The following is a 116,007-nucleotide window of genomic DNA, read 5'->3' as shown; positions in this document are numbered from 1 at the left end:
TTTTTGCGACTACCAATATGTAGCATTATTAGACCCAAACGATTATTTTGATCGATGTGCCGAAACCGACTCCGATCGATACTGCTTTCAGAGTCAATTCAGATTCCGAAACCGATTCTGATTCCGGAGACAATTCCTGTAACGATTCAGGAAACTGATGCCGGACCTACTATTTGGATTGTTTTTAGAAAACTTCAGAGCTAGCCGGAATCGATTCCGACAAAAACTTCATTTTTCCCATCGCTAGTTCGGAGCTGTCGGTTCTGAGCTGTTGGTGCGAAGCCGGTTCCGGAGCCATTAATGTTTTTTTCAAGAATATTATAGGGACACCTACTACAACCCACTAGAATCACTCCGAGTCGTCCAAAGTCCGGGCTGTTCGGAGAATTTTTGGTCAAGCATTTCATACGGACTCCGATTTCAGTCGAATCCTGTTTACTCAAACTGCTATTCTTAGAAAACAAGCGTTGTGATGATTATGATCATGATGATGAGCCACCTCTGACCCCTTCACGTGCAATCTAAGCAAGGATTGTTTGAAGAAGAGAACTTGCAAAGCGAAAATGGAAAAAAATATATGAAGAAATTAAATGCCTGACCACAAACACATTGCACCGACCGGCTTCGCCCGACACCGGACGACTCCGACCGACTTTGAACGAATTCAGATGACTCCAATTCCAGGAGACTCCTGGTGGAACTAGTGGTTCCGATTTTGCCGGAGTCGGTTCGGAATCGTGGGTGCGTTCTATAGTGCGCAACACTACTTCAGAGTAGTAAGGACCATTTTAGAGCATGATCATTCCCAGACAATTCCAATCTACAGTGTCACAGGGTACATGCAAGTCCGCGACACGTACGTGGCAATCTAATGTTTTCCATTTTTAGACGATCTTTTCTGGTAAATATATCGGTATCAAATAACTGTTTCGGGTAAGTGGTAAACTTTTTTCATTATAGGTCAGGAGTTCTCTTAATAAATGGTAATAAGGTGACAATAGCTCAATTTGTAAAACGTTTTTTTTTTGTTCGCTTATCTAGCTTTTATCTCCCCCCGGCTAGATAAGCATGAAGAATGTTTGAGATGTGTTTATTTGCGGAAATCATCAAACACGATTCGTTTTAAGGTAATCGTCATCTTCAACTTTCGCCAAACGTGTTTCGAAAAACTCCTGCACCGTGTCGGTGTTCCATTTGTTTATGGAAAGCGTTTCCTTCACATTGCCCTGCTCGTCCATTAGCTTCACGATCGGATCCAAACCACGCACGTACTTGATGGTTAGGTTGGGAAACTTGGCCGGTCGGTCGCTCTTAATGAACGCCTGAATCTGTGGATATGCGCCAAACTTGCACGTGCACACCTCCAGCACTGCCGCCGGATACACCTTCAGTTTTGAATCGGCTTCAGTGTCCTTTTGGCAACATTCTAGGCAATGCTCCCTGTAATACAAGGCAACAGGCAAAATATATAATAAACGATTCAATCATATATCTACATGTGCTTACTTCAGTTCGATCAGTCCATAATCGCTTAAGCTACTACACGACGAACAAAACAGTTGCGATTTGATAAGCCCCAGCTCCCGGCAATCTTCGGCGGAGAATTCTGCACCAATCTAGAACATAATGTTATTCGATTTAAGAAACGTGCCATAGATTTGGATCAGTATACTGGCTACTTACCACAGTTACAATCGAAAATAAGAGACACGTAATGGCAAAGAGTCGCATTTTGATGATAAAATTAATGCGCTAGGCTTTCCGGGCGAGCAAGTGATGATGCTACACGTACAAAAGAGATTGTTTACAGTTGGTCTTTGACAACAATCAGTTGTTCCTGCTTTGTCAGCTGTCAGAATGACAATTGCCAAACGTAAATAAAAGCATCTTCATTTGTGTACAAATCGCAACCAGCCGGGACGAAAAAATGATTCTTCAGCATTTAGGGCATAGTTTACGGACCAAAGCGTGGCCAATTCTATGCTTAAGCAAACGAACTTCAAGTATAACATCACCGGCGATGTAAGTTTCAAAAGTTATGTTATTTGAACACTGAAATAATCGTCTAAAATCACGTTCTTCTTCTTCGACAGACAGCGAACTTTATTCACCTCTTCCGTACTATGCCGAAAGGCTGTGATAAAACGTGAGGAATATTTCCTGAAGAAAGATAACATACCTGCCGGATTTAGCATCATTTACCGCGCTCCGATGGAGAACTATCTTACAAGTTAGTACACATTCGCTTGTTTACCCAATGCGCCCACAAACGAGAGATCGTTCAATGCACGCGAACTTTAGCACGAGAAATATGTATGTCTTTTTTTCTTATTTTCGGAGGCCGTTGTTATTACAATAATATTTCTTTACTCTAAAAATCCTTACAAAAGTACAAAAAACCGGCAACGAAAGTTACATGAAATGTAAACAAATCTGTTTTGGTTGAGTTTGGCATCACTGCCTTAATTGACAGTGCGCAAATGCACGTGCTACGCCCCTAGTGGCTGGGGATGGAACTAAAGATGACAGTCGGGAAATTACATTCTCAATCAAAACACGCTAGGGGCCGGGAGTGTTTACGCAATTTTTGTACTGCATTTAGATTGAATTGTAATTGTTATTATCCCGCAAGTCTGGGTCCAAAATGCTGGCCAACTGTGAAAAGCTGCGACCATTGCTTTCGGGTAGGTGATACAAATCTAACAAATGTACGCCGTCCATTTTAACTTTATCAAAACAATCCCTTTTTGGCAGGCTTGTTGCATGGTCAGTTCGGTCAGCAGATTGCCGGCATGAAGTTTTTTGCTCCACCGATTAAATATGACAGTGAGTAGCGTACGATCTATCTGCAGCAAACTGACAGGGCGTTTGATACTATCTGCTTACCCATTTGCCACAGATATTCAGATCCCAGAAAAGCCCAAACTCCGCTTTATGGACAAAGTTCCGCAGCTGCCGAGCAATCTCCGTGCACCAAAGATGCAGAAGAAGCTGAAATGGATGCGCGGCCCTGAGCTGGTGCACAATTCGCTCGTTCACAAGCAGTACGGCATAGTAGCGACGGGGGGAGGTCGATTACGATGGGGCCACTATGAAATGTTGCGATTGACGATCGGTCGCAAGATGGATACGAGCCGCATGTTTGCCATTTGGCGCGTCGAGGCACCGTGGCAACCGGTGACGAAGCAGGGCCAGGGCCAGCGCATGGGTGGTGGTAAAGGTGCCATCGATCACTACGTTACGCCGGTGAAGAGTGGGCGCGTCATTGTGGAGCTGGCGGGAGAGCTAGAATTTGTAGAGGCGAAGAAAATTCTCGATATCGTGTGTCCTAAGCTGCCGTTCAAGGCAATGGTGGTTTCGCAGGAGATGTTGGAAAACATGAAAGCGGAGGAGGAGCGTTTGGAACGAGAAAATCTAAACCCTTGGAACTTTAAGTACATCATCCAGAACAATCTCGGCGGTTGCCACCGATGGTTGTCTCCGGTAGATCACAAGTGGTTCGGAAAGTATCTGTAGATGGTGCGGAATGGGAAATAAATCGGTTATTAAAGTAGTTACACAAGACAGAACCTTGAGCAGCGGTTTATTCGTAATTTTGCTTTGCCAGTTCGGGATTGAACTGTGAATTGTACTTCTGACGAGGCACCGAATGCTGTGGCACTACTTCCTTCGGTGTCTTGGGAGGTGGATCCGGTTCACCACGCAGTTTAGCAAGCATCTTCTCCGTCCTTTCCTTCTCCTCTCGCTCCCGCGCAATTCGCTGCTTCCGCATCTGTTCTAGCTGTGCTTTCTTTGCCTTCGCGACCTCTTCGTCCTCGGTACTTTCGTCCTCGTCCGAACTGGATTTCTTATGTTTCTTTTTCTTCCGCTTTTCCTTTTTCTTCTTCTTATCGCTGTGCTTCTTATGTTTCTTTTTTCTTTTCTTCGAATGGCGTGATGTATCTGAAGAGCTCGAACTTAACTTTCGCTTTCTTGATTCTTTACGACCCGTTTGCCCAATCAGTGCTGTATATTGGGTCTTCGATTGTACTGCCGGAGAGGTGTCCGGACATGGAACGCTCGGTTCCGCGTGCCTAGAGACTGAGGTAGCCGAGGGTAGTTTGAAACTTGCACTCGGTACGTACCGTCGAATAACGTTCAGGGGATCATGATAGTTTTTCGTTTTTAAACCAACTTCTATCGGCTTTCCGTGTTCATCGAGGCTTTCCGCACGTTTTGGGGCCGTATCGTACCAGTCCCGCTTGCCGAGCGCTTCGTTCGTATCCTGCCCCAGATAGGTCAGATAGCCAATCTGTTTTTCGTACTTTTCCTGCTCCTCCTTCTTTTCCTTCTCGTGTTCCGCGTTCGATCGCTTGACACCGTCGTGTTTTCCTTCCTCGAGTTCGCTGAAAAAGTTAACGTGCTCTTTGGCCGTTACGCGAACCTCGGTTTCGGACTCTATCGGTTTATCTGAACCGGTTCGGGCCTTCTGGCGAAGCAAATTGATCCGTGCCTCCTGATCGGCTAGCGCTACACGGCGTAATCGTTCCTTTTCCTCCTCAGCTGCCTTAGCTTCATCTCGCCTGACACGAGCAATGTTGTCTTTGGTGCGAACGTGCCATCTAAACCATGGATGAGGAGTTTTCAGTAAATAGTTGATCCAATTTTATAGGTACATAGCAATTATTTAATAATTCTCACCTCTTTTTTGGCAAAATATTCATTTTGCAGAATTTTTGCTGCCCGTGCGAATGGCTGGAATTAGTTTAGTTTGTTTACAAATAAGCTTCAACTGTCAAAAAGATGAAGCCGCATTTACACGTCGCTGTTTGGCTACGCCAGAACGAGTTTTTTTGTTCAATCTTTTGCTTTACAATATTTTATTTAAAAAATAAAAGAAAATATATTAATTTGTTATTTAAGCAAAACCAGATTCAAATGCTTAATTGGCTGAAGTTTTCTACTTTTCGGAAATCTTGGAAATCTTTACTTTTCGTAATTGCAAAGTTGTAACTGACGCAGGTGTTTGGTAACGGTGGAAAAGCTCGCCTTTAGCAGATTCAAAAGCATAACCCAAAAATCCTGCCTTTATTATTTCTTAAATTAAAATATTGTCTTTTCTCTTTATTTTCAGCATGCAACATTGTTACATCTTTTAGTTTTCTGGCCATCGGTGGAATATGTGCGTTCACTTACTTGAAGGATTTCCATCACATTGTGGTTCCGTTCGAGATTGAGTACGCTACACTAACGGCAAACGAGACGGATTTGTTGTACTTTTTAGGATTTTTCTTTCTCATAAATGCTGTAATCCGTGTCATGGTGAACCGTTATCCACTGAGAATATATCGCAACGATAAGCAGTGCGTAGATGTGTGGTAGAAATTTTAAAACATGTTTTAAGTTTATTTGCATCTCACAATTTCCAGATATATTGCCGTATTCGAGGGACAAATACCGCTAGTCACAAAGCAGTTCAGCTTTCAACAGGGAGAGGTAACCCCAGTTCCTCCGGGTGGTGTTTTACCATGGCAAGAGTCGAGGTATAAAATCAACGACAAAAAGGTGCTACTATTAGAAGACTACTTTCGCACTCCGTCGGAATTGAACGCGATGATGATGACCGAAAAGTTGGACAGTGAGTAAACCCAACCGTCTTGTTGTTTTGGTAGCGTAAATAATAGTCGATAAATGGCGTTCGAGTTACATAAACACAGCAATCGCAACGAAAACGGTCATCCTTGGCGTATTATTGCAGTTTGAAAAGAAAGAAACTGTCGGAACTGTCGGGTAGACGGAGTCGGAGTTTGCGCTTGAGCTTTCACGAATGGGGGGATGTTTTCCATCCCCTTTCCGACGGCTACCTCACCCCAATGGAGACGCTTTCGATGTTTATGTTCTTATCGATCGAGTGGGTGGTAAATACAAACCTGAAACCTACCCCAACCGTATGGCGGATAAGCACAAAGGACGCGTGCGACAGAGAACGAATCGGGTTGGCTGCAGGGAAGAACGAGCGCGCTGGGAAGATAAACCGTCGCTCGTGCGTGAGAGTGTGTATGTGTGTGAGTGAGTACAGCAAGCGAAGAGACGGTTGTATGAAGACGAAAGGACATCAGCAGAACGGTACGTAGTAGACACACGGTGCACGGGAAGCAAAAGGCAAAATCGCAGCAAGCACGTAGGGCAAGAAGCAAAAAGGGCCACTGCTTGCCAGAAAGGTGATTTATCTGTTGTAAAATGTGCCAATAAAACCCCGTTTTCCCGTCCCCGAAGTGATGCAGTGCAGGGCGAGCGTTTCGAGTCGATATTCACTGCTGCCGCACGCCACCGCCAAGCGGATGATTCTCGGTGGCGGCGCCGGTGGTGGTGGTGGCGGTGTTGGTGGATCAGCCCATCGCTGTCAGCAGTCGGTGGTGCCGCGAATGCTGGGCGAGGGGTTTAATGTGGATTCCGGGTTCGAAACGTCTGACTTCGATTTTACCGACTTTGCCGAGGAGATGCTGCCGTCGCGCGACTTCATTCAACCGCTTTCGCTCGAGCAGGACGGTCTCGTCGGAGATGGCCGAGGCATTCCGTTTCGAACCGGCGCGGCCGACAGACGTTGCTCCGGGCTGAGCGCACGCAGGATGTCCGACTGTCCTCGACGTATGCTGAATCTGCTGCATGGCGCCAAAAATCGTCGTAAGAGTCGCATGTAAGCATACGGATTTATTTAAATACTTTTTTTTTAATGTAAATTGAAGTGTTTTGAATTAGTGTAAAGTTTTTGAAACAGAACGGTGAAATATTTCCACAAAAAATGCGTGTGCTTGTTCGTTCAGTTTTGTTACTCGTGTTACATCGGACGATCCTGGTCCCGAGATATGGAAGTGTTTGCTCATTAGGCTTATTATCGTTAACCTCTTTCGCAGATCGTTTGATTTTTCCAACGATCTTCACCAGGCGGAAAAATCGGTGCAAACGTCCCCCATCAAGCATCCGAACAAGAACTGGCGCTTCGAAGATGCCCGCAAGGCAATACTGGTGGAGATGGAGGCGGTCGGGCAGCTGCGGAAGCCGCACGTCCTGCTGTTACGCTTCCCGGATCCGCACCTTAGCAAGGAAGTCGTTCAAGGCTTCTCGGCCAGCATCGAGAATGTGATTTTCCATCGTCCAGCAACGCCAAGGTCAGTCCGGTGTAATGCATCCTGCACAGGTAGCAACTGTGCTGCCCTGTGTGCAAATGATGCTATCGTTGGCGTTTTACAAAACGTGAAATCGCTCCCGGGTCTAAAATCCTATTCACGCTTGGATACCTTATCCGACCCATTCCCATTCTACATTCAATGCTTGTGTGTTGCTCCACTTTTAACAGTATTTTTTGTACATATTTATTTTGTTTGCTGCTCTGTGTGCCCATTTCCGTCCGTTAAAGGTATTGTGTGGTGCATTTGAAACCGGAAGCGGACGTGGACAGCGTCATGAAGCAAATTTCACGGATCCCGTTCGGTGCTGGCAAAATCATGGTCGAACGGAAGACACGCAATGCCGATCAGAAGCCCGTGGTGAGTAAATCTGTATGTGTGTGTGTGCTTTCTGTGTTTGCATGTTTAAATTTGCTCCGTCCCGTGAAAGCGGCAATGTAAATAGAAATGGTGTTTCGGTTATTTTTTCTTTCTCACTTCAAATTCACTTTCCCAAAACGTTCGTACCGTGTTTGATCTGGGGCGAGCGAGGGGAGAGGAGAATTTACGACGTGTTTGCCTACGCCACGATCGCGATAACAAATCGAGCGTCCCTTTCCGAGGCGCAATCATACTATCATTATGTTGTGCAGTGCCATAAACTCGCAAGCACATGCCTATTAAGTGTGATGAAATATAATCGAGCAGCTTGTTCAGTTCTGCTGAGCAACCATAATGGGAGGGAACGCTCGCTCGAGTGTTCCCTTTTAAAGTGTCCTGTCTTTATGTGGGTGTATGTATGTATGTACGGGGATGGGGTATTTGTGGAGAGGTTGGGGTGTTTTTTTCCAGAGGACCACGTGCAAGCGTGCGAGATAATGCTCACTCACATTATGATAACAGTTTGTACGCCTGCTAAAGCTACTCTGCCCAGAATGGTTTTCGATTTTCTTTCCAAGGACATGTTTCTTATTTAAATTGTATTTTATTCAGGTAGAGTTTGAGTTATGGGTAAAATATTAATATTGGGAAAATTGCTTTTTGCTGGGTCTGAATGGACAACCCGTGGCCTATAGGACGAAAATTCACTCACTTTAAGATTTTAAAAACTTATGTTATATGAGTAACAAAACAATTTCAATGAGAGGTTTTTTTTTAATAACGTAATATTATGTTATAAGTCAAATTATTATTTGTTTGCTTTACAATATTCATATTATGTATGTTTTTTTTTTAACATAAATAGAGCTTCACATACTGGCGTACTCATTAGAAAGACAAATATGTTAAGTTCAACTTATACTTTAAGCGTGTTAAGTTAATCAACTCGCTTAAATCAAATTGCTATAAAACTAAAAAAATGGGACGACCATGCAAAACAGTCAAATCAGTACTGAGAGTACCCTAGTGTCGAATGATGACAGAATGCCAAAGCCCCTATCCGATAGCTTTCCCATGTGCTCGACTATACTATGCCATGGAATGGACCAATTAGTCAATGAACAGTTTTATTATATTGATTTAGGCAAGGAAACTTAGAGCTACTGTGATTCTTTGCTGAAAGAAGAAGTAGAAATATTTTACAATAGTTATTAATTGTTTCCCCGCCGTCGTACAACAATCAATCGATCATATCCAACAATCTGTAATGCACGAGTACGCCCAACAATGGCTCTATGAAAGTGCGATTCGTGTGGAAAGGAATCTAACATTCACATAAGCCTTTCAATGGCACACGTGGTCCTAAAATCAAGTGTACACGTTTGGTCCGGAACAGTCAGCACGTGTTTGTTCAGAAGAAAAATCTAATTAATTTTTGTTCAGACCAGTTCAGACAGAGCGGGCGGTTTAAATTTATTTGCTCTTTCACACTCATTGGTGGATTGAATACTTCTGTAATACATATATAACATAAGCTTACAACAGTGCCTAATACTTAAGTAAGAAAAGGCAAAGTATTTTAAGACGTCAGTTTAACAATTCGAAGCTTTTTAAATCCCTTTTCTTTTGCTCCTGTATGCCTCCAATGAAGATGTCATACAGAGGTGTCCATTTAAATAAGGCCATCTTCATGGTTTTTACTTTATCTCAAGAGTATAGCATGTTAATGACAAAATTATGATGGCAATTTGATGGCAAAATTGTTGTAACAATTCCATTACAATGTTGCAGTTGTTTGTTGGTAATTGTTACATTATTGCACAATACGTAATACATCGGCACACACACAAAAAACCCATTTGTGATAATGTGATACTTGGATTAAAACGTGCTTTCGCTTCGCTTGATTGTAGAATATTTTAATCCATCGAAATGGTGTATGGTAACTAGAGCTTAATACATTGATAAGCAAGAGACTAGCTATATCATACGTATGGCACCCAAACGACCCAACTCATTTCATTCTTTTATACTACAAAAAAGGACAGAGCCCCATTTGGTAGGCTCAAGATAAGGTGGCAAGATGTAATGGAGGCATCCGTCATAGAAACCAGGAAAACAGTTATAGGTTACGATCGCGAAGCGGTTATTTATCAAATATCAAAGGGTTATCAAATTGTCGAAATAAAAAAAATAGAGTAGCTTTTTTGTGATAATTGAATTTCCAATTATCAGCAAAATGTTTAAAATGTTAATAGAGCTGATTAAACTCTTACACGAATTCAAAGATAAGCGGTTTTCCAAATTTGTCAAATCAGTACAATTTGCTTCATGAATTGTCGAAAGCAGTATAAATTGCATTTTTGTTATAAAATTCAACCCGCCTTAAAGCTAGAAATACCATGTTTTCAAATCATCAAATCATCAAATAAATGTTATAAGTATTAAACTTAATCAAAAATACCGAATATTGGAGTTACGCGGATTCCTCGGGAACGCATAAACCGCATATCTCGGGAGCAGACTGTACTGACATATTTGATATCATACATACTAACATACCGTTGAACCCCTCATAATGACTACCCCTTATAACGAATGTTTCGCATAACGAGCAAATCTAAACGCTCTACGAATACCCCTCTTAACGAGTAAAATCTCGCATAACGAACAATTTAATTTTTGTTCCCGATAAGAAATCGTGATCATGTCAATACTAAGAATCGTTAAATATCAAGCTTTTTCCAAAAATACCAGGTATAAGTGTGGAGGAAAAGTGGAAAGGGAGGTGACACATTAACTCCCACCGCCAGCCCAAAACTCACGAAGTCATACAAACATCGAAAAAAGCCGGAGCGTGCCGTGGGCGCGTTCACTCCACGTCCAACTCTTTTCAGATCAGATAGCGGAACTGAGAGTTTTGCTGCGCTTATCGATGGGTGGAGTAAGTGAAGTAGTGTCTTCAGTTTAATTGTTCCATTTCCTTCCTTCTTATTTGACAATATTGGAGACTCTCTTGGGTCGTGGAAGTGGGCAGGACGTGGATTTTAGTGTATAGTGTACCTCCCTAAGAAGCGTGTATTTCACAAATGTGAGGAGTATTGATGACTGTGTTCTTGCATGCATTCTTCATCTACTTTCTCCTGAAGGCGAAAATTTCGATACTAAGAATTGATCAATGGATTACTGTTGCCACATGGAAGTGTTTAGTATGGTTGTGATGCATATATTCCCAATATACCCGCACTTTTCTTGACTTGGAACCAATTAATTGCACTTTTCATACCAGTTCACAATGGGCATTTGCCGGGATGAAATTCAAAAAATCAACTTTGTAATAGCGCAATTCCAAATAATAGGTTTTAATACTAAGGGTTAAACTAAGAAAAATACCAAATATGAGCTCTTTATCTTTTCTGGTTCTCTAGAAAACACCTCTCAAAGTCGAGACTTGATAAAAAAACGCAGAAAAATTTTCACTTTTTTGGAAAACTTTGAACTTTTGTAACTTTTTCAAATATGAACCGTTTTTATAAATTTAGACATTTTAAAAAGGATATTTAGCCAGCTTTATAAATTTTAAAGATTTTGAGTTAAGTTAATTTTATGCAAAAATATACGATAATAACTGAAAAAATTTCCCGAAAATTTTCATCATTTTAATTTTTGACTTGATGCCATTATGGAAGTGGCGTAGAGTGGTGTTGTCTCATATATGTCACATAATAGTGTAATATATATACTATCAATCTGGGAAGAAATATTCTGCGAAAGTTTGCGAACGCGAATTTTATTGAAGTTTTTTCACATCAACTTTTTCTAAAAACAGACACATGCGTAACTAGGCGGCTCCATAGGTGCCTAGTGGAGCGTATTTAGTGTATTCTACAAAAATATATTCTACGTGCTTTTGATCACTTTTAATTTCGATTACGAAGCTGTGTATCTTAGTTTCAGCTCATGTACTTCTATAATATGTAAATTTCTATTCTATCCTAACTTTATTATTAGATATAATGAAGCCAAATACCTTTTGGTGCTACTCCAGATTATAGACGGATGTAAGGAAAGTAATTCTAAAATTATACGCATAACAGGAAAACGTTATGAATGTGGGAGAAGGAACTCCCAAAAGTCATGACAAACTAAATATAAGGATAGAGGGGAGTATGCTACAAAGAATATTTTGCAAGAAAGAAAATGCATCCAGAAGGACATTTTGTATAATGAGCTGTATTCCTCTGATTCGTTAACCAGTTCAATATCAGTAGCTACACGCACTAAAACAAAGACAGAGTTTAACTTTACAAATGAAGTAATTACTTTGTTTGTAGCTATCGTTGAATTTTGGATAGTTGTAAAACCAAGAACATCGGATTTTTAGTTTTATTACCCCTTCTGAAGGCAGTACAGGACTTGGAAAAGTATTGGATGAATATTCAAAGACAAACAATATGGGTTGCTTTTCATTACAAATTTGAGAAGTACTTTATTTCAATGTACCTGCTCTATCTAATTATTTAAATGGATTTATTCATGTCTTTAGAAATGTGAACTAGACGTCAGAAGCTTGTAATAGCATCTACCTAAGTTGTGTATGTAAATTTTTAATATTCGTACTACCTGTGAGTAAAAGTGATGAGAATTAGCTACAATTGTCCTATACAAAGCAGAAAAAATTATCTTATTCAAAATTATTATGTTTTGTTCATATATTATGGAACATTACAGTATATTTTAAAATAGTTTATACTATTAGAAACAACAAATACAAGAAAAAAAACACACAAAATTCAAAAACAAAAGCAAAGATCCCTTAAAACACTATTTTATGAAGCGCCACCTGGTGGTATGGATGCGAACTACATGTAAAATGTTTTTTACTATCATAATACTTTACTACAAACGATAAAAACTAACAATTTCTGCAAAAATAATTTTATCCCGAAATTTGTTCTAAACTGCCAATTGTGCAGTTGTATACAAAAGAGCCTCCCGCATAACGAGTTTTTCGCATAACGAGTGAGTCATTGGAACGGATCAAACTCGTTAGGGTTCCACTGTATTTTTGAACTGTTGCCATTCTTTATTGGCATAGTACCCACAGTTTTGTAAGAAATTATTCAAACATTTTTTTGAACAATATTAACGGTCAATAAATTGAGGGACAAATTCTAAAAGTGTTTCTATTTATTTTTTGTTCTTAATGTTTTGACACTCACTGTACGTTAGATGTGAAGATGAGCGGCATACTCGCGGGAACTCCAAAGGAGCTTACCAATCTCTCCAACTCGCTAAAAAAATTCGTTACAACTGTAAAAAAAATGCTTCCCAGTCCTCCAAATTTAAACATACATTGTTTTGAAATAAAAATTACATATCTAATTGTGGATGGTTACAATAATATTGCAAGAGTAAAAGTAAAAAAAGTTCTGCGGAAAAAAACTCGACAATATGGAAGGGCCGTAATAATAGATTAAAGAAATAATTTTAAAAATATATTATTTTAGTCACTTTTTGAACGACACAATGTTTAAAACACAAAACAAAACCAAATTTTGATTTTATTCTGCATGATGTATGTGCATTAAGCAATGACGAAATTAAATTAAAGTAACGAAAGGAACAACAACAAAAAAACACAAACAAAAACTAAAATTCTAAAAAAAGAAACACTAATCAAAAACAGTCATAAGTACTCCACTACTTTCCATTTCCTAAATCATACTTAAAACATCAGCGCACCCGAGTACACCACACCCGGAACATAAAGCGAACACAGCAGTTGTATCTACGAAAGGCTACTGTGTGCAAACAGTGTTTCCTCCGGTTAAAGTTTTGGAAAGTTTTGCCGGCCTGTGTGCATTCATCAAGCGGATTGCCATAAACAATGGGAGTGCAGCATGTTAGTCCTTCCCCTTCCTTAGTCCCGCTCACTGCGAAAGGAATCAAGAAACCTGCTGTACCCAATCTCTTGTGCCTAGACACACACACACACGCGGTGCCATATCGGTGCCTACATCCACCCAGGATTGACTGCTGGCCTTCATTTGTAGTGTGTGTGTATGTATGTTTATGTGTGTGTTTATGTGTGCGTATAGCACGCTTTCGCTCCAGTGTGTGGCTACCGCATGGGACGGCTGATCCGGTACATGCGCCAATATGCGGTTGCCGCTCATCCATAAGGGATGGGACGGTAAACAACCCCAGTCAGGGGCATCATATATAATTCTGGCCTGAAGCCATTCGCTACCACTGCTGCCACTGCTGCCACTACTGCTGCTGCTGTGAGTGGTTGCGTATAATACGGTTACGGGAGCAGCAGCTGCGGTTGCACTTTTCTGCCGAAGCGGTAAACTTTTCCGTTGCGCTGCAGTTAGCCTGCGATCGGGGCATCCCCGTGTTTAGGGATGTAGCGAGACGTGTTGCCATCCTTTCACGCTCGGCTCACTGGATAATCCCAGCGGTACTGGTACGCATTTTCACCAAACATCCGGACACCAGCTCAGTGGTTCCCCAGCGAGAGAAAGAGAGCCAGAATCGATGCTTTTTGATGGTGCTTTTCCCTGTTGATTTCATGTGCAGCCCGGTAAGGGCACAAGCGCGGAGCAAAATTGGTGCCCTCTTTACACCACCAATCCACACATACACATGACCGTCCATAGCGAGGGGGTACGCGCCGGGCTTATCGTTTTGTCAGCAAATGTCCATGCTCTCGGGACCAAAGCCGGAACCCATCTCGAAACTGTTGGCACATTTGTCAACGGGCCATGTCAATCGAATATTGCTCGCAATCGACAGCACGCAATGAAAGCACAGGAGCACGGACAAGACTGCTCGTTCCAAATTATGCTAACACATGCGGCAGAGCAGCAGCCGGCAGCAGCATCCTGGAAAGCCGCATGTGACACAAAATGTGACCTAATTCATTTAGCGAGCCTTATTAATTTTTATGAGCATAAATGATTCGATGCATTAAACATATGGGAACCATTTTATCCAAAATCCACCACTCCACTCCAATGGCGCAGTACATTGGACGGTTGGGTATGGCAGGGCAAGCAAGGACGGACGGATCGGAAGAACGCAGCCCTCCTTTCGCTCGTTTCGGGCAGCCCGAGAGAGTATTGCTTTATCGATTCAGCTTATGCAGAAATGTAATTTCTGCCAAGAAGGGCACAACGACCACGGACGACCATTGTTAACGTCCTGGGGTGGGCTTGGATGCGAAAGTTTTCGGATGGAATTAAAAGTTTTTCTCTTCCTTTTTTGGAAAACCCCGGACAGCTAAACTGTCCTCTTCCATTCGGTGGAGAGCAAACCCGGAAGGCCAACCGACACCAGAATAATAATAATACAAAAAAAGCAACCTGAAAACAAGAAGCCAAACTTTCTTCAGCATCGTTTTTGCAACTGAACTTTGCAGAAGACCTTTTGCACTGTAGGTACGACGACGGAGGGTTGTGTAATCGCTTTCTCGTACGATTGGCATTGGCATGAGCCCCGAGATGTGGAATATGTGTGTATTTTTATGTAAATTTATGTATTCGGTCACAGTGAGAGCCGGCGTTAGTGTTAGACAGTTCATTCGGCCAGATGTATATATGTATGTAAAATAGTATGGGAACATTTATCTCCACAATTGATCTGTTTTAGTGTAACACAGTTTCACTGCTAATAAATTCATTTCCAGTCGGCAAAGAGAAACACACAAACTAACACGACATATGCATCTTATGAATAGTGAGGACGGAATGTTGAAGGCAAAGATTAAATTTTTTTTGTATATTTCACCGGGCCTCGTAGTATTTTTTTCAATCGCATGGGTTGAATACAGTGCGTCACACAATTATACGACTACATGTTTTTTGATCACTTTTTTTTAACTTTAGTTTTTCAATGTTTCGGTTCAACTTGACTTTTTTTCGTTCTAAATATCTCATTTATTGTCTTTTTAAAGGATTTTTTTTTTTGTTAGTCGGGTTTTATTTTTATTTTCTATCGGATCAGAAATAATATCAGAAATTTGATTACAGTCTGTTTCCGAGGTACGCGGTTCTCGATATACGCGGATTCGGAGATACGCAGTTTTCTGAATTTGACAGATCAAAAGTCAAATCATTACAATTTGCTTTAAGATTCGGCGTTTACTGACGGTAATGAAGTAATTTTGTATGTTTTGGTTTAACGTTAGTTGAATATTGTTATGTACCAATATTGGCTCCTTCTATATTTTAAGCCAGAAAGCAGAAATTTTTAATCTGTTAGTGGAACAGTATTCATCATCCGGGTTCAAGGTGGATTAATAAGATCAGGTGGTGGAATCTAGAGCATTTTGACAATTCGATACTTGACGTAAGATCCCCGAGATTCAAACTTTGTTTACATTTATTTCATTTGTTCATATAATTTATTTACCACATTTTTGCTATTCAATATACTATAGAAATATATTTTGGGCATTATGAGTTCTTCTTCTTCTTCTTCTTCTTTGGCTCAACAACCGATGTCGGTCAAGGCCTGCCTGTACCCACTTGTGGGCTTGGCTTTCAGTGACTAATTGATTCCCCCCCATAGCAGGATGGTCAGTCCTACGTATGGCGGCGCGGTCTATTTGAGAATTGAACCCATGACGGGCATGTTGTTAAGTCGTACGAGTTGACGACTGTACTACGAAACCGGTACATGAGTTCTTATTTAACATTAAAAAATAAATTGAAGTGTGTTATTACGCGTTATTTCGTGATTTTTTTTTTTTGTATAATTCATTGTGTTTTCGATATGTTTGAGCATAAAAACTAAAAAATTATTTATTTTTCCTATTTTCACATTTATTCCTCATTATCTATGAAACATATGGACGATTTAAGTGATATTAGAACTGTTACTCACATGATTTTAAATTTCGTAACTAAAAAAATCATCAACTCTTTAGTTAATGTATCTCATTTTTTGGATAAAATCAATAAACATATAAAAATGCACGTAGTAATAAAGAAATCTGTTTTATCTGCTCCAAACCAATGTGTGCGGAAACCAATGGTTAACGGTGTTAAAATGACGTAAAGCCCCTCAACTATGGGAACGCCCCAAAGACCCCTTTCCACCACCTGATATTTTTAATGCACCTTGATCGTGTTGTATCTATTTGACAGTTAAGGTCCGCCATATTCGATTTCAGCAATTGTGTATAAAAAAGATACATTTAAAAATTGTTCAGTTTTCTTTGTTTCTGTTAGGAATGCGTACAAATAGTACTTTTATTTATTTATTAACACTTTGAGTGTCATGGCTATCATATATGAGAGCCAGTTATGTTTCCTGGGGTGCCATGGTTATCATATATGATAGCCAGGGAAAACTGACTTCAAATCTTAATATCTTGTAACAGATTGAGCGTATTGTCATGAAATTTTGCAAAAAGATCAACAAAATGAAAAGTAACTTTGTCATGTACATATATGGTTTTTGCAATTTTTTGTTATGTTAATTTTTATATAATGATTCATTTATACCCAATAATAGTCGAAATGCGAGAATATAAATGCAAAATAACAATTCCTTCGATTAATATAGTGTAGCCACATATATTTTAGTTATAATGCGAATCTTCAAAACATCTGATATACAGCAGATATTATTTAAAATATTATCTAAATGACAACATAAGTTGTTTACATGATCGCTTTTCAATGAAGCATCATGTTGAGAACAAAAAAAACCGTTCAACCGTTTATGAGCTGGCCTGAACGCGCCCGTGACAAATCTGCGTTTGTTTACATACTTTTCAGGTTGAAATAATCAAGGCAGAAAATTTGAGGCTAGTTTTGTGTGTGGTTTTGTATGGAGTGTTGACATCATTCCAGTTGCCAACTGTCCAACTCTATATAAAACAGCTGGGTAGTATCGTAAAACCCCTCATTAATCATTTTTATATTGGTGCATTCAAACATAATAACCAACGATCATCAACGATTAAGAAACCTTTTTACAGCGGCAATTATGTGAGTTAAACGGAAAAGTGTCAAACAAAATCACTCTACACTAACGGTTTCCGTTTGACTCATATAATCGGCCCTAATGTGTTGCGCATTTTACTCAAGCATTGATTTTACTCAATTCTGATACTTGCAATTTTATATAAAGAAGTAATCCTGCAATAGAGTTATGCATTGTAATATTCCTTTTTGGAGATAAAATCCTGAATGGTTATGTAAGAATTTAACAGTTAATTGTGAATTTTGCTGACAAGACTTACTGTTTAAATACTGTTTTCAGTTAAAAGCAAAAGCTAAAAATTCACTGCAACATGCGTAACAAAAAAAGAGACTAAAACATGACTTTTAGGAAACATTTTACATCCTTTTTTCTCTATCACTATCCCCAATACCAGGTTGTCTAATCTCACCTCAAATTCCCATCATTAGTTTTACGCCCCATTCGCAGTATCGCAGTCAACCGTCCATAATGTAGGTTAACTGGTTCGACAGCATCCCCAGCATCTCCGTCTGTAGCAACGGTGGTTCGTATGTGTGAATCGCGTCACCATGCTGCAGCAAACGGCACACCAACCGTGAATGGTGTGCATTGTGTTTGTATTGATCAGTAACTTTTGGTCCTACCGAGGTTGGTGCTCAATTCAATTGACCTCGTTTTACACACCAACCAACACCATCCTGGAAAGGAGATTGAACTGACAAAAACAGAACCCTGCTTTCTTCCCACCTTCCCAGGCCGCAGTGAACCACCACCATCATCCAGGTACGGATTACCTGGAGGAAATTAAATTGCACATTGCGAAAGCTGATATGCAAATTCGTTGCATACGAATCGGATGCAAATCAGGGGTTGGATGCGATCTTTCCCCCTGCTCGCTCTCTGCTCTGCTCTATAAGCCAATAAGTGCATATGCCATGTAATCCCGGTGGACTACTTTTCACTAACGGGGAGGAGGAGGCGGCGGTGGTTTGGGCATGTCCATTCGGGTTTGATTTATTATACCGTTAATTAATAGTGGCCCTCGGGGTGGTTAGCGTTTCAACATGTTCGGCATAAAATGTGTAACAGTGTCACCACCACTGCTCGGTATCCTTCTCACTTCTCCTCTGCCGGCCCAGAAATCCTCCAGTCCTTTGCCGATTTTGGCAAAAATGGCAGAGAATGTGAACATATACATACAAAAAAACCAACCGGTAACTATCCATCGTTTGGCAACTGCCACCATGCCAAGGTTAGCAAGTGTCCTTTAATCCAGCGCCTCCAGAAGCCAGCAAACAGTGGAAAAGGCACGAAAAGGCTCTCACTTTTCCCCTTCCTCTTTCCTACTTTCCTTTTCTGTCCGATGTCCTCGCTGTAGCGTGTACGTTTGCGTCGAGTACCATGGCAAGCGTTCAAAAATTCCGAACGTTTAGTTCGCTGGCTGGCTTCTGTTCCAGGGCCTGGACAGGATTAGTTAGTTTTTTGTTTGGCCTTTTTTTTGTCTCTTTTTTTTGCTCTCCCCGGATAATTTAACCCACTCTACACCCTCAACCCTCCCTTTTGCTGTCCTCTGCCAGAAGCTGTGAAAAGCTGTGCCCAATCACCCACGTGCTGGATAGTTTTTGAACGGCATTTTCCCGCCCTCACCGGGCCTTCCTGCGCTCATTCGTTCACTCTTTTGATTCTGTTAGTCACTGGCTGTATCGGGCAACTGTATATTTCGGTTGGCCGAAAAAGCGGTACAAAAACCACGAAACCCTCCCCTCCCATTTCACGGTGCACCAGCGGACGGACGGACGAACGGACGGACAGCACCAAGTTGTTATCATACAGTCGCTGAGTCCGATTTCTGTCTCTGATGTCAGAGCGTTAAATTATTTGGAAGTCGTCCAAAAAACCGGGCCAGCTCCGTTATCTTGCAGGCCCGCTGGCAATCTTGCTTCCGGCACTCCGGCCCGGGAAATGCCTTCCCCCGCTTTCCCACCGTGCCATGTTGGACATTTATTTTTGTTTTTCCTTCCAACCTCCCGTTCCCCAAAACACCGGTTGGGCCACCGCTCAACCATTTTGTGTTGTCCTCGGTTGTCGCGGTGTGTTTACATTTCGTTTGTGTATGCAAACCCCTTTCTATCCGGCCACAGCTTCACGGCCAGTAGTAATCTTTGCAGTAGCTTTTCCGGGAGGCTCCGCATGAAATGAACTCTCCGGCTGCTCCGAGACCTTCGAGACCGTTGCGCTGCTCATGGAGCTGGAGCTTTACGGTTGCACGCGGATAACGCGCGTATGCTGCTGCAGCTCATCATATCGCAATTCCGAGCGGTTTATGTAAATTTTTATTCGAACGTGCGTGGCCTTATTGTGTTTGGTTATCGCCCGGGTGCCGTGTGCAGGATTACTGGGATATCCCTCCCCAATTCGCTCTTGTTTTCATGCGAATCGGTGTTTTTGTGCCAAGGGTGGCGCGTGTACAACGACATTTGGGTGGTATGAAAATAGGGGATAGATTTTTCTGTTTGTTCTGTTGCGGGAAGGACTGTGACTGTGTTTTGCTGCGGTGTTCGGGCGTATTTTACCATACCTCTCCTTCTTTGCTTCGGTTCCCCCCCACAGGTCCAGCCGGAAGACATCGATCCGTACACGCTGTTCATTGGCAACCTGCCCAACGTGGTGACGGTGCAGACGGTGAAGCAAATGTTTCCCGCTGCCAAACGCATCGATATCGGTCACGCTCAGCGCATCAAGCACACCCGCTACGCTTTCATACGCTTCACGAACGTGGAGGAAGCGATCCAAGCGTTCAAAGCCAATCACAACAAGGTCATTGACGGGAAAAACATCATCATTCGCTTCCGGCGGCACAACGCGCCGATCGCGCTGCCCGAGGACACGACCACGCCGAAAACGCCCAAACGCCAGAAGGCTGGCGGCCAGCAGCCGCAGCAGCCGCAGCTGGTGGTGTCGGTCGAGCAGCGGCCGAAGCGCCTCAGCCTGGTACCGGCCGCCGCCGGACCGGGCCATTCCGGTACGCTCAGCACGATCAAGACGGAAATACTGGACGAGGACGACGTACCGGACGGTGCACCGGTGGGCAGGAACGTGAAGCGGTACGAAGGGGCCGGCGGTCCCCTGTGTGTCATCAAGTCCGAACCGGACGATACGGACATCGAGGACAGCCTCGAGGAGGAGGAGGACGTTGACAACATACGGGACTGTAAGGGACTGTTGTGGGCGGACACACAAAAACGCCAATCTTTTTGCAATTCTTTATCTCATGGCATGACGTGGTGCAAAAAAAACAAAAGTGCACCACAACCACCCCCATTGCAACCGCCCCGCAGTATGGTGGTGGATCTGTGCAGCATAATTATGTGGACGTGTTTTGAGCGATTTTTATTTAATCGACTTTGTGTTCGTTTTTTTCCTTCCCATCTCTTTCTCTTTATTTGCATGCCCCGCGCGCATGGTCGCACAGTTCTGGAGGAGCAGGAGGAGGAGGAGGGCCTCAATTTGGACGAAATCAATCCGGATGAAAACTACTGCGAAGAGGACGATACGGACATTGACAGTTTTGGCAAGAACTACTGGACGCTGGAGCAGCTGCGCCGTAACGCGGCTGGTGACAATGGATCCGGCTCGGTGAAGAACGAGGAACAGGACCTGGAATCGGCTACCAAAACGACCTCTACCATGCTGATTGTGAGTCGATTTGCACATTTCTTTGTCTTATCGTGTTTGAATTGGCTGGATGTGCATTCATTAGCCCGGCATTCATCGACACATCGGTGCCGCCCTTGGAAATACATGTATTTATGATAGCATTTAATTTGTTTAGTCGATAAACAACCTAAAGCTCTAGTGCATGCCAATTGCGATGCCCGCCTTTCGGAGCAAGGGACAGGTCAAAATGTTATGTATGCAGTGCATATGCGGCTGCAGCTATACCACGCGTTACGACCAGCACCACCACCATCACCACTGTGCCCTTGTGCACTGCGTAAAGTTACCCCTGGCCTGTCCGGTGGTTTGTATCGAAGAAAATCAAGCCGCCAATGCGAAATTTATGTTCGAAAGTTCAACGAGTCACGTACGTACGGCAGTCGGTACTACGGCCAAGCCAATAGCGTGTGGTTGCGTGCTGCGGTGCCGAATCGAATGGTGTGAACGAATTATGATAAATACGATTTCACTGCCAGAATAAGTGTGGGGTTTAGATTGCTTGCTTGTTTTGCAAACGGCAGTCGTAATAAAATATTTAAATTGGTTCGAGGAACCAACATTTTCACCTGAATCTACATGGTTTATGTTTGGTGTCATACACCTATGTTGAAACCTTTTTGCAACCGCTACCGAGTTATTAAGAAAGCTACCGAGTTACTAAGGCCGCAGGCCTAATAAGTAATTTTGGCATTTTCATGCACAAGACTCTGCACTAAAAACACAAAAAACAAAATCTACAAAAATAATACAGCTAATATACTCATTCTTATTATTTGACGTAACAACCGTTGTCGGTCTAGGTCAGTGATTAGCCAAGTACGGCTCGCCAGCCATATGCCCTGATTTGATGCCTAGATGGCGGCTTTTGTTTTGTTTTGTTTAATGAATTTTATAGTATTTTCATAATGTTTATGGTTTTCATCAATTTGGCTCTTCACTAGAATTTTACGCACATTTTTGTAGACTTTTGTGGTTTTGGCCAAACAGTTTGTGGACCAGTGGTCCAGGTCTAATGTTTGCCGCTGATCCATGACGCATGACAGGCATGTTGTTAAGTTGTGCGTCTGTACCACGGGACCTACAACTTTTTGTTTGTTTGTGATTTTATTACGTCCTGGCTGCATTAACCCCTCGGGAGAGTGTAATATGAGGTAAATTTAAAAAAAATCCTATCTATTGCGGGTTTTATTGATTATGTGGAAATATTTTCGACTCACAACTAATTACTACAATTTTGAATAAGAGAATATGATGAACTTATACTGCGAACTTATATGAGATTTTAAAATCGGCTTCTCTAAAACCTATCATAAATAAAACCAGCAGATACAACCACACACTGTCCAAATTTGAATTTGAACCTTGTTAACACTGCACTTTGCTGTGGTATGGTAAACTCATAAAGTATTATCAGTTTTTGTTATTATAGTGCTCAAAAGTATTAAATTTACTTAACTAACTAGTATTAAATTCTATAACTACTATTGAGTGTTTTTTCACTTACTCTTGTTTTTTTTATCAAGTACAAAAAGTATATACAAAACATGAGATTATAAAACATTTTCTTTCTTTCTTTCTTTTTTCTTTTTGCTCAACATCCATTATCGGTCAAGGCCTACCTGTACCTCTTGTGGAGTTGGCTTTCATTACCCCCCATAGCAGGATAGTCAGTCCTACGAATTTCGGCACGGTCTATTTGGGGCTTGAACCCATGGTGGGCATGTTGTTCAGTCGTACGAGTCGTACCATGAGACCGGCTATGTATAACATTTATGTATTCTAAATAACCACCCTTAAATACAATTATATAATTCTTAGGCATTCTGAGGGATGCCTCAGGGGAACTTCTTTTTACTGTATTTTCTTTTACTGTACTAAGTCTTTTCTTCTCCTTGGCGTAACATCCTACGCGGACATGCCGTCGTTTAAAAACTTTCGAGACTTATTCAGTACCCACGATGGGTATGTTGTTAAGTTAGTATCACGAAGCCGGCTAAGCCTAGATTTTGTACATTTATCGACAAACGATCTGCCTACTTCCAAAAAAGGAATCAGACTAAAGTTACAATTATTATGAATTTGATAGAGTGTTGTGTTGTGTCTTGCCAATTTATTTTAAATATTTAGGTTAAATGTTGTATTTTTTAAAACCACTCAAACTTGCATAAAGATTATTTCAGTTGTCAATTTCCTTTTTAACAGCCGACTTATATATAAACTCGTTTGAGTCCTTTTTTACCAGATGCTAGTTACGTTCCTTGATCTGATAAATCTAATTTAGAAGAAGCCAAATGTACCAGGTAAAACGCTTTGATTAATCGCGTATTCAACTTTTTTATACGACTCGCTTTTTTAGAACCCATAAAAATCTTAGAGTTCTCAATTTGAGGACAAAGTAAGTGCTCTCAATGATTGAAGATTTTAGAAACTTTGAACAAATCGTTAACAAACCAATATCTGATAGCACAACATTTTTAATGGGAAAATACAGGTATTGAATCATAGTCTCGTCAAAAATAGAATAACATTTATTAAACGTGTAGGTAAAGAGACCATGTATTTCCCTAAACTGCATATAAGTATATGATTTTTTTTTAAATAAGCTTTCGAACAGATTTTGTACATAAATCACAAAAAAATAATTGAAAATTCCATTCAAACTAAAATACCCAATATTTACCCGAGTAAAAACGAAAAAGGTAAAAACAACACTGGATGTGGTCTGTAATCCTAAAAAGGTTGGAGTGCACTAGTATAGAGTAACAAGGCTTTTCTGTCTACTCAGTAACACTATTAATTTATTTAAAGCATGATATCTTTTGTTAACGTATTTCTTAACACTTTTATGTTAGAATTATGATTGAATCTACAATTTGTAGTATTTTATTATTAAATCAAGATTTTATCATTATTTATAAATTAATGTAAAATAAAAATGTTGATTATCGGACATATTGTGAGCTAATGTGACATTCGCACAGTTAAAAATTTGAAATCCTGAAAAGGAAAGACGCATCCGTGCAACAGCCCAAAGGAACCCGATTCTTTTCGATTACGTGAACAAATGGGTGTCTTTACCCAGTTAAAGGACCTCAAGGTCCTGTATATGTCGTAATAGCAAAATAAAGGCTCAGGAAAAGCCATTCCTTTTTTGTGCATGTGCCATGCCAGTACTTACTATTTACTTCTAAAATTAGTTTGATTTTATTCTTTAACAAAAAATCTACAACGCTAACCAGGATTCTCAATTTCGGTCACGTAAAGGGTACGATTCCAATCAGACGGTTTAGGCGCTCCAAACATCTTGCGGTTTTACAACCCGGCGGCTTTATACAAAGTTTCGCATTCAGTGATCCGTTAAATTGCATTTTTCTGCAGGGGGCTTACGATTGTTTTCGATTGCTGAAACTGTTCTCGGTGTGAATTGTTTCACCGAGAAAGAAGGAGGGAAGATGAGGAACATTTTCCGCAGAGCAAATGATTATTAGGGCACCCTTTTTCCGTAACCCGTCTTACGCCCGTCGAATTGTTTTGTTCGCTTTAATTAAAATCCCTTTTGCAATGGCAGATGTAAAAAAGGGGTGTATTATTCTAACTTCTTATTCATCTCTGTCCCTTTGTTACAGAAACGCAAGGATCACAAACCACCGACCACGGTCATCAAAACGAAGCGTCGCGATGATCAGCTGAACGATCTCTTCAGCTGCCTAGAGCCGGACGATGATCTCTCATTATGAGATTCGATGGAGCTGTTCTCGGACTTCATTCAATACGTCACGCTTAACTAGAGTGACGGAAGTACCGTTCGTCGGATGCCGAAGTTGGCCAATGCGAGAACGTGCGAGTGAAGCTGTCCCGAAAACAGTTCCTGCAAGCGCTTTGAACAGAAACCAAAGAAAGATGATCGACAACAACAACAAGCAAAGAAAACCTATTTCCCCCGGTGTTGTAGGCGAGTTTTAATGCATTTATCCTTATTCGTAGACTGGCTGCATGAGTTCGGCAAGGCGTTAAGCGAGCGCAGTAGCGCAAATTCGGTCATTTTAAACTTTAGACGGGACCAGACAGACGACAACCTTCCAGTTCCTATGCGACCTTCGTGTTCCAGTCAGATTCTAAGTCGTGTTCCAGTCCCAAAAGCAAAGGAGAGATAGAGAGAAAAGAGTAATGCAAAATTTAGTTACCATTTACTTGAGCTTCGTAGCTTGTGGCACGAATTGGAAAGTTAGTTTCCCAGTATTAATTGTCGTTAGCGTTACGTAAAGATGAAAACTAAAGCATCGGACACACAGTATCTGTTCTGCTCGCCTTCCGCTCTCGTACGGTGAGGGGGCTGTATTATTAGCGAAAGTATTATTAACCTTTTAGCCGGCTTAACACGCGAAAAGGATCGAGATCTTTGGTTTAGCTTGCACAAGTTTTGCATTAACACCGTTTTTTTGCGCTTCAATTACCTAAAAAAAAAGAACAAAACACCAAACACGATTTAGGCAGGCGCATGTAACACCAATATTAGGTGGCTAAGAACGTTGCTTCAAGGGCGAGAGGAATGCAAGGGAATGGTGCCAACTGAGTCTTCAGAGGAACAGTATTTCTGTGTTGAAAAATGTAGTGTATTGCTTGAGGCAAATAATAAATAAACATATACAACTAGTAACATTAGCTGATAAAATGGATGCCTACAGTGTTTGAAACGACGTTTAGATGAAGCTGTTACCACACACATCACAAATAGCGCTCACATGTAGATAAAAACAACTGCGACCTGGCCTTCGACTAGTAGAGACCACAAACCACAGGGATTGATAGTCTTCACGAGCTTAATGATGCATTTCTAACCTGGTATAAAAGGCGCTCCAATCAGTGCAGTGGGTCAGTTTGTGCCAGAGGTTTAGAAGTGTGCCAAGTGCTAAGCAATCCCTGCGACCGCTGCGAACGATGACTGATAACAATACGCTGTTCCGCGGCTTGATGCAAAAACCGTACGAACCGACGTTTGTGCCGAAGGTGGACGGGAAGCTGTACTACGATCTGCCCGATGCGTACCTAACGGACCAGTACCGCCCATACGGACCATCGATACAGAACCGGTTCGGCATTAATGCGGAAACGCGCGTACCATTTCCAAACCTTAGCCCGCCGGATCTGTCCTTTGCCGATGTGGTCAGCCGACGGGGTGTGTTTTCGGTGTTTAACACAGCGCACAGGCGGGCCGCTGGCCAGCTAATACAGCTCTTTCTCGATCAACCCAACCCGACCACGCTCGGTGCAGTGGCGGCGTACGTGCGCGATCGTGTCAATGCGCCCATGTTTCAGTACGCACTAGCGATCGCGCTCATTCACCGGGACGATACGCGTGATGTGGAGATACCGAGCTTTCTGGAACTGTTCCCGGACCGGTTCGTCGATCCGGCCGTGTTTCCGCAGCTGCGCGAGGAAAGCAACCTGCTCGATCGGGGTAGCCGACGGGCAATCGACATACCGTCCAACTACACGGCGTCGGATCGGGTCGATGAGCAGCGCGTGGCTTACTGGAGGGAAGATATTGGCCTCAGCCTGCATCACTGGCACTGGCATCTGGTGTACCCGTCCACTGGTCCGGATCGGGTTGTGCGGAAAGATCGCCGGGGTGAGCTGTTCTACCATATGCACCAGCAAACGATCGCACGGTACAACATTGAGCGGTTTGCGAACGGATTGGCGCGCACGCTATCGTTCAGCCAGCTGAGGGAAAGCATCCCGGAAGCTTACTTTCCGAAGATCGTGCGAAGTTCTGACGGGAGAGCGTTCTCCTGTCGCTATCCGAATCAGGTGATGAAGGTATGTGCATGCTTTGTACAACGTTTGATGGTTTTGGGTGTAGAAAAATGAAGAAACTTTCTTTTGTAGGATGTTAACCGCGTTGAGGATGAATCGACGATTCGTTTGGCGGATATGGATGTTTCTATCAAGCGTATATTTGAAGCCATTGATAATGGATACGCTCAAGCGGTAAGATAAAACAGTTTACACGGTACATGCTTTGTTTAAATTGCTTGTTTATTTTTCTCTGCTTTTAGACGAATGGCGATCGTGTTCCGCTGGACAACGAGAAGGGAATCGATTTAATTGGCGACATGCTAGAAGCGAGCACCAATTCAATCAACTTTAACTATTACGGTGACTACCACCAGAACGGGCATGTCATGCTGGGCTACATTCACGATCCTGACAATTCCTATCTGGAAGGCGTCGGCGTTATGGGCGATTTAACTACCACGATGCGGGATCCTTTGTTCTACCGCTGGCATCAGCACATTGATGACATTTTCGTACGGCACAAGCAGCGACTGCCGGCCTACACAAGCTCGGAAGTGAGTAGCATACCATGGTAAAGCTTAAGCCCGTTCAATCAAGAGTTAATGTGAACTGCACCACTCTTCATTGTAGCTTTCATTCAACGACATCACGGTGGATTCTTTCGACGTGCAGTTAAACAAAGCGAACGCGCCAAAGAATGTGCTTCTCACCTTTTGGCAGCGATCACAGTTCGATCTCGGCACGGGGATAGATTTTGTGCCGGAAGGTAACCTGTTCGTGACGTTCACACACATTCAGCACGCGCCGTTTAGCTATCGTATCCAAGCGACCAATAACGGGGGCAGCATGCGACGCGGTACCGTCCGTCTGTTCCTTGGGCCGAAGGTGAACGATCGTGGACAGGTCCTGCCTTTCCGTGACCAGCGCCGTCACATGGTGGAGCTGGACAAATTTACCGTGAACTGTAAGCTTACTTTGCCAACTGGGCTGTCGCAAGGGTGTCTAAATTAAACTATCGTACTTCTGTCTAGTGCGTCCTGGGCAAAACTCCATCGTAAGACGTTCGGACGAATCGAACCTGACCATTCCGTACGAACGAACGTTCCGCAATATAGCCGCCTCGAGCCAGCCGGGCATGGAGGTGTTCCAGTTTTGCAACTGCGGCTGGCCATCCCATATGCTCCTGCCGAAGGGATCTGCCAGCGGTTTGGAGTATGACTTTTTTGTTATGATTTCCAACTACAATCAGGACCGGGTGGAGGAATTTAATGAGTAAGTTTGGGTTCCAGGCTGGTGGTGTTGGGGTTTTCTTTTTTGCAAATTTAGCCATTTCTTTGTGTTACTTCTATTCTCAAGGAATGACAACTGTAACGATGCGCACATGTTTTGCGGTTTACGCGATCGTCGCTATCCGGATGCTCGAAGCATGGGCTATCCGTTCGATCGCTTCACGCCAAATTCCGTGGGAAGCTTGCAGGAATTCGCGCGCCCGTATAGAAATATGGCCACTACGCCCGTTTCCATCCGTTTCACTAACACCGTTATTGCACGCACGTAATCAAACCGGATGATGACATGATTTTGTTTTCTTTTCTTATATCAACTTTATAAGTGCAACATTATACAAAGGAATATATTCAAACGAAAATGACAATACATAATAATGCACATAAACTTGATCATGATCGCAACTTCGGGATTATTTTTCACCATTTTCATGAAACAAAATCAGCGTTCTTATTCCGCTCAATGTTGATATAGTTCACTCATGGATTGGGGAGCCAGGTCCACTTTGTGAATTTGCGTTGTAGTAGTCTATTTTGGGCAGTCTTACTTCGTATGTGTGATTCTCAATTGTAGAATGTCCGACATTTCATAAGGAAGCTATATTGATCGTTTGGAGCTAATTCTTATTGAGTTCTTATCTTTGTAAACAAGAAGAAAAATAAGGATCGTAGGCTCAAACGATGAATTCTAGAATACTGTTTTAAAGAGAGTTCGATCGATCCACTGATCCTCGATCGATCAATGCCGCAAACCCATGATCAAGATCATGATAGGATTTTAGCCATGAAATAAGATACCCGTCCTCATTTCTTGAAGTGTACTTACTTGCTCTGGACATTGAAGTAACCAGTATAACGATAAGCTGTGTTCTGAACTACTGAAACTGTCGTGGAACAAATCAAACATTTTGTGTTTTAGAACGGGTGCACAATTGAGGGACTAGACTAGACTAGACACACGCTATAATTTGACTTATAATGCATACTTAAGCTATACTATTATGGGTGGGTCGACCCGAACCTATCAAGTACAAGTACAAGTAGGTTCAGTAGGGGTAACAACTCCGGTAAGTGCAAGAAAGCATACGCGACTCCGACCCGATGGTGCAGCGAGTTCGCGTCAGTAGGTTCAATACCTAGGTAGGTTGAGGCAAGGTAGGTTCAATACCTGGCTTGCATCCGACTCCCGGCCAGATCGTGAAATGAATCCTATGACCCAACACTATTATCTACAGCAGCAACAGTCGAGATTGGCACTAAATGAGATGGTGTGAAGGTGTCTGGAATTAAGACTAAGACAAAATAACTACCATGCTTCACTCTTCGATCACATTTTCACTCTTTTTTGGTGTCCGAAAGTGGAATGCAATAGATGAGGAAACTAATAAAACTGTGTCGCGATTTTTTTACTCAATTTAGAACGGCTTCTTTACTGTCCCGTTCTAGTGTACCGAGTTATCGTAATCGTTTTTCACATTGCATTGCATCATCGCTATCAGCTCATTTTCTTACAGATCCTTCTTTCCTTCTTCTACTTCTGACCTACTCTTTTCAAGACAAACAAACATCCCGTTTGTTGGCCGGCGTATAACCACGATAAACGAGGTTTTGTTATTCTAGTCCACACTTGCGGTGTGTGCAGTTATCGTTGCAATGGGTTGCAAAAGTTTACCGACCCGGGATGAGGGGAAAGAATTTAGCATAAAAGCATGCGGCTGTGTTGTTCTGCTTAGCAGTCTACAGTGCGCAACTGCAGACGTTACAGTTGATCGTGTGAATTTAGTGTTCGCGGTTGTGTGCTCTCTCCCTACCGTTTTTCAGCATGACGGATATTAATACACGCTTTCGTGGGCTGCTGCAGCGCCCGTACGAGCCGACCTTCGTGCCGAAAAACAATGGCCAGCTGTACTTCGATGTACCGGACACTTACCTAACCGATCACTATCGCCCGTTCGGCGCAGCGCTGCAGAATCGGTTCGGCACGAACGCTCAAACGCGCATTCCACTGCCAAACATTACGGCACCGGATCTGGCGTACGCGGATGCCGTTAGCCGTCGGGGTGGATTTTCGATTTTCCATCCATCGCATCAGCGCGTGGCCAGTCAACTGATCGAGCTGTTTCTCGAACAATCGAACCCGGACGCACTGACGGCAATGGCTGTGTTTGTGCGGGATCGTGTCAATGGTCCGCTGTTCCAGTACGCGCTCTCGGTCGCGCTGATGCATCGTACCGATACGCGCGATGTCGAGATTCCGAGCTTTTTGGAGCTGTTCCCCGATCGGTACGTTGATCCGGCTGTGTTTCCGCAGCTGCGCGAAGAGGGCACACTTGTGGACCAGGGTGATCGCCGTGCAATCGAAATCCCGATGAACTTTACCGCCTCGGACAGGGTGGACGAGCAGCGGTTGGCCTACTGGCGGGAGGACATCGGTGTGAACCTGCACCACTGGCACTGGCATTTGGTGTATCCGGCCCGCGGGCCGGATCGTATCGTGCGCAAGGATCGCCGGGGTGAGCTGTTCTACTACATGCACCAGCAAACGATGGCTCGCTACAACATTGAGCGGTTTGCAAACGGAATGCCGCGGGTGGTTGCGTTCCGAAATTTCCGCGAAGCCATCCCCGAGGCGTACTTTCCCAAGATAACGCGCAGCTCCGATGGACGTTCGTATCCAGCTCGGCATCCCAACGAAACGTTGAGTGTAGGTTGCCGTGACAAGTGATCTTGTTGAGCTGATCGCTGCTTATAGACTATTTTCCGTTCTCCCACAGGATCTTAAACGAGTTGAGGATGGTGTAATAGTATCGATCGCTGATATGGAGCTATGGACGACTAGGATTTTTGAAGCAATTGATAACGGCTTCGCTCAATCGGTAAGTAAGCGAGTGCTGGAAATAGTTATCTATATTCTGAACGACACACACCATTCCTCCACAACAGTCGAGCAATCAGCGTGTTCCATTGGACAATGACAGCGGGATCGATTTGCTGGGGAACATTGTGGAAGCGAGCACCCTGTCGGTGAATCCGCAGTACTACGGAGATCTTCACAACAACGGGCACAACATCCTTGGCTACATACACGATCCGGACAACTCGTTCCTGGAGGGTTTCGGAGTGGTCGGAGACAACACGACGGCCATGCGCGATCCGGTGTTTTATCGTTGGCATCAGCACATCGATGACATTTTCGTCCGTCACAAGCAACGGCTTCCGGCGTACACGGGACAGGAGGTACTGTACTGATCGCTGTATTACTTCCTACTAACGGTTTTCTTTTTCTGCTTACAGCTAGCATTTAACGATGTGGCGGTGGATAGCTTCGAAATTCAACTGAACAAAGCGAACGCACCCGTCAACATTCTGCTAACGTTCTGGCAAAGATCGCAGGTAAATCTCGGCACCGGGCTCGACTTCGGCCCGGAGGGCAATCTGTTTGCGACGTTCACGCACATTCAGCACGCACCGTACAGCTACCGCATACGGGTGAACAATCGTGCCGGGGACACTAGACGCGGCACGGTACGCATATTCTTCGGACCGAAAACAAACGAACGTGGCCAAACGTTGCCATTCCGCGAGCAGCGCCGTTTGATGGTGGAGTTGGACAAGTTTACCGTCACACGTATGTGTTCTGCTGAACGATCTCGGTGAGGCATTGTTTGTGGTTAATAAAACGTTCCACATCTATTTTGCAGTTAATGCCGGTGCTAACACGATCGTGCGACGATCGGATCAATCGAGCGTATCGATCCCGTACGAGCGAACGTTCCGAAATGTGGCTGCCTCATCGCTGACACAGAATGAAGCCTTCCAGTTCTGTAACTGTGGTTGGCCGAACCATATGCTTCTGCCGAAAGGTTCTCCCGACGGTATTGAGTATGACTTTTTCGTTATGGTGTCCGATTTTGCACAGGATCGCGTTGAGGATTTCGACGAGTAAGTGCAAATGGGGCGATGGGAAGGCTAAGCGCTATAAAAAAGGACACTCTTATCAATCAATTTTCTTTTACTCCACGCTAGGAATGTTAACTGTAACGATGCTCACTCATTCTGTGGTCTGCGTGATCGACGCTATCCGGATTCACGTAGCATGGGCTATCCGTTCGATCGCTTCACGCCAGGAACGATTGGCAGTTTGCTAGATTTTACCAAACCTTACGTCAACATGTTGGTCACTCCGGTGAAGATACGGTTCACCAATACGGTCATAGCGCGTGCTTAAAGTTCTCCTGAAATTATTGACTAAACGCACTACACTTATACTCTATTTGCAAACGATTTTACTCGAAAATAAAATAACTGAACTTTTTTCATGCAAGTTATGCATATTTTATGTTACAGAAGAACGGATAAACACAACGCAACGTGGAACACTTAGAACTTTAATGCCTAATAAACTAATTGTATCCTTCAGAATGATATAATTATACATTTTTAAATTATTGTTAACTTTCAAAATATTATGTAAAATTAAAAATTCTCTAAAATTGTAAACCATTTTTGTGCATATGCGCAGGTATTCCCCGATATACGCGATTAATGCGGCCAGGAGGCAATCGCGTATCTCGAATACTCGAGTATATCGAATTTCAAGGTTTTCAGTGAAATTATAGCGAATTTTGTATAATTTCGATTGTAGTCGTAAGTTTTAGCCACAAAATATATTTGATTATACATTTGATATATGTTTGATCTTATTCTAACTGAAGATTATAGTTTTTGTACCTTTTAAAGTGGTTTTTGACATTCAACTAAAAGGGCATTTTTTTTAACAAATATATCACCAATATAATAATTTATATGCCTTATTCTGGCATTCCAGACTTGTTTCAGGATCTTTGACATAATTTATTTGGCATTGCTTCTTCTTAAAAGTATTTCAGCTTTAAGATATATTATTTTTCCTATTCACGCTGCTTCACAAAATTCACGAAATGATTAAAACTAAAACTATGTTACATCAAGTAGAAAAATAAGAAAATTATTAAAATCTCGTAGAGTGCGTCTAATATAACTGTATGCATCAACGGGCGTTTTTAAATTTAGAAGAACTGCAATTGTTACACTACATGTTAGCCTCACTGGCATGTTAAACATGTTTGTTTAGTATGTGCTTAACATGAGTTACGTGCTTATCATAGTTTGAGTGGTTAATGTTAGAGGAAACACGATATATAAATTTAAATAATGGTAATTGCTTGTAATTTGTTATCATTTGGTACAATGAAATGCTGTATAAATGCGCTCTTGTTCACGTACATATAATTTAAAACTTATTTAAATAATGTCTTTGGAATATTATAACTGCTTGACTCCTTAGTTTTTTTTTTATAATCACAAGTGCCAGAAAGACCACTCTAAACTCGTTGGTTTAGTTTAATCAAGGTACTTTTTTTAGAATTGTACTTATTGGACAGAAGTAAGATGTTCTCATTTTTATAATACCAATTCAGCTTATATTCATATTTTGTTGCGTTAATTTAGTGGCATTTTGATATTGCTCTCTTAAAATCCGGATATGCTCTGTGTAAACTCATATCTTCTACATATTTACAGCATCTTTAAACGGGTAAAGAGTCTTTCGTTCTGTTTATTTCTCACACTTTACCCTTTAATCTCTCCCAAGTATGAACAGTTCAGATGTGTGAAAAAGAAACCCACTTCGCCCGCACAGCTAAAACCGCAATATCAACTTCATACCGTCGGTCAGTAAATGCTCGAGTATCTTGCAAGTTCCAGCTGTAGATGACAGCTAATGATAAAGAACGATTCCATTGTTAGGCATCCGGCATAGCTCTCTCAAGGTCAGCGGTGTGGTTGAGTGGTTCCATTCTTCACCACACTCAACACAGCGAATGAACTTTTCTTTATCAATGGAACTGTACCTACATTATCCAAAGTATCAAAGCGCACTGCTACATTGTTCGCTACATGACACAATAATGCTCCTGGATTGTGGTGCCGAAATGTTACAGATTAATTATGTACCATTAAACTTTTTGTTTTAGAAGTGCTGACCATTGTTAATCAAGGGGTTACATTTCAGTCCACCATTTTAAATATGTACCAAATACGTACGCTAAACCAATCGGGAAATGAAGTTTTAAAATTAAATAATTACAATTAGTAATGATACTCACGGTTTTATTTGATGATTTTAAGCAGCCTGAGATTCAGAAATGTATGCAACGCTGAGAGATTATCCTGCTCAATCCTAGTGGAATCGAATATGAAAGACTCAACGGTGGTACTAACTGTGGTAACAAAAAGGTTGGAGAGTACTGGTCTAGTAAAATCAATTAGCTTCTGTAGGAGACCCTGACGGAAATGCTATTGTAGCTGATGGTAAGTGAGTAAGTAAGTAAGTAAGTAAGCTGGGATAATTTATACTGCTCGCGTTGTAATTACATATTCTTACATACATAAGATCATCATCAAAGCTTAGAACAGATTGCGGTAAAAAGATAGGAACTGTGCGGAGGTCACTTAAAGCACTAGAGTGAATAGATGCTTCGTGATCTTTGTTTGATCATCTTCTTAATGCAAAGAGATGCGCCAAGCTATATTGAAAACAAACTAATCATTGATTTATATTTACATTGAGTTTGCACAGTATAACAAAATATGAATAGGAATACAGGCTATCTATCATATTATGGGTCTTTATGTCTGCACAAACCAACGCTTAAAGTAACGACACAAACAAAATGTTTGTTATTGTACTCTTTGCTATATTTCACATGGTATAACTAATTAACACATTGATTGATTTTTTCTCTCAATGTTGTCATTACAACTTTCTCTTTTCATCCACTGAAAAAGTATCTGTTTTTACTTATTTCGCTTTCCTAACGCCATCGTTTTCAACTACAAACTAAACGCAGTTATACTAAATTGAGTACGTGTCGTTCCGGACCTTGGGGCCCTTCTTGTCGTGAAGCTTCTTTGCAATCATCACGAGGAAAATATTATTTCACATTATTCACATTATTTATAAAGGTTCTACTCCATTAATTTTGTCGAGATAACTTAAGAGGAATTGATTAAAATTGAAGGTAGACCTTAAAACATGCCTACACCTATGTCTTCGTCCCACATGGCAATAATTCCGGATAATTAACAGAAAGCAGATCGCAAGCTGGTAGATTTATTTTCGCAAGTAAGCTTAAATAATTATCTTTTAAAGGATGTTCATGGAATCAAATTATCTGCTCTTTTTCTACAGCCATCCGAATAACGACGTCATGCTAGCTTCGTGTGGTATCCTACTAGTGATGCTTGGATTACAGAGAAATTTTATACGCACTGCCACTAGAGGTTACTAGGTCGCACTCTCGCTCCTCATCCTACTTACTCTGTCCGATGTCGCCTACTGAATGTTCAGATCGTTGTTCGGTTGCGCAAACAAGCTTTATCAGTGGATTGCTGTCAAATGTAACGCATGCTTACTCAAATCTCTTTCTATGCACCATATTGCGTTTTGCATAAAGGTAACTTCCTTTATTTGCCCGTGAGTAGTATTGTGTACAATCAAACTTCCCTTTACTTTGGCTTCAATCTTTCTCAATTTTGAACTGTATTTTGAACCTTTTTTTATTCCCGAAGTATTTGGTCAAATCTAATAATCCTTAGTCAAATTTTTAGCCTTCCTACTGTTATTTGTCCTCTACTGATTGATCAGAGCCGTGCGCAAAGCGCTCAACGTTGGACATTGGATTAACTTTAAGTAGTATCTGTTTAGTTTTTAGATTAGTTTTTATATTTGTTATTTTGAAAACTTGAGGAATAAATTTTTAATGACATAATAATAACAGTAAAAGTAACGATAAAATTTTAAATAATTATAAAAGTAGTACAAACAATAATAATAACACCACAAATAATAATAACAATAATAATAACAATGAATCTAATAAGAATAATTAAACTAACAATAAAAATTAAAATAATAATAATAATAATAATAGTAGTAATAATAATAATAATAATAATAATAATAATAATAATAATAATAATAATAATAATAATAAAACTAATAATAATAACAAACATAATAATGATCACAATTACAAAAACATATTTTAAATGGAATTATTATTTTTTATTTGCCAACATCTACATATCTTAGATGAAGTAGTACTGGAATGACCTTGTTGGCTATCGGTGGCACACAACCACAGTAAAGAGTGGAGCTTCCTTATATACTGTCATCACTTGCTAAGAATGGTTACAATTAGCCTAATTAGCTAAGCCTTATCATAACCTATTGTGGTTAAGAGGGTTTGCGCAACTGTCCAAATTTGGAACTTAATTTTCGGCAATGGATATAAAAAAGGGAACAAAATTAGAGACATGAGCAGTATCATTCAAACTTTCCCCCCAAGCGTGACAGATCGGTGTGCGGATCGTGGTAAAAGCAAAAAAAAACCTTCTTTGTGAACAATGGCTACCAACATTCGGGACAAGTTTCGTGGCCTGTTACAGCATCCGTACGAACCGCTGTTTCTACCGAAAAGCGATGGCCAACTGTTTTACGACCTGCCGGAGAAGTTCTTCACCGATCGTTATCGCCCGATCGGGCAAAACCTGATCAATAGGTTCAGTGCAGCGGCGGCTGCACCGGCCGGTACGAGTGCAGACACACCGACCATGAATCGGGTATCGCTCAACAATATCCCCGATCCGGACATAAAGTTTGCCGAAGCCGTACCACGACGCGGAGCGTTCTCTCTCTTCATCCCGGAGCATCGCGTTATCGCTGGACGTTTGATCAAGCTGTTCCTGGATCAACCGGACGCCGATACACTGGGGGATGTCGCTGCTTACGCCAGGGACCGACTGAACGGTCCACTCTTTCAGTATGCACTGGCAAGTGCTTTGCTGCATCGAAGCGATACGAGTGATGTTCCCGTGCCTTCATTTTTGCACCTTTTCCCGGATCAGTTTATAGACCCAGCAGCGTTTCCTCAAATTCGCGAGGAAGGCCGTGCCGTGTTGCAACCGAATCGGGTATGAGTTGCTCTCGCATTTATTCTATGGTGTTGGTAATTGAGATGTGGTTTCGGGTGTTTTGCTTGCTTCCGCCCAGATGTCGATTGACATTCCGCTGAACTACACGGCATCGGATCGTGTGACCGAGCAGCGGTTGGCGTACTTCCGGGAGGACATTGGCGTGAATCTCCATCACTGGCATTGGCATCTGGTGTACCCGGCAGAAGGGCCGGAACGGATTGTGCGGAAGGATCGCCGGGGTGAGCTGTTCTACTACATGCACCAACAGATGATTGCCCGCTATCAGGTCGAACGTTACAGCCAAGGTTTGGGGCGTGTGACTCCACTAGACAATCTGCGGACGCCCATCCCCGAGCCCTACTATCCGAAGATTCTGCGCAGTGCCAACAATCGTACGTATCCTGCGCGCTATGCCAACATGACGCTGGAGGACGTTATACGCCCGAATGATGGGCTGCGTGTGATCATTTCGGAAGTAGAACGTCAGCTTCAGCGCATTATTGCAGCGATTGACGAAGGTGTTGTGGTTGCGGTAAGCACGTGTGGAGAGTGTCCGTATAGCAACGGTCTTATCCTACGATCTTTTTTTTTGCAGCCAAGCGGACAGCGCACACAGTTGGACAACTTCCGCGGCATCGATATATTGGGCAATATCGTTGAAAGCTCGACCATATCCGTGAACCGTCAGCTGTACGGCGATACGCACAACAGTGGGCACGTATTGCTTTCGCTCGTGCACGATCCGAGGGAAGATTTTCTTGAGAGCTTCGGTGTGATGGGTGATGTGACGACGGCAATGCGTGATCCCGTCTTCTACCGCTGGCACACCTTCGTCGACAGCATTTTCCAGCGCCACAAGCAACGGTTCGCACCGTACGGGCCGGCCGAATTGAGAAACCCGGGCGTTAACTTGCTGAGCCTGGAAACGGAGCTAGATCGGCGCGATTCGGTCAAGAACACGTTGCTAACGTTCTGGCAACGTTCGCAGTTCGATCTGGGTGCTGGTATAGACTTCGGCGCAGAGGGCAGCGTGTTCGTAACTTTCACTCATCTACAGCACGCCGCATTCAACTATCGGCTGCAGGTTGCCTATTCTGGTACGGCCAAGCCTGCGACACTGCGCATCTTTCTGGCACCGAAGCGTAATGAACGAGGACAATCGTTGACGTTTGAAGAGCAACGACGGCTGGCTATCGAGATGGATACATTCCGTGTGAATTGTAAGCAAAAGCGATAAGCGTTTTCTTCTCGCAATTTGATTCGTCAAACATTGATTTTCCCTCCCTTCTATTACAGTAACACCTGGCATTAACAACATCATTCGACGATCGGCAAACTCGAGTGTTACCATCCCATACGAACGCACCTTCCGCAACGTGGCTAACACAAACATTGGTGATGCAAATTTCCGCTTCTGCGGCTGTGGATGGCCATCGCACATGCTTGTGCCGAAAGGCGATCAGTTCGGTGTGGAGTACGATCTTTTCGCGATGCTGTCCGATCATGAGCAGGACCGGGTGAATCCATTGTTTGATGAGTGAGTAGTGCTAGCGTACAGGAAGCGGACTATGATTGCGGGTTTGGCACAGATGACTAATCTGCCTTTGATCGTTCTAGACGCACGGATTGCAATGATGCACACTCGTTCTGTGGTTTGAGGGATCGTACGTATCCAGATGCACGCAACATGGGCTTTCCGTTGGATCGTCGTGTAGCGAACACGGTTCGATCGTTCCAGGATTTCGTTGCGCCTTATCAGAACATGCGTGTCGCGACGATAACGATTCGCTTCACCAATACGGTTGTGGAGAGAACTTGATTATTTCTATGTGGAGTATGGATTAACAAAATGTCACATGGTAGTGACTTTTCAGGCGAACGAAATTGAAAGTGTACTGGCAATAGAACATAATAAATGGATTTTATTTGATTTTATGTTTAAGTATTTTTTTTTCATTTGAATGATATTAAGAGAAACCAATTGTATTGCAGTATCAGTACGCCATACGCTTTATCGATAATAGGAGATCACTGGCTATAATTCCAACATTGCAACACCCGGTATTATAATTACCAAATTTAACACACCTATCTTACCAAATCCACTAAAAGAATGCTAGCAACAATCAATAACATTATGAAAGATTATTCATTGATCAATTCATATGGGGGGTTGTTGAAAAAAAGTTGAAATAATTTGACGTAAATATCGTCTTTCTACATGGAAAAGTAATCTATCTAGGAAAAACTTCTCTAGCCACTTAAATTGGATGAATAAAATCAAGAAGCAAATATAAATTCTTCTTGTTATGGACACCATCAACGCTTATAGCGGGCTGATGTAGGCTTACAAGACTCAATTTTTCTCTTTACTAGATAGTATAATTGAGCCAATCTTCAAATAATCAATTTTCTACTCCACTGTAAGGCACTGAACCGTTTTCAAAGCTCCTCTGTATACATTGATTCTGTTGTAGATCTAGCAATCGTGTGTTATTGGCAAAATGCAAAGATAGATCTTAGTAGTTAAAAAAGATAAAGGATGTTCCAGCAGTAGCAGAGAAGTGCCCATGTTCGAGGAAATGGATGCCAAGGCAATGTATCTGCTGGTGAGCTTCATCTTAGACGAATATGTGGGATGTATTCGAGAAAAATCCACTACGAAGGAAATATAGGAAGCTCTGAAGAATACATTCGTCACGAAGTCCTCCGGAAGGCAAATAGTTTTAAAGAACCAGATTGTTCGTTTTAAGTTTAAGGAAGGGATATCATTGCCCGCCCACCTTCAACAATTTGAGGATCTTGTTCCACAGCTCCGAGTGCCCAATTGGATAACAGTAGAAAGCCTGTAGATCTTTCTCTATCTTCTATACCTCACTTGCTCATGCGCGAGCGCTAGAGTATATTCTTACCATGTTATGTATTCGCAGTTCAACCTTTGAACTGAGAATTAAGCGGAATTTTGGGCAAGTATGCCATAGGGGCAAGAGAAGAGTGCCACCAAGCTTTTTTCCATTAAAAAACTTTAGTTAAATAACAAATTGTGTATACAGATAGTTACCAATACACAGATAGGGTTCCAATGGCAATGATATAACAGATAGCTATACAGATAGGGTTCCAATGACTAGGTGTACTGTGCCGAATTTCATATAGATTAATCGATTTTTCCATTGTTATGAACTGTTTTATGTTAAGTATCAAAATTGACCAAAAAAATCTTCTTTTTCTTCTTCTTCTTTGGCTCAACAACCGTTGTCGGTCAAGGCCTGCCTGTACCACTAGTGGGCTTTGGCTTTCAGTGACTAATTGACTTCCCCCCATAGCAGGATAGTCAATCCTACGTATGGCGGCACGGTCTATTTGGGGATCGAACCCATGTCGGGCATGTTGTTTAGTCGTACGAGTAGACGACTGTACTACGAGACCAGCTCAACCAGAGCCAGAAAATTAAAGTTTTTTAATCAAAACAACTAAGCTTAAAAAAAACATAGGAACAATCAATCGAGAACATATTTATAAATACCAACGTAAAGCTGAGAAAACGTGACATTTTTTGTAGGGTTAGTTGAAAAAAAAATCTATTTTTCGCTAAAAAATCAAATTTCAAAAAGTTACATCTTTGGGTAAAAAGAGCCACCTCTATTTGGGGTAAGTATGCCACCATATTTCATAGGCGAGAGCTGTCAAAAATGTAAACATTGTTGTAGCGTGCAGCGGTGTAGTGCGCTATTATGAGCGGATTCTACCTCGGAAAACTGACCTGTAACTTCCATATTGCGGTACAGTTTGTGGTCAAAAAGGGTTAATGGGTGACTCAAGATATGTATGCTCTCGTGATATGTAGAGATACATTCATTAGTACCACACATGTAAAAATCTCCAATCGTCTAAGAAATACGTTTATTTTAATAAGGTGGCACTCTTGCCCCATAGCCCAAAAAACAACGTCTTTTTCGACCCTTTTTAAAACGCTTCAAAAATAGTTTTGTTTACACTTATTTCCAGCGAAACTCATAATTGAGGAAATAGATGGCCAATATTTACGAGTTTGAAATCGGCTTTTGATAAACAAGTTGTAATGAGTTATAACATGAACTTAAGACATCTTAAGCAATGGCACGCTTGGCTAACAGCGTAGTTCATAGTTCCGCTATGAACAACGAAATTTGTCTCTGTTTCCCACTCCTCCACCCCCACACAATCACATACACTCTGAAAATTTGGGCGCGCAGCCTACGAACAACACAATACAAAAGGTTGTAATAACTGCTCGCTCTGTTCAAAGTCGCAATGGTCCAATCGGAACGCCGGCACACCAAATTGGTGTGTAAAAAAAGTTTTTCCTTCGGACCAAATCGACAACACACACGACGACACTCATACATCATCGGTCACATCGACACGCCGTCGATGGAAGTGGAGATCTAAATATAGAACTAGAGAACTTTAAAGGAGAGGGGAGGGGGAGAAGGACAATTGGAGTGTGATAGATTGATTCATTCAATGGGTAAAATAAAGTTTAGGGAGGAAGAGAGAGAGATGGAAGGCTGTACAGAGCAGCATCGTCTGGCTGGCTTTTTTGGCTGTTATTATCGTAAAAGCCCCCTAAATTTAGAGGAAAAATAGAATAGAATTTTAGAAAAAAAATCTTTTTTGTCTTTTTTTAATGCAGTTTCACGCACACGAGCTGTCAAACGGCGGCGCTGGCATTCCCCATTTTTAACGAATTCTAGCAAAAGTTTTACCCGAGTCGGAAGCGCAGAACGCTGCACACACGCGCACAGCTCAAACCGATACCATTACATCACCGCCAACCCTAAGCATTGGTTAGATCGAGAAACGATGATTCCTTGCTTTGCCGGTGCACGAGCACCGAACCACGCGGAAACAATTTTTGCGAAAAGCGAATGCATTGAAACGCCCTGAAACACAATCTCAACACAGCGGTTCTTAGCCGGAGAAATTAACAGCAATGATTGGCCGACACCAAGCACGCTCTTTTGTCTGTATAAAAAAGGATGATCGTATCTCCAATGGTGCTCCAGTGGGTTGAGATTTCATTCAAGAATCTATTCCGATATCGATGTGTGCGCTCCTGAATTTGGCTTGCCTGTGTTTTCGCACAAAAACTAAGAACTAACAAAAAGCCCCGGCCAACTTTTGGGGCCCCAGCCAGGGGAGAGGGCAAGGTGTTGAAGGGTTTACGGAAGGGAGATTTCAATATGAAAGTTTGCGTAAAACCAGTAGCTGTTACTCTAAACACCACACGCAATCATGCAATTTCGAATCAAGGTAAGTTCACTACACTCTATAGCAATATTGCAGGAACGAGTATAAATATTTTCGAAAAAAGTTTAGATTAGGTTCGATATCTACACGACCGTTACATTTTCATGGGCGATATGGGTGAACCAAGATGTCACTCGCTGCTGAGTCAGGACAAAGTCGGAATAGTTTTAAACCGCGTAGCTACGCGCCTGATTTTGTTCAATGCGGGGCAAATGTATGTGATTGATTGTCCAGTAGAATTTTTTTGTATGGTGCATATTGCACAAACAGCCAATCATTTGACAATAATGTGTTTGTCATAGTTGATAACTGCAGGTGTTAGGGAATCATAATAATTTGATCGTCCTGGATTCTAATCTCGGTTAGATCAAGACCCCATATTCTACTACATGTGTTTTCTTACGATCGGAGTTGTTTATTGATGAGCTAGTGATGTATTCTTGGTAGCGCAACAATGTCTCTGGAAGTCCTCGGCTCTAGGTTTAACTATTTCTGGTGCAGGCACCGCCGCATCATCAACGACTCATGGAAGCCGCAGCCCCCCCCCCCCCCGCCCACCGCTTGGTTTTGTATTGTTGTGGTTGGTGCTCGTTGAGTTGCGGTTGCGGAATCTGCTCCGGGGATGGTTAGTCCTAGAGCCGGTTCCGGAGCCGTTGTTGCGCGCCTAAGAACACATCACTAGTGTACACTCAAATAAAACACACTCTGATGATCGTAGGTGAAAACACATGAAAACTACTGTGGTCATAACTAACGATTTTAATCCAGGACGATCAATTGATCCATGTATACCCTTGTTACAACCTGTCGTTAGTTAAAACAACTATGACAAACACATTATTGTCGATTGGTTTACTGATTGTATAAAATATGTATCTTTACCGTATAAATAAACGATGCGCAATCTCATTTTTTTTTTTTTTCAAAAAATATATGGCATATCCTTACATTTTTGGATTGTGTATTTTTTGGAAATTAAACATATCAAATCGAGCCGTTTGATAGAAAATATATGCGTATATGTGCTTCGTTTATATACGGTCTTTCCTCGAGAGCGAATAATGCGTTCCGGGGACATTCGCGTAACTCGGATTTTCGCGTATGTCGAATATTACGTTTTACAGCCAAAATATACTTAATTAATCATTATTTGTTGTTTAATTTAGTTCATTGATGTAATTTATTACTTCTTTGATGCAGTTGGTGTTGAAAATTCGGTTATTTCTGTCTTTTTAGTGATCAAAAACTTTTGGAAAAATGCAAATTATTTTTCATTTGACAATTGATGGAGAAAACTGTACTGGCCTGACATCTGAACTGTCAACATTAAAAATTCGCCTAACTCGAACTCGGGGAAAGATTGTATACGGTTAGAAAAAAAAATCTACCGGACGGACACTCGATGACATGCATTTGCCTCGCATTGAAAAAAATCAGGCGCGTAGCTAATGCAGTTTAAAACACACTAGTTAAGGCAAGGTGCCCGGTAAAATCAGCGGGTAATTCCCTTACATAAATGTTTTCAAACGCTACACGTAAAGTGGCAGTAACCATAACTTGACGATTACCTAATTTTTCTTACGCATTATACCATAAATGTGATAACTTTGTGGTTTCTTGGACAGTTCTTATCATTATATCGATGATGTTACTTTTGGGCTATGCTGTTGCCAAAATTAGGTCAATACCAAGCCACGCCATTTTGTTTTTTTTTTGTGAGTGATATTCAAATATAAAGTTATTTAACACGGCCATAAAGTACCAACGCAGTTTATTTACATAAAATTATAAGTAATGACAATAACTTTAAATTTTATAAATATAATCATCACGAATTGCGAGCCTTATGGCCATTTTGATGATGCAGAATTTCAATAGATCTGATACATTTCCCTGCCTTTGTTGACTTGAATGTATGATTCTTTTATTTTTAAGTTGCCGGCGTGATTTTTGCTAGAGGATAGCTAAACAGTAGTGTAAGGTCCAACTACAAAAATACTATACAATATTTTTAGTGCCATTAAATTAAAAATCCAACTACAAAAACATGATATCGCACGTGATTCGAATGCCATTTCTACCCTTTTTTACTTATGTTTCATACGTTGGATAGTAAGTAATAGGTGCATGGACCAATTTCAAAGTAAATGTTCCCAGACGCAAATTTTATGAGGATCATTTCCAAAAATTCCATTGACATTTTATCGACCTGAAGCAGGTTTTGAAGTGTGCTATTGGTATTTGTGTATGAGACAATTGTTATTATTGCGCCAAACATGAAATTTTAACGGATACCATATTCCCTCATGAAATTACAACAACTGTGTAGTTGTGGTATTCCAATCTATACTGCTATAAATATAATTGTTCAACACTGTTTTAAGCTACGCAAATCAGTGAACCAAAATCGCACACGACTTTATATTCGTGCCACCTCACATCTTTCTGTTCGTGGTTATTCTTCTTCTAGCTAGTTTACACTAACCTGAAGTTAAACTCGGTAAGCTGGACACCCCACTTTGCAGTTTATTAATAATTTAGTTGTCAATTGTTCAATTGTTGGATTGATTGAAAGGTCTGTGGTTACTATCATAAGAAAATATAGACAATCAATGATCTTTCTGCATTACGGCTAAATATTTATCTTAATATGAAGTATCTTCTAAAGCATTAACACATTAGCAAAGATAATCTTGTAAAATAAAATGTGCATTTCGCTTATCGTTTTGCCCTATGCCTCATGCTTCCGAAGTGCATTGCACTCGTTTGCGGTAGCATGGAGTACGATAAAAAGTTGTTCAACTTTTGCGCTGTAATTTCTGTTACTAATTGCTTTCTAATCTGTGCCATTTGGCATAAGCTTAGACGCCCATATCCCACCCATGGTCCGGGACGTATAAATATGACGGCCTTTCGCTAAGACAGTCAGTTGAACCGGGCAGTGCATCAAGTTGCAACCTGAAGTAAAGTTTTTGATTGTTGCTTGTATCAAACCGTTCGGACCACAACATGTCGGACCTCCAAACTGGATTCCTGTGTCTTATGACGCGCCCTACCGAACCATTGTTCTATCCGAAGTACAACGGAGAAGTGTTTATGGATCTTCCTTCCGAGTATCTTCCCGAACGCTATCAACGTATAGCTGGTTCGATCAAAACCCACCACGGATCGACAGCCAAGCATCACATCTCGATCAAGCCAGTGGAGCTGCCGGACTTTGGGTACACCGCTCATGTACCACGCCACGGTGAATTTAATCTATTTAATCCGGCTCAACGGCAGGTGGCAGGGCGGCTGGTAGGAGATTTGCTCTCACAGCCCGATCCCCAAGCAATGCTCTCGGTGGCGGCTTACGCCCGCGATCGTTTGAATCCAACCCTGTTCCAGTACGCACTTGCCGTAGCGTTGGTACATCGAAAGGATACGGGTAACGTACCGGTACCCTCTTTTCTGGAAATGTTTCCCACACGGTTCGTCGATCCGGCACTGTTCCCTAAGCTAGTTGAGGAGGGATTTGTAGTGCAGCAGGGTGAACGCGTGGCAATTGAGGTGCCACCTAGTTTTAGCGCTTCTGAGACAGATCCCGAACAGCGGTTGGCCTATTTCCGGGAGGATATTGGAGTGAACCTGCACCATTGGCATTGGCATCTAGTGTACCCACAGGAAGGTCCGCTTGAGGTCGTCGATAAGGATCGCCGCGGAGAACTGTTCTATTATATGCACCGTCAAACCGTCGCGCGGTACAATGTGGAACGGTTCTGCAATCGGTTGCCGGCGGTGAAACCGCTGAAGAATCTTCGCGAACCCATTCCGGAGGCATACTTCCCGAAGCTGCTGAACAGTGCACTGAATCGAACGTACCCTGGCAGACATGCGAATATGGTGTTGAGCGTAAGTTAGCAGAGAAAACGCGCAGACAAAGAACCGTACGATGTTGTTAACGTCTCATTATTGCAGCATGTCAACCGTCCCGACGATGACGCTGTTGCAACGATCTTGGAGCTTGAATCATCGCTGGGAAGAATAAAGGAAGCCATTCAGTCCGGTTTCGCAATGGCAGTATGTATTGCTAATATAAAAAGAAACATTGTACCTTTTGGAAAAACTAAGCTAATGTTTATTACAGGCGGACGGGACACGTGTTCCTCTGGATCCTAAGAAAGGCATCGATATTCTTGGCAATATTATGGAAAACTCGATCCTTTCGGTCAACGTACCGTACTACGGTAATTACCACTCGCTTGGCCACGTTCTCATCGGCTTTATCCACGATCCGGACAACCTGTACCTCGAGGGACACGGTGTGATGGGTGACTTTACGACGGCAATGCGTGATCCAACGTTTTACCGTTTCCATGGCCACGTGGACGATGTGTTTGATATGCACAAGCAAAAGCTTTCGCCATACAAAGCGCACGAACTGTCCTTCCCAGGTGTATCCATCTCGGACGCAACGGTGCAGATTACGAGCGGTAAGGCGGCCAGAAATAGATTGCTAACCTTCTGGCAACGGACGCAAGTTGATCTGGGAACGGGGCTAGATTTCGGACCGCAAGGTAACGTGTTGGCAACGTTCACCCACATCCAGCACGCACCGTTTGCGTACCAAATTATGGTACAAAACGAAACGGCGGAGCAAAAGAAGGGAACTGTTCGCATTTTCCTCGCCCCGATCTACGATGCGAACGGAGAGCAACTATTACTGAGCCAGCAGCGTCGGTACATGCTGGAGATGGACAAATTTGTCGTCAAGTGTAAGTATACATTAAGTTGAGCAATACTGTTATGGTGCTGTAATCGTATCGTGCGTTTCCTTCAAGTACATCCTGGCGATAACCGGATCATTCGACGATCAGACCAGTCAAGCGTAACCATACCGTACGAAAGGACCTTCCGGCGAGTTGACGCTTCCAACATGCCGGGCACGGAGAGCTTCCGCTTCTGCAACTGTGGCTGGCCCGATCATATGCTGCTGCCTAAGGGACATCCCGATGGTCAACCGTTCGATCTGTTTATCATGATTTCTGATTACAAGGACGATGCTGTAAGCACCGGATTCAATGAGTGAGTACATTACGGAATCAGTATTGATGAACTCGGTTTTAACTTTTGAGTTTTTTTTAAATATCTTATGCTCATGTAGGAATGAAAACTGTAACGATTCACATTCATACTGTGGTCTACGCGATCAGCTGTATCCGGACCGTCGTGCGATGGGTTTTCCCTTTGACCGACAGCCGGTTGCCCAGGATCACTTGATGAAGGACTTTGTGGGCAGGTTCCCCAATATGAGTCGTACCGTAGCGGAAGTTATGTTCACCAACACTATCATTTCACGCACGTAAATGGCATCACGATAACCGATCGATGAACGATACTTGTGGCTGACCCGTATGATCGTTTTTTTTTATCAACGAGGAACATTATATTAAAATGCAATGGAAAAATGAGCAATAAAATATATTCATAATCAAGCAAATATATACCGCATTTCATTGCATTCTTAAAGTTATTTCTATTTTTTGCAAGTATTATGATTTTTTTCAACAATGCGTTTTATTTTCCTCAACCACCGATATGCAATATGGATAAGGGACACACATTCCCAGTTATCGTAAACGCTTACCAAATGATTGGAATACCGCAAACATCCACAAAAATAGAACGGATTGATATGTTTTATCAAAGCTTCATGCATGTGCATACGCGTGGTTTACATTTGCTTCCCATGTACTGCAACAATTGCAGATTACAATTGCATTGTACCATAGCATTATCGCAGATGCAGTGGTCGTAAACCGCAAAAATGGCGATTGGAATTGGAAGAAATTGCATACAACCAGGCACCGGCACGTCAAGTGCAAATCAGAATGATATATAAACTATACCAACTACTTCTGTAGCATCACAAACGTGACTGTAACAGTGACTGGTGGTTCTCGTTTCGTTCTCGCGCGTCTTTAAACACCGAATCGTTCCTTTAAGTGGAAGCACTAACGGATAATCAAATGGCTGACAACACTAAACTGTTGGCATTGCTGCAGCGCCCCCTCGAGCCAACGTTCTACCCGAAAGATGACGGCAAAACGGTGGTCGATCTGCCGGAAAACTATCTCACCGATCGCTACAAACCGATTGGCCAGTCGCTCCAGACGCGCTTCTCGTCCGAAGCGGATACGCGCATCGCTGTGCGGGCTACTACTCTGCCCGACATTAGATTTGCCGAGGAGCTGCCTAGAAGGGGCGATTTTTCGTTGTTTATTCCGAAACATCGCAAAATTGCTGGTGATTTGATTAAACTGTTCTTGGACCAACCGGATGTGGACACGCTAATGAGTGTTAGTTCGTACGCGAGAGATCGGCTGAATCCGGTCCTGTACCAGTACGCGATGGCTGTAGCCATTCAGCATCGGCCGGATACGAAGAACCTAAACATTCCATCGTTCTTTGATCTGTTCCCGGATTCGTTCGTCGATCCGACGGTCATTCCAAAGCTTCGAGAGGAAGGCGCCGTCGTAAACAATCAAAGGGATCGGGTTAGTAGTAACACACGTTTGACGTGTCGCAGGTGATTAACAAACTTGATCAACGCTTATTTTTCGCCCACAGATCACAATAGACATTGCAATGAACTACACTGCTTCCGATCGGGAGGATGAGCAGCGGTTGGCCTACTTCCGCGAGGATATCGGTGTGAACCTGCACCATTGGCATTGGCATCTGGTGTATCCGGGCGAGGGTCCGAATAACGTAGTCAATAAGGATCGCCGTGGTGAGCTGTTCTACTACATGCATCAGCAGCTGATCGCTCGCTACAATGTGGATCGATTCTGCAATCGATTGAGCCGCGTGCGTCCTCTGACTAGCTTGCGAGAGCCCCTACCGGAAGGATACTTCCCGAAGATCGTTCGAAGCTTAACAAACCGAGGTTTTCCTGCTCGTCCACAAAATACGATCTTGAGGGTAAGATTTATTTGCACGCAATCGATTAGATTCTGACTACTGATTGTGTTTGTAACCGTTACTTCCAGGACTTGAATCGAATTGAGGACGATGTCGTTCTTTCAATTACCGACATAGAACTATGGGGCAGCCGTATTGCTGAGAGCATCGATGGTGGTTACGTTGTTGCCGTATGTTGCAATTGTATATAATAATTACAATTTTATAATTACAATGGATTTGCAAAAATTGGTCAATAACGTGTGATCTCTCTTTACACTAGCCCGGAGGAAATCGGATTCCGCTCGATGAGCAGACTGGCATTGATGTGCTGGGTAACATCATAGAACCGTCGGCACTGTCGGTCAACAGTCAGTACTACGGTAACTATCACGGCCACATGCACAATCTGATTTCGTTCAGTCACGATCCGGAGAACCGCTTCCTGGAGGGATACGGTGTGGTGGGCGAGTTCCAGACCGCTATGCGCGATCCCGCCTTCTACCGTCTGCACGCTCAGGTGGACAACATGTTCCATCGCTACAAGCGCACGCTGCAACCGTACAATGCCAATCAAATCGGGTACGCCGGTGTGCAGATACAATCGTTCGGTGTACAGCTGAACCGTGCCAATGCGCCGGCCAATGTGCTGCTGACGTACTGGCAGCGGTCACAGATTGATTTGGGCACCGGACTCGACTTTGGGCCGCAAGGAAACGTGTTTGCATCGTTCACGCATCTGCAGCACGCACCGTTCACTTACCGTTTCGCGGTGAACAACACTACTGGAGCGGCTCGTCGTGGAACGTGTCGTATCTTCATAGCACCGAAGACGGACGAACGTAACACTCCGCTGACAATGGACGAGCAGCGCTTGTTGATGATCGAGCTGGATAAATTCCGTGTCAATTGTAAGCTTATTTACTGTTTATTGTATCTTTAGAAATGGAGTTTAACCTTGTACATACTTCCGCAGTGACTCCCGGTGTGAATAATATTGTTCGTCGTTCGGAACAATCGAGTGTTACCATTCCGTACGAGAGAACCTTCCGTCCGATGGCACTTTCCAACATTAATCTACCCGAAACGGAACAGTTCCGCTTCTGCAACTGCGGCTGGCCCCATCATTTACTGCTTCCCAAGGGCACGGCCGAGGGAATGAAGTTCGACCTGTTCCTTATGATCTCCAACTTTGCCGATGATACCGTCAACCAGGAGTTTAACGAGTATGAATTTGCTTTACTGTGGTTGTTAACACACCTCAATTACCTCATTTCGGTACAACTTTTCCGTTTGCTTTTAGGGACATAAACTGCAACGATTCCCATTCGTTCTGTGGCATCCGCGATCAGCTGTATCCCGATAAGCGTCACATGGGATATCCGTTTGATCGTCGTATACCAACGGCCACGCGTACGCTGTCAGACTTTACACGCCCAAACAGTAATATGACCAACATTGAGGTACAAATTCGCTTCACAAATACGGTGATTGCCCGAACCTAAATGAGTGCCTCTCCTGCTCAACTCGTGAATATGTACCAAGTACGCCACAATCGCGAGGGTGATCGTTTAGTTGGATTTGGAAACATAGCAATGTTATTCCCGTTTCTAATTTCCGAATACCGATTTAAAACGGGTTAATTCTGCGATCGAGGCTCTTGGCACGGTTCAAAAAGATGCCGACCGGTGAATAATTTTGTTTTACTCATGACTTATGTTTGAATATAATCTAATAAAGTGTTGCATTTCAAAAAAAGGTGTGTGCTTTTATCATAGCGGTTTTTAATAAGATGTTATTAGTATTATATACATTATAATGTATTATAATGTTATGATATTTATGTAATATCATCTGAGGGAACGGTAATGCTTAACGTTAAAACTTTTAAACGTAACGTTAAATAAGGGTTCCCTCAGATCAGATCAGATATTATATTATATTCTTAAATCGCTAACAAGGATATTTTATCATCCGGACAATCCCTTAGCAGCAAAGACTGATTGTTTAGCTACATTAATATTTTTTGCTGTAGAATCGCATTTGTTGTGCAACTGATGCTCTGACCATGTGATCTGTTATCTCATTAGTTATTCTCTTTTAATGGCACTTTCTTAGTTGTTTTTTTTTGCGATTTCGCCCTATTTTTGTTTATGTTTACGATCTGTCATGTCATTTTTGATAAGCCTATGGAAAAGGTTAAATGATGAGCTTACCAACATTGCACAAATTGAGCTAAAGATGAAGATTGTGCAGATAAATATATTGGAACCCACAGGCCCGTCTGTGATACAGTTGTCAGCCCGTATGGCTTATCAACATGTCTGTCGTGGGTTCAAGCTTATTATGTCGTGCTCGCTATACGTTGGAATGACTATCCTGGTATGGGTAATTAATAAGACCGCATTTATCAAAGCAAGAACTCTTGTTGTTTAAATATCTTAATATGTTTTCATTAACTTCGTATTTTGTTATTTAAACATTTCTTTTGTTCTCTTTTATATTTAAAGTAGTTTTAGTTTTATTATTATTATTATTATTATTTATTGGTTAATCTCCAACGGGCCATATGGCTTAATTAAGATGGGTAACAGTACACAAAAAAATAAACATAACAAAATCAAGATTTGTATGGCAGTTCACTGTGGCCACGGCAGAATTTTTTTTATTTTGGATATTTTTTTCGTCATTTATTTTATAACTTTGAATTGTAAAACACTTGAGACATAATTTTTCCTAAATACAAAATAATGTTTAATTGTCATAAAAAGTGCCCTATTATTTTTGGAATTTAAAATAAAAGTTGGTTTAAAATTAAACAACAAATTGTTTGTTACAATAATTTTCATTGTTTATCGTCGTGTTTGAAATTAATGATCTAAATAAAGGTTTATGTACGAGATTGAAAAATTATAGAAAATACTATCCTGTGGATGTCATGTTGTTTTAACACAGTCTAATATAGCGCAATGTAAGCTACAAAACAAAATTGCTTACATTTTTACATACCCAGGCTTATCGCTTCGTGCCAAACTGTTATCATCGCCGCAATATGCTGCTGAATAGGTTGTGTAATCTTGACGCAGGGTTGAACAACACATTGGTCATTGAACCTATAATAACAGTGCAGACAGTAGTGTAAAACGCAGCTGGCTCAAGGTCAACTAAACGCTTGATTTTAGGAGGTCATTGTTACCTTACCAAAAAATTCTGCGGTTTTTATTGCATGTTTCGGTACATATCTATCAATGCCGCCAAACATACACAGACATGCACAGATCGCTGTACGCAAATGCATCAAATACCATACTTGTTTAGTATATATACTCCGTTTGCGAAATAGATTCGTATCATTTGTAGTGGAAAGCCTAATTCGCATCATATTCAATCTTTCAAAGTGTAAAGTATGGCCACTTTAACACAGAAATTTCACGGACTTCTGCAACACCCGCTGGAGCCACTGTTTCTTCCCAAGAACGATGGCACACTTTTCTACGATCTTCCGGAGCGCTTCCTTACCTCGCGCTATAGCCCGATTGGGCAAAATTTGGCCAATCGCTTTGGACCAAATTCACCTGCCTCGTCGCAAGTCAGCAATGATACGGGCGTGCCGCCAACGGTGGTGACCATCAAAGATTTGGACGAGCTGCCGGATCTTACGTTCGCCACGTGGATTAAACGCCGGGACTCGTTCTCCCTTTTCAATCCGGAACATCGGAAAGCGGCAGGAAAGCTGACCAAGCTGTTCTTGGATCAACCGAATGCGGATAGGCTCGTCGATGTGGCCGCTTACGCTCGCGATCGTCTGAATGCACCGTTGTTCCAGTACGCACTGTCCGTGGCGTTGCTGCACCGTCCGGACACGAAGAGCGTGTCCGTACCGTCGTTGTTACACCTGTTTCCAGATCAGTTCATTGATCCGGCTGCCCAGGTTAGGATGATGGAAGAAGGATCAATCGTGCTGGATGAGAACCGGGTAAGTATTGGGTGTGTTTAACTGTTGTAAGGGGATAGTGTTTCCATACCTCAACACTCTTGGACAGATGCCGATTCCCATTCCAATGAACTATACCGCTACGGATGCAGAGCCTGAGCAGCGAATGGCATTCTTCCGAGAGGATATTGGAGTAAATCTGCACCACTGGCACTGGCATTTGGTCTATCCCGCTTCTGGGCCACCGGATGTTGTGCGGAAGGATCGACGGGGCGAGCTGTTCTACTACATGCACCAGCAGTTGCTCGCCCGCTATCAAATTGATCGTTATGCGCAAGGACTGGGACGAATCGAACCCTTAGCTAATCTGCGCGAACCGGTGCGCGAAGCCTACTACCCTAAGTTGTTGCGTACATCCAACAATCGCACCTTCTGTCCCCGATATCCCGGGATGACGATCAGTGACGTTGCACGCAGTGCCGACCGATTAGAGGTTAGAATAGCTGATATCGAATCGTGGCTTCCCCGCGTACTAGAGGCGATCGATGCTGGATTTGCAGTTAGTGTATGTACTGGGTGGGATGGGATTGTTTGATGTTCTGATTGCGATCCTGCATTGATTTTTGCAGGATGACGGTGTAAGAGTGCCTCTGGACGAAACAAGAGGTATAGACGTGTTGGGTAACATTCTCGAACGATCGGCCATCTCGATCAATCGCAATTTGTACGGTGATGTGCACAATATGGGACATGTGCTGCTGGCTTTCATTCACGATCCACGCGGAACGTATCTGGAATCGTCCGGAGTGATGGGAGGTGTAGCAACCGCTATGCGGGATCCGATCTTTTATCGCTGGCACAAGTTCATCGACAATATTTTCCTCCGAAACAAAGCTCGTCTCGCTCCGTACACCATGGCCGAACTTTCTAATAGCAACGTAACGCTGGAAGCGCTTGAAACGCAGCTCGATCGCGCTGGTGGCGCTGTCAACAGTTTTGTAACCTTTTGGCAGCGCTCGCAAGTTGATCTGCGTGCTGGAATAGACTTTTCTGCAGCGGGCAGTGCCTTCGTTAGCTTCACGCATCTTCAGTGTGCTCCATTCGTTTATCGGCTTCGCATCAATTCGACTGCTCGCTCAAACAGACAAGACACGGTACGGATCTTTCTCTTGCCGCGCCAAAACGAGCAGGGTCGCCCTTTGTCTTTTGAGGATCGTCGTCTGCTGGCCATCGAGCTGGACAGCTTCCGTGTAAATTGTATGAATCTGTGGGACATTATATGCTGACCGGCTTAAACCAATAACGAATTTGTTGCTTTCAGTGCGCCCCGGCATGAACAACATCGTACGGCAGTCGTCCAACTCGAGCGTTACGATTCCGTTCGAGCGGACCTTTGGTAACGTGGAGCAGGCTAACGCAGGCAATGCACAATCGCGATTCTGTGGTTGCGGTTGGCCGGCACATATGCTACTGCCGAAAGGGAATGCGAACGGCGTCGAGTTTGACTTGTTTGCAATGGTCTCGCGGTTTGAAGACGATAACGCTAACGTTAACTACGATGAGTAAGTGGCATACAGATTGTGCCGACCACCCGTTGCTATGATATTATAATGCTATCGCTTTCGACCACCAACAGGAATGCTGGGTGCGATGATTCTTATGCGTTCTGCGGACTGCGGGATCGCGTTTACCCTAGCCGTCGTGCGATGGGCTTTCCATTCGATAGAAGAGCATCGAACGGTGTTAGATCAGTGGCAGATTTCGTTGCACCGTACAAAAACATGCGATTGGCGACTGTGACCTTACGTTTCATGAATACTATTATCGATCGTCCCACAAACTAATAAAAAAACGATGTAATGAACGAACAAAATATAACGATTTATGAATAAACTTTTAACAAGCATGCAATTGAAATATGTATCTCAAATTGTTTATAATGCATATTTAAGCAGAAATATCTATACAGAAAGAAAAATAGCATTAAAAATGGACAGGTCGTTTTGCTTCGTTCAGCCTTAATTTATTGTTAAAAATGCAGGTCTTCAAAATTAGTCCAATCTGATTGAACTTAACAGTCTGAATTCCATGCCTAAGACCATCATGATACGAAGCCGTTCAGTTAACGGCTAAACCATGGAACCTTCTGATACTGATGCTCCTGATTTACTCTCGTCCATCTCGTTGTATGTTCCCTCTCGTTCTATTCGTCCTCTTGATCCTCTGTCAATTGAAACAAGTCATACTCTTTATACTTTCAATGATCCTCTTCTATCCTGTTTCAGGTTGTTTAACCACTTTTACCATCTCTTTGATTTCGACTCCTCTCTTAACTCTTTCCGTAACCGTATTTTTTCTTCTAATTCTCTTTAATTAATCTTCTAAGTTTTCGTTAATTTTATGATAGTCTCTACGCTCTACCTACGTTTTTTTCTTTAATTTATTTGCTAGGTCAAGACTAGTTTAGTTAGGCTTAGTTTTTCATGAATTATTTTGTTTATTTGTTAGGGTTTAATTAGTTTTAATTCTGTTTTATTTAACCATGATGGCGGATATTGAATTAATAAATGAAATGAAATGAAATGAAATGAAATGAAAGAAATGATATGAAAGTGATTTAGAAGAGCAAATAAAACATATTGTTCACTGTGGTGGGACACGCAGAATGCTCAAACATGAATATTTATGGTTTGGCGTACCAGTTAATGATGTTCCAATATTAACTGATTCGTTAGTCATAACTACCTTTTTTATCATTCAGAAATAACTTATAAAGTTCATAATGCTAAATTTAGAATCAAATTTAAATATCTTATTCTCGACTGGCGATCTCAGCTCTAGTTTGATACAGATTTCGTGTTCGATATTTCTATTGCGCTGAAATTGAACCGACTCTACTAGACCGGGCCCACGACCAATAGCCTGACAAGAGAAGTGATATTGCAATTTCAAACTATATGTTAACAGATTATTCCACTCTTACATGAAACAAACTGAAAAGAGTTTAGCAGAGCTCTGGTTTATCGTTTCACCAAAGAAATAATGATTAATATTAAAACTACAATTCTATTAAATGCAATACTACTACTAATCAAACATACCTGACATGCAAAACAAGCACAGTAAAATGGAGATTGTCATAAGGAAGACTGAATGTATGTAAATAACGATTATAATTTAGGCCAGCGATGTCAAACTTATTTAATCCCGCGGGCTATAATGCTACTGCAAATAGTAACACTGGCGGCTGCCTAGTTTTTATATGATGTTAAATAATAAAAAAAATTAGATCGTTAGCAGTTTTTTTTTTCATTTCATTTGGGATTACAGTTACGTCACAATATATTAAAATTTGATGTAAAAAACAAAAAATAAACTGCAGACGATTATTTTAAATTGGCAATAGGTTTCTGATATTTCCGACATTTGAATAGTTTTGTGTCCAGTAACAAGGTTTAGTACGTAACAATAATGGCAAAAACTCGTTTATCAAATACAGAACAGTAAATTTTATGTTGATATTAGTGTCATTTTGATAATCATTATTTTTGAGCTGATATTGGTTGTGAACATCATTTACGTACGTTAGAAACAGAGAAATCTTACTTTTGATGTCGTCCAAGGTCCATAAATTACTACAGTTCGGATCGTCCAGTCTAGTCGAGCCTTAGACAAATCTTCAGTTGACAGTCGAGGAATGCTAAGTGTCATACAAGTCCATAGTAACCGTTACTCCCTTCCGGTCAATTTTCATTGAAATCCTTATTAATTATGGCGATCAAAATCAGATTCATAAGCCCACTTGTGGTTTATATTTTCGCTTTGGTCTTGGTAAGCTGCCTTCTGGAAATCTTGAGATCACTGGTAATATCCTATCAAATTAACACGTGTTTGTACTGACATCTGATTGCATCTGATATTGAAACGTTTTGGAAAAGTATAATGTTCTACGCTGCAACCACTGGTAAAGATGAGTCCGATCTTTCCCAAAACAATATGACAAAAAAGTGTCAAAGCTTGCGTTTTTCGTTCCAGTTGGTGGAGCGATTATGTTAATTTGTCCATGTATTTCTATAATAGAAAGTGCTCTTTGGTTACTCTTTTGTTACCGAGTACCGTGATTGATTAATAAAAAAAGATGTTCCAAACTCGCATACAAATTGTTAAGAGTTTAGACTTCTGGATATTCAAAATTTTGTAAGAGTTTGCAGCCTAAACGAGAGTTGGTTCTTTAAACAATTGTCCATGAAATATATGCTACAACATTTTATGCATCGGAAGGACTACAGAATTATCATTGATTGTTTAACCATTTTTGGTTTTATACCGTTGCACGGTCTGACAGCTAGTAGAGAAACCTGCGAAGTTGCTCTTTTTCTTCAATTGCACAACAGTCGTTGTCGGCCAACGCCAAAGCATGGCTTTCAGTGACTTATTGATTACACGAAGCAGCTTGAACCCATGACGGACATGTTGTTAAGTGAAATATTTACTTTATATTTAAGGTGTAAGGAATTGACTGACATGTACGGTAGAAGCTGAAATGTAAAATAAATGTTGGCTCAAGCGGTCGCTGTCCACACCGAAAGTCTTCGCGGACCACATTTGGCCTACGAGCCAACAGTTTGACACCTCTGATTTAGGCACTTACGTTTGAGACTAATAAGGCAGGGCTAGATCAAATACGGATATCCTATCTCTTTTAATACACACACGTCAAAGGCTCCTTCAAGATTGGACGTAGTTCGATTAGACTTAATTCATTACCACGCAGCCCGATAGTCAATCCTTGCTACGATGGGAAGGACCATCCTAGGCTTAAACCTATAACGGGTATGTTATTAAGTTGTTCGAGATGACGACTGTACCACGGGACCGGCCCACATAAACATGATCGACGATGCTACTATAATTAAAAGAAAAAACTAAACATTTGCCTAAAAACACTTTTGTCAGCATCAATTGTCACAATCAATTCAAAGAATATTTATTTAAGAAGTCGCTCATTGGAACATTTTTACATTTTTTATGTTCGAATAAGCATAGATACATTTTTTTCAACTAGTACAAGCAGGCCTTTTATCTTACGTCTAGGTCATTAACCGAACGTAGTGGTTAAATTGCGTGATAAGCAACCTATTGTTTCGTTATTATTTACCATCGTGCAAATCAGAATCTGGAATGTGTTCAGTTACATATTTAAATAATACATTTAATGAAAACAAATCGACCATTATGAGTATAGTAGTTTAAGAATTCTTAAAATGAAAGCATTTCTCAAGAAAATATGGAAGAAAATAGCTTAAAAAATCTCGCAGAGTTTATGCAATTGCTATCGTCTGATATATCATCTTCGGAGCTGATGTTGCTTCTTCTTTTACATGTTAAATCTTTCTTTGAACTTGCTTATCACTTCTTTGGATCCCACAACGCTTCCAATGCTTGACAAAATATGTTGTTTCTGTTGCTACATTGTCATGAACCTTAACACACACACACACGAAAAAGAAAATCTTGATAATTTTGGTCGACCCGAACCGCGGAGCGATAGTGGCGGTTGTCGTCCGAAAAATATCCATCTAAATTATCGTTATATTTAGGCTAGTTTGTGGTTTGAGCGCAATCTAATTCGTATATAAGACGCTGCAGATCGTCACAATCATCAACAGTTTGACGAGATCAACCGAATAGAGTGAGTGCTTGCTCTTAACAGTGTGTCGTGCAGTGTCAAAAAGTGTTTAGCCACCAATACTAGCAACGATGTCGGACAACAAGAAGCTTCTGGCCCTGCTGCAGCGCCCACTGGAGCCAACGTTCTACCCAAAGGACAATGGCAAAACCGTGGTCGATCTACCGGAAAACTTCCTGACTGAGCGGTACCGTCCGATCGGCGCCTCACTGCAGAGCCGCTTCGGAAACGATGCCGATACGCGCATTCCCGTAAGGAATGTGTCGCCGCCGGCCATTTCCTTCGCGGAGGCCGTACCGCGCCGGGGAGGCTTTTCGCTGTTCAACCCAAAGCACCGTCAAATTGCGGGCGATCTTATCAATTTGTTTATGAACCAGCCGGACGTTGAGACGCTAATGAGCGTGGCGGCTTACTCGCGTGATCGACTGAATCCGATCCTGTTCCAGTACGCGCTGTCCGTTGCGATTCAGCACCGTCCGGATACGAAGGATCTGAACATTCCCTCGTTCCTGGAGCTGTTCCCGGACTCGTTCGTTGATCCGAGCGTTTTTCCTAAGCTCCGTGAGGAGGGTGCCATCGTACAGGCCGAGAACAGAGTAAGTAGAGTAGAGGGTAGAGATGTTGCACAATCGGACCTAACACTGTATCGTTTTATGTACATCGATTTAGATGACTATTGATATTCCGATGAACTATACTGCCTCCGATCGGGAGGATGAGCAGCGTTTGGCCTACTTCCGCGAGGACATCGGTGTGAACCTGCACCATTGGCATTGGCATCTGGTGTATCCGGGCGAGGGTCCCGACCGTGTCGTCAACAAGGACCGCCGTGGTGAGCTGTTCTACTACATGCACCAGCAGTTGATTGCTCGCTACAATGTGGAGCGCTTCTGCAATCGTCTCGCTCGTGTACGACCACTGACGAACCTGCGTGAGCCTTTGCCGGAAGGATACTTCCCGAAGATTATTCGCAGCTTGAATAACCGGGCGTTCCCACCGCGTCCACAGAATACCGTTCTGAGGGTTGGTACTTAAAACCATGATCCACGGATCATATGTTCATTGATGATTTTATACCGCTCTCAGGATATCAATCGCGTGGATGATAGTGTTACCTTTACGGTGAGCGATCTTGAACGCTCGGAATCTCGCATTGCCGAAAGCATTGACGGTGGATACGTCGTGGGCGTAAGTAGATTAGTCAACAAAAAAATCGCTCGATAAAATAATGATTTACCTTGTATGCAGCCCGGTGGTAATCGTATTCCTCTGGACGAGCGCACCGGTATCGATGTGCTGGGTAACATCATGGAACCGTCGGCACTGTCGGTGAACAGCCAGTTCTATGGAAACTATCACGGAAACTTGCACAACATCATCGCGTACAGCCATGACCCAGATAATCGCTTCCTGGAGGGATACGGTGTGGTGGGCGAGTTCCAGACCGCTATGCGTGATCCATCGTTCTACCGTCTGCACGCCCAGGTGGACAACATGTTCCATCGCTACAAGCGCACGCTGCAGCCGTACAATGCTAATCAGCTGAACTACAATGGCATCCAAATCCAATCGCTTGGAGTGCAGCTGAACCGTGCCAATGCGCCGGCCAATGTGCTGCTGACGTACTGGCAACGATCGCAGGTTGATCTCGCTACGGGACTCGACTTTGGACCGGAAGGAAACGTGTTTGCATCGTTCACGCATCTGCAGCACGCACCGTTCACCTTCAGACTGACGGTGAACAACACTAGCGGAGCTACACGCCGTGGAACGTGCCGTATCTTTATTGGACCGAAGGTGGATGAACGCAACACTGGTCTGACAATGGATGAGCAACGCCTGTTGATGATTGAGCTGGACAAGTTCACCGTTAACCGTAAGTATATTCAATAGTCTATACTTGCAATAACACCAGAAGCACTCTATTGTTTATTTGATTTGCAGTAAACCCTGGTACGAATAACATCGTCCGCCGCTCGGAACAATCCAGTGTAACCATTCCGTACGAGCGAACCTTCCGTCAAGTCGCGCTGTCTAACATCAACGAGCCAAGCACGGAACAGTTCCGCTTCTGCAACTGCGGCTGGCCGCACCATCTGCTGATTCCGAAGGGCACTCCCGAAGGCATGCAGTTTGATCTATTCGCCATGATCTCCAACTACGCTGACGATACGGTCAACCAGGAGTTTGATGAGTATGGAATTGTGGTTGTTGTTTTGTATCTGCTTAGGTAGTAATCATTTTGCACTTCTCTCTTACCAGGAATGTTAACTGCAACGATTCGCACTCGTTCTGTGGACTGCGCGACCAGCTGTACCCTGACCGACGCCCGATGGGTTATCCGTTTGATCGCCGCATGCCAACCGCTGTGAGAAGTTTGACCGATTTTACCCGCGGTAACACCAACATGGCAACGTCGCAGGTGCAGATCCGTTTCACCAACACTGTCATTGCCAGAACTTAAACCTGGTTCAAGTGAATACGTGTTAAACGATACTTATTTTTGGCAAACGATTACTGACACATTTGATTGGATTACTACACTTTAACTTTATAAAATTTCATTTGATTATTTTCAAAATAAACGCAATTTATTGTTTTGCAGCATACATCAAGATTGTTATAGATTGTGGTTGAAAGAAAACACATGGTTAGATGCGTCTGTTTGGCTATTCCGGTTCATTTTCTCTGAATATTTTCATCCAATTCTGTTTCATTTTTAATTTTATTTTCTTGTTCGTTATCTTTATAGCTCTGGTTATTATTGCAGACTTTTCAATTTGTATATGTTTTAGAATAAATTATAAGATTACTTTAAGATAATCGTTATGTAGCTTTTATTTTACACAATTTGTTGTTTATTTCTCTTTCAATGGATAACAATGATCACTATAAATCTTCTTTGTGATTCCTGTGAAGTCTACATGAGGTGTTGCCATGATTTCCGCCGCCAAGAGTTAAACTCCATACAAAAAGCTGGCTAGTATCGTAAAACACCCCAATGTTGACTTGTAATTGCAATTGTGTAATGTTTCATTCTTTACAATCTTATAACAACACAAATTTCACCAAACTTTGTGATAAGTGTACAGTGGTAACAATTCACCACATATATCATATCATCATACAACGTAAAGAGAGCAACAGATCAGCGACACGACTGCATATTAATTGCCGTCTAGCGTTACCACAAAGGTGACCGTTACAATCCATTGCTTGAATGGCGACATCAATAATGACGTCGTGTGCAAAGGGTATATTAAAAAAAAAACAACATAGGTATCTATTCCATGAACATTCCAATCAAGCAAGAGGTACGATTTCTGTTCGATGTATTTTCCAGCACAATACACAATGATGATGGTTTATACGACCATTTATTTTATTTATTTCATTTGCTACATACGAAACTTAGTGTCACTATATATACACACATACGCGTGCACTGTTGCCGTCCACGTCAACAGATCCTGTGAGCCGCCGTGTAAGAAAGACTTCGAGGGAATATCCGTACTGTGTATTATTTTATTTGAGCATACATGTGCAAATATAGTTATTAAGCTTTACTGTACTGTACTGATGTGTCCTGAGATTTCGTTAGAACAATGCAATGATAAAAAGGGAACACAACACGCAAGGAATGTAGGTGATACATGCGGAGATTTTTGAATTTTGCGTTCGAACATGCAATGGTGACGGCGGGACAGTTACAAAGCAGAATTACTTGGGTTTAGTTGAAACGCAGAATAAAATTTCCATTGCTTTTTCTATAACTCTACAACATTTAAACAGCAAAAAAGCCAATAGACGATGGAAGTGGATAGCGTGTGGTGAAATGGTAACAGAGTAACATAAATATTGTGTACATTTCATAGCAGAGCAGTTTAGACTTTAGACAAATAGAATTGCATCTATGTTCGCAATTATTGATAGCAAACTAAGTTAAACATTGATTTTGGATAGTTCCATTAGAATAGTTAGTGTTTCTTGTGCAGCTACATCCAACATCATCTATTTCACGTTTAAGATTATTAAGTGTTGTTTTTGCTTTAATAATTGAAACAATCTTTTACTCCATCAGAGACATCAGTAGAGCTACGTACGATCCAGCTGAATTTAAAATCTGAAAAGAGATAACACCAACCACAAAAGGTCACTTACTCAAAATCGTTTTTAATTACGTATTGCCACCATACCGCATTCAGCGCGGGCAAAGATGCTTGCGTAAAGCCCGACTTTGCGTTCACCGGTTTCTTCGCTCTCATCATACAGTTGATCAACATTTTTTGGGTGGCAACACTCGCATCATACCATTTGCTTTTGAAGACAGCATCATGCACCTGTGTACTCTAGAATTGAAATTGACCATAGCAAAGAAGGGGATTTAGTTTCTCTAGTTTTCCCACAGATTGGTTGGATATGTGTGCACCTCGTAGTAGAGCTGTGATCCATAGTAGCAGTAGTAGGTAACCTGTATGGTAATGGCCATCCCGTACGCCACATATACCACCATAATGTTCGTACCCACCGATATGACTAGCTGAAAGCCGAGCATACAGAGCAGTACCGATGAGATGAGCAATTGATTCAGAATGACATTTTTATACGCATTGATGACACGATCGGAGATACGTAGTATGTACTTGTGGTGTTCGATGAGTTTCTTCAGCTCCCGGTTACCTTCGTCAAAGCGAAGCCCCTCGAAACGCTCTTGGATGATGACGAAGTGGGCCACCAGGCAGGAGGAAAAGGTACCGAACGTGGAATCACACGCCACACAATCCAGCACGACCCAAAATATGGCCACACTGCACCAGACAAAGAAAATTGTAAAGGTCACCGGATGTTTCACATCAAATGGGAAGCTACGGACGAGGAAAGAGAAGATAAAGACAGCTGGGTAGCAAGAGAGTGTAGAGCACTTGGACTTGGGAATCTCCCCAGGCAACCTACTCCATCAGCAGCGGTAGTTTCCAGTCCGATTTCTCCGACAGGAAAACCAGCACTAGCGCTACTCCCACGAAAAGCACTCCCGTTGACATGGCCGTAATCAAATAAGCCCACGCGAGGAACCGGTCGATGCGGTTGTACTTTTGCACGATCCTGATTTCGCTCGACTGGAGCGAATGCTTCAATGCCGCAAACTCGTCCACGATACTCCACAGCTCGGACCGATGCAGGAGTAGATTGTACTGCCGCACCAGCCCCAGGTAGGCGGTGAAGGTGGGCCCCAGACAATCGCATAGCAGCATAATTTGGTCGATGTGTTTGAAGGCAAACATCACCGTGCCCAGCATCATGACAAGCACGGTGAAGAAGCTAAACGCGAACAGAACTCTCCCGCGGAACGAATCGGTTCGAGCAATGCCAATAGCTCTCAGGCAGATTGATTGAACACGGAAAAAGTCAACGGTCTCAGCGGCCAACATGATTGATGCGATACGCAGGTTCTAGACTGACTGACTGTTTGCAGGTGCAGCACCAACGTTTTAGACGGAAGCTCAAGAAGGTGACCTTTGCATACACGTGAACAAGCTCAGCCAATTACGGCAATTATGTTTGATATGCAGTAATTAAACTGTTGGCGAATGTCAGAAGCAAAGGGGTTATTTAACATATCAATTGTGTCACACGAGGAAATGCTGAGCTGAGGCATACCGTACGGAACAAAATGGCTCACAGATCAGCCCTTGTAAAACGTTCTATATTTAAAGGCATACAACCGTCTTATTAAAAATGCGTCTCATTAATTAGGCTGTATCGACTAACAAGAAATTAAAGGATTTACAATCAGTAAGCGTTGATTGATTTATATTAGTTCCAGCTAATTTCCTTTTAACGTCCTATCGAACTCAAAACAAGGTACGACCGCACTACCATTCTTTTACTAATTATAGTTCATATGTGAGAACTCATTTTGAATCACAGAAAACAATAAACCATATCAACCACCATATCCATAACAAGTTATATTTGTGTAAACATATATTTTTCATGCTAATATTAAATATTCTTTTGAAAACTCTCGTATTCTTCTTCTTGGCTTTACGACCTACGCGGTAATACCAATCTATACAAGCTTTCGAGACTAATTAAGTACCATGCAGCCGGATAGTCTAGTCCTTGCTCCTCGAGGGCTGTCTATTTTAGATTTGAACCCACGACGGACACGTTGTTAGGTCGTGCGAGTAGACGACCACGGGACAACCCCTTTTAAAAACTGTCATATGTCATATTACTGCAAAAGTGTATGAATCCGCTCACAATTTAATACCATCATTTGGCAATTCATCGTTACCCTGATTTAAATAGGCGCGAGCCCTCGTGAGCGACAAAATGCTGACAAATTATTAAACAAGTGAACTTTTGACAATTTTTCGTTACCTGGAGAAGCCAGATAATACAGACATACAGTGACAAAATTTGACAAAACAGCGTGAACAAACATTTATTTGGCGCAGTTGTAATCCATTCCCAAGTTGATAATGCTAAAATGCATGTTTATAAATGATTTGTGTTTCTTTTAGTACTTTATAAACAAAATATCGATAAATATTCATGTTCCTCTATAAGCAAAGGCTTGACTTTCTGTCATCCGGTGCCGCCTGCTCCCAAGATACGCGGTTAATGCGTTTTCGAGGGATCCGCATTTATTCACATTTCTCAACCAAAATACAGTTAAAAACGGATGCTTTGTTATTGAATTTAGTATTTATATCAACTCAACCATTAATTAAATTCAATTCGTGAAGAAAATTTGGAAATTTATGGCTTTAAAGTGGTTTAAAAATGTGAGCAAAAAAGCAATGTAATTGTATTTTACAATTCTTGCAGCAAAATGTACTTATTAGACATTTTATCTATCAAATTAAAAAAAAGCTTGTCTCTAAACCAACGTAAGTCGAGAGCCGCGTAATTCGGGAACAGACTGTATAATATCTTGTAGAACCTGCAGAAATGAGTTTCTTTTAAATGTTTTATCACTGCATACCACCAACAGAATCGAAGCTAACCAAACCAGTCCTTGAAAAATGCCCCAAAATGACGACCTGACTGACGGTTGAATCCAGCCGCCTGCTTAAATAAAGATCCAACATAACTTACACAGACTTTAAGGTCTCTCTTGAATGCGTCTCAAATCACCCCTGCCTACGGGCAGCAAGCGCAAACGGATATGGATTCTGGTGAAAAATGATCATCACCACAAATGAACTAAAAGCTAACAGCAACGGTGACGGCACGGCATGGTTGAAACCCGAAAACCGGTTGGGATGTAAAATAAACCTACCATAACAATCGTTGCGGGTGTAATTATAATACCGCGGTCGTAGCGAATACCTGCCGGCGGGTGTTTTTGCTTCAATGGTTTACCGAGCGAGCGCAAGTTCCGTGTTTTGCTTGTGCCCAAAAGCAATCAGAAACATTTGACCTCATCGACGCGGAAAGTAAACACCAATTTCGCGTTTTCCAACCGCCCATGAAAAGTTTGCTTGTTTTCATATTTGCCAGCAGGGGTTTGACGAGGCAAGGTCCCGGTCCCGGTGCGTACATTTTTTGCATGAAATATTTTAACGTTTGTGCTGTAATGCGAGTGCACAAAATATTCTGAACAATAATTTTGCTAACTGTGCTGAAAAGGGGAGTTTGTAGCATTTTATACCTATAGTATGCTATGTTTAATGCCTTGCGTGCATCATCCTAGATAAATCCTGTTTACTACAACAATATGTTAAAATATGTCATTCTATAGCAATAAGCTCTGCAGGAACCTAAATATGTGTGTTTTAAATATGGCTCTACTTGTGATAGAGGCAATTTATCGATGATGACTTCCTGTGAACATCAATCAACTGTTGTCGTGTATCCGCCTCCGCCGGAACAACTGGTGTGTTGCATCTCCTGGGTTTACAATTAATAAAGCTTTATTTGGTGTTCGCATCCGGGGGAATTGACGGTCATGGTGTTTGACCCAGCGGGTTCAAGTAAATCGTTCAATGAATGGCCACTTCATTGAGCTACGGTTCGCTACGGCAGGATCTGAAACCGATGGGTAGATGCACTGGTGGCAATGGTAAATGTTTGATGCATGACTTCCGTACCATACGGCGAACGACCCAGCACGACGGAGAACGACGGATTTCAGCTCGTTACAGTACTTCCGGGCAACTTCGACATACAGTTTGCTTCCCATAATGTTGATCGAATCGTTGAGTTATGTTTGCTTATTGTTCCAGTAAAATGATAATGCATAAAGTAAGACTACAATGTTGTGCAATAGCTCAGTATTTCTATATCCATATTAGCAAAAGCTAAAGCAAAGTATGGTTTATAATTTAGTGCATTATTTACATTTTGAAATAAATATTAAAGACTTTAAAGGCATCTTTAAAAATACATTTCTAGAAAATATAAAGTTTTCGGTAAGTAATTATTATTTTAGATACTATATTATATTACATTCATTTTACATAACTTTGTTATCTGTTTACATTTCGTTTGGCTTCTCAATTTCATGCCGTGCAGCGTGAAAACGTTGCCAAAATCAACACGGGTGAAACATTTCACGCCTAAGGCATCATCTATCAATAACGTAACCCAAAAATTACAAATTTTCAACATCGCCCCCCCCCCCCCTCCCCCATAGTGTAACAAACTGTAACGTTGAAAGAATCCCCCCCCCCCAACTTACGTAACAGATTGATCCCCCTCCCCCCTCTAATAGCTTATTTTATTGAATAAGCTTTAAACTTTAATAAGTTTTTATGTGATTGTTTTGTGAAATTCTCTTTCACATAACATGTGATGTTTAATATGTTGCACATGTTTTACAAATTGCGAAAAAAATCCGTGCTGTTTGCAGGAGTTTCGGCTGCATTTTGATTTATCTATACATAAAATTACGACCAATGATCAACTCTGACGAAACAAGGGCTAACTGCAATAACTCTATCTTCAATTTGTTTGAAACGAATTGGGTTTGAAAGGAATTAGATTGGTATTACACCTGTTTCTAGCGTTACAGTTGAATTTCTTGCCAGTTGCTTCGAATCGCGTGTCGTTACCTGCGAATCGCATGTTACTATCATCAAATGCGTGCCATTGCAGTCGTCACAGTAACGGAATGCAACGTTACTGCGACAATCCTTTGGTAAGATTTTCCGTCCGTCCGTCCGTGGTAACCAAATTCCGGTTTGGGTTCAATGCTCGTATGAACCGGCCCCCTGGCAATGACAGACTTTTCGGCTACGTGGTACATAATAAGTAGCGAAATCCTTTTTAAGCCAGCATAATTGTTGTTTATCGAAAATTACCCGTCCGCCGCGATTTGTGTAACGAGAGCCTATTTTATTACTAATTTCTTAACATATTTCTAAATGTTGTCGCCCTTAGATGATAGTCGAATAATTGTGCATGTTCGTTAAATCTCCTCGTCATGATGGTCATGGAGGCATTTGCACCATATTGCATGTTCGTTAAATCTCCTCGTCATGATGGTCATGGTGGCATTTGCACCATTTTGCGTATTATGTCTCAATTGGTACAGTATTCTAAGATGCCGCGATGCTAAACGAGGAACGTAGAAGCTTAATTTGTGTAGGAGCGATGGTGCATCAATTGTCTCTAGTAATAATCCTGCAATGAAGCTTACTTGTGAGTCTATATGTCTTTTTTTTTTCAAAACGTGTGTTGTACGGTGGCATATCCGATTGATTGTTCCAGTTCAAGCGCAAAGGTTGTTAAGTCACGAAGAAGAATCCTTGTTTATTACTCATTTGTTTTTCGAAGAAAAAAATATTTTGCGTTACGTAACAAAAGTTAAATTCGATAGAATGCCATCATGGCGTGAAAATATACGCTGTGAAATACATGTTTTTTGTATAGACTCTTCATCGAATATTAACGAATGTGATCGATTTTGGCTTCACGCTTCAGAGCGCGATGCTATTTGGCGGTATGTCTGGACGCAGGGTTTTAAAGATTTAGCCTGGTTTTATAAATTTATTTTATGGATTTAGCAACGTTATGCGCTAAAGCAGCTGTGGCAAATTCATTTTATCAAAGGGTCGCAAGTATAAATTTCCAATGGTTTGCGACCTGCAAAGTTAAGAATAAAAAAATATACCCCAATAGTAAAGAAAATGTATCACAAATCGTTTATTGATGAATTTTGATCTTGCTTCAGATCAGTATTATTAAACAAATTGGGCAGTACACTTTGAGCTTAGAAGCAATCGTAACAATATGGATGTGGAATCACTTCGACACCTTGAATCACTCGAAAAAGATTTGCCCAAGGCTGCTGATTTTCCCTTGTTCAGTGAAAAAGTATGTTTGACGTATATTATCTAGCAGTATATGCGCTGTGAAAACACAGCTAATAAGTCAAATGATGAGAGAGTCGATGGGTGTGACAAAATGTTGAAAAATTTGTCAACTTTGCCAAAACTACTTGTCAGCGGCAAAAAAGAGCTTTTCTCGTAGCCGAATCATAGACATTGACAAAACTTGAGCGACAAAAAGCTATACCACATGACACAAAGTCAATCCTCTCAATGTCGATGAAAATTTTGTTTATGAAGTATTAAATAGGAACTTAAATCAATTGGAAACATGTATTTTATCAATAGTACCTTAGCACTGGATCACAACAGCACCAGATAACTGTTTGGTTACTGTTGGCACGATATCTACCTCGTGTAGATCAGCAGCCGTAATGTTAATCAAAACAACGAGCTGTCAAGGACAGCTCGAATAACTTACGAGGAAAGCACCAGATGGCGCTGTAAAACAGATAAGGACAAAAAGATATCCCCAAAGGCGAAAAGCTAGCTTATCTAAAATAGGTCCAATTAGAAAACGGTTCAATCAGGGTCAAGTTCGCACAGCTGATCGAGAACAGGGCGCCATCGCTAACCGCAAATTGGTGGCAAAAGTCAATCGACCGAAGAAAGACTAATTTTTAAACTGAGCAAATACACATTAAATACACACAAAGCCAGTTCTAAGAAAGTCTATCCAGCTATTCACGTACTGTTACACACGTAACAACAGCTACACTTTTTCGCAAATGGAAAATTTTGTTTCTTTTTGTCAACATTATTTCCCGGGTGCTCCAGGTTACAAGACATTTACAAAAGCTCTACAAAATTGACAAATATATTCTTCGAACATTCTTCAAGCTGCATATGCGATTTTCAAGCCAAAATTCTCTACGATGAATTTATTATTATTATTATTATTATTATTATTATTATTATTATTATTATTATTATGATTATTATAATGATTATTATTATTATTATTACTATTATTATTATTATTATGATTATTATTATTATTATTATTATTATTATTATTATTATTATTATTATTATTATTATTATTATTATTATTATTATTATTATTATTATTATTATTATTATTATTATTATTATTATTATTATTATTATTATTATTATTATTATTATTATTATTATTATTATTATTATTATTATTATTATTATTATTATTATTATTATTATTATTGTTTATCCCGAAAGTTATCCAGCTGGCATAGGCTTACATAAAATACTTAGTTCTATGCTAAAAAACAGTGCTTTAATGCTAAAGAACAGTGCTAACAAACACGCATCCAAAAACATAAGAAGTTTAACTGTCAATCAACCAAATAAAAGTAAAAAAACAACATAAACTGTGGATGCATCATACTAAGCTATGTAAAAAGGTTCGTAAATTGTTTAAGTTTAAGTTCAAGTCGACATTGTTTCCTAGAGAGTTATAGGCACTTATTATTTTGAATAAAGGATCGTTAGATCCAAAATTAGTCGATCTGAATTCTATGTTGAATAATGTCCTGGTTCTTAACATTCTACTGGGGGCCTGAAAGTTCAATTTACTCAGAATTGACGGGGCGTCTAAAGATTCGCTAACAAGTTTGTGTATAAATAAGCACTGTGCCGTCTTTCTTCTATGTTGCAGAGGTTCTAGTCCAAATAACAGGCACCTTGTACGGTAAGAGGGACAAACAGAATTACGAGTCCACGGGAGACGATAAAACAATGAACGAGTAAGCTTGCGTTGAACCGATTCTAGCCTATCTATTAAATATTGCTGTGTCGGAGTCCAAATAATACTAGCAAATTCTAAGGTAGGACGGACAATTGCACAATACAAAGCTTTTATACTGAATGGATCTTTGAAGTCTTTCGCGACACGCAAAATGAATCCTAGCAAATAACAGTTCACAAACATATTGGTCAAACGATGCCATGTTTTTCCCGTGGTTATCCAAGAAACCATCAAGCAACATCTTCAATATTTTTCCTCAACATGAATATCTCTCTAAGCTGACGGTCCCATGAAGAATCACTTTAGAGAGATTTCACTGTAGATTGTTCTCCTTTAGAAAAGTCAATGCTTTCAAATAAAATTATAGTAATATACATTATGGTTTGCAATGCTTTGAAAAATTCTCAAAATATTTTCCCGGGCCGCATACAAAATCGACACGGACCGTCAGTTTGACATACCTGTGCTAAAGTATAACCAGGCGTCTCCACGGCATCATCAGGTATAATGCGCCTCCATTGTAAAGTATGGCTGGTATTATTGAATCCGTTCGTAGTGGCGGCGTACGTCCCGACACTCATTTTCCTAACGTACGTTCCCGCTACGAACGGATTCAATAATACCAGCCTATGTTCCGCTTATACCTGACTTAGACTTTCAGACGTTGATATTAAAAAAAAGGAAAAATATAAAGCTTTTTTGAAACAATGTTAGGAAAAATGTAATATTTTTTTCTCTTGATGACACATTGATTGAATTAGAGCATGAATTCTAGCAATAGGCCGGTCTCGTAGTACAGTGGTTTTATCGTACGACTTAACAACATGCCCATTATGGGTTCAAACCCCGTATGGACCGTGTCCCCACACGTAGGACTAATTAAATCCTGCTATGGGTAATCAATAAGTTACTGAAAGCCAAGCCCAGTAGTTGCACAGGCAGGTCTTTACCGACTAAGGTTGTTGTGCCAAAGAAGAAGAAGAAGAAGAAGAAGAAGAAGATAATAGATATTCGCTGCAATAGTCAACATAGATATTATCTACATAGTAGGTGTTTTAACACATTATTACTAGCGCCAATCATGATCAATTTTGTATCGAGCACATCAAAAAACCTCGCTCCGCAACGTCTTTGGTAACATACAGTAAATGACATATTTGAATCAAAAATTAATTGTAGTATAGCTGATGAAAAAACACAAACCTAAAATGCACATTATATGCACACTAGTACCCCTTTTGACGTAATATTGAACAATATAAATAGTGAAGAAGTATTTCCCTCTTTTTTAACGAGACTCTAGTTCAATAAATCACAAAATCTATTCCCATTTTGCCAAGTCAATAAAATAAGCTAACAAATGTTGCTAACATGCACCTTCTAAGCAAAAGCCATAAAAATCTGTACCCAAAAATACAAAGACATCGTAAAATCGCTTACAAAGGGTCATTGGAAAGCTTTGGAGTTGTGGAAGAGGAAAAGGTACAATGAGCTTTCATGCATTACGCACGCACAGGCACTGAAATGGATACACAAAGGCTTTTGTGCGATGTAGGTATTTTCTTTCAAAAGTCTCCCAAATCCGAAAAACGTGTGATATCGAAATATCAGTATGTGGCAAATACATACGATGTCTATTGTTTGAACGTTTGAACGCCCTTGTGTGTCTAAATAAATATCTGTATCATGATTTGTTATAAAAAAAACATAGCAACATACATCATGTAACTTTGGCAATGATTGTTTACATCAGATGGATTTGATTCAATTTAATCACAATTTGAAAGCACACATTACTCAAAATACAGCGCCCGTTCCCTTCCATCATACTGTAGTTGGCAAGCTTACCTTTTGAAACCTCGTTGCATGGTTCAGCCAAACGTCTCATTTATCTGCTGGTCTACCACCATTCGACAAAGTTCTCCATCATTACTGGCAGGCAGAGGGTTGTGCAAAGTTCAGTACCCATCGTCAACCCAACACCTCACACACAACCGCATCCCCTCAGCTGCCCGAGACCCGAACCTCGCCGGCAAGCGTGCAAACTTTTCACATAGTGTCTTAATCTGCCTATCGATGCTAACAACTTTTTGCAACTTCCAAAACCGCTATCGTTGCCGCAAAGTTTCGATGCGTATCTTTTACCATCACTTCGGCATCTCCGGTTGTTTCCGATAAACCTACACCCCTCCCTCCCCGTCTGGCCACACATGGAGGGTATGGAACAATAATTCGTAAAGTTACGCTTTCGACAAAGGATTTTAAAACATTCATGCGGCCCGTGGGGGCGCGAGGGTTCTGTGTAGTGGTTTGCGTAAAGTCATGTAAGATGGGTTGGCCATGCCTGCTTGTCGGGACATTGTGTTCGGTGGTAATGGGGGATCCAGACTTACTGCTGAGTAAAGCGGGCATGTCGGTATTGAACACATTAAATCAGATTATAAAAATAGTTTTTGCTCGCCTCATCGACAGTGTTCACATTCAATTGGAGTCAGTGATGGCAATTTGTTGGCATAAATTTTATTGCCAAAGCAAATGCTTTCATTTGCGGAATGTTTACCGAGCGGCAAACCGTTTTAATGTATCAACAAACAGAAAGTGTTCTCTCTCTCTCGCTTTCTCCCTCTCTCGCTCTCTCTCTCTCTTTTTCTCACTCGCTATATCCATCCTACCCGTTCATATAAATAAAACAGTGCCATTTGCAATCAATTTGCATTGTACCTCCTCCATAAAGTGTGGATTAACCCCTTTGCGACAGTGAAGCACACGTAACGCCATTTCCATGGGATTGCGATAATCTTCCCTCATCGCTTACTACGTGCTTCCCTTACGTGCATAATAAATTTCGGTTTGAAACATTCGACTCCAATATTTTATCACTCTTCAATCTTTTTAATTACCCAGCTCCAGGAGCGCCCCAGGAGTTGGAAATGGTGCAGAATTTTATTTATTTTTTCGAGCTTTGCTAGAATATGGCCGGGTTTTATCTGTTTGCAGTTTCGCGGGATTAAGCTGTCTGGGGAGATGGTTTACTATAACCGTACTTTGTGTGTTGCGCCAAACGCACGGCTGCTGTACGGCTGTGCGCCGCCCCGGTGCCCGCTGTGCTCATCAATGCCGGCAGCCTTTTATTGTGGGATGAAAGTTAATTACTTCGTATGCAAACGCTGTGCGGCAGGCCGTAAAAAATCCACATAAACAATTCACCCTCCTCCCAGCGCCTCCGATTTGCCTGCATGGACAATTTGTTTTGCTCTGCCGCACTCTGTTGGGCTCAATGTCTCAATTTGTTTGCAATCCTGTGGGAGTAAACAGTTCGACAGAGCGCTTTAATTGTCATGGCATCACCAGCACAATATAAAAATGCCGCTGTTTTGTTGAATGCGCGAGTGTGTGTGTGTTGAATAAATGTCGCCAATTACTTTTTGTTCCCAAAAAAAAATCCAAAACCTTCTCCCTTTTGTTACGGTAATTTGAGAAGAAAAACATAATCACCCGTAGCGCTTTGACAAAACAGGCGAAAGTTTGAGTCGTGTTTAAAGTGCAGTTCATGTTGGTACGTGTTAAAGTAAATAATAAAACCTAAAGGCCGGGCTACATTGATCGTACTCGCAAGTGTAATTTTTATTTTCACTAGCGCATCTGGCGGCGGCTGACCGAAGCATTTTGCCAAACAATTTAGAGCCGCTCCAGAAAATACGTTAATTTTCCATGTTTTTTACTTAAATCGGAGGAGAAAAGTTTTGTAAAACGTAGATACACATGTCTTGCACGCATTGCATCCATTTTTGCAATGGAAAACGATGGAAAAACTACTTAATTTTGAGATCCGGCAGGTCCATTCCCTCGATGACCAAAAAAAGCTTCCACCAGTCGCCGCCAGATGCGCTAGTGAAAATCAAAATTACGCTTGCGAGTACGATCAATGTAGCCCGGCCTTAATACTTTTTCAACGAAAGGCAAATTTAAAATTAATTGATGCAATTAACGAATGTGTTGGTGACGGAAGTTAAATATAATTATTATTTTTTTATTTGTTTTATAGAGGTTTTGGGTCTTTTGACTGACATTCGCCTCTTAGTTTTAATTCCTATTTACTAATTATGACTATATATGTCCTAAGTCCTAAGCATAAAATTAAAAATATCAACGGCTTTTAAGAAATTCAATAAATTATTTTCATTTTCTTCTTTGCTTGCTAAAACTTCATCGATATTGTCTCCTAAATTGAAAGTTTCCCTTCCTTTATCGTATCCTGTACATTCTGTTAGTATGTGTCTTAATGTTAGTCCAATTCCACAATAGCTTTCCGCACTTGTCGTTAGTAAGTGGCTATAAGTAAGAACTGCGTGTCTTATCCGAATTCTAGTCAGAATCGCTTACTCTGGTGATTTTTGTTTTTAAATATGTATGGTATTACTGTATGTTGCACACAAGAAAATTATTTTCGAAACGACCGCTAAGACAGGCGCAGTACATCGCCGACTTAAGCACAATGAAGAGTACGCCGAAATCAGTTCTTGGCAAATAGAGACTTATTGAAAATAACTCATTAAATTTATGCCTAAAAAGTGCTGCTCCTGCTGACCGATCAGCACTTCCCTTTTTTAATCTATGTTTCCCAAAAAACGGATCCGTTGTTTGGTCGCAACGTTAGTTCAGTTTTTGCTATGCGCATTTTGACCTAATTTCTTGCCTTTTTTGCAACTTGCTTATTCTAGTATTTTTTCCGTTTACCGCCGAAATAGTGCGCTTCGCTATTTTGTTACCGCGTTAGTTCTGTTTGCGGTAATTACTTAATTAAATATGTAGAAATGTAAATGGGGCCGGTCTGGTGGTACAGTCGTCAACTCGTACGACTTAACAACATGCCCGTCATGGATTCAAGCCCCGAATAGACCGTGCCCCCATACATAGGACTGACTATCCTGATATGGTAACAATAAGTCACTGGAATCCAAGCTCACTTCATTAGTGAGTACAGACAGGCCTTGACCGACAACGGTTGTTGTGTCAATGAAGAAGAAGAAATGTAAATAATATTTTCTAATCCAATGTTTTCTGTTTTCTTCCTAAAGGCAAAATTTTAAACATCCAGTAAAGCTAAATACTCAATTGACTGCTTATATTTTTCCAACAAAATTATATCCAGTAATTAAATTGGTTTTATATTATTTTAGTTGTGCCCTACATTAACATACTAAATATCTAAATTATTTTGTAATTATTTTGTAATAATATACATTCTCGGAAATCTTCTTTTCACTAGGATTTGAAAATATTTGCTTCACATATTACTAACACACACAAACGATGACGCAGCTCGATAGAAAAGCTGATCTTTTGCACATTGATTTGATCCTACCGATTAGCGCTAATTGTCGGTGGGAGTTTAACGAGAAATAATGCGCATTGGAAAATTAAGCCAAGTGAACGCACTGAGGTGTATAGAGCAATCTTACATTTACGCAACGATAATCACATCTTTCGGCAAACTCTCAAAACCTATACTCAGCGGTGCCATTCAATGTTAATCAGAATGGCGAAGAATGTGGTGCTGCCCCGAGCCCCCGTGCTGCCCCATTCAGTGCCCCGTGTGGGACCCGAAAGTAATGAGTGCTGGCACGGTGGAAGTGATTACTGCAAGGCCAACAACACGGAGCCGTACTCTCTTCCTTTTGCTGGAACGTCACAGCACCGTACCGAAAATGCCACCACGTACCGTAATGGCTGCTGTCTATTTCTCGTCACTGTGAGTGAAAATAACTGAACCAAAAGCATTATCTATGCCTTCCTGCACACAACCGCCATTTGACGTCGCATGAATATTGATGAGCCCGTCGGACTATTATTTTCGGCCAGGATGGGCGAAACCGGGCGCGCGCGAAACAAAGCAAAAAATGAGCAAAGAGGCGGGAACAAAGCACCAAACGAATACGAAGCTTTTACAGCTAGAAGCAATCGTTCTGCTTATCATGCATTATCGTGTCTCATGCACACTGGGGGACGCTTATGGGCGGAAGATTCTTTTGCAGTGCGCTGGGAAGTTGAACGGTAGGTAGCGGCGTGTCATTCTCGTGGTCCAGGGAGTGTCACACATTATTGCTACCTTGACATTGGATTGCTTTTTTTTCTTTTAAATTGGAACAAAATTCGATTCCATATAAATAAAGCTACCATCATGCCAACGCCACCGGAGGGGAAGCGTATTGCGAGAGAGAATTTAATGAAATGGTTCGGAAATGGAATTTTTTATCGCTAAAACAGAATATATTATATGTGTGTGAGTCTTTCATCAGTCTTTGATCATTTCCTAAAATTTATAGTATCGTGGGGGTCATTATTTGAACAATTGATATATAATTAACCCTGACAATCAAGAACAGGTTCAAACACTAATCAACACTTAAAAGTAATTTTCATACACCAAGTGATCATTTATTATTGACTCTGAAGAAAAGCATATTTTTTATTTATTTATCCAAATTAGTCTGTGGTCCTTTAATAACTGATATCAAATGATTTTAGAACCATATTGGTCAATATTGTCTTGCTACGTAGCCAATTTGCTATGAAATGAAGACTGTACGACTTTCAATGGACCGCATAAATTTCATATCTTTTATCACATTTATGTATAGTGTTCCGAGATTTTAAACGATATTGGTCTGACTTTTTGCAAACATAGCTGAAGAGTGTTTTCACCGATAGGAGAAAAAAGTTTTCCGATAAGTGGTCTAGAGTCTGTCCAGGGTGCCGCAAAGTCAGATACAGGGTTTCCCACGATATATTGTTTGGTTCCCTTCAATTTTTGGTGGGTTCCCATATTTTTTTGGTACGTTCCCGCGATTTTTAGGCCGTTTTCCAGAATTTTTTGGTCCAATTGTATTGATATCAATCGTAAAATACTAATAAATTATGGGAACATACCAAAAATCTATGGAAGACGATAAAAAAATTGTGGGAACGCATCAAAAAATCATGCGAACATACCAATAAATCGTGGCAACCCTGTCATAGGTGAAAATACGAGCTGTCCGACTTTAGGTTGCCACCAAAGTGTATGAATATCAGGTGGTCTCATAGCCTGTTTTTTATAGCAAAAGTTGAACGTCACTTTTTGACAGCATGGGTGAAAACATTTCCCCAAACAAGCTTTCTGACGACTTGCCTTACACACAAACAATCTTAGAATCTTCGTTATTTGCACTGAAATACCTTAAAAAGCACTCAAAATATATGTTACTGTAAGCTAAATCTGAACTAATTAAAATCCATTTTTGGATCAAAATAATGCCGTCGATGAGGACACCAATTTGTACTACGTATGTGTTGCTAAGAACAAAGCGAACGGTTCCTATGGAAATTCACTTCACCCATTCTGTCAAAAGGAGATTTTTTTGATTTCGAAATTAGTTGTCAATTTGTATGGGACGAGACCACCTGATATTCATACACTTTGGTTGCCACCACTATATATTCGACACACACCGTCTGTCAATCGCAATTAATCTGTTTAGCATTAAGATTGGGCTAGCTTGATCCTTATCTAGCTGTATTTATCTGTATTTATTGGACCTTGGACTTCTGCATGATCTCGCATTCATAGTCACATTTGGTTCAAAATGGTCGTTTATAACGCTTGTTTTTAAAAACCGATGAGTTTTTAATCATATTTGTTTGAAATTATTTTAGTCATTCTTATTCCTCTCACTATTTGAAGACTCAGAAACAATATATGAAAAATAATAGTTCGTGTTATACACAACTGTGCGTTTAGACACAACACTAAACAGAGTTGCACCGCAGCCTCACAGCCTTCCTTCGAATAGTCCCTATTCACCTAGTTTTTCGAGATTCTAATATATTTAATGTTTCACTTCTTCTTCTTCTTCTTCTTCTTCTTTGGCACAACAACCGTTGTCGACCAAGGCCTGCATGTTAACTGTACCACCAGACCGGCCCAATTGTTACAATACTAATTTTAATTTTTTATTATTTATTAATACAGTTATCCATAGTTTCTATTTCATATGTTTATAAAAATATTGAGAATATCAGATGAAAAACTCTAAAAATGAAATTATGTGCATGACAGTTGTAAATACAGTAGTTTTAGGTAGAATTTAATGATGGATGCTTCGATCCACCTTTTGTTTGTGGCTATTACAGCTATAAATCGGTAGACAAAAATCGTATAAAATTAACTTATAATAAATACTAGTAAAGCAATATTCATCTGAATTGACAAGACCAGTTATGTGCAAGCCTGGGATTTAATATAGCAGCTAAAAACAGACAAATAAGTGATCCTGCAAACGAGTAAGTTTGAAACATCTTATTGGCAATGAGTGATTGCCTAAAGATCCCTAAATTGATTGTACACTAGATGTCTGGCTATGTAAACAATTCCTGTACAGAAACAGATCGCTGAAAATAGCTCCTGTAATAAACTACGCATTATTATTTTAGCTAACTCGTTTCCCGTAAGAAGAAAACCAGTTGTGAAATAATTATTTCAAAATGCGTGGGGTTATCATCACGTCGGGTACGATAAACAACCCACCGTATGGACGTAGCTTAGACTTTGGTGCATTTCAACTACCCACTTAAATGCCCACGAGTCAAAAGACGATTCGAAGAATTGCTATCGCTGAAGATTAATATGCCAATCTAATTCCAGCTTTCCCTCTCCAACCATGGAGGAGCAGTAGATTGCGTGGGTTGAAAATGGAAGCATGAGAAGCGTTTGGTAAAGGGCTGGTAAAGGATGTGAAGGGCTACATCTGCAATCGGATATTTGTGCCAGTTTCTTTGATCTTTCCAAGCGTCTTGCTGTGCACCATTTTACATGCTGATTTTATCCAATTCCAGGTGCCAGATGGTTTGCTTTATTAGAGAGGATTTTTATTATGATGTCTCAAACAAATGCAGAGATTAAGCAAAATTCTATAACTACCGTGTGTTATATACTCCATTGCTCTTTTTAAAGCTATATTTCAAAAGTAAATTTCATACAAACACCATGGTAATTCAACTCCAGTTGCACAGGAGTACCTTTCCAGACTTCAAACACTTAAGATACCATGATTAACACTTGTTATTGAGTGGTTTGCATTTAATTAAAAATGGTTCATCTATCTATTCTATATTCCATTTTACTCTTCCAGTCATCGCCCTTTAAAAACAAGCTCCGACAGCATGCACCGTACATTTCAAACATATGCTTTAAAGTGTGAAAAGCTTCCCAGAAATGGGCACATTTTATTTCAGTTTAATTAGCATAATCTTATACCTTCGAAAAGCAATCAAAACCGGCACGGGCTCACACTACGAACGTGTCGGTTTACCGACCGGAAGCATCGGAAGCTCTAGCAACAAGCAAAAGGTTTCCGCATTTCGGACCTTATGTTACCATTTGCCGAATAAACAAAACCTTGCTAAAGCGTTACCGGCATGTGTCGCTAAGGATGCTGGTAGTGTTGGTAGCAGCAACACGGACGGACAGAAACCCATTGAAGACTGGGAAAATGTCCATTCCATAATGTGAATACTTTGTGGAGTCTTTTCGTTGGGGAAGGTGGTGCAGAATTGAACGATTATCCCCACCAACACACACACACTCACGTGAGGCAGTATACATGTGTATGTTTGTTTGTAGAGGACTGCCATTAAACCAACGACTGTAGCATTCATTGACACAAATTGTGCTCAACTAACTAATCACCCTCATTTGACTCTGACCCCTTCGGATGCATAATTGTATGAAAAATCGTTCATTACCTCTATTCCTCGATTATCGCTCGTGTGCAATCCATTCACACGGTGTGCATCAGTCGAATCAAATTAACGCCGCTAATGATGCTAAATGAGTTGAGCTAACAGAGCGACAAAAAAAAGGGACCCAAGGGAACCACAATTGCCACCCGGGTTGCCACAGTGTCACGCCGGTGTGTTTGATTATCGGTTAATTTCACATTCAGCTTTCCGTGCTGCCGGTGTTGAATGGTACGTGCCGATCTTCACGCAATTCGTTGATGAGTTTATCTGGATCGGTTTATACATATAATCATATCATTAAGGAGATTATGTGCGTTTGTTCTTGTGTTTGTGCGTATGAATAATTTCCAGAAAACCAAAACCAAAATTCATGTACAAAGAAAAAAGGTCAATTTAGCGAAAAAAATCCGTTACGTTCGATGCACAAGGCTATTGATTTCCGATCAGTGGTATCCTTTTGTCATGTTTTATACGCACTGTTCCGCAATCGAGCCATCCAATCAAAAATTTACCTTCCCCTTGACCCATGTCCTCGAAACCTACCACCCAATCCAGAACATCTTCATTCGGGCGCAACGGAAATCAAGATGCTGGATTGCGGACAAGGTTAGGAGTGTTTGGATTTGGGACCGGGACCGTGAACGAGGATGAGGGTGATGGTTTGCTTTTTTTTAAATGTTATTGGAAAATGAAACGAAATAACAACGGTCAAAAATCGTTGCAGCCGGTTGTAAACCGATTTCCAGCTGTTTGTTCAAAACGATTGAACAACATTTGACATGGGACAGGTAACTCACAACAGCTCGGAATGTCCCTTCTCATGGTTGCTTACACTCGTTTCTGGATCGTTTGGTTTTTGTAGAGTTTTTAATAGCTTGAATTCTAACTAAGCTTTTTTTAATTATTTATTTTTTGTTATTAGTTTATTTTTCTTTGATCCATTCTTGAAGTTTTACTTTTCTTCAATGCTTATAATTATCACTTTAATCGTCTATGTCATTCTAACTATACAAACATTCTGATAGAATAAGACTTTTTGACTAAGTTACAGTTAAAAATGACAAACAGCAAGCTTAATAAAGATGCCTGAAAATTGGTCTCATAGTACAGTCATCAACTTGCACAATTTAACATCATGTCCGTCGTGAGTTCAAGTCTAGAATGAACTATCTCCCCGTAGCAAGGACTGAATATCCGGGTGTGTGATACTGAAAAAGTCTTGAAAGCCTGTATAGGCCGGCATGTCTGCTTAGCACGCCACGCCAAGTAGAAGAAGAAAAAGTTTGTATATTGGGGATTATTAATATCTTTTTATTTAATAAAATCATCTAGCCATGCTAGCCTCCAAAGCTTAATACAAGTTTCCTAACTAATACAAAAACTCAACGCTTAAACAAATAAATAAAAGCTGATCACAAAATAAATTAATAAATTGATAAGAGTGTCACTCATCAGTATAGGCTGCGTCACGTTTGTTTTAGTACATTTACACTTACACTAGGATCGACAATGCTATTAACTGAGCTATACGAGTTGATCATTTTCAAAACATTTCATAAGGGAAGTTGCCTTAGATTCCTACTAGGTGCCTGAAAATTAACTTGTTCTAGAATAAACATGGCGTCGATGTAACCGCTGATGAGCTTATGTATAAACACAAACTTTGCCATCATTCGTCTATGTTGAAGTGAGACTTGACCGAATAGCAAACACCTAGTACGATACTGAGGGTACTCAGATTCACGAGACCATGGTAAACGATGGTAAAGAGCGCGTGAAAGTTTTCTTTGAACTGCTTCTAGTGTATCGATTTCATACTGCTGAGTTGGTGTCCATAATATGCTTGCAAATTCTAAAATCGGTCGTACTTTAGCAAAATGCAAATAGATATAGGGTATAGGGGTCCTTGAAATCTTTAGCGACACGTAACACATAACTTAACAAATGATTTGCTTTAGATAAACACAAGTCAAAATGATCGTCAAACGTGAATGCAATTTAAATTACACCAAGAGATGAAGCTAGACAGACAATTTTGCATTCGAAAGGTGTGAAAGGTAGAAATACCGATCACCAATGGACGCTGGGCAATTTTTATTGGGCGATAAGAATATAATAGTTGCGTCAATGCGCGGATTGTTACATTTCTGTATCGTTTCAATTTAAAACATAGTTTATCAATATTTACGGTTAAGCAAGTTAGAGGTTCTTTTCTTCACGTTTTACCGTGTTGAATTGGATTTGTTTGTTACGCAGTAGTCAAGACCATTTGTGCGGAATCAGCCGACCACCGTGAAACGGGGGTTGAAGTTGTTAAGGGTAACTTCAGACCTTTCAACCATGAGAGCAGGCAGACTGCCACTGATGGATGTTGGAGCTGAATTGATTACTTGATTATATGAGTCAACATATTACTATCTAATTTTTACAACCACATCCGGCTCGAAAATTGTTTAAATACATCTATATAAAAATAAAGCATATATTCTCTTATTTTTTTAGCGAATTTAGATAAATCTTTCTAGAAGAAATTTTCTTTCTATAAAAAAAACATCAACATAACCTGTATTGATCAGTACTTCCTTCTAACAATATGGAAATATAAGGGAAATATAAGGAAATATATGTTCAAGAAACAATGTAAATATAGGAAATAGAAACCTTCAAGAGCCTGTAATGCGGCCCACGATGACTTTGTAAAGACTGAAACAAAAAGTTTATTATTTTGATTATTTGTATTCTTAATTTCAATGTATACTTTTTAAGTTTAAATATAGTTTTAATTATAGAAAGCTGTACGATTTTGATACATTCAGTTTGTATTTTCTAATAAAAAGGAGATTTTAACGTTTTTTCATTGGCTAAAGGTAATGTCCAAATGGCCCTCAACAACGATATTGGTGAAGCATATTCCCCGCTAAGGGAAATGTTTGGAGACCCCTGTGTTAGTCAATGGTATATCATACTAGTGGCGGAAGATAGTAACTATCATTACACCATATTCTTATCAAGTAAAGTAGAGACCTTTAGCTGGAGGAACGCCGAGCTCTCAAGGATTTAAATATCATGATATCAGTGAGTAGAGGTAGTATGTACAATAACAGATTTCTTCCCGTTACCACCACCAGAGAAACAACCTCAAATAATCGATGTACGCTGTACATATAATTCAAAAAATTCTAACTTGTGCAGCAGCAATGAGATGTTTGACGGCACAAACTTTTGACACTTTGACAAGAGCTACCTCGTACCGATGTCATGCATTTAAAAAGCTTTCAAAATCCACCAAGTTCGGCACACCTTCTTAACAAGCCTTCAAGTTCCATCGTGAACCATACAAATCAGGCTAACCAGTTGCAAGGTTCCAGATAGTACCAAGTGCTTGTTAAAAAGCTCCATAATTCGGCAAAGTACCGTCTATCTCTTAATCACCTACAAAGTACGACATCGGAACGATTTTTCGTCAAACATCCCCAAATCAGCTATAAAGTACTAGCTGGCTATTTGGGCTGTTTCCCATGTACTATAACAATCGCCTGAATTAACTCAGGTAAATTGTTACCTAAAACAAGAGACTGTTTCAAACGCTAAAATAAGACATATACTCGTTGTTGCAGATACGCAGTATTCAAAGTTTTTTGTAATAATGCTTCCGGCTTATTGTTCCGATCCATAAAACAAGATTTAAAATCTTCACAAAAAGTCCCATTTTACTCGGCCCACTTACGAGCACTTTCTGCTCATATTTGCACCGTACGATTAATGTCTCCATCGCTACCTACAGCACTATCCATGCACAAAAACACCTTTTTTATTTTATCGCCCCCTTCGTTCAGCCCAGCCTGCACAACACCCAAAGAAAATAACGCAAATGAAAAACTTATCTCGCCACTCGAAAGCAAAAGGGTCTGAAAAGGCCGTTCCTGTTGTTCACTTGCCAGTTCACAGTAGTACACACGTTCGAGTGCCCCGGATGTGTTGTGTTTCGTTGCAGCGAATTCATGACGCAGCGAACATTTTACAACAAAACAAGCCTACAACAAGAAGAGGCAGCTTGTTTCGGCACCTTACGACAGGTAGGGCGCTCTACGCTTGGGCACACAAAAGGATGAAGGGATTTTCGATTCTCCCTAGGAGCTTGGTCCTCGCTCCATCTTAGCCCCGGTCTACTTAACCCCCAGGTGAATGCAAGGAATGTACTTATGTAAGCAAATTCCCAAGCGCAATAAATACTAAAAGCCGAAGAACAGCATCCAAAGTCGCAGAGCACGATGGACCAGCAAGCGGCGGGAAGAAAACATGGGACGCTGGTTAGCGAAAATAGCACCGACCATCGAGCGGCTATGTGGACGCTTTTCCACGAACGGGTGCGATCGTGTTTGCTTTTTGCGCACGACGCCTTTTGATAAGCGGTCGTGCGGACTCGATGGTTTCCCCTTTTTTGGAAAACTTTCACTTGAAACTATGCGAAAGTTTGGTATTTTCTTGCCCTAGACCTTGTTACATAAATTGAACACTCGATACCTTCGCGCCGGCACCGGAAACCTCGCATGTGATCATCGGAAACAGCCCCAAACTCATACTTATCGCCCCAAAACGATGCCCCAAAACATCGAGTGACCTTTTGCGTTGAGCAACTGTTGGCGGTGTAAGTTTGTCAGCCTTTCCCCCGTGATCCTCTCTTTCAAAAAAGACAACGCAGGGGGGGGAGGGGGTGAAACAGTTTGGAATTTGGGTCAACTGAGCGACCCTTTTGGACGGCGTGGATGTAGAACAGTGCTGCGCCGAAATTCCACCCGGGGAGGTGACTAAACCCAGTGCCCACAGATGAAAACGGGGATAAAATATTAGGAGCAAATTTGTCCGCCCTTGCTGCACTTGACAATAGTGCTTAACGGGAACATGGGGCCAGAGACTGTTGGTGATCGCTGGAAAAGCAGCACCATCCAGCTTGGTCTGAGTTATGGGGCAAAAGGAGCTAGGGTGTGTACACACATACACACACATACACACACACGTGAGGATAAAAGGAATTTGCGAGGAAACCTTCATCCACCATCCGGCCATCCTAGCGCGGGCAAAAGGTACCAACAAACGGTGCCAAACCCTTACGATGCAGCTATCTAAATTAGAATTTCGGGTGGATCAAAATCCGTCAATTTTGTATTCATTACACATGCATGGAATCTTGTCTACCCGGCCGAGCAGCCGAGGTCTCTTACGGGATAAGGGGCGCACCGATAAAAGCTGCTAAGGCCAGGACACCGGGCGGTTCGGCTCTCACTTGCCCATGTTTGGCGGAGTGCCTATTTCTCCCTTTTGGCTGCTTTGGCAAAAGCCGAAAAATGTACCTTTTGCGCTTATCGCATTTCTTTCCACCGTATAGGTGTGTATGTGGGCGTTTGTCAGTAAGGACGTTTGTATCGAAAAGGATACTAGCACACAATATGCTGAAAAGAGGATAGCAAAAAGGGGGTAACTGTTTCTTTTCTTTTTTGTTGCTCTTGCTGCTCTGTTGATGCCATACGTTTCTGTTTAATGCTCTACACAAGGAACCTCGTTGGAGCCGGGCTTTATAAGATTACAATAACTATCAGTAAACTTGTTTTGAAGATAGATGATCTGAAATAAACTTCACGGCTGTTGACTCTTTTTTCCTACCCCTTTTTTTTCTTTCGAGCATCGGTGAACGCGCTAGCGAAGTGAAACGCTACCGGGAGGTATGGGAGTATAGCTAACGAAGAGCTCCACTTCTTTGGTGAATGGTGGTTGAGTTTTTCTCAACGATTTTTGTTATCTAAGCTTTTTGTTAATTGAATCGCTTATATTTTCCTCGGGTATCTGCGAGCCTAGAGGTAATCCAATCAAGTTCATTGTACTGTTCACACACTACTGTACTAGATATTTACAGATGAACGCGGACAATTTAATGAAGTGAGAGAAGAATTGGCTACCAACATTTTATTGTAATTCGATAGAAAGCGGTCGGAAAAAACATTTAAAGAATAGTGTGCCCTCGTATAATGAACTCAACTATGAGTACCAGTGACTCACTCGTTATAAGAATATCTCGCTATGCTTTAGGCTCTATTCCATATAATTTGTAGGAGTGTGAAGTGAAGTAAAGTTTAAAGGACATATAAGGCATCTGAAAAAATGACAAATGTCTACATAATACAGGGAGGATGTTAGTTGTGCACTATATGATGCTTACAAATTTCTAAGAAAACAGTTTGAAATCGCTGCAAAATAACAATGTTAAACGATTTTCCGTCAATTTATGTCAATGTATTCTTTTTTCGGAAAAATTAAAATTCAAATAAAAATAAAATTTTACAGAGGATACAAAAAAATAACAAAACGACACACGTGTATCAGAAACACAAATCAAACTGCTCTTAATGAGAGGTTTTAACAGAGATATATTTTTAGTATTTAGAATTGCTCGTTATAAGGTGTACTTGCTAAAGCAAATTTAGAATAATAAAGAAAACCTTTATAGCCATACATAATACATGAAAAAAAATTTATAAGTCATATTACAATATATGACGTTTTCTGTTAAAATATCAGTAACTGTATACTCATTTAAAAAATAAAGACGAATGCTCTTTAAACATCGTTCCGACGCTCCGCACTTTGAAAGTACTTCATTGAATGAACTGAACTAAATGAAACTGAGTGTACCTATGCATGCTCTATGAGCAATAAGTAACTCCGTAACAAATGTTTTAATATACAAATCAGTTTGGATTATTTAACACTTTGACCGCCGGCCTGACGTCACAGTTTTTGAGTGAGCACGTAGCCATCTCATGGCAAGAGAGCGATGAGAGCGACAGTTTCTCGTGCCATTGTTATCACTCTTTTGTTTCATTGCGATAAGCGGCGTAGCACATGCCGTTCTCGTTCGCTCGATCCTACCTGATTCGTTCTCAAGAGAATCACTGAGCGTCAGATGCAAAGCTGAACGGTGAGCAAAACCGTCATGCGAATTTATATGACACGGCGCTTAAAGTGTTAATTAATTGAGTGTTAAATAAATAAAAGAAAAAAGAGAAAGTAGAAAGTATCTTCTTGTTTTTTTTATTTCCCTTCTTCTTCTTCTTTGGCTCAACAACCGTTGTCGGTCAAGGTCTGCCTGTACCACTTGTGGGCGGTTTTTGGCTTTCAGTGACTAATTGATTGATTATTAATTGACCCCCATAGCAGGATAGTCAGTCCTACGTATGGCGGTACGGTCCATTTGGGGCTTGAATCCATGACGGGCATGTTGTTAAGTCGTACGAGTTGTCGACTGTACTACGAGACCGGCCTTTTCCCTACATTTTCAAAAATTTGCCTCGCTAGCAGGAGTGTTTATTATTGTTATTCCTTTAATCATTCTTCAATTGGTATTTTACCAACAGTAGTATGTTTTTTACACAAGTGAGTCTTAATGAGACGATCGGTCGTATATGATAAGAAGAATAGGAAAAGGTGAGATTGTGTGAAGAAATGAGAAGGAGAGGCAAAAATGGAAAAAATCGCATAAATACAACTTCTGTTAACATACACTAAATAATAAGATAAATAATAAGATAATCTAAATCCAATCATTTCCAGTCTGACCTTATTTCTGACCAGGCTGATAGTACACTGATAATGGCAAGAGATTATGTTTTATCACTATACACATTCTACTAAATTTCCTACGCTAATTCCTACGTTGCACATTTACTACCAGGTATAGTTAGTTGACTGGAACTGGATTTGTATACATTCCATACCTGAACCAGGTTCAAGTATCGTTCCGAATTCAAATCCTGAACAGTTCCTGGGGCCTTTATGGGTTCATAACCGGTTGCAGGGCCCGTATGGGTTCATGATCGGTACCAGAACCGGTATGGGTTAATGATCGGTTGCAGGATCCGTATAGGTTCGTGATTGGTGCCAGGGCCGCTTAGGGTTCATGACAGTTACCAGGGCCGGCATGGGTTCATGACAGGTTCCAGGGCAGGAATGGGTTCATGATTGGTTCCTGGACCAGTATGGGTTCATGATAGATTATAGGGCCCATACCAGCCCTCAGTATCAGTTTCAGTACCGTAATTAGTTTATGATAGGTTCCAGGACCGGTATGGTTTCATGATCAGTTCCTGGACCTGTATGATCAGTATTATTTCCATAACCGGTTTGGATTCAGTATCGGTTTCTGGACAGACATTGGTTCAATAACCAGGTGCAGAACCAGTATTAGGCTATTTGCAGTTCTTGAACCAGGAAAATTATGTAATAGATTCAGGACCAGCATGTGTTGGCTTTTCATTTAAGGTTCCTTTAGGGATCGTTATAAGTACTTACTTTTATTTCAGTTTAAATACTATTTATTTTCAATGTACTCTTTACAGTAAAGGGGATCTATCTTTTAAATTTAGTTGTGTAGCCCTGTACAACGCAAAATACAGTTACAATCAGTAACAGTGGAACTGTTCTAACAACACATCCCTTCAACACATTTATTGTTTATTTAACAATTACAGCTTATGTTTTGTGTTTGTCTATCACGGCAAAGTAAATATCTTTCGCTCAAAATCGGATTGCAACCGAAAGATTTATAAGCTTGAAGCTATACTTTACTGCCCGCAACTGGCTCCTGCTGTTTACCGGAAGCTGCAACATCCTCTACTCTTTTCACCCTTAATGTAAAATGTTACCGTTCCCTCTTTACGAATGAACAAATTTCTCTTCAGTCCCGTGCCATCCCATGGAGTCCCATCATACCCATCCCGGGCACACAATGGCCCACAACACAAGATAAGAAACGAAGTTGCCAGCGAAACACAATTGAATTTTGCTAGAACAAAAGCCGGAATGCATTCACTGGGTGCAGTCACATCGAACGGTATTCACGCGTTTCGTGATGCTGAAATATCACGACTACGGGCCAGTGGAGCTTTTGTACAGAATATGATATTATCGTGGACCGGAGCGTTTGCGTTTGGAGCATACTAATAGAACCTCAAAGGAAAGAGAAAAAAATGACCCCGAACATATTGCTGCTACTATTTATGAATAGTTAAGCAAAGAGCGGTGCAAAAGTTGCGCTTTGAAAAATTCGTACACGCTTGCAAGCAAGCAGTCATGCGTAACACGCGCTCCGACAGCTGGAATTGTCTTTGTAACCAAGAGTGATTGAAGTTTCCATACTAATTTCTGTGTTCCCTAGGGTGGTCGGTCGCCCGGGAAAGTTTTCCATTCGCTTTGCAAAAAAGCTGCCAGCGAATGTAACGAACGTTTCGTTTCATTTTTCCTGCTCAGCAGTCAGTAGTCGCACTACCTCACGGATCGAGTTTATGCACGTTTGGGAATTTCAACAATGAAGAAACTGAACAAAACTGATGAGTTGACAGCGGCTAAGTTGAAGGTTCTTTTGCAGCCTTATGGGAATTTATAATTATATGAGAATGGAATGGTTTAGTTTTTTGATTGACTTCCCTTTTTTTCTCTACAGTGGTAAATTATTTAATGTGGAAGTCATACGAAAAGCTATGGAGTGTATCATTTGCCACATACATCCACTGCCTAATACCGTACACTGTGTAACAACAATAAGCACTAACTTTTCTCGTTACGCTGAGTGCGTAAAACTTTGCACACCATTGCAGCCAGTCCTGCAGACAAATCTCGTCCACCTTCTATGCCGAATTTGTGTTGACCTAGCCGGATATGATAATATTTAATCTTCTGAATTATGTCCTTCCGTCCTTGGAAGGAAGGACAGTGAGGGAAGAATGAAGAAAAACCCAAACCATCAACAGCTGAGGAAGAGAGAAAAAACTAAGCAAACCCAACACGATAAGCACCGCATTAGGAAGCGACTGTGAAAGTTCTCATCGGCTAGAATGTGTAGCCCGCGCCCAAACGCGCCCCCCTTAAGTAACTAACCTCGAACGAAGGCGGCAAAAACACTGCCACACACAGTGGGACACTGCGCGAGAAGGAAATTGAATAGGAAATTGAAAAATGAAATTTGTCTCTCTGTCTCTCTCTCTCTCTCTCTCTCTTTTTTTCTCACTCACACGTTCGCTTGAATGCATTTCCATTTCGAAGATGTATAGCACCAAAAATAACTGCGAGAAGAAAGAAAGCTCAAGCTTACCAGGCTCGCTCTGGTACGATTTCAGGGCAACGCAACGGGGGGAAAAAAAGCTTCAATGGGATTATAAAGTCTATTGGATTACCGCCTAATGTCAAAACTGCCACAGAAAACAACACGATCGATGGCGCACAGCAGGATGGGTACGAGTGGCAGGATCGTGGCCGGACTCGGTGCTCGGAATATTTATGCCAATCCCGAAAGGAAGTTACCTTTTCTATTGTGAATGAAGAATGGCAGCCAAGCTTCAAAACTAAAGTGTGTACTTCATTGCTCCTCGAAAATAGCGAATAGACTACATGAATATTTAAGCTTTTTTGCTAATAATTGACAGGCAGGATTTCATTACTTCCAAATGCTATCCTATGCTTTGGTGCTCTCCGATCTTTTTGGTTTTGTGTATTAAAAAGTAGTAAAATAAAAGCATCCATTTGTTGGAAAACTCGCATCTACAAACAAGATTAACTTCTCACCACCACCCAGAGTGCGCATCGCATTTGGAGCACATTATCGATGCATAGTTGCCCGGGGTGCAACTATTTCCACTAATTTCATATTGTGTCCTGGTCCCGGCTGTCCCGGTAGAGCTCATCAGTCCTGTCCCGTTTCATCCAATCCGTCCTTCCTTTTGCGGTAAGCCGCGATATATTTCATCCACAAAGCTCGTCGCCCATATGTGCCTCTCGTTGTGTTGCACGTAAATGCGGTGTGTATACATGTGTGTGTATGTGAGTGTACAAGTTGCAACGCTTTTCCACCCCTTCCCCCCTTGTCAGCACTGTCACAAAAGTTTTGAGCTTGCAAAAACACACACAGAGAGAAAACCCGCCACATCGCATTTTATCCGGACTGGCGCACACTGCAACGAGCTTTTTTTCTCCTTCCATTTCCGTTGACTCGTAGATAACTCATTTGTTCCATGTGGTCACTCCCATACATGGGTTTTGGCAGCATGGTTTACCGATGATACCACTGTGAAAACTTTATCCACGCTCTTCATCGTGGCACGGTCAAGCGGATTGCGAAGCGCGCCAGGCAAACATATAGGGTAGGGAGGGTAAACATCGAGCAACACACCCTCAATGAACCCGGGTGAGGGATAGGTGTGTTGTGCACGGTTTGTGCGAAGCTTTTAAGTTAAATTTGTATTTTGATCTGTTAGGCACTTTATTTGCTTTCGGCAACAGTGGCTAAGCCTTTGCAAAGTAATTATCAGAAACAGCTGGGTTGTAGAAGCGCGGAAAGAGCACGATGGGCACAACTTTTTCCCCTAGGAAGTAGGAAATAGAAACAACTTACATAGAGAGAGGCTATGTGTTGCGGTTTTATGTCTCATTTATTTGTTCACACAAAGCTACTCCTCCTCGCTGGGGGATTGTTTAACACCTCGCCATCATACTTCCCCCCAGGCTTGTTGTGTGGTTTCTGAAGCGTGATGGTATGATTATCGTGTTAATAATTGATATTATAATTCTGGTTAACCCTAATTGCGCGTTTTGATCGATATGTACATGGTGCGGAAATGGGAGAGCATACATGCGGTAATTCACCTTACTATTCCGAAAAGTTGTGAAGAGCTAAGACACGGGATGAGGAAGAGATAGGACGGGTAGCGTGTTTGCGGTTTTACAGCATCACACACACACGGGAGTTTTGGGAGGATCTTTTACCGTCTTGTACTGTTTTACTGTATGTGCTACTGCCGTTTCTTCTACACGGTTGCGTGTAGAAATGGCGTAAGATGTAAGGAGATTTGGCAAAATGAAACTATACACAAGTGAAAAACGTAATTATTCCCAATCTCATGAACTGATACTGGTGCTATCAGTATGAGTACTGACATATGCCCCATTCATCGTGTTATGGTCGTTTGGAGTAGGGCCTACCACTTTCCCACTATCCTTGTGGACAGATTAGAAAGAACATTACGCTAGGCTAGGTCGCCCAGTTCCATGCGTATAACATTGTTTCCCAGTCCATGCGCACACCGGAGCCTGGCGAGTTTGATACGCAGCATAGCACGACAGTAAGATTGCAGTATACTTCGTTTCTGTATCCAATCCTCCATGGTCTTTCGACACATACGGGACCAAAAATCATCATTTGAATATTCCAAAAATAATATCATTTATAACACGGGATTTTACATGAACTCTTTCAACAATGTAAATTTTAATTCCATAACCTAATATGGTTTGTTGTACATTCTGGCAGAAGAACATTAAATAATTTCGTAGCTGATCTCGTAAAAAAATAAAATTCAACGTTAAGACGCTCAATGGACCAAGATAAAACATCTTTTAAGTATGAGCCTGGAATGTGATACTGCAACCCGCGAACGGGTATAACGCTGCCTTCACTTGCCGTTCCCTCTAATTGATTGCGTATTTTCCCATGCGAACACTATTGATGCTATTTTAATAAAAGAATAATACTACAACACAGCATATTGTGTTTTTGTCAGAGAAGTTTATTGGAATGCATTTTTTATTGTTTACATGAAATTCGATCAAGAAATATCGTGTAAATATAGAACATACTTTTCAGTAATGCCAAAAAATCCACACTTTAAATGTAACCCACACACGATCGGATTGGCTGAGTATGTGAGGAATTCACAAAAACAAGTTACGAAATCAATTTCATCAATATCAAATACGAAATACGATCAGTATACGAAATCAAAAAAAAGCGATAAAGAGCAAGACATGAGATTCTGTTTCGACTACCTCAATCAAGTTTTAAGAGAACTCTTTATGACAAAAAATCGATATTAAATTATCTGTAAATAAATTCAAATGTTAAAATGGTTAACCAACTTCATATAAAACCACATCGGAAAGAAGAGCTACACACTTACCGAAGAAGTAAACCGTTACATTAGCATCAAAAGCAAACATTCAGCTTAATTGTTGGGCCAAAATTGAGCACAATTAAAAGGCGGCGGCGAATTCAACGGGTTTATATCGTACGCCAACGCTATTGTACCATGATCTGTGAAATAAAGAATTTAGAACATATTACTGGCTAATAGACCAATTCAACCCTGTACGAAACTTACTGCTTGCTTCCCCTACGTTTGGCAAACAGTTATAAATGCACCCATGTATGTACGGTGCATGTCCAGCAATCGGAACGTATGGGCAAATGATCTGCGGTTGCTGCTGCTGCTGTTGGTGTTGCTGCTGCTGTTGGTGTTCCTGCTGTTCTTGGTGCTGCAGCTGTTGGTGCTGTTGCTGGAGCTGCTGCTGTTGCTGGAGCTGCTGCTGTTGCTGGAGCTGCTGCTGTTGCTGGAGCTGCTGCTGTTGCTGGAGCTGCTGCTGTTGCTGAAGCTGCTGCTGTTGCTGGAGCTGCTGCTGTTGCTGGAGCTGCTGCTGTTGTATTTGATGCTGCAACACCTGCTGAGTTATCTGAGTTTGTTGCATATGGTACAGCATTGAACATTCGTTGGAAGTTTTAATCACCGTGGAGGAGTTCGGCACAAATGTCAGTTGCTGTTGCTGCTGTTCAGAAACAAGCTGTTGATTGTTATTTGGCATAATGGCGGGCAGCTGCTGCTGTATTTGATTCAGTCCAGGTAATGCACGAAATGTCTAAAACACACGAATATTAGTATGTGTTGTGCTACTCAGCATTCAAAGCTTCATCCCAATCCCCCACGTACCATTGGAGCAACAGGGTAGAACGGGAGAATTGTACAGCATCCTACCCCTCCTGCAGAACACTGCCCGTTCTTGTCACCAAAGGGAAATTGGTTTTGATCGGAGGCCACCACACCAACCGCGTTCGTGTCGCCGAACTGAACTGGTCGCGGAAGATACCCGCACTGCTCCACCGGATAGGGAACAAGTTCCAGATGAGGATCGGCTACTTCGTTTGTGTTCAATTGCTGTGCAGGGGGCTCGTCTTCCGCTATGGAATCGATCACTTCATTTATCTCGGATGGCTCTATAAACGGATTTTTAACGAATTCTATACGCTTGCCACGACGATTGCCTATGAAAAATGGACGTAAAATGATTCGAGTTTTCCGTGTATTTAAACAAAGCTAATCATACGCATACACAACTCTTACCTTCATGCATATATCTATCTTCGTAAGATTGTCTCGTTTGATCGATTTGGTTCTCGTTATGTGCTGTGTGTGTTATCTGCAAAGATATAGAAACAACATTTTATACTGTAATTCTTCTTCCATGTACTTCCGGTATACAGAGGGGCTAGGTAAATATTGAAAACATTACATACAATAAGTTGGTCATTCACCCACAACGGGTTAGTATGATAACCAGATTACCATATGACAATTGGCTAAGCTCGGAGGTCATAACCACACGTGGAAATAGGGCGTTGGTCTAATGATGTTGAGCACACAATTGTTGTTTGCAAGTTGTATGGATTTTACAGTCAGCGCCACGTGGTTGCTCGTCAAATTCAAAATATGTACACAGTTTACTTCTTGTCGTGTTTCCCCTGCAGCAAAAGAACATCGACTCAAGCTGCCGTAGTTGTTTTTGTAATTCAGGACCATGCTACACTTCAGGTTTAACCGAGAAGCTACAACTGAACCACCGTAACAACTGTACGTGTAGAACACAGAATAAATCTTCGTGCATTGGGCATTTAACATTCGGATATACACAATTCTAATGCATTTGCTATTTTGCTTTATCTTCAATATCTAATGGAACCATGACTATATTGTATTCGAAGCAGATTCGTTTCACCGTAATCCTGAACAGAAATCAAAACTCAAACCTCACTCGATGGATTGCAAAGGCAATAATACCGGAGTGGATCACACTTGTTATTCCCATAGAGTATATTCCTATTAAATAATGGGCAATACTGGTGACAGAACACAGGTGATGCTCTGGAAAGCATTCGTTCACCTATGTATATCCCGATGGGACAATGATTGATGAAGAAAGTGAATGTTTTGGAAACAATCTTTGGTTTGAAATCCATGTTCAGCAAAACTGAGTGTAGAAATCATTTACCTACCTTTTAAAAAGCTGAGTATAGGTTTAACTTTCAAGACAAGAGAAAAAAGTGCAAGAGAAGTCGATGACTTGACTTCATGAGTTGACTCCCCAACAAGCCAGCGTGTGGAAAACAGACTTAAAATACACATTTCGTTCAACATCCCGTTCTGTACCGTAAAACACTCACCTGCAAAAGATGTGCTTTCCATTTCTCCGCCCGGATCTCGTGCCACACGTCAAACTCCACGTTCCGGTAGATGTTACGATCGAGTGCTTTGGCCACCTTGTACGGGAACGGCGTAATGCCTAGGTTCAGCAACTGACGCACGCAGGACAAGTTTTGGTCCTCCAGCAACGGATTCGGCTTCCTTACACCCTGACGCACGTTCAGCCCAACGTACACACGGTAGCCCTCGGCCGAACCATGGATGGCGAAGAACTGCTGAATCGCATCAAAGTTTGTTATGTTATGGAAATGACACAGCTGCGAATTCTTCAGCACGCATTCCGTTTCGCTAGCCGCGCTCAGCTTCATTTGTCGGCCATCTTCTGTTGTGACGACTTTGCTACCCTGCTCGTCTTCGTCGTACGTGATCCTGTGATCTTCAGAATCGTGCAGCATCCGCTCAACCGCATACTGCACGTCAGGCATTAGCAACACCTTCGTGTACAGTATGTCGTACACTATCGCTAGAGGAACGAGATTTAAAAGAGGATTAGATTACTATAGGACTATGAGCATAAAATTGCCCTTCTTACCCTGGCATTCGGCCATATTAGTAATGTGGTCCATGGTATAAATCGAATCGAAATGATTATTACGCCCGATAAACACTCTCCAAAGATTATCGTACGAATCATTCTGCAGGAACCATTTTCCATCGGCAAACGGTTCGAACAAGCGAACATTGGCTCTGTGCAATCAAAACATTAGGTTATGCGATGTAGTTCACAGCACAGCTATTTCACGGGAATGAAGGAAAGCTACTACTTACTTGTGAAGATGCGCCAAGGCTTTCAGTTCCACCAGGGTACCGTGCGTTTTCAGCCGACTCATATTTTCCAAATACCCTTCAAAGTCCCACTTGATATCCTACGGTGAAAACGAAACGACAACACAAGGTATCAGACTATCAGATCAGACTGTGCATTCACTTTTTAGACGGAAAGTGAGGTTAGGGAAAGCGCATCATCCGCGCCAAAGCTGTACGCACCTTTTTAAATTGCGCTCTATTGGCGCGCATGTAGTTTACACATTGCTTGCGGACTTCCTCGTGGTGTAACTGGATGCTGTACTGCTGTTCGGAGACGACGCGGAACAGCGAGGACGAATCTAATGCTGTGTGCTTGCGGTAGTATCCTTGGTTTTCCAAAAACTTGTCGCAAATATCCGGGGCTTCTCGACACCCGAAACCAAACCCACGATTCTCACTCATGATGCTAACTTGTGATTTCGTTAAACTGACCACTCCACAGCGAAAAATGCGTAATCCGATCAGAAGAGTTTCCCACTTTTAGGTACGATTCTATCACGCTACGCAGAAGTGACGCCACAATTCACGCTGGAACGCGTTCCGTTTTGCAACTGCGAAGAATGGCAACACTTCAGCTGAAAAGAGATACACAACAGAGGTAATGGTCTCAGCTTTTTTACGCACAATTTTGCTGCATGGCACCGCTTCAACTGGTCCCAAAAAACTAGCTGACCCAAGTGACATTTTCGAGCACTACTTTTCTTGTTTTCGAGCTCGACTAGTACTAGAAATAACAGAAATTGTGGATTTGTTTGCGATTCAAAAAAACATGTGTGCCGAAATGTGGCCTTCTTGGAAGACTGGCGTCGGGTTCCCAAGCGCCGCGGATTAAGCTTAAACGATTGGAAAATCAAATATCGGGGAACTTCACGATTCTAGTCAGTTTTTTTGTATGGAGTTTGACAGTTGGATGCTGAAATCATGTAAACACTTCATACAAAACCACACACAAAACTAGCCTGCAATTTTCAGTCAAGATTATTCTAGCCTTAAAGCTAGAATTAGATTCGAGTACCTGCTCGAAAAATGGCAAAACAAGGTGGTGTTTACATTTATCCCAAGGTGCATTAAAGAGATCTGGTGATGGAATCCACAATCAAAGTGTATGTAGGCCAGGTGGTCTCATAGCATGTTTTTTATAAACAAATTTAAATATCACTTTTTGACAGCATGGGTGAAAATTTTTGTTCAAACAAGCTTTCTGGACGCCTGACGAATACACAAAACACTCTCAAAATCTTTATTCAGAAGCAGAAGCGATAAAAATCAGCCTTCTAAATTCATAGACCTTGGGATAAGCCCACCTGTATATTATACCCACTTAGTTAGTTGCTCGAAAACTGCTATACAATGCAAACAGCTGACAGGCTGAAATTTCAGCCTACCAACTTAAAACGGAAAGGACCTCATCCATAGATAAATAAACGGAAATTTCATTGCTTCACTGGATTGCTCAATAGATGGCCTTTTTATAACTTGTTGGGTTTTAGTCGTACACCAACTTTATTACTGCGCACTATAATCACGCACAGATAAACGGAACGGAAGAACCTCACGAGCGTACAGTTTGGCGGTCGGAATGATAAGAGAAAGACGATCGCCCGGTGCGATCGTTTATCCCTGCTCTCCTATCGGTGCGATCGTTTATTCCTGCTCTCCTATCGGTGCGACCGTTTATTACTGCTCTCCTATCGGTGCGATCGTTTATCCCTGCTCTCCTATGGTTCGTGGATGTTCGGTCCCTTCGTCTTACTACTCCCTATCATTTCTGGTGCCATCTAGCGGATGCTAGTACAATGTCGTGATTGCACTGCCGGCGCTGACAGTGCTGAACACAAAAACGTAGCGTCTTACGCGTACGAGATATGTCGTATGATCACCACAAACTCATCATAATATAGCTGTTCTTTTCTTACAATGTATTTGACTAGCTTCATCTAATAATGGCTCATATACCCTGCAACATTCCGAGTAAAGATCTATATGAATGGTCGTGTGATCAGATACGTGGGCATTAACAATAACGAGCATTACTCATATCTCACGTGCCTCAGTGCTGGTGGTTTACATTGGAGTGTAGTATTCCAAAAATCGTATATCCGTTCTTGTACTAGCGATGCATAAATTTATTACGTAACCATACAACAATAAATAGGTAATGATGATTTCTCTTTCGCTCCGCTGTGTGTCTATCTCAAGAACAGCTCTTGAGGCACCAGTTTTTTTTTTAGTTTTAGAATGCATGAGTCGTTTGCCATCTATTAATCGAAGTCTTTTTAGATTCTGTTTAGGTTGAGAGCTTGAGTCGTTTAGAGGTCGTTTAATGGATTTTTGGCACACGGGTTCAATTTATATTTATTTGGCGTTTGTATATGAGGAAGGTTTTAAGGCACATTTTGTACAGCGTTATTTTGTGAAAATTTGGAGTTTAAATTGAACCTCGTTAAGGCTCGTGTCAGTGCTCCATTGCATGCGATTTTATCGTACGTGCTGTTTTGCTATTCATATTGCGATTATTTTGATGATTTTAATAGTTTAACGATAATGAAAAAGTAGTTTGAGGGGTTTCCTATAAAACCTTACACAGTAAATTTGACAGATGAATTCGTCCGGAGAAATCAATTTTTTCCACCCGATCCCGGGTGACCCTGAACTGCTTCCGGCGAATCCGGACAACTTTGAATCATTCCAACAAACAAAATCAAGATGCTTTAATGTTATGCATCGTGATAATTAGCGAAGAGTGTAAATCGTGCGTAGTGTGTGGTAGATTTTACACCACTCACAGGTTACAGATTATCACCTGGTGGTGTGAGTGTATACTGGGCACTCACTTTCTTCTCTCGTTAGCAGTCCAAGACAGGACATTGAACGAGTATCCGTCTTTCGTATCTGTATCGAATATTGTACAGGTTGTCCCCGAGATACACGGTTAATGGGGATCGAAAATGGCCGCAAAATACCGCGTATCTTGAATTTCGGTGATATCCGAATCTCATGATTTCCAACCAAAATATCACTAATTTTTCTAAAATTTTGCAATTAGAGGGTGATTTTATGCACTCAATTATTTTATATGTGTCTGACTGAATATTGTTGTGTCTTTGGCTTGCTCTCAGGTACTTTATTAAAAACCCTAATATTACAGTACACATAATAAATAACACTGACAAGCACAATACACAATAAAATACTCAGCCGCGCGCCAGCCGTACCGTGCCCTGCCGGGAGCCCTGCTCGACCGGCTGCTCGCAACACCTGCTTGTCCGAGCGCACAACACACACTAAGCGGCCCGCGCTTAGTGTGCGTACGACAGTGTGCGTGACACACTGTCGTCCCCTGGACATTGACCAGTGGCAGCACAACTACCACGGCAAGTCCAGGGGTCGGCACGGCTGCCCACAACAAATATAATAGTTGTAAACTTTTGAAATAGTTTTCAACATTGGATCAAAAGGGAAATTGTTTGAGATTTTTCAATGGATATATCAAATCAGTACAGGCGGTCCCCGAGATACACGGTACCTCTTATACGCGGATTCGGAGATACGCGGTTTTCTAAATTTGACAGTTCTTTGAGCAAATTGTACTGATTTGACACATCAATTGTATATTGCCAAATAATTTCCATTTCGATCGAATGTTAAAAACTATTTCAAAAAGTTTAAAACTGTTATATACAGTCAGAATCATATCAAATAACTCATAAAGTGACTAAAACCGCCCCCTACTTGCAAAATTACACGAAAATTAGTGAAATTTTAGCTGGAAATCACGAGATTCGACTTACGCGGAAATTCGAGATACGCGGTATTTTGCGGCCGTTTTCGGTCCCCATTAACCGTGTATCTCGGGGACCGCCTGTACAGTCATTATCCGATGTACGCTATCGTACGGGACCGAGCGCAATAGCGTATATCGAGTTTTCGCGTATAGCGGATTCCTATGGCGAAATAGTTTACACTACCAGTTCGAGGATTGAAAAATATCGCCACAGAGTTTTGCATTAAAGTTTTTTACTATAAATCAGATATCTTTTCCACAAATTTAATACAAAATGCATTAAGAACATTAAGGAAATTCAAAAAGGGCACAAAACATTTCAAAGAATTGAAATATTTGAAAAAAAAACACATGGAGTTGTCAAATTTAGAGGAAACACGTACTGCGAATTTGCGTATATCGAGTATCGAGTACTGCGGATAATTGCTGAACAATTTGCTCAAAAAAGAGTAAAATTTAGAAAACTGTGTATCTCCAAATCCGTATGTAATAGGTACAGTGTGTCTCGGGGACTACCCGTACTGACTTTGAAATATCTTTTTCTTCTATTTGGCGTAACGTCTTACGCGGACATGCCGGCCGATACAGGCTTTCGAGACTTAATTCATTACCACGCAGTCGGATAGTCATTCCTTGCTAAGGGAAGACGGGTCATTCTGGGCTTGAACCCATCCCAAGCGCCACAGATTAAGCTTAAACGACTGGAAAATTGAATATCCATAGAAAAAAATGAAAGCTCCACAGCTTCATTGGTTTGATCAATAGATGGCGTATTACAACTCATCATTATATTGCTATCCTTTTCTTGAAATGTGTTTCGACAAGTTTCATCTTACAGGGTTTACCAGTCCAATAAACAACTGTCCACTTGTTTATAACAATAGTCGTTTTGAATGGACACCGCTATCTACCACTTGCTCACACGTCAGATGGTGTAAGCTACTCTGTCCAATTCAATAACATAATTTTCGCCTTCGATTGCACAACGGTCGGATTCGGCACGGTTTCTTGTGGTTGTTGTATAATTAACAAAATTAATGTTTTGATTTATTGAAATGTATGGTTTATACTGCATATTGCTTGATTAAAAGAAACGTGTTTGAAAATGTTTTATTTTTGCTAAATTTGTCCCAACAAAACAAACTGTGCCGTATCTGACAGTTGGTAATCGAAGGCGAAAATTGTGTTATTGAAATGGACACCATCTGACGTGTGAGCAAGTGGTAGACAGCGGTGTCTATTCAAAACGACTTTTGTTATAAACAAGTGGACAGTTGTTTATTATGCTGGTAAACCCTGTATCATGACCTATATAGCCTTCTAACTTTCTGAGCAAAAATCTATATGGATAGTCGTGTGGTCAGATACGTGGGTATAAACACCAACGACCATTACTCAAATCTCACTTGCTTCAGTGCTGGTGATTTCTGTTGGAGTTTAGTATTTAAACAATCGTATCGCCGTTCTAGTTCTAGCGATGCATAACTTCAATGCGAAACCATACAACAGTACAGAGGAAATGAGAAAGCTCTCCTCCAAGCGATGAAGCTCAACTGGTTGGGGTATCCCACCAACAGAGAGCGCCACCAGCTTTTTCACTATTTTTAGAATGCATGAGTCGTTTGCCGTCTGCTAAACGAAGTCTTTCTATATTCCGTTTAGGTAGAGAACTTGAGTCGTTTAGAAGCCGTTTAGTGGTCGTTTAGTGGATTTGTGGCACTTGGGATGCTTGTTATTGAGTCATTCGAGTTGACGACTGTACCACGGGACCGCCCCAGACTTTGAAATATGCTTCAACTAAAAAAATATGCATATTATGTATATTTAACATGTATATTTAAATGCATAAACATGAGATACCCCGACGCCAGTCTTCCAAGAAGGCCACATTTCGGCATACATGTTTTTTTGAATCGCAAACAAATCCTCAATTTCTGTTATTTCTAGTACTAGTCGAGCAGATATCGAATTAAAATTGATTATAACTTTCACAAGGAGAATCAGCTCGAAAACAAGAAAAGTAGTGCTCGAAAATGTCACTTGGGTCAGCTAGTTTTTTGGGACCAGTTGAAGCGGTGCCATGCAGCAAAATTGTGCGTAAAAAAGCTGAGACCATTACCTCTGTTGTGTATCTCTTTTCAGCTGAAATGTTGCCATTCTTCGCAGTTGCAAAACGGAACGCGTTCCAGCGTGAATTGTGGTGTCACTTCTGCGTAGCGTGATAGAATCGTACCTAAAAGTGGGAAACTCTTCTGATCGGATTACGCATTTTTCGCTGTGGAGTGGTCAGTTTAACGAAATCACAAGTTAGCATCATGAGTGAGAATCGTGGGTTTGGTTTCGGGTGTCGAGAAGCCCCGGATATTTGCGACAAGTTTTTGGAAAACCATGGATACTACCGCAAACACACAGCATTAGATTCGTCCTCGCTGTTCCGCGTCGTCTCCGAACAGCAGTACAGCATCCAGTTACACCACGAGGAAGTCCGCAAGCAATGTGTAAACTACATGCGCGCCAATAGAGCGCAATTTAAAAAGGTGCGTACAGCTTTGACGCGGATGACGCGCTTTCCCTAACCTCACTTTCCGTCTGAAAAGTGATTGCACAGTCTGATCTGATAGTCTGATACCTTGTGTTGTCGTTTCGTTTTCACCGTAGGATATCAAGTGGGACTTTGAAGGGTATTTGGAAAATATGAGTCGGCTGAAAACGCACGGTACCCTGGTGGAACTGAAAGCCTTGGCGCATCTTCACAAGTAAGTAGTAGCTTTCCTTCATTCCCGTGAAATAGCTGTGCTGTGAACTACATCGCATAACCTAATGTTTTGATTGCACAGAGCCAATGTTCGCTTGTTCGAACCGTTTGCCGATGGAAAATGGTTCCTGCAGAATGATTCGTACGATAATCTTTGGAGAGTGTTTATCGGGCGTAATAATCATTTCGATTCGATTTATACCATGGACCACATTACTAATATGGCCGAATGCCAGGGTAAGAAGGGCAATTTTATGCTCATAGTCCTATAGTAATCTAATCCTCTTTTAAATCTCGTTCCTCTAGCGATAGTGTACGACATACTGTACACGAAGGTGTTGCTAATGCCTGACGTGCAGTATGCGGTTGAGCGGATGCTGCACGATCCTGAAGATCACAGGATCACGTACGACGAAGACGAGCAGGGTAGCAAAGTCGTCACAACAGAAGATGGCCGACAAATGAAGCTGAGCGCGGCTAGCGAAACGGAATGCGTGCTGAAGAATTCGCAGCTGTGTCATTTCCATAACATAACAAACTTTGATGCGATTCAGCAGTTCTTCGCCATCCATGGTTCGGCCGAGGGCTACCGTGTGTACGTTGGGCTGAACGTGCGTCAGGGTGTAAGGAAGCCGAATCCGTTGCTGGAGGACCAAAACTTGTCCTGCGTGCGTCAGTTGCTGAACCTAGGCATTACGCCGTTCCCGTACAAGGTGGCCAAAGCACTCGATCGTAACATCTACCGGAACGTGGAGTTTGACGTGTGGCACGAGATCCGGGCGGAGAAATGGAAAGCACATCTTTTGCAGGTGAGTGTTTTACGGTACAGAACGGGATGTTGAACGAAATGTGTATTTTAAGTCTGTTTTCCACACGCTGGCTTGTTGGGGAGTCAACTCATGAAGTCAAGTCATCGACTTCTCTTGCACTTTTTTCTCTTGTCTTGAAAGTTAAACCTATACTCAGCTTTTTGAAAGGTAGGTAAATGATTTCTACACTCAGTTTTGCTGAACTTGGATTTCAAACCAAAGATTGTTTCCAAAACATTCACTTTCTTCATGAATCATTGTCCCATCGCGATATACATAGGCGAACGAATGCTTTCCAGAGCATCACCTGTGTTCTGTCACCAGTATTGCCCATTATTTAATAGGAATATACTCTATGGGAATAACAAGTGTGATCCACTCCGGTATTGCCTTTGCAATCCATCGAGTGAGGTTTGAGTTTTGATTTCTGTTCAGGATTACGGTGAAACGAACCTGCTTCGAATACAATGTAGTCCTGGTTCCATTAGATATTGAAGATAAAGCAAAATAGCAAATGCATTAGAATTGTGTATATTCGAATGTTAAATGCCCAATGCACGAAGATTAATGCTGTGTTCTACACGTACAGTTGTTACGGTGGTTCAGTTGTAGCTTCTCGGTTAATCCTGAAGTGTAGCATGGTCCTGAATTACAAAAACAACTACGGCAGCTCGAGTCGATGTTCTTTTGCTGCAGGGGAAACACGACAAGAAGTAAACTGTGTACATATTTTGAATTTGACGAGCAACCACGTGGCGCTGACTGTAAAATCCATACAACTTGCAAACAACAATTGTGTGCTCAACATCATTAGACCAACGCCCTATTTCCACGTGTGGTTATGGCCTCCGAGCTTAGCCAATTGCCATATGGTAATCTGGTTATCATACTAACCCGTTGTGGGTGAATGACCAACTTATTGTATGTAATGTTTTCAATATTTACCTAGCCCCTCTGTATACCGAAAGTACATGGAAGAAGATTTACAATATAAAATGTTGTTTCTATATCTTTGCAGATAACACACAGAGCACATAACGAGAACCAAATCGATCAAACGAGACAATCGTACGAAGATAGATATATGCATGAAGGTAAGAGTTGTGTATGCGTATGATTAGCTTTGTTTAAATACACGGAAAACTCGAATCATTTTACGTCCATTTTTCATAGGCAATCGTCGTGGCAAGCGTATAGAATTCGTTAAAAATCCGTTTATAGAGCCGTCCGAGATAAATGAAGTGATCGATGCCATAGCGGAAGACGAGCCCCCTGCACAGCAATTGAACTCAAACGAAGTAGCCGATCCTCATCTGGCACTTGTGCCCTATCCGGTAGAGCAGTGCGGGTATCTTTCGCCGCCAGTTCAGTTCGGCGACACAAACGCGGTTGGTGTGGTTGCCTCCGATCAAAACCAATTTCCATTTGGTGACAAGAACGGGCAGTGTTCTGCAGGAGGGGTAGGATGCTGTACAATTCTCCCGTTCTACCCTGTTGCTCCAATGGTACGTGGGGGATTGGGATGAAGCTTTGAATGCTGAATAGCACAACACATACTAATATTCGTGTGTTTTAGACATTTCGTGCATTACCTGGACTGAATCAAATACAGCAGCAGCTGCCCGCCATTATGCCAAATAACAATCAACAGCTTGTTTCTGAACAGCAGCAACAGCAACTGGCATTTGTGCCGAACTCCTCCACGGTGATTAAAACTTCCAACGAATGTTCAATGCTGTACCATATGCAACAAACTCAGATAACTCAGCAGGTGTTGCAGCATCAAATACAACAGCAGCAGCTTCAGCAACAGCAGCAGCTCCAGCAACAGCAGCAGCTCCAGCAACAGCAGCAGCTCCAGCAACAGCAGCAGCTCCAGCAACAGCAGCAGCTCCAGCAACAGCAGCAGCTCCAGCAACAGCAGCAGCTCCAGCAACAGCACCAACAGCTGCAGCACCAAGAACAGCAGGAACACCAACAGCAGCAGCAACACCAACAGCAGCAGCAGCAACCGCAGATCATTTGCCCATACGTTCCGATTGCTGGACATGCACCGTACATACATGGGTGCATTTATAACTGTGTGCCAAACGTAGGGGAAGCAAGCAGTAAGTTTCGTACAGGGTTGAATTGGTCTATTAGCCAGTAATATGTACTGAATTCTTTATTTCACAGATCATGGTACAATAGCGTTGGCGTACGATATAAATCCGTTGAATTCGCCGCCGCCTTTCAATTGTGCTCAATTTTGGCCCAACAATTAAGCTGAATGTTTGCTTTTGATGCTAATGTAATGGTTAACTTCCTCGGTAAGTGTGTAGCTCTTCTTTCCGATGTGGTTTTGTATGAAGTTTGTTAACCATTTTTCTATGTGAATTTATTTACAGATTCGGTCTTTCTCTCACAACTTTCTTCGTTAAAATTTGATCGAGATATTTGAAAGAAAATATCAAACAATTTCATTTAACATGCGCCATGATTTGCGTTTTCAGTGTTGTTCTGTAACTGATTCTGATTTTCTTCAGTTTTATATTTTTCTATTAATCAATTATTGGTATTTCTATGAATTCCTCACGTACTTCGCGAAAGCAACGAACAAGCTCAGTGTTTCTTAAGAAATGTTAATAAAAGGACAGTGTAGTCAGAAAAATATGGTATGTATTAATCTTGATGGAGCGGTTCCATTGCACAGTCGTCAACTCTAACGACTCAATAACATGCCCGTCATGGGTTCAAGCCTAGAATGAACTGTCCCCCAGTAACAAGGATTTGACTTATCCGGCTTGCGTGGTAATGAATTATGTCTCGAAAACCTGTGAAGGAGGCCGGCATGTCCGTGTAGGACGTTACGCCAGATAGAAGAAGATTTATGTCGTATCCGTGAGTCTCGTAACTAGTCTTAGAACAGGAAGCGCAACATCCGATGGCAGCTTTTGGATTCTACAATGCATTTGATCAGACAATTTTCCAGCGTGAACATTCACATGGTTCGTCTCATATAGTGATGTAGTTAGTTTGGTCTTGGATACGGCCGCCATATGATAACTTTGAACTCGCGCTGGCCAGGGTGCCCTTCGAACATCGTTAAGGAAGGTCATCGTTTTGCAGATATTGGCAGAACTGAGGTGGATACTGTTTCGAATCGGACTTATCGACATTTTATCGTTCAGGCGGGCATAGAAACCCTTAAACCCTTAACCCTTCCCTTATTTACCTGCGGTAGGGGGACGTAACTAAACTCAATAAATGGGAAGTCGATAGATGTAGCAAGGGTATAGTCCTATCCTGACAGTAGTCCGAGCGAATCTGACTTGACATGGTCGGAGTTGGTTTTATTTATACTCATGTGAGGTTGTAGGTTTCGTACGGATGGTTCCGGGTTGTTTGTTTGGAAGTTATTATTTTCACTAAGTTAGTTACGTTTGTCTGTTGTTGACAAGAACTATGGTTCTTGTCACTATGTTCCTGTTATAGGTTATAATGCATAAACTGTTCCTGCTTATGGTTACGATGCATAAACTGTTCCAATCTACGCTATGCTTTTGGTGTGTTGGTGAAAAAGGATTTCCTATTTACATTTTATGGTGCGGGTTTCTCTAAGTTCAGGTGTGTTCTGTGTTGCAGATGTGCTACACCTTCTCCCTTTAGGTGAATAACAAAAATAATGAAATTGTTTGAAGATATTCTTTTCATTCAATTAAACTGTGATTTTAGCTATGCTTATTTGGTTCACTAATAAAATCGTTCTCATCTCTTGAGGTGATATTTTATGTAAATAGTTCTATTATCTAGAGATAAAGAATTGGGCATATTTAATTTCCTTCTATAATATTTTTATTTGTCAATGTTTCTTTTGTTAGGTAAATTATTTTAGTTTTCTGCTTTTATCGATTTTATGATTGTTATCATTGAGATAATATTATCACATATTTCTAGGAGCTCTTTTCGAAAATTTTCGTAAGCAATAGTTTTTTATATTTTTCCACATAATGTGGAGTAATTCATTTTTCTAGCAGTTTTATACTTGCAACATATTTCATTGCTTGATTCATTTATATGCTTCTTTGATTTGATGATACGTTTTCTTCTCTTTATATGTTTAGCTCAGTTATATGCTTGTCGTTACAATTAATCGCATTAATTTCTATGTTGTCTAGCAGTGATATACTCTCTTTAACTTGTTCTTCCACGTTATTTTTGACACTTTTTTGACGCATTGACGCTAATTGTATTAATCGTTTGTATAAATTGTTCGTTTTCATGTTGATAATTATTGTTAGTACCATTTTCGTACTTTTGGTAATTTATCATTTTTCTTAATTATTCTTTCTGAGTCATCGCTGGACCTTTTTATTTCATTAATTGTTTCATTATTTCATGCATTCCTTCTTTTTACTTTTTCATTATATTTTTTGTCCTTTTAGTTCGTTTTGCTGTTAAAATCTATGTAATCTTGTTACGCTTTACGGTTCGTTTTATTAGTATTTCTATAACCTCCGCGTTTTTTATTGTAAATACGTTTATTATGTACTTCATTATTATTATTCAATTGCATATGATTTCTGTTATGTTCTGTTTTGATTTAATAGCATTGGATTTTATTTTATCTATTCTAACTATCACTGTTATAGTTGTATTCCTGATAATGATATTCTTGGTTAACTTTACTCTTACTACTACAATTGTTCAACTGATTGTGACATTTATAGAAACTCAAGTTGTTATTATGTATATAATTGTAGTGGTTTGATATTGTTTTAGTTGTTATAGATTGATTAAAATTTGGACAAATTTGATAAATAATTTGTTTGCCTCTATGTTGAAAATCCCTATAATGTTTTCTGTCCTCGTTATGCACCTTATCTTTGAAAATTATGTATCTGTGAGATGTTCCGTTTAGTTTCCCATCCATTTACTATTCTAGTTGCTTCGTATAGTGTTACAATTTTCCCTAAAATTATGGCTGTTCTTAAGCTTTTATTTTAAATCTTTTCAATCAGAGTTTCCACTCCTTTTCTTAGTGCCAATTCATTTGCAACATCGGCTGGTATATTTTTTTGTATATATGACACTTTCAATTTTTCAGTTAGCTCTTCTATCTCGTTGCATAGGGTTTTTAAGTTCTTTGATTTTAACGCTTTCATATCAGATATTATATTTCCTAGATCTATCTTTTTCTCGCATCGTGATCTTATATCCTCCACTATTTCTTCTACTGTTGATAAGTTTGAAATTATTCCTGATTCAGCTTTTCCTCTTAATCTCGTATAGATAAATTCAACTAGTATTGATTCCTGGTCTGCTGGAAACACTTTTTTGGCAAATCGTATCGATCTTATGAATGAGTTCATTTGTTCACTTGAGCCATTATATATAGGGACCAGAGCCAAGGCGTCTTCCAAATTGAATTGTGCCATTATTTGCTTCTCAATGTTTTCACTTGGGTGTAATTGTTTTAGATGATCTTGTCTATTTTTTTTGTTTAGTTGTGTAGTTTGTACTGGACATATAGTCTAAAGAAAACGTTCGGAGCCTTCTAGTTTGATTATTTACTTACTTACTTTACTTACTTTAATGTCTGCAGGTAATAATATTTAAATATGCTACCATAGATAGAGCTAATTTGATTGTTTTGTGTTTCTTTGCGATTAGGCATTACTGATGTAGCGCAAACTCGAATGCTTGGCCCGTCTTCGCATTTACGTTAAAATATACTTTTGCCACCTTAAGGATTATATTTATTCATTCATCTACATCTGATATGACAGGAAACTAAATTCCTAACCTGTTGTTGTTGCTGTTGCAAATTTATGAAGTCTCATTAGTAAAATTTCAAATTTACAGTACCTGTTTTAAATAAATTGTATCTATTTATTGCTGTTGCTGATGCTACGCTGAATCTATACCAGCCTGGTGTTTAATCGTTTTTTTGGTACATGCACTCAATGTTTGATGTGAATTTTCTATGATGTCGTCGCTCGATGTCTCGTCATGGTAGGGACACTTATCCATTCACGCCTGCTAATCCATATTAGGCAGTTATATCTTCTTGGCTTTTCGTCTTCCGCGTTGGGAACGGTTGTTCCAATAAATCATGCTGGCCTTCATGAATGAATTGGTGGCCAATTGGCTCAAAGCCTCTAAAAAAAAAAAGGTAACGCTTTTGGTTTCAATGTACGTTATTTCCGCTTACGGTGTTTTAGGTTCGGTGCGTTATTTCTCCTTACAAGGTGACTCTGCTTTGCAAACCGATCGCTAGAATGTTTTTTTTTTTTATTCAAGACGAACGACTTTGCCGTATTGCTTAAAAGTGTTTATTTATAACGTTATTGCATTTTTGCACGTTAAGGTACCTTCTCACAATATCATAAAAATTCAGATTTTTTCATCGCGGATAAATGTTCTTCACAACATTTTTTTCACTTTTTACGGTTCATCGCTTATATTTTCGATGAATTGTCATTTAGTATACACCACACTGTACTTGCTTCTGGCTGCTCATTCACCGTTATTGTCTATATGTGGGTCACTTGTGCTAGCTGCGCTGTTGAATGTTCGGTAACAAAAATTTCACATTTGGCACTTTTTCACTTCCCGTTATGGATTGGCGGTTATGGACACGATAGTTTTTGGTGCGTTAACACGATCACATTTGACTTGAAAATAATTTACTTAAACTTCTGCCCGTCGATTGCAGATTAAGATCACGGTCGCCATGTAGTAAGTTTGGTCCTGTCACGATCGCCATGTAATGTTCGGTTCGAGTTGCAATGGGTAGAATAGCGGTGACGGAGAATCAAACATCACACGCGTCGGTAAATGCGAAGCACAGCTTCGGATACTGGACACTAGAAGCCGTCGGGGCTTAGTACGACAAAGGGACACCAACAAATAAAATAACACATTATTGTATTCTTTTACGTTTGTACGATATGACCAGCGCGACATAACTTTTGAGAATGAATCACAATGAATGAATGCCGAGGTGCGAGTGCGTCTTGAACGGTGCAAGAGGGGGTCTGAACTGATCGAATGAGTGCGTGCCGTGGTTTTATCGTGCATTTTTATTTTTACGGTTAGATTTAGATCTTTATTTCTCTTCGGTTAGATTTTGGGTTTACGCTTCGCTTTCTGTCATGTGGTAACAATTATGCTGTATGATGATTTCTTGGGTTTTGCATATGTTTGCAATTATTCTGTAAGGTCAGCTCTTGGGTTTTATGTTTACACAGTGTTTTGTTTTACGCGAGTGTGGAATTTTATTTGTACACACATAGGTAGAGTGTCTCCTATTTCATAATTTATGACCTGACGGTTGCCATCAAGCAATGTTAAGTTTTTACGCTTTCAAGTGCATCCTAACGGATTTTTGTGCTTGATAATGTTTTTCTCACATTTGGAAGTTGGTGTGTGGCCTGCGTGTTTTTAAAGTGCCTTGGGATAAAGGTTTTCTGATTATTTACATTTATTCTTCATTTGTGTTATTTCATTTCATTTCATTTCATTTCATTTCATTTCATTTCATTTATTAATTCAATATCCGCCATCAAGGCTAAATAAAGCAAACTTAAAACTAAATAAACCCTAACAAATAAACAAAATAATTCATGAAAAACTAAGCCTAACTAAACTAGTCTTGACCTAACAAAAAAAATTAAAGAAAAAAAACATAGGTAGAGACTATCAAAACTTAATGAAACTTAGAAGATAATATAAGATAAGATAATTAAAGAGAATTAGAAGAAAAAATACGGTTACGGAAAGAGTTGAGAGAGGAGTCAAAATCAAAGAGATAGTAAAAGTGGTTAAACAACCTGAAACAGGATAGAATAGGATCATTGAAAGTATATGACGTGTATGTAAGAGTATGACGTGTTTCAATTGACAGAGGATCACGAGGACGAAGGGAACGAGAGGGAACATACAACGAGACGGACGAGAGTAAATCAGGAGCATCAGTATCAGAAAGTAATAAGCCACCAATAAAACATGCCTGAGACACTTGGCGGCGGAAGCTTAAAGTGTGAAGATTGAATAACTGCAATCGCGTTTCATAGGGAGGTAGTGAGGCAGCACCGAACAAACTTCTGGAAGTGGAACTTCTGGAGTGGTTGAAAGTCGATCTTTTGTGTTGTGTGACAATTTCTGTTCTTTGTATTTATTAGGTGTGAGGAGAAATGTGTGTGAACTGATTTTTACCAGTATAGCATGTGCATGCATGCAGTGAATTTTATGTTTGATTAGTACAAGCAAGTTAGAAGATGGATCTTCCATGTTGTACGGTCAAGAAAAATGTTTCATAAATGTATGGGTTGATGTGGTATGGATAAGACCAGACAGCGCAATAACGGTTGTTTTCAATAACAAAGCTCAATTCATTTCATGGAATGTGTTATAATCTTTAAATAATGGTTCTGAATGGCGCTTTCATATTGTGAGAGTAATTATTACTTGTGTAATTGGTTTGAATGGTATGCTGATACCTTCAACACATCTCTATTTGGCTATGGCTCCAATGGAAAACCTTTAAAAGCCTTTAAGCAAGCGCACTCTACTTTCATCGAAGCAAATTTCCAAGCAAATCGTCCACGACGCTAGGTTAGATTGCCAATTAATTAACATTCCTTGGTTCGCGATTTATCTTCACATTAGAACTGTTCGGTAAAACACCGCACCGCAATAATTACGCCTGGAACGATTTTCGCTCATTAAATCTAACCGAGTTCGCATATCACTAGCTTAATGATATGCCCTTGTTCTAACGGCTCAAGAACGGGTGTGTAGCCGACGCGAGAGCTTTTTCAGTGAAATTAGCAAACCAATTGGGTGGCTCACTTGCCACCAACCGGCGTGCCGTGTATAAACCGATACTTTTCCTACGTGATTAATGATGGCTTTAAAAGGCACAGCAGCGGAGCGATGGTTTTTCGGAGTCTCGTTTCATCACACTCATAAATTAATTAATGACTTTCCGTTTCCGTTTGACAGACTTTGCGTTCGACGATAGGTGGTATAAGAAGAATTCAAATGTTGAACTTTTGAAAACCCTTGCTATTAGGGGCTACGCAAGGGAACGGCAAGGCACGGCACTCACGCTAATAAGGAGTGGTACATTATTTTCCTTTTTTTTGCTTAAGTTATCTTCCGTTTATATATGTTGCATGAACGGCCAAACACTACAAACTTTGAACTTGGTCACTATTTAGAGCTCCGTCTTCTCATAATATTAGGTACAAGTGCACATGATTTATTGATGAAATTTGGCTCAGTTTGCTTACTTCTTGTACACGCGAATAAATCGATCAGCAAAAAAGTGTACGATGTGTTAAATGACATTTTTTCCATAAAACACCCAATTTCAAGAGGCTAATGTAATAAGCCATTAATTTTCATAGGAGTTTTCGCTACAAACGCCGTTCTTGCGGTGCGCTACTAAGCGCATGCCATCATCGAGTCTTACCCTTAGCGCGCTGCCATCACACCAAGCACACCGCTCCGATGCCAAGACCGCAATCATCAAGAATGATAAATTTCATTTCGCTCGTTTTATAACAAGCTCCCGTATCCCTCAATTATGGGCCAAATACAAGGATGCGCCAGCATAATTCGCTGTGCAGGATTTAAGGGCAAGAAATAGATTTGTAATTCTCACCGACAGCGCCTATCAATTAAAGTCGCCAGATATAGCGGAGAACCAATTCACCGCCGACGGGATATGACGGATTAACTGACTGAAAGGTCATCGAACACAACGGCACGAATGAATAGTATTATTACAGATGATTTATAGCCATTTTTTCGCAGGGGTGGTGGAACAAAAAAAAAATAGATACATAACGACGCCGGTGGTGGTTTCGATGTTAGGTAGGAAAGGTCTCAAAAATGAAGGAAAATGATAAATGATTTAGTGTTCTTTTGAATTGAGCGTGATTTGCTGTCGTGGTTTCACAGACCGTGTGTGTGCGTTTATTAGGGAAAACATGCGGCTACCAATCATCTTGATTCCATTCACTGGCTCGTAGCGTAGATGGATTTAAGGATCATAAGTAAAATTATACTGCTGCCTGGTGGTGATCCTGCAGGCAAAAGACACTATTTTGTCTGATAGGGATCTAGTGTGATGCAAAAAAAAAAACAATGCTGAAATCAAAAGATCAACCAAAGCACGCATGTAATCGGATCGCATTCTTCTCCAAAGCTTTCACAACAGCTCACTCAGCTATAAACGTAAAAACAGACACTAATGAAAGGTTTCGACTTCATTAAAATTGAATCCTTGTATGTAGTGTGTCCAGGATTCCCGTCCCACCACGCCGGAAACGCGGCTCGTCGGGCGGGAGTCGGCATGCGTTGTCGTTGCTTCTTCGAGTGCTCACTTTGAAGTCGTTTTCAATTTGCTTTATGTAAATTTTACGTCACTCATCTCTTAAATGAAGGGATAAAATATGCATGCCCGTCTTGGTTCATCAACGAAATGGATCACCTGCCGACGCACTTAAGAAAGCGGGAGGCGCTCACTTTTTCAGCTGGCAAACATACCCACAAAAACGTCATTATAAATACATGACTCCTCAGGGGGGGAGGTGGAGTGAAAACCCCCAAACAAACAAAATCTTGGCCGCCCCCTTCCCCGTGTGCGCGTGTCACTCCCGGGTGTGTGCGTGGTGGGAGTGATGGGTTGCGACGAGGTTGTGGATTGAAACGTCGTTGGTCGTTCCTTCGCGAATTAATTTCTTTGATCTGATGCTATTTTCTTTTCCCTACTTCCCACACATACTTTTGCTCAATGACAAACACATACACACATATGAAAGGATTCGGATTAAGCCGGAGGTCTTAATCCGATGTACTCTAGCATACGGTTTGTAGTTGCATCATTCCAGTAGATGCGGATAAATTACAATCATTTTTAATTAAATCGTCTTTAGCATTCCTCACAGACAATCTAACGCTGGTAAAACTCAACATAAAAAAAAGATTCCATATTGGCAACCGATACTGCTGCGGCGTTCCGGCCAGCATTACTGCAATCATTCATCCTCCCTACGTAATTTCATTTGCTTTGCACTAATGGCACTTAAACACCCGGTAATTATGTTAATAGCTCTGGAAAGTACGTAACTCCATCACACAGCCAAGCAAGCATGCAAGCAGTATCGTTATGAACATGATGACATTAACCATTGATTTTTCTCTTCCATGACGAAAAGATGAACGACCAATTACGTGTTTCGTTTAAATTTCCTTACCGTTTGGGAGTATAATAAATCTCTTGACAAATGTTCTGCTGTATCACTTAAATAGAGAAATGTTTTAAAAATTGTGAAAGAATGTATGATATTTTGAATTTATCCCAAAGAAGCCGTAAATCGCTCTGTCTCTGTCGCTTATGGCACTGTTACCACTATCACTATCACTCAAAGTGAGATAATGGTGCAAATGGTAGAGCCACTCAGGGCTGCTCCTTCCGTG

General features: G+C 41.1%; 11 protein-coding genes across 11 annotated transcripts; 7 read left to right on the top strand and 4 right to left on the bottom strand.

The window, feature by feature from the left end:
- Positions 1–1,002: 1,002 nt before the first annotated feature.
- Positions 1,003–1,818, bottom strand: LOC120947488 (selenoprotein F). The gene is made up of 3 exons (XM_040362851.2): positions 1,684–1,818; positions 1,507–1,616; positions 1,003–1,440 (listed from the first exon to the last, which is right to left on the bottom strand). Exons 1-3 carry the CDS (start codon positions 1,729–1,731, stop codon positions 1,107–1,109), a joined length of 492 nt encoding a protein of 163 aa, XP_040218785.2. The 5' UTR covers positions 1,732–1,818; the 3' UTR covers positions 1,003–1,106.
- Positions 1,819–1,830: 12 nt separating this feature from the next.
- Positions 1,831–5,717, top strand: LOC120947487 (uncharacterized). Its single transcript, XM_040362850.2, has 4 exons — positions 1,831–2,022; positions 2,094–2,230; positions 5,114–5,342; positions 5,409–5,717. The coding sequence occupies exons 1-4, from the start codon at positions 1,928–1,930 to the stop codon at positions 5,623–5,625; spliced, it is 678 nt and encodes a 225-aa protein (XP_040218784.2). The 5' UTR covers positions 1,831–1,927; the 3' UTR covers positions 5,626–5,717.
- Positions 2,522–3,569, top strand: LOC120947486 (39S ribosomal protein L16, mitochondrial). Its single transcript, XM_040362849.2, has 3 exons — positions 2,522–2,684; positions 2,755–2,826; positions 2,900–3,569. Exons 1-3 carry the CDS (start codon positions 2,645–2,647, stop codon positions 3,514–3,516), a joined length of 729 nt encoding a protein of 242 aa, XP_040218783.2. The 5' UTR covers positions 2,522–2,644; the 3' UTR covers positions 3,517–3,569.
- On the bottom strand, positions 3,543–4,800 carry LOC120947485 (leukocyte receptor cluster member 1 homolog). Its single transcript, XM_040362848.2, has 2 exons — positions 4,681–4,800; positions 3,543–4,601 (listed from the first exon to the last, which is right to left on the bottom strand). Exons 1-2 carry the CDS (start codon positions 4,701–4,703, stop codon positions 3,584–3,586), a joined length of 1,041 nt encoding a protein of 346 aa, XP_040218782.2. The 5' UTR covers positions 4,704–4,800; the 3' UTR covers positions 3,543–3,583.
- A 34-nt stretch (positions 5,718–5,751) lies between the features above and the next one.
- Positions 5,752–25,864, top strand: LOC120947483 (uncharacterized). Its single transcript, XM_040362847.2, has 7 exons — positions 5,752–6,105; positions 6,256–6,676; positions 6,894–7,148; positions 7,397–7,526; positions 20,115–20,715; positions 20,977–21,200; positions 24,848–25,864. The coding sequence occupies exons 1-7, from the start codon at positions 5,853–5,855 to the stop codon at positions 24,956–24,958; spliced, it is 1,995 nt and encodes a 664-aa protein (XP_040218781.2). The 5' UTR covers positions 5,752–5,852; the 3' UTR covers positions 24,959–25,864.
- A 75-nt stretch (positions 25,865–25,939) lies between these two features.
- Positions 25,940–48,097, top strand: LOC120947482 (uncharacterized). The gene is made up of 23 exons (XM_049611136.1): positions 25,940–27,041; positions 27,111–27,212; positions 27,281–27,574; positions 27,651–27,984; positions 28,052–28,292; positions 28,377–28,574; positions 30,128–31,010; positions 31,081–31,182; positions 31,250–31,543; positions 31,601–31,934; positions 32,008–32,248; positions 32,333–32,516; positions 36,752–37,321; positions 37,401–37,856; positions 37,920–38,544; positions 38,621–38,861; positions 38,942–39,137; positions 45,087–45,116; positions 45,599–46,507; positions 46,574–46,675; positions 46,743–47,370; positions 47,437–47,680; positions 47,760–48,097. The coding sequence occupies exons 1-23, from the start codon at positions 26,160–26,162 to the stop codon at positions 47,959–47,961; spliced, it is 8,292 nt and encodes a 2,763-aa protein (XP_049467093.1). The 5' UTR covers positions 25,940–26,159; the 3' UTR covers positions 47,962–48,097.
- LOC120961327 (phenoloxidase 8-like) lies at positions 28,579–33,020 on the top strand. The gene is made up of 6 exons (XM_040385035.2): positions 28,579–31,010; positions 31,081–31,182; positions 31,250–31,543; positions 31,601–31,934; positions 32,008–32,248; positions 32,333–33,020. The coding sequence occupies exons 1-6, from the start codon at positions 30,129–30,131 to the stop codon at positions 32,532–32,534; spliced, it is 2,055 nt and encodes a 684-aa protein (XP_040240969.2). The 5' UTR covers positions 28,579–30,128; the 3' UTR covers positions 32,535–33,020.
- Positions 48,098–48,509: 412 nt separating the features above from the next.
- Positions 48,510–61,790, top strand: LOC120951745 (uncharacterized). The gene is made up of 18 exons (XM_040370629.2): positions 48,510–49,152; positions 49,226–49,579; positions 49,648–49,749; positions 49,842–50,469; positions 50,535–50,784; positions 50,862–51,051; positions 52,572–52,624; positions 52,964–53,534; positions 53,602–54,057; positions 54,122–54,749; positions 54,814–55,054; positions 55,129–55,327; positions 59,235–59,777; positions 59,851–60,204; positions 60,268–60,369; positions 60,430–61,057; positions 61,126–61,375; positions 61,444–61,790. Exons 1-18 carry the CDS (start codon positions 48,625–48,627, stop codon positions 61,643–61,645), a joined length of 6,279 nt encoding a protein of 2,092 aa, XP_040226563.2. The 5' UTR covers positions 48,510–48,624; the 3' UTR covers positions 61,646–61,790.
- A 758-nt stretch (positions 61,791–62,548) lies between these two features.
- LOC120951744 (odorant receptor 47a-like) lies at positions 62,549–64,645 on the bottom strand. Its single transcript, XM_040370628.2, has 4 exons — positions 64,135–64,645; positions 63,611–64,046; positions 63,378–63,530; positions 62,549–63,304 (listed from the first exon to the last, which is right to left on the bottom strand). The coding sequence occupies exons 1-4, from the start codon at positions 64,608–64,610 to the stop codon at positions 63,251–63,253; spliced, it is 1,119 nt and encodes a 372-aa protein (XP_040226562.2). The 5' UTR covers positions 64,611–64,645; the 3' UTR covers positions 62,549–63,250.
- A 29,007-nt stretch (positions 64,646–93,652) lies between these two features.
- On the bottom strand, positions 93,653–97,825 carry LOC120953659 (uncharacterized). The gene is made up of 9 exons (XM_049605100.1): positions 97,368–97,825; positions 97,149–97,246; positions 96,913–97,067; positions 96,341–96,843; positions 95,244–95,319; positions 94,833–95,164; positions 94,230–94,761; positions 94,029–94,162; positions 93,653–93,950 (listed from the first exon to the last, which is right to left on the bottom strand). The coding sequence occupies exons 1-8, from the start codon at positions 97,587–97,589 to the stop codon at positions 94,074–94,076; spliced, it is 2,007 nt and encodes a 668-aa protein (XP_049461057.1). The 5' UTR covers positions 97,590–97,825; the 3' UTR covers positions 93,653–93,950; positions 94,029–94,073.
- Positions 97,826–102,339: 4,514 nt separating this feature from the next.
- On the top strand, positions 102,340–106,836 carry LOC120952354 (uncharacterized). Its single transcript, XM_049605067.1, has 8 exons — positions 102,340–103,508; positions 103,630–103,727; positions 103,809–103,963; positions 104,033–104,535; positions 105,554–105,629; positions 105,709–106,040; positions 106,112–106,643; positions 106,711–106,836. Exons 1-8 carry the CDS (start codon positions 103,287–103,289, stop codon positions 106,797–106,799), a joined length of 2,007 nt encoding a protein of 668 aa, XP_049461024.1. The 5' UTR covers positions 102,340–103,286; the 3' UTR covers positions 106,800–106,836.
- Positions 106,837–116,007: the final 9,171 nt, after the last annotated feature.

The sequence above is a fragment of the Anopheles coluzzii genome, chromosome 2, assembly GCF_943734685.1.
Source record: "Anopheles coluzzii chromosome 2, AcolN3, whole genome shotgun sequence".
Classification (NCBI taxonomy): domain Eukaryota; kingdom Metazoa; phylum Arthropoda; class Insecta; order Diptera; family Culicidae; genus Anopheles; species Anopheles coluzzii.
Note: the sequence above shows the minus strand (reverse complement) of the source record. Positions and strands in the feature narration are given on the sequence as shown.

What these genes read in the sequence shown, in the direction of transcription:
- LOC120947482 (XM_049611136.1), top strand. Translation starts at nt 26,160, where the DNA reads ATGACTGATAACAATACGCTGTTCCGCGGCTTGATGCAAAAACCGTAC. An exon ending in ATCCCAACGAAACGTTGAGT is followed by an intron (nt 31,011 to 31,080) that starts GTAGGTTGCCGT and finishes GTTCTCCCACAG; the next exon opens with GATCTTAAACGAGTTGAGGA. An exon ending in CCAATACGGTTGTGGAGAGA is followed by an intron (nt 39,138 to 45,086) that starts ACTTGATTATTT and finishes TTCTTCTTCTAG; the next exon opens with CTAGTTTACACTAACCTGAA.
- LOC120951745 (XM_040370629.2), top strand. Translation starts at nt 48,625, where the DNA reads ATGGCTGACAACACTAAACTGTTGGCATTGCTGCAGCGCCCCCTCGAG. An exon ending in TCGTGCTGGATGAGAACCGG is followed by an intron (nt 53,535 to 53,601) that starts GTAAGTATTGGG and finishes ACTCTTGGACAG; the next exon opens with ATGCCGATTCCCATTCCAAT. An exon ending in ATACTATTATCGATCGTCCC is followed by an intron (nt 55,328 to 59,234) that starts ACAAACTAATAA and finishes AAAAGTGTTTAG; the next exon opens with CCACCAATACTAGCAACGAT.
- LOC120951744 (XM_040370628.2), bottom strand. Translation starts at nt 64,610, where the DNA reads ATGTTGGCCGCTGAGACCGTTGACTTTTTCCGTGTTCAATCAATCTGC. An exon ending in GATCACAGCTCTACTACGAG is followed by an intron (nt 63,531 to 63,610) that starts GTGCACACATAT and finishes TTTCAATTCTAG; the next exon opens with AGTACACAGGTGCATGATGC. An exon ending in CTTTGCCCGCGCTGAATGCG is followed by an intron (nt 63,305 to 63,377) that starts GTATGGTGGCAA and finishes ATCTCTTTTCAG; the next exon opens with ATTTTAAATTCAGCTGGATC.
- LOC120947488 (XM_040362851.2), bottom strand. Translation starts at nt 1,731, where the DNA reads ATGCGACTCTTTGCCATTACGTGTCTCTTATTTTCGATTGTAACTGTG. An exon ending in TATTTTCGATTGTAACTGTG is followed by an intron (nt 1,617 to 1,683) that starts GTAAGTAGCCAG and finishes ATTATGTTCTAG; the next exon opens with ATTGGTGCAGAATTCTCCGC. An exon ending in TATGGACTGATCGAACTGAA is followed by an intron (nt 1,441 to 1,506) that starts GTAAGCACATGT and finishes CTTGTATTACAG; the next exon opens with GGAGCATTGCCTAGAATGTT.
- LOC120947487 (XM_040362850.2), top strand. Translation starts at nt 1,928, where the DNA reads ATGATTCTTCAGCATTTAGGGCATAGTTTACGGACCAAAGCGTGGCCA. An exon ending in AGTATAACATCACCGGCGAT is followed by an intron (nt 2,023 to 2,093) that starts GTAAGTTTCAAA and finishes CTTCTTCGACAG; the next exon opens with ACAGCGAACTTTATTCACCT. An exon ending in GATGGAGAACTATCTTACAA is followed by an intron (nt 2,231 to 5,113) that starts GTTAGTACACAT and finishes CTTTATTTTCAG; the next exon opens with CATGCAACATTGTTACATCT.
- LOC120947485 (XM_040362848.2), bottom strand. Translation starts at nt 4,703, where the DNA reads ATGAATATTTTGCCAAAAAAGAG. An exon ending in AATATTTTGCCAAAAAAGAG is followed by an intron (nt 4,602 to 4,680) that starts GTGAGAATTATT and finishes TCCATGGTTTAG; the next exon opens with ATGGCACGTTCGCACCAAAG.
- LOC120947483 (XM_040362847.2), top strand. Translation starts at nt 5,853, where the DNA reads ATGGAGACGCTTTCGATGTTTATGTTCTTATCGATCGAGTGGGTGGTA. An exon ending in CATCGTCCAGCAACGCCAAG is followed by an intron (nt 7,149 to 7,396) that starts GTCAGTCCGGTG and finishes CGTCCGTTAAAG; the next exon opens with GTATTGTGTGGTGCATTTGA. An exon ending in CGACCTCTACCATGCTGATT is followed by an intron (nt 21,201 to 24,847) that starts GTGAGTCGATTT and finishes CCTTTGTTACAG; the next exon opens with AAACGCAAGGATCACAAACC.
- LOC120953659 (XM_049605100.1), bottom strand. Translation starts at nt 97,589, where the DNA reads ATGAGTGAGAATCGTGGGTTTGGTTTCGGGTGTCGAGAAGCCCCGGAT. An exon ending in TCTACCCTGTTGCTCCAATG is followed by an intron (nt 94,762 to 94,832) that starts GTACGTGGGGGA and finishes CGTGTGTTTTAG; the next exon opens with ACATTTCGTGCATTACCTGG. An exon ending in AAACGTAGGGGAAGCAAGCA is followed by an intron (nt 94,163 to 94,229) that starts GTAAGTTTCGTA and finishes TTTATTTCACAG; the next exon opens with ATCATGGTACAATAGCGTTG.
- LOC120961327 (XM_040385035.2), top strand. Translation starts at nt 30,129, where the DNA reads ATGACGGATATTAATACACGCTTTCGTGGGCTGCTGCAGCGCCCGTAC. An exon ending in ATCCCAACGAAACGTTGAGT is followed by an intron (nt 31,011 to 31,080) that starts GTAGGTTGCCGT and finishes GTTCTCCCACAG; the next exon opens with GATCTTAAACGAGTTGAGGA. An exon ending in ATAACGGCTTCGCTCAATCG is followed by an intron (nt 31,183 to 31,249) that starts GTAAGTAAGCGA and finishes CCTCCACAACAG; the next exon opens with TCGAGCAATCAGCGTGTTCC.
- LOC120947486 (XM_040362849.2), top strand. Translation starts at nt 2,645, where the DNA reads ATGCTGGCCAACTGTGAAAAGCTGCGACCATTGCTTTCGG. An exon ending in GCTGCGACCATTGCTTTCGG is followed by an intron (nt 2,685 to 2,754) that starts GTAGGTGATACA and finishes CCTTTTTGGCAG; the next exon opens with GCTTGTTGCATGGTCAGTTC. An exon ending in TCCACCGATTAAATATGACA is followed by an intron (nt 2,827 to 2,899) that starts GTGAGTAGCGTA and finishes CATTTGCCACAG; the next exon opens with ATATTCAGATCCCAGAAAAG.
- LOC120952354 (XM_049605067.1), top strand. Translation starts at nt 103,287, where the DNA reads ATGAGTGAGAATCGTGGGTTTGGTTTCGGGTGTCGAGAAGCCCCGGAT. An exon ending in GGAAAGCACATCTTTTGCAG is followed by an intron (nt 104,536 to 105,553) that starts GTGAGTGTTTTA and finishes ATATCTTTGCAG; the next exon opens with ATAACACACAGAGCACATAA. An exon ending in AAACGTAGGGGAAGCAAGCA is followed by an intron (nt 106,644 to 106,710) that starts GTAAGTTTCGTA and finishes TTTATTTCACAG; the next exon opens with ATCATGGTACAATAGCGTTG.